We start from the raw sequence: 128,255 nt of genomic DNA, 5'->3' as shown, positions 1-128,255 counted from the left end.
TTGCTCATAATAGATATTTAGGCTGTTTCTGAAGTTTTGCTTATCCAAACAATAGTGCAGGAAACATCCTTGCGCATTTATCCTGGCGCGCTGGCCGTAGAAGTCCACGTTGACATCATTTTCTCTTGGAAACTTAGAGGCATGATCTCCTTGACTTAAAGATTCTAGCCTTGCTGTCGAGCAGTCCAATGGGCCATTCTTATTCCTGATTCCATTTAAATCCTTTGAATCTGATGTGTTCTCTCTGCCCATCCCACTCCCTTTCTCGGCTTTAGGGACCATTTCTTCTGAACACTCTTGACCATATCCCTGGGTGCCATTCTTTTCTTCCAAACATTGTTTTGGGCCCTCCGTGAGCCCTTTCAGTCCTTCCTCCTAGAAAGTGTTCTTGATTAGTTCTTTGATAATTTCCTCCCCTCCATTTTCTTTCAAGAATTCCTATTATTCAGATTAATAATCCTATCAGACAGAGTCTACATTTTTAAAAGTATTTTTCTCTTCTTTTTTTTATCTTTGTCTCTTTGTTCTATTGCTGCTTCATGTCCTCAGCTTTATTTTCTAACCCTCTGGCTTTTTATTTCTGCAGTCGTATCTCTTTTTTAAAATTTATTAATTCTTATGTGCCATATAATACATGAGACTGTGGATGAAAGTGAGGTGAATCAAGCTGCAGCACTAAAATAAGGTTCAGATTAATGTTTTAGTCATTCGTTGTGCTTTATGAGACCAAGTATGGCTTAACGGAGCGGGCGCTGGCTTAGGGGTCAGGAGGTTTACGTTCCTATGCCAGGTAAGCCAATAATTAGTGGTGTCAGCACATCTCTGGGTCTCATTCCTCATTTATTCATTAATTTATTCAGCAGATATTGTACTCAACTATTACTATGAATCAGGCACCAGGTTATAAGAAGAGGATGTTGAACCAGATGGTGTCTGAGGTGTTTTCCTCCCTCTGAAATTCCAAAGCCCTTGGATTCAAACCCCTTGGATTCTACCTCTTAGCTGGTTCCTTCCTTTCTTGTCCTACTTTCACCACCTGAGGTCAGGACCTTACCTTCTATTGAATAAATTTCTGCACCATCTCTTAGCTGGTTTTTTGATGCCACAGCAGGAAAGACTAGGGAAGGAGGAGAGGAAGCAGGGCACATGGCATGATTCAGTGAGCCTGTGGGATTTTGGAGTTTTCTAGTCTCACCCCGTATTGCTGCCGTCATATTTTTAATTTTATAGAGCTTTCTCCTTTTCTAGTGCAGTCACCAACTATCCTGGTTTACCTGGGACTGTGAATTTCCTGGGATGGGGGACATTCTGTGCTAAAACGGAGGCAGTCCAGGACAAACGAGGGTGGTGGTCACCCTACCTCTGGATACTCTGTTTTGGTAGCAGCTTTTTCTTTTTTCTTCGTTGCAATCATTTTTTTTTCCTCTCTGCAAATATTAATTATAAGTTTTGTTTTAAAAGGTTTTTGTTTTTCATAGTATTATGTGTTGTCTCTGCTTCCTTTGAGCTCCTCTGGTTTACTTATTTTAGTCTCTCCTTTGCATAGGAGACTTTTCACAAATGTCTTGTAACAGGCTGATCACATTTGTGAGTATGGACTGGATGCTCTAGGAGGTTGGCGGGGTCTGTCAGCCGCTGGGTTTTACTGTGAGAGGATTGAGGAGGGACCTAGCATATCACTGTGAGATTGCCAAATGTCAGCCTAGAGAGTCCCTTTTTTTGAGGTGGGCCAGTTTTGTTTTTTTTTTTTTTTTTTTACATCTTTATTGGAGTATACTGCTCTACAATGGTGTGTTAGCTTCCGCCCCGTAACAAAGTAAATCAGCTACACACACACACATGCTCCCATCTCTCTTCCCTCCTGCGTCTCTCCCCATCCCACCCTCCCTATCCCACCCCTCTAGGTGGTCACAGAGCACCAAGCTGATCTCCCTGTGCTATGCATAGGCGGGCCAGTTTTCCCAAACAGAAATCCTCCATGTGCTGCTGGGAGTCTGCCCTTCGGGGGGAGCAGGGTTCGGAGCAGAGGACGCAGTAAGCAGAACGTTCTGGTAAATGGGCTTCCAGGACTCCCCTGTTCTCAAGCAGGGGCTTCGCTCTCTCTGTTGTGTCTCTGAGACTAAATGCTCTGTAGTTCAAACTTTTCAAGCATGTAAATCTCTAGTCTGCCCCTGTAGCTGGAGAGAGGTTCTTTCCTAGCTGTGTTGGAAGAGGAACAGTTTCTGGAAGTCAAACTGCTCTTTGAAGATGACTTTCAGTTAATTCTCCAGATTTCAGCTTCAAACACTTGAACGTCTCCTTGTCTTATTCCAAAAACCTTGCAATGGTGTCCTAGTTATTTCCTGGTTACCTCCTAATGCCTGTCCTTAAGCCCCCTCCCCAAACTAGCTCCCACAAGCCAGGCACAGTCCCAATTCAGGACACTCACATTTACTGTGCCATCTTCCAACAGGTCTTCGCATGACTGGCCCCTCAGCTCCTTCAGTTTTTGCACAAATGGCACCTTTTCAGCAAGGGCTTTCCAGATCCCCATACGTTAAGACACACTCCCCAGACCACGACTACCTACCTGTGTTCTGACTTTTTTCCACAGCCCTTGTGAAATTATATATATATATATATATAATATATTATTATAATATATTTAATATATATAATTATATTTAATTATATAAATAATTATATAATTATATAGTATATAAATTAGAATGTAAGCTCCCTATTAGAAGAATTAGAAGATTAGCTTCATGGGGACAGGCCTTCTGGCCTCCTTATTTAACACTTTTCAGGAGTGCTTGGAGGGCTTGGCAAACAGAATGATTTGCATTTCACGTCTGCGCTGCATTTGCACTTTTACTAGCAGCTGGCACCTCGACTCCTGGGTCTTTCCAGAGCAGGAGTTCTTGGCAAACAGAATGATCTGCATTTCATGTATGCCCTGCGTTTTCACTTTTAGTAGCAGCTGGCGTCTTGACTCCTGGGTCTTTCCAGAGCAAAGCAAATACGCTTGATTCTTCCTAGCTGCCCCACTTACACCTGCTGCTTCCCATAGGCACTGAATTTTTAGACGTCTCTGTTCTCAGTTACCACTTTCTTGACTGCATTTTGATTCTAAAATTTTGTGATCTCTTTGGTCTTTTGTTCTCATTTCATGCTCTCTTTGTCTTTACAAATATCATAAAAAATCCTCCACTGTCATTTTAGTAGGGGTTTGGGAAAGGATGGAGAAAATCATATGTGTTCAGCTCGTGTAATTTAACCAGAAATCGTAAAGCATGGCTTTACCTATTCTGGCTACTTGTATTTACTGTCTTGTGAAGCACCTGCTTATGTACTGTGCTCAATTTTCTTTAGGACTGCTCTTATTTTGCTGCTTGATTGTGATTTCTTTTGTAAATTCAGAATATGAGCTGTCTTTTGTGCTGCAAAAATTTTCCTCAGAAAGTTGTTTGGTTTGGACTTTGTATGACTGTGTGCTTGCTGTTTCATGAAATTTTGTTTGATCACATCTTTTCCTATGTATCAGTTGTTTTCATTCTTTGATTCCATTTCTGAATTCTCTGGTATGTTTGATCTGCTTGTGTTTTTGTTTGTTTGTTTTATGTATAGCTTTGTTTTTTGCAATAAACACATACAGTTTACAAGAATAGTACAAAAAACTCCCCAAATATTTATATTTTACCACATTTGCTTTATCTTTCTATCATTGTTTTTATTATTTTCTGAACCACTTGAGAGTAAGTTGTACACACAAAGACTCTTTACTCCTAAATATTTCACTGTGTATTTCCTACATCTTAAATAGCCTCAATATGGTAATCAAAAGCAGGAAATTAGTATTGATTTAATGCATCCATCTTGAGTAAAGACCTTATTCAAATTTTGCCTATTTTCCTAATAAGTTACTTTATAGCAATAAGGAAAAAGAAAAAGAAGTCCCCTGCCCAGGATCTACCCAGGAATGTGCTCTGCTAGTTGTCATCCCCTCTTAGTCCATAATCTGAAGCAAGCCCTTAGCCGTTTTTGTGTTTTATGATTTGACACTTTGAAGAGTACATTTCCTCTGTTGAGGTTTGTCTGACATTTCCTCAAGATTAGACACAGTTTATGATTTTGGGGTTGAAGCATGGAGTAATGTTGAATACTTCATAGTGATATTAACTTTGATCATTTCGTTATGGTAGTGTGTGACAGGTTTTCCACTGGAAGGAGATGTTGAGACTATATAAATACCTTGTTTTTATTATGGTAGAGTCTAGAGACAGCCACCACCAAATCCTCCTGTACCACGTTGCATGCTGCTTCTCACATCAAGAGGTAGAATCTAATTTTCCTCCCTTGAATCTGAGCTGGCAGTGATGAACTGCCTCACCAATAGGATGAGGTGGAAAGGACGTTCTGGTGCCTCAGAGGCTAAGTCACAAGTAGCTTCCCAGCCTCCACATGGATGTCTTGAACGGCTTGCTCCTTGCATGTTGCCTCTTAGAGCTCAGCTATCATGCTGTGAGAGGCCCAGGTTATGCAGAGAGGTTCTGTGCAGGTGCTCTGGGTAACGGTTCTAGCTGAGCTCCCAGCTCACAGTCAGCATCATTTATAAGTGAGCTAGTTTAGGGGTTCAGTCCACACGATGACTCCAACACGAGATGCCATCTGACTGCAGCCATATGAGTGACCCTAAGTAAGAACCACGTAGCTGGGCCCTGAAAAGCCACAGGGCTATGAGAGGTAATCATAAATTTTTGTCTTAAACTTCTAAGTTTAGGTTGATTTGTTGCATGGTAATAGATACATGCAACAAAAGTTAGCTGGAACTGGGTTTCTGCTGTAATAAAGACCTAAAACTTGTGGCATTGGCTGTGAGACCAGGCAGCAAGCAAATACTGGAAGGGCCTTACGGACACTGTTAACAAAATCTGAGGGACAGTTAGGAAATTCTTATTGGAAGCTGGAGAAGTAAGGACTCTTGCTATGTAGTCTCAGAAAGTTTGGCAGTAATGTTGCCTCCAGAAATGTGGCAGGTAGAAATGAGCTAATGGATTTGGCCCAGGAGATTCCATGTAGAATGTTGAAAGTCCCTCCTGTTTCTTTTAGCTACATAGGTTAAAAGTAAAGGATAGAGAGAATTGAACTAAAAAGAGGTACTCTTAAGTTTGGGGACAGTTCCCCAGGGAATTAAGTTTTCTCAAGATAAGAAAGGGCTTCTGGGTAAAGACCAAACCTAGGACATTAATAGTAACACTGGTGTCAAGGTAAAAACATAGTTAAGGGTGCAGCTGTAATCCCCATCGCTGAGTCGTCAGAAAGACTTAAGGGTGGAATATTTCTTAGTCATGTAAAGAATGAAATCTTGCCATTTGGAACAACGTGGTTGGACCTAAAGGGTACTTATGCTCAGTGAAATAAGTCAGACAGAGAAAGATAAAATATATGAGTTCACTTGTACATGTAAATTCAAACAAAATCACGGTCAATGACTCCCACGTATGAAGGTCTCTTAAGCAAATAAAACACAGAGCAGCAGAATCATCTACCTCAAATGAGTGCTGAAAATCTCTTTCCTAGAGCCAGAAATTACATCCTTCCGTGAGGTGCACTGGCAGGACATCCTCACAAGAGGGCGCCGTTGCTCTGCTCTCACCGCCTTGACACCGGCAATGCTGGTGGTTGTTATTCATCTTTCAGTAAATTGCACAAACTCCCATCCTCTGAGGGGCAGGCTTTTCAGGAAAATGTATCAAATTACTAGCTGTAAAGTCAGTATTAAGGAATACCAAAGGGAAGCCGGAAAGTGACGGCTCTGAAGACAATTCAGTATGAAAACACTTTTCTTTCATATATATATATCAAACGCCAGCGAAAAGTCTCCAGTTTTACTAATGAGTTCAACGGCCAATGCAGTTTTAATAAACCAGAAGAAAGCTGATGAAAGTTTGGACTGAACGTGAGGCAGATTTAACCTATGCTATTTTATATTATCACCAGAAAACATAACCACAACTAAAATCTGTAAAATGTTATGTATGGCTTTGTAAAACATCTTACATAGTAGTTCCCACTGTTCTGAGAGTAGATTATTCAGCTATTTTTAACCCTACTTCATAGAAAAATTAGAAAAGTTAATTAACTTGTCCGAAGACTAACAAGTTTGTGGCAGAATTAGGACCTGCGCTGAAGCAGAATAAGTTCTTGTTTTTGTGTTTTTGTTGTTGCTGTTGATTTTTTTGAATCCATGAAACTACACGTGCAATATGCTTTACTGCTCAACCTAAGGAGGCTTCAGAATTCTGTAAACAAGCCTAGGCCACATTCTTGAAAGTTAACAAGCCCTGTAACTGCTAAAATAAGCAGGACTTCATTTTAGCTCATGACTAGCGCTTCCTCACTAAAGAGTCTCATCGGCGTTCCTCATTGATATCATCAGAAAAGAGTATCACTACACACAATTCTATTATAAATAAATTACTTACCGCCAGCTAACAAGGATGTGAAAACAGCTTGCTAAGGCAACAAAGATCAAGATGAATGAAGAACAGAATTTGACCCCCAGACCACTGTAGCTTTATGAGAGAACCATCTGCTGCAGAGTTTCTGGGCGATGAACCTCCAAGCTGAATATCATGACAGTAGCTCAAAGTATCTTTAGAAACCAAGTCAGAGGTCACACGTCAAATGCCTTAGGTGCTAGACAGATAACCCAGTGATGATGTGGAACAAGCGTAAGAATTTGTTTTGTTTCTGTGAAATACTCACTCCTCTTAGTAGCTTTCATTTTCCAACTTTCAAGAGAGACTGTTGTGTAAGAAAGACTTCACTTTTCTCTTAGCTCTGTTCTAGGAAGAACAAGCACACAAACAGCTTGACAGTGGTGCCTGGAACTCCAGGCGTGGGATAAGCCCAGAATTCCAGCCTGGAATAAGGGTTATGGTGATCTGGACTGAACATTCCCACCTAAGGGGGAGCCACTTCCCAGCCCTCACCCTTTGCTAGCTCGAAGGAATGTGGATTCAGCCTTACTAGATTTTCAACTTTTCTTCAAAAAGTTGAAAATCTGGATTTTTCGGTGCAGTCTTCTCTCTCTCTCTCTCTCTCTTTTTTTTTTTTTTTTTTTTTTGCGGTACGTGGGCCTCTCACTGTTGTGGCCTCTCCCGTTGCGGAGCACAGGCTCCCGACGCGCAGGCTCGGCGGCGATGGCTCATGGGCCCAGCCGCTCCGCGGCATGTGGGATCTACCCAGACCAGGGCACGAACCCGTGTCCCCTGCATCGGCAGGCAGACTCTCAACCACTGCGCCACCAGGGAAACCCCAGTCTTCTCATTTTTAAGGTTTCAACTAACACAAAAAAATTTTTTTATGTGCTAAGTAAGTCTGTGGGCAGAAAGTTGGCCACTGGTTTGCAGCCACTCAGCTGTGCCTTAATTTCTGGGAGAGATGTGTGTCCTAACTTCCTGACCAGAGTCATCAATCATCTACCAGACTTCCCTACTGAGATGTTCACAGTCCTCATAAGTTTGACATACATGTAAAACCAAACCGCAGTCTTCCCTGGCAAACCCTCTCTTCTGCTGTTACTGCATCTGATCCACAGCAGCCCCATCTCCTCAGCTGCTCAGGCTCCAAATCGGCAGTTGCTCTGGACACCTCTACCTTGCCACCCACATGTGGTCAGTAACCACGCTGTTTCTTCTTCTTCTTAAAACTCTGACAACTAGTGCTCATTTCTCCATCCCCACTCATCGGGGCTGCCTCCACCTGGACGTGTGCCACAGCTCCCTGACTTTCTCCACTTGCCCTTCCTCACTCTCCACCAGCATCATCCTTTACCCTGAAATCTGATCATGTAACTTCCGAACTTGAAACCTTTTAATGACTTCTGGTTGCTATTAGGATGGAGTCCAAAGTTTAACCTGGTTTGTAGGGCCTCCAAGATCCGAACACCATTCAATCCTTCACTTGACAAATATTTACTGAGTGCCTGGCAGGCACATTTTGAGCTCTAATGCACAGTAATGAACAGAACACACCAACATCTCCACCTTCAGGACTACTTTCTGGGCATGACTCAGAAAGCATGGTTTCTCATGCATGTGCAGCTCTACTGGATTTACTGTTAGTTCTTCCACTTATACCTAGGACCTATCATGTCCCAGGTAGTGTTCTAGGTACTGAGGGGACAAGGGCTGTGCGGGCACAGCTCCTGTGGTCTTTGTCCCAGTGCTATCATTCATAATTGGGACAGGAAAAAAGAAATATCCCCACGGCTAACATTTCTACCACGATCAGTGGTCCAGTCTTCGAACTCTTTTCTATTTTTTTTTTTTTAGTAATGTTGAAAATGCAAGTATGAGTGAGTCATGTGAGTTTTACTTTGGTTTTTGAAATATAGTCCCCTAATATCAATAATGAATAATAATGAAAAAATCAAATTGTTCAGATTTGCAATATGGCCTCAAGTCCCCAGAGGGTGGTGTTTCACCTGCTGGATGAATAAAACTTTAAATCCACGAGAGCCCCCTGTTAGGGTAGCCTCAGAGCATCACTGTGACAGAGCTGTTGTCACTCACTCAGTCTCCCCTAGAACATGCCTCAAACTTCTTTCAGCTCCATGATCTGCACACAAACTTCTTGCCTCCCCCTGTATGCGGTCAGCCCTTTCTCTCCATTCTGAGTGAGCTTCTTTGGCACGTTTGCTGTAGGCCTAACGTTGGAAAGACAGTGTCAGGTGCTAGGACAGTCCTGGCGATCACGAGCATCGATGTAGAGAAGGAAGCAGACAAGGAATGAGACCCAGACTCTAAGGAATGCGGAGAAAGGAGGAAAGCTGAGGAGATGAGGACATGTGTATTTGACTGATCCTCAAAAATGGGTAGATTTCACCAGGCAGAAAAGAAGATAAAGACAGTACCAGTCCGGTGGAATATTCAGAGTAACTTGAGGGGTGTGAAGGTACTTCTTATGTGTTGGGAGGGTCCTGTAAGGGGAGTGACGGTGTGGAAAGGGAAAGGCAGCGAAGATCCAGCCGGGCTGGGGTCAGCTTATGCTACAGAGGGTGGAGAAGGAGGTCGTGACAAGCAGCGGGACAGAAGGCATGTGCGGGGTTCCCAGGTAGACACCGCCAAGCAATTCCAAGTAACCATTGCGTGTCTGCGAGACCAGAGCCACCACAGACCTCCTGGCTGCAGCCTCAGACGTGCCGTTTTCCTTTTGGATCCACAGCATCGCGCCAAGTATGAATCCAGATAGATTAAACCGATTAAACACTGGTCTATAGTTTTCTTTTCCGAAATGTCATGTAAATGGAATCGTACAGTGTGCAACATTTTAAATGCAGCTTTTTTCACTTTAGCACAGTAGTTCTCAACGGAGAACAATTCTGCCTCCCACAGAGGGTATTTGGAATAGTTGAAGACATATTTGGTAGTAAAACCTGGGGGGAGTGGGAGAGGGCTACATGCTCCAGTGGGCAGAGGCCAGGGATGCTGTGAAACGTCCTAGAACACAGGGACCGCACCCACTACAAAGAAGTCTCTGGTCCAAAACATCAGTGGTGCCAAGGCTGGGCAACGCTAACTTAGCGTAATGCATTTATGACTCATTCGTATTGTTGCGTATATCAGTAAGTAGTCCATTGTTTTTTATCGCTGAGCAATATTCCACTGTGTGAGTGTGTTCTAGCCTTTATCCATTTACCTGCCAAAGGACAGTTTGGTTGCTCCCAGTTATGCAATTACGGAAGTTTTTGAGTGAACGAAAGTACTAGGGGTAGGATTGCTTGGTCATATGGTAAGTGGAGGTTTAACTTTATAAGAAACTCTCCACACTGTTTTCCAGAGTGACTGCACCAGCTTAGTTTGCCTTCTCCCCAGCAACATGCAAACATCCAGGTGTTCTGCATCTTTGGCACTGTTTGGTATTTGTACTGTTTGTTTGAATGTAGTCATTTTACTAGGTGTTTAATGGTATCTCATTGTGGCTTTCAGTTTGTCTGTTTTGGTTCATTTTTAGAATTCTATACTCTAATGCACATATTCTGAGATCACAAAAGTAGTATTATGTAAATGAGGTCTTGAATAATCAGCACAAGCTTATTAATGCCTGTGGACCTTCACTCTGTTCTTCCTCACTGTAGAGCTGCTGGTCCTTTGACAGCTTCTATTGTAAGAGAGACCAGTTTTGCAACATTAGGATGTGCTGATCTACCAGGTCTTCTCAGGACATGCCTGGCCCAGGACTTGAGCCAAGGAGGAGGAGAAGGCAGAAGCCATCCTCTTTTTACGTATCACTAAGGGATTATCCATCTGAGTGGACACCTTCCTCAGAGTTCACTGGGAAGGGACAAAGTGAATTCCACAGAAGCAGCCCCTGAGCACAACACAGCAAGACTGCTTTCTTGGATGCAAGTGTTTGTAAAACATTTCCCTCTACTGGCTGGCTGCTGAAAGTGCTCCTAAGAAATCTGAGGAAACAATTCGCTACCTGCTCTCAAAATCTGCTCTTATTCCCACCTCTAACAACTGATTATTAAATGCTTTCTTGCATGTTTTCCTTCTTTTAAAATATCCCTTTGATCAAATATTAAATTTGGGCTTCCCTGGTGGCGCAGTGGGTGAGAGTCCACCTGCCGATGCAGGGGACGCGGGTTCGTGCCCCAGTCCCGGAAGATCCCCCATGCCGCAGAGCGGCTGGGCCCGTGAGCCATGGCCGCTGAGCCTGCGCGTCCGGAGCCTGTGCTCCACAACGGGAGAGGCCACAGCAGTGAGAGGCCGAAGTACCGCAAAAAAAAAAAAAAAAAATTAAATTCATCCCCCTATTTCCCTCAATTAGTTGTGACAGGAGTATTGATGCAAAGAGGATGCCATGATTTCATTTACAACGAACTTGAAATTTGCCCTCAGAAATAAGCATCTGTAGCCCTGAACCATCCCATCAGGCTCCTGGCTTCCAGGTGGAAGGAACAGAGAGGGTGACACCAGTCCTGTAGCGGCCATGCATTCTTAACCTGGGATATGAATCATAAGGGCGCAAGGCTCACGGTGTCCAATGGGAACATAAAAATTGCAGGAAATACCACTATGCTTACAAACAGTGCATCTACAGACTGGCCAGCAATCTCAAGTGGTCTCTTGCTAATAGGGGCTTTCCTCACTTTTATGAAGTGAAGGCAGAGGAGTCCAGTTTGGGATCCACACATTCTGGCATTTTACTCCCAACAATTTGACTGGAAACCTAGGTGCCTGTGGCCTTCGGCACCCGCAGTATCACAATGTGATATTAGTTCAGCACATCCAGTAGTTCAACCACACAGCACGAGTGAACCTGGGGTGACCAAAACACCAACCCAACTCGAATTCCTAGAGAATCAGAAATGAGCACACACTGTCCTCCCTGACCTTCTTTAAGAGCCCACTGTTACCCTAATGCTCACTTCCCTGGGACCAAAAGACATTTAATTTACATTCCAATTTCGGTAATTTATTTTCAAACTTAGGTCATTGCGAACAAGGCTTTAAGGGAGTCAAGAAGCCCTCAGTTGAAAATGATATAGTTGGTGCTCTGGTTTTCCATGGGTACCATCCATTCTCAATACTATTGATATTTTTACATTTTCTCAGGGTGGGAGGCTACTTTTTATTCACAAAAAGCTCAGGGTAAACAGTGGTGGATGGTCTTTGCTCATGGAATTGAGGTGTAAGGGTTCATTTGGCAACTCGCCCTCACAGAGCTAGCTGTGCCCTCAACACAGCTAGGTTGGTGCCCTCAACCTCACAGCTGGTTCTGAATGAATCCCACTTTCCACACGCATGTCTGCGTGCCCCGTGCTGAGTAACAACGCGAACTGCAGTCATGCACCAGACCAAGACCCTGCCTCTTCCCAGCTGGGGCCCTGGGCATGTTGCTCATGGGACTTTCCTGTCCTCATCTCTCGAGCAGAGATGATGATCCATTTTTACAACGTGGTCATGAGTCTCGAACAAGGACTAAACATGTCAAGGGCTTGGCATGAAGTAAGCGCTCAAAATCATGTTCTTTGCTCTATAGATATCAATTCTTGCAAATGTGTTATTTTACAGACAACTCAAATTGTGTACAAAGGGGAATAACCTTGTATCAAGTCAAATTACATGGGTAAAATCTGCACGCTCCGTACTCTGTTTCTGCCTCACTGCTCCTGATGCTGTAAGGATCCTGTCTTTTGGCTACTTGTTGACTGTCATTTGTAAGCCAGGTCTAGAAAAAAAGGTAGGAATTTTCTTAAATGATAAATGTATTGTACTCGGTGCTGTTTGATTAGCGTGAAATAATTGCGGGGTGATTTTCCTTTACAAACAGACATCTTCAAATCCACCCTTCTTGATTGGCAGATCCATGAAACCTACAGAGCAATTTGTTCTAAGATGAGAAATCTGTTCACTTTATGCTCATCTGATTTCATGGTTTTTGAAATTATTCTTTTTCATTTTTATTTTTCAATGACATTTCTTTCAGAGTCCCAGTGGTGCTGAGTGGAAACGCATCCAGTGACCCTTCCTTGCCCAGGCTACGTCTTGCCAGGCTACCTCTTAACAATGCATACCTAGTCACGTCCCCCCACCCCTACCCGCCCAGCTTAAAATCATTAACTGCTGTCCCTTTGCTCCTGGGGTAAAACCAGAGACCCTGAACATGGCCTCTGGTGCTCTGACCTCCTTTGTCCCAGCCACCCTGCCTGACCCTTGGTCATCAAACCATACTAGACGTCCGGGTAGTTCTTTGTGTCCCTTTCCATTGAACGGCCTGCCCATTCAGTGACTCCAGAGAAAGAATGTGGCTCTCTTTCCTCCTCCGCCCTTGCCTTACGCTGAAGTCCGTCAACCTTCAACTTATATGTCATTTGTCCAGAGGTGTTTTCCTGGCTCTCCTCTGTGTAGTCAAATTTACATATTATACGCACTTCGCCCGTTTGTATTTCTTCCTAGCATTTATCATAGCTGTAACAAAATAGGTAGTGGTTAGATATTCACCCAACACTGTGTATGTAAGCTTTATGAGGGCAATTTTATTGATTGAAAGAGTCAACATCCGCCCAAACCAAACATTAGTTTAGTGAACGCAGACCACACTTTCAATCAATATTTGTCAAATGCACCATTGAACGGCATATTCAGTACCACTCCGTCAATGTCTAGTATATAGCAGATGCTCAACAAACGTTTGTTCAATGAATAAATGAACATTTTGATTGTTCAGAAGGAAAAGGGGAGCTACCGCAGTGTGGAGAGAGTTTCAGGGGATTACAGTGAAAGGATCTTCTGCAGGAGAGCCAGAGATCCTATCTGCCTGACCATCAGTTCACAGGGCTTTCTGGGCGGAGACTTCTGCTTACCTGGGAGTTTACAGGTCACTGCACTCGTGTCAGGGCATATGGTCTCTGCCGCCAGAGGGCTGGCTGCGTAACTTCAGGAAGTCACGTGTCTCCATTTCCTACATAAGGAAGGACACAGGGCTCTTCCTGCCTCCCCAGCCAATGTCACAGGTTTATGAGAGTCCGGTGAAAAATGTGAGAGTACTTTGTAAACTCCAAACAGCTCTAGACGTTTGAGTACTGAACTGTGAAAGCATTTATAACATGTTAGGAGGAAAATCGTTAACAGTCAATCAGTTCAGAAGGGTGTAAAGCCCCTCCTCCCAATTCCTCCGTCCAGAGTTACCCACTCTTGCCAGTTTCTGTGTGTTCCTGTCCTTGTCAATATGGTCAATAGACTGATTTATCTGTATATACATACAGATAAACGTATACATATATATATATATATATTTATATATATACTTATAAACACACACGCAAATACCTACGTAAACTTAAAAGTACGAACCAGATCTCATCCCGTTCAGCAGTGTTCCGCTCCACTTACTGCATTGTGGGCTTTTTCAGCGACAGTGCACGTGGAGGTTTCCCAGCCACTACATAGGACTCCCCCTGTGTGCACCTGCTATGATTTGTCTTTTCCATATTGGTGGATGTCTGGCTTGTTTCCATTTTCACCACTGTAAACAGGGCTTCAACAAACATCCTTGTCCAATTTGATTTCTTACCTTCTCTGCTTAAAATGATTGAATAGTTTCCTCTTTTTACACTCTGCACTGATATCTCATGCCACGTGACAGAAGCCTGGTGCTCATTGATGGTATAGCTGTAGAGCCAAAGTTGTCTTTATCATGTTACCTCTAGCTCTGGGGCGGCTTCAGAATTATCTCTGGTGTAGCCTACCTGCTCAGGCAAAGTCGGGCTGTTTACTGCTTGTGACTTTCCACATCTATCTTTTTGCCTTTACCGCTTAAATGGTGGTGCCTTTACCACCCTGCTTAAACACGTTTCCTGAATTCTCTCTTTATGATTTTCCATGTGTTTTTTCTTCCCTCAAGAAACAGCCCCAAATCCACCTCCTCTCAAAAGTCTGTGTAGGCTAATTCCATGACAGTTTTCTGATGCCTTAAATGTTCTTGTTATTTTTTAAAACCAGCATTTATTGACTGTCCATCTCACTGCAGTGGAAATGCATGTGGATATGAGTACCTTGTGAGATTTCTTCAGCTCTTCCTTGTCCATAAACTGCCACATCTAAGTGAACGACGGATAACAAGGTGCCATAGTCTGCCCTTCAGAGCTCTACTGTCAAATTCTATCAGCATCTAAAATTTTGCCTTTGCTTCAGCTAGGTGCATGGGGCTCTCTGTGAGATGGCATGCTATGACCAAAGTGGGATGAAGTGAAAAAGAAAGAGGAGTTTCTTAGCATCAGATCAGTCCCAAAAGATTATGTATTCACTACAATGTGCAGGAATTTTGCCTCAGGAGTATCTGAAAAGCTGGTGGTCAGGGCAGCGAGGTGTCTGATCAACAGTGACGTACACGGGTCCAGCTGTCCAGGGGAGTAACTATGGAGGCCTTTATAGGCTAGGTAAGAGTTGACTGGGCTGGAACCGTGACTGGGCTATAACCACTGCTCTTTGTGATCTGTTTTGATCTGTTCAATGATCCTCTACAGACACAGACAGCTAAATTCTAGAATTCAAAAATGTACTGGGGGGCTTCCTGGTGGCGCAGTGGTTGAGAGTCTGCCTGCCGATGCAGGGGACACGGGTTCGTGCCCCGGTCCAGGAAGATCCCACATGCCGCAGAATAGCTGGGCCCGTGAGCCATGGCCACTGAGCCTGCACGTCCGGAGCCTGTGCTCCGCAATGGGAGAGGCCACAGCAGTGAGAGGCCCGCGTACCGCAAAAAAAAAAAAAAAAAAAAAAAAAAAAAATATATATATATATATATATATATATATACTGGGAACTATTTTTTGGCCAATCAGCAAGTCTTTCCAGATCAGAGGAGGTGTCTTTTCTTGTTTTGAAGAAAGGTCATCTCTGCTACGGATCTCCAAAACAAAAAACCACAATGAGAATAAAATCAGAATAGCTTATACGTCACTATAGAAAAGAGTCTTACTTCAACATAATTCTGCTTCTGTGGAGCAAATAGACAGCATGTATAGGAGATATGCCAAAAGAGTATTCTATTAACAACAGCAAAGCATCAACTTAGCAGACAGCGGTCTCCCTAACTGCAGCAGGCTGGTAGTTACAGAGTCATGAACAGTTTCACCCTACAGACAGCTGATTACAGACACAAACCAAACAACAGTCAGAACAACAACAGCATAATAATAAAATAATGAAAGCAGCAGCTATGATTTCATTCTTAAAATAAGGAGGTAGTGCTTGTTTTAAATGTTTCATCATATTTTAATTTTCACAACAGCCTTGTGTGGGCAATTACTATTATATAGATAAAGTGAGCCTTGGAGCATTTATGCAGTTTGCTCAAGTCACACAGAGAAAGTAGCAGGGACAGGAGTCCAACCATTCCTCTCTAACAAGTAGATTCTAACCACTGTTTTCTACTGACCCTCCATCCAGTCTCTTCGGATGTAAGGGTGGGAAGGATCCTTCATAGGGCTTTTTGCTCACACTGACACAGCTGGATAACAGCAGCTGAAACATGTGAAGGACTTCTTAACAAGGTTTTTGGATCTTACTAAAGGGTTTCAACATAATTTAAAATTTTTCTTAATGAGGAGGGTGGCTCACCAGCCTTGGGCTTAATTTCTTTCTCTCAAGCTCCCTGTATCATGGGTGGAGTCACCAAGGCTCTCACCTGGCAGCTCCCACAGGGTCTGGCATGGGGAGGGAGTAGTGGGGGGGTTGGAAGCCCCTGTTTGTCAGGAGGCTGGACACACCTTTGATGAAGGATCATTACCTACCCAGATTATCCTTAACATTCCCTGATGGGTCACTTACATTTTATCACTTCCTATTGGTCATTAGAGCAGACAGCTTTCAAAGACAGGGCCTGGTGCAGGTGGACAATATAATCCGGGCAGGAAATAGCTGCATCACGCCGTGCTCTTCTCTAAAGGTATCAGGAGGTCGTCACACTTAGCTCTTCTAAACTTATGCTCCAGCTTCACAGTGTTCAATTTGAAAACTAAGGGGTGATAAAATGGGTGGAAAATGATTCTTCATAATTCAAGGAAATAAAAGGAAGCAGTTGTCTGGATGATACAAAACGTGGAAATCCACAAATCCTTCATACCTGACTCTGGCATGCATTAATAATTTCTTCTATCCAGCAGGCATACCCTTCCTAGCTATGTTTTATTTGACTGAGGTTAAAATGTATTTTCCATTCATGGATATATCAAACCTGAACATTACAGAAGGATGATCCAATGTACGTCAAGCACACGGAGAGCCTTTCTCTATTGAGTTGTGTTTTCTCAGGTCGTTTGTGCTGCCTTATCACTGAGTTTTCAAGAAGGAGGTTTATAAATATTTCACAGGCTGTCTCTGTCCACAAACCAGCTTCATCATGGCAGTTCTGTTGATTCACCAGTTCATGGGACAGGACCCTGCTCACAAACAACATTCCAAGTGGTATTCTTTTGGGATTTTAGATAGAGTACCATAGAAATATCTACCTCATCAGTTTAGGATGAGGATTAACTGATGACTATACATAAAATAATATGAGCTATTAGTAGCGGCAGTAGGAAAAGCTAGAGAATGAGTCAGAAAGATGATGTATTCTGCTAATACTATTTGGTACTCAAGTTGAGCCTGTCTAAAGAAATCAGCTGTAGGTATTTATTAATTCATTCAGTCATGAATTATTGAGAACCACCTATGTCCCAGGCAGTGTTGTAAGTGCTGGAATGAAGCAGTGACTAAGACAGACCCAATCTCTGCCTTATGGATCCGATATTCCAAGGGACACACAAAGTGGCTTTTCTTACTCTCTTTAAAACATGCTTTTGGTGGTTTACTATCTTATCTTTTTTTCTATGAAAAATCCATACAGAGATAAAGAATGTTATTTTGATGTGAACAAGAATTACTATTTTTTACTTTTCTCTACCTATTTCATCTCTCCTGTAAGTCTCTAAAGTTTAAGGGCAAGACTGGGGATTGGTTAATTTTTTATTCTCATTCCATGCCTAGTAGTGTCTTTTTGTAGATAACATGAAATAAAAATATTTTTTCTGAATAGCCAACCAATCTCATAACAAATTACGCAAATCTCTCTCATTATTTTGTAGTTACGTTTCCTATACTCACAAACATAATGAATTTTTCCAGGCACCACAGGCTTGGTTTACTGGTTTTCACCTTTTAGACACTGAAATCTCTCCTCAGAGGATCAGAACTAGCTCTGAGTTTTAATCTACTTATGCTGGGTGTCACAGAAGGGGAAAGGATGGGCATGTGGCTTTACTCCCTGCAGGGCAAAGCCTGCCTCACATATAAACGAGAGCGGATTCATCTTGCTTGGCCACGTGATCCAGGGACTGGGGAACAGTTCTCAGGGCCAGGCTAGGGAGATACAAGGTGATAAAGATAAGTGCCATATTAATGATATATAAAAGATATGTTATGAAATTCCCCAGGAAGAGAGCACATTTGGAGTTACCGTGAATACAGAAGAAAGGAAATGAATTTAGGTTTGAAGAATAAGATTCTGGTAGAAGAGAAGGAGGAGGACACTATTAGTAGGTAAGTGGAAACCTCCCACTTGGAAGAATACCAAGAGCCTTGGGAATTTTTACTTTATTCTCTAGGCAATGGTAAGTTAGCAAAGGTTTCTGCCTGGGAGATTGACATATAGCTTGTGAAAATGGTCTTCCCTGCTAAACTTGATGCTATTGCATGAATTTAGAATTGAGAAATGATTAGAATTTAATGGAATATGATAGTACTTAATTGGAATTTAATAGGTCACATAGTCTATTAGGTGGATCGCCATCAGCATTAAAAAAAAGAAAAATAGAATAGAATACAAAGTATTAAAATATATCACCTGTAGTGAGGCTAAGTATTTTGTTATGAAACTTTCACTTTTGCACATGTGGGTAAGTGGGTGGGTAGGGAATCTGGAAGTGGATTTCAGCCAAAAAAGTTCAAAACCAACGAGGTAGAGTCGCTCATGGGATTGTTTACTAGAGTTCTCTTGTTTCTTTCTTCCATACCAGAAATAGTTGTATTCCAACTAGCAACTATAGTATTTATTTTTATCATATACATATCAGATTATCCTATAAGGAAGAAGATTGTGCATTGTCAAAGACAGTAATGAAGAAAGCAATGATACTGATTTGATTCAGTCTATTGCAATAGGGAGAGCGGCCCAGATCTGAGATCATGGAGCCTCAGCAGCTGGTTTCTCCTTAGCTTCACAGGGAGGAGTGGAGACGCCCCAGGTGGGATGCTTTACCCTATGCATTGTTCTGTCATCAAGGGAAGTCTCCATCAGTTAGCTGTGCAGGAAAAGTTGATCTCTGTGTCTAGTTAATTGCAGGGGGGACAAACAGTTCTAATCTCAGCTAAGCCATCCGTGAGACAAAGAACAAGGAGCTGTCTGTCTTTGCCAGCATGTGCAGGTAAAAGGGGAAAGGTCTGTGTTTGTCCCTGCCAAAGGTAAACAACGGGGTCCTCAAGAGTCTCTGGGGGTCACGAGAAAGAGTGGCCAGTGAGTCTTTCTCACATAGTATGGGAAAGGTTGCTCTTTGCGGTCAGCCATTTCCTGGAACACAAGAGTGAGGGGATTTTGGAAAACAAAAGCTTGGGGAATTTCCTACCTGAGAGCTCAGGTTAACTTCAACATTGTCAGTTTTCTCCTCTGGATTGGCTTTAAAGAAAGCACAGGACCAAATTTCACACCCACTTCCTACAAATGGGCAGAGCGTGAATCCAGCTAATTTCTTGGATGATAATTGATGGTGGTTAACGCTGCTGAGTGCATAATTCTGTAACAGGAAACTTCTTTTTAATCTAAGACTACTTAATACTGAAAATGATAATTTAAAATGGATCTCCTTTCAGGGCAAAATTTAATAGAAGACAGAAAAAATAATTTGAATGGACATTTATCTTGAAAAATGACACTTAAAATAATAAAAATAAATTTGCTGAATCACTTATTTAATACAAGGCAAGTTATAATTGCAGCTGTAAGCTAATTTTAGCACAAAGAATGGATGAGGCATTGATTCGAAGCCATAGCTTCATACAACACACTTTACTTGTGATTTTCATAGCACAATTTGATGGAAGATACCATTTGCAAAAACTATTCAAGACTTCTTCAATTTTCTGAGATGTCTCAGTCTTTTGATGTTCATTTTATTCCTTTTTGAAGTTTCTGTATATCCTCTTCTACATTTGGTAAGCAGTCTAACTCTATTAAATGTTCATTTGTCAGTGGAGTCCTTACCGTTCCCTGACATCAGGTTTTTATCCTTTCCATGTGATGTCATCTTGCAGTTGATTGGCACTGAATATGTTGTATTGCTGGATATTTAAAACATATATGTTGACTCAGTGTGTGGACTGACAGAGTAAACATTTTCTGGGTTCTGCAGTAAATATTTTCCTTTAGTTCACGATGAAACTCATTGTTCTATTAAATTCCTAATCTTGGGGCTTCCCTGGTAGCGCAGTGGTTGAGAATCCGCCTGCCAATGCAGGGGACACGGGTTCGAGCCCTGGTCTGGGAAGATCCCACGTGCTGTGGAACAACTAAGCCTGTGCGCCACCACTACTGAGCCTGTGCTCTAGAACGTGCGAGCCACAACTACTGAAGCCTGTGCACCCAGAGCCCGTGCTCCACAATAAGAGAAACCACCGCAATGAGAAGCCCAGGCACTGCAACAAAGAGTAGCCCCCGCTCACAACAACTAGAGAAAGCCCGCGTGCAGTAAAGAAGACACAACGCAGCAAGAAATAAATATATATATATATATATATTTTTTTTTTTTTTTTTTTTTTTTTTTTTTTTTCTTTTTGCGGTATGCGGGCCTCTCACTGTTGTGGCCTCTCCCGTTGTGGAGCACAGGCTCCGGATGCGCAGGCCCAGCGGCCATGGCTCACGGGCCCAGCCGCTCCGCGGCATATGGGATCCTCCCAGACCGGGGCACGAACCCGTATCCCCTGCATCGGCAGGCGGACTCCCAACCACTGCGCCACCAGGGAGGCCCAATAAATATATTTTTTAAAAAAATTCCTGGGCTTCCGTGGTGGCGCAGTGGTTGAGAGTCCGCCTGCCGATGCGGGGGACACGGGTTCGTGCCCTGGTCCGGGAGGATCCCACAAGCCTGGAGCGGCTGGGCCTGTGAGCCATGGCCGCTGGGCCTGCGCATCCGGAGCCTGTGCTCTGCAATGGGAGAGGCCACAACAGTGAGAGGCCCGTGTACCACAATATATATATATATATATTCCTAATCTTGAAGACTTCAAAACAAAACTCCAATAGCAGCCACCCCTCTGCATTTTCATGCTTTAGTTCATGTAATTCTCACTTCAACTCTATGAGACAGGTGTCATTATTATACCTAGTACATAAAAAATGAAGGCTTTGAGAATTTGTGTAATTTTCCCTAAATCCCACAGTCACCAATGGCAGTGTCAGGACATGAACGCAGGAATCTTAATAACACAATTTGTACTCTTTGCTGAAACGAGATGCTAGCCTTCTCCTCACCAAGACTACCCACTTTCTATTTTTCCTACTTTTATTGTTCCCTTTGCCTGGATTTCTTTATCTACTTACTGGAAATTTAGTTTTATCTTTTTATAGATTTTTAGCCAATTTAAATTCTTTGTAGGAAAAAAGAGAGGTGTATGCATTTTTTAAAAAGCAAATAACTTTTTCAAGGGAATCTGGAGGGAAAGTGCACAAGGTTCTGGATCCTGTGAACTACAGCCTCACTTGGGATCTTCACTCACTTGCTGAGTGGTCTGAGGTCAAGGTTAGAGCTCCAAGGTCCTCACTTGTAAACACTGAAGTTATTATTACCTCTCTCATAAGGTTATTTTAAGATTAAACACAATAATACATCTAAAGTGCTTGGCATCTTGTCTTTTACATGGAAGGCACCTAATAAACATTTCTATCACCAGTGTTTTTTATGCTGACAGTGAGACAGGTCTTCCAGGAAACAGTGTCCAGGGCTGGGAAAAAGCAGCCCTACTTCATTCGAGTTCCACTACCATTATGTAACATTTATTTTTCTCGATTTTTAAGTCATGAAGATGAGACGACCATTATTTTTTTCAGGTTGAGTGGATTCTTAAAACTTCTTTGGAGAGGCACCATCTAAGTTAATTCTGTAATGATCAAGTTACAAAAATTTTATTAATTTGAAGATAGACAATATGGCACTGATGTAAGCACCTATGACTCTCAAAGGAGAGCGACACGATCCTGGCATGACTAATTCTGGGTGCTCGTGTAATGCTAGAACCTGTTGGTGTGATTAGAAAGTCCATGGGGGGCTTCCCTGGTGGCGCAGTGGTTAAGAATCCACCTGCCAATGCAGGGGACATGGGTTTGAGCCCTCGTTTGGGAAGATCCCACATGCCATGGAGCAACTAAGCCCAGGAGCCACAACTACTGAAGCCTATATGCCTAGAGCCCGTGCTCTGCAACAAGAGAAGCCACCACAATGAGAAGCCCATGCATCACAACGAAGAGCAGCCCCTGCTCGCCGCAACTAGAGAAAGCCTTCATGCAGCAGTGAAGACCCAACACAGCCAAATAAATAAATAAGTAAAAGAAAGTCCACATGTGATCATGCTTTTGATCACGGTGGTGGTAGGTGAAACTTCCTTGCCCAGTCAAGATTTCTGTGGGCTACATGTTCTTCTACAGTGACTGATTTCTGTTCTTATTTGGACTCATATTTGCAAAGAAGCACTATATGTTATGTTTCAACTTTAAATTTTAAAATATATCATATGGTCCAGAACAAAAGCAATGTTCTTAAGTACCTCTGAAAGGTCAAATGTAGATGATCTATGTAAATTCAGTTAGGGATCAAAATAGCCAGACTTCTTCCAGTGAGAAGAACTGAACTGACAGTCTTTGAAAATCTTTCTCTGGAGACTTCTTACAGTAACAGGGAAAAATGTGGGTTCTTGGTCAGTTTCTCAACAAATACAATTTCCTGAAATATCTCAGGGCTTTGTCATACCTTATACCCTTTTCAACAAAGAAAGTTGTCTTAACTATTCCCTTATAAAAAGGCATAGAGTAAGAGAATTGAGAATGTTAATTACAAATGAGATAGTGGATTTACAAACTATTAAGAGCTGCAGAACTCTTGCAATACTAAATTATTCTGAGTTTTTTTTTATTTTTTATTTTTTTGCGGTACGCGGGGCTCTCACTGCTGTGGCCTCTCAGGTTGCGGAGCACAGGCTCCAGACGCGCAGGCTCAGCGGCCATGGCTCACGGGCCCAGCCACTCCGCGGCATGTGGGATCTTCCCGGACCGGGGCACGAACCCGCGTCCCCTGCATCGGCAGGTGGACACTCAACCACTGCGCCACCAGGGAAGCCCAATATTCTGATTTTTCATTAAATATTTTTTATTCAGTTTTAAGATCACAGTTAAAGTACTTTAGCATGTTATACACATGACTTACATGTGCAATTTTTAGAAATATCAAATTAAGTATAAGATTTTGAAGAAAGAAATTATATAAATGTGTATATTGACTTTTACTACACATATATCTAAGAAAGCAATAATTCTGTTGTACCATTAAGTGGAAATCATTTATTACATGGCATGTTTACATCAACTCTAAAGAGAACCAAGCCAATTTCTGAAAGCAAGAAAAATGAGCGATTCAGTCAAGCTGAAAACTGTCAACAGATTTAAGACCTCGTGGTCAAATGAAGCTGTAGTTAATTTATAATAGGTAAGTAAGCAATTCAAACCTATGGGAAAAGTTCATAATCTGGGAATATGGACTCTCAGGTGGTTTTTATTCCTTTTCGACAGATTCCTGAGAGCAAGCCACGAGTGCTAAGGAAATGAGAAACGTTGCCGAGCAAGTGCTGAGCTCCAGATCACAAACCTCCCCCACCCCAGTTCTGCCGCTACGAGCTGAGGCACTAAAGTGAGGTATCATGGGACGTGAGCACTCCCCCGAGGCCGCCAGGGGAGGTCATGGTTAGTCCACGAAACGCGTGCCTCTGTGATTGAGGTTAGAGCTTGTGAGGTAAGACGTGTGGTGCGGTTCAGTGGTAGGGTGTGGAGGCATGGAATTAGGTCCTTGCTCCTCGGTAACCAGTTCTGGCCCAAGTTATTAGAAAATCTTTGGAAAGAGTAGTAATTTTCACAATAACTAATTCTGTGCATAAAGCTCAAATTAAGGGCAGGATCAATTTTGACCACTGACTGCAACAAGGAAACAGTGGCCACCGAACTTCTAAGTACAAGGTTTCTTCTTTTCCATTATTAGTATAAATCATACCACCACAAATAAAATTTGGCCAGGAGAGGAAACTTTTTTTGTATGTGTGAAGAAAATGTATATTCATATTTTTAAGGAAAGCGTAGCACAAACAGATGGACGTGTATGAGGGGAATCAAATGTACTTGTCTTGTTCACTCTTTTGCTGCTTCTTTTTCAAAAATGTAAGATAATGTCCCCAGTGAACAGGACAAGGTCATTTAATATGGGGTATAATAAACTTCACTATCACTTCCAAACTATATAAAAGCAAAGCAGTCCATCAAACCCTGAATACATCACCAGACATATCTGGTAAGATGAACTGAACAACTGTTTCTTTTTTTATGGTAAGTATGATGTTAGTCAATCTAAATAAGATAACTGTAAAAAAAAATTCCCCAAACTCAAATAAACACAAAATCCAAATCTAATTCTTTGGGAATGCTTGTCTAAATAAAAGCAACACCTAATTAACAATTAGTACACTCTTTATAAGGTGCAAAACAAGATCCTATGTGGGGAAAGCTAAATTTTAATTCCCACCTAGCAGTCACTCTGAATACTTTATAGGTCAAATGTAATAAGAGCATTTGCTTCTACTGCCCATTTTCAGCAATACATTGTTCTCTCTGGAGAAGGTGGTTTGGGAAGTCAAAACACTGCAGTGGAAAACAGTGGCACTGAAGGTAGAAGCAAAAAAAGACAAACCTTTGAAACAGGACTTACTGGAATTAACCGTTAAAGCCGAGGTAGCCCATTAGGATTGGCCTTATCTGAGGGCTCTGTGGAGCAGTGCAATCAAAGATGAACCTTCTCACAGCATCACGTACACCCCGACTTCCCCTTTACAAATGATGACTCCAGGCCTTGCACGACTTCCTTCCTTTTCCCCCAAGAAGCGGCGATGCTTCCCCTTTGCTGTATGGATGCTGGCCTCCAGCCTCCAGCTGCTGGTCTCCAGAACACTTAGGATTCATACAGTACTTTAGCAGGCAGCATGGTCCCACTGCTTCACATTAATGCCAAATGCCAAACTTGGAACAGAGTTACTTGATATTCCCCATCCCTCCCCCGGAACTGTATAAACAAAACATGTCATTCAGTTTTCAGCTTACTCCTAGTGCTGTATTGATTTATAATCTGCTTGAGATTTTACATAGGTGCAAACATTTCCAGAGGATGAGCCAAGGACTACAGAGGGCAAACAAAATTTTCTATGACTCAGGCAGAGTAGCATCTGACTTGATAAGAGAGTGACAGGGATTACACAAGTTGGATTCTAAATAACCAGACCCGTTCAGATGCTCCTTTTTGTTCACAGTGTTCCATCCCTTTTTTTCTCTGCAGCAGTTTGAATGGCAGGAACTATAATAACAGTGATAACGTGGGAATGAGTTGAGCATGGCTTTGAGGGGGCACTGGTAGAAAGCTCATCTGACGGAATTAAATAAATATATTTTCGGGGGGGAAAAGACTGTCAGAATTACAATGGTATGATATATCCCTTTAAAAAAGAGGGCTTTAAAGAATTCACCATTTTGATCTAAAATCTGGGACCTAACCTAGTTTGGGGATAAGAACCTGTGTCTTCAAAGTGGCTGTGGGACCTTTTGCCTTTTCCTGGCCTCAATACAGTTATCCAAACAAATAAACACTTAAGAAGGGCGTCTTACAGTATTTTCTCTCTTTCACTCAGCTTCTTGGAGCTGCAGCTTCAGTAACTATAGTATACTCTACACACTTCAAAATTACATAGGAAAATACCCAGAATAACTAAATAAATAAAAGGCTAAAGAAAACTGGAACAGTACTGTGTCTCCATCTGAGACTAAATCATCCACTTCCAGCAACACAGAGAAGGGCTAGGACAATTTTGTTCCAAAGATTTATATACAGGTTTGAATCTAGAAATTAAGGTAAAAGCATAAATATTGAGAATTTCAACTAGATTCAGAATGGTTTCAGAAAGATATGATACAACAATTTAGAATAAAACAAAGGCAGAAGAGCATCATATTTTGGTTTGCTTGAAATATATATAAGGTGCAACAACTTTTTCTCTTGAGGATGCTTGTGGGACAAATGTTAGTGTAGATGGTGTTTGCTGGCAGATTAAGGTACACACCATAGCAATATGATTTTCCAAAATAAAAAAGAATGACAGAAGTGAAATGAAAATGATAAATGGGGGAGGGTACTACATGTTGGTCTGCAATATTTGTGCTCACAAATGTTGTTACCTGAAAATACCAACACCCCTCTCCAGTGGATTCAGGGCATGAGAAAAGCACTATTTTTGAAATCAAGACATTACTCAGAGAAATGACAAGGTGAATGTCTAAAAGACTATAAAGCTTGGCAGGATTTCTGCTACTCTCAGTGCCTAACCACTTAAAAATTAAGCATGTCTACAAAAAGGTGGGTTTTTTTTTTTTCCTAAAGTACCTGAAAACACTCGTATCCAGTAGGTTGCCCTCCACCCCGACCCCTGCCTAAGGGAAAAGCCACTGAGGTTTAGGAAAAGCAGATCAAGTAAGATATATTAATCACATAGAAAAAAGTCATCTTTTGTTTTGCTCCTTTTTAAGAAAGGTCCCATGAATATACAGCACTCTGTTAAGGAACTATAGTGAAATGTAATCAGAGGACTGGAGGAGAGGGCACTGGCAAAAATAGACCTATTCTAACATGTTCTAGAGAATAACAAGTTAGTGCCATTGTCAAGGTGCATGTTCTGCACCAAAAAACTTTTGTTGTTGATTTCATTTTTTGGGGGGATTTTAGCTAATTATAATTTTTAAATCACTGCTAGCAAGTGGTCCACAAACTCCAACAGCCACCAACACTGGGACCCAGCAATTTTCAAACATTCACTTTGTGTTTCGAAATTTAGAAAATATTAATACAACAGCATCATAGTAAAAATATCATGCTAAAATCTGGGGTTGCTCACCTGATTTACTTCGGTGTGAATGGGGCTAAGCTTCTGCCTCTGATTAACCTTGCTTACTAATTCCTTCTTCCTCCATGTCCACAAGGAATATGCATTTTTGAGGACACCGTTCCAATGCCCTGATGCCCTCTTTACCTGCTTTGAAAAAAAAAAAAAAAGCCCAAATCTCGCTGTTCTTTTTCAATTCTGTTAGTATGTTGTACATATTTTCTAGCACCAAAACTGAAGTAATATCTACAACCGTGAAAAACTAAACCTAGTCAGTACGAATAGAGTCAATTTTTTGTATGGCTATGAGGTCAAATTACGATGAGAAAAAAAATCATCATTACAATTCAGTAAAGTATAAATAAGATAGCTAGATAAAACCTTGTAAACTGTCACCATTTAGAGATCTAATTCAAAAGTTTCAAACTTGAACTAACACTATCAAAATTCCGCCAGTTTGAAAACCAGTAAAAATTATTGCTGGAATCCAATACTTAAAATTTGGTAGTTTGTGCTGTGATGCAAGAGTGGGGAAATACTTTGTGCTATGGAACAAATACCCTGTAAAATCTGTAGCCGCCGACTAATTTTGATTTATCACTTTGCATCTGTTGCTAAGAAACAAGATACTGTGAATGTCAGGTGATGGAGTCAATATGTTGAATGTTCTAAGCCAGTTAATCCAGTTGCACTGGCATATGTATGGTTGGTTTTATGTTCAAAAGCAACAAAACATGAAAAGGAAACAGGAAACTTGCAGGTGGATCTATAACTGCGAGTCCCACTCTGGTCAGGCACACCTCCCTCATCAATACCTCCGTAACCACAAAAACTCAAAATGGCTCTAAAAACCTGCAGTGCCAATTAGGCTGTGCATAGCAATTGCTACCCGTCCAGTCTGTCTGGGATGGATGTAAAAGGGCTGTAGCTCAAAGACCACACAAAGTGAGTGTGTCTTCAATGTGTTCTGAATAGTGAAGTAATCCTAAGGTCACTTCTGAATACTATTTTTCTTTTTTTGTCTGTATGAACGATCCATTGGTCACTCAGACCCTTGTGTAAAAATAAAAGAATCCTCAAGGCATGAAAACATCAGTAATCTGTAATCTGCTGGACTCTTCCCCTGTCTGGGAAAATATTCTCCACAATTGGACCCAAGCAAATTCTTCTTGGTCACTCAAGGCTAAGAAAAAAATTCTGCTTGTAAGAACTGTAATTTTTCTTCTTCTCTCTCTTTCTCTTTTTTTTTTTTTTTTTCTTTTTTTTTGCGGTATGCGGGCCTCTCACTGTTGTGGCCTCCCCCGTTGCGGAGCACAGGCTCCGGACGCGCAGGCTCCGGACGCGCAGGCTCAGCGGCCATGGCTCACGGGCCCAGCCGCTCCGCGGCATATGGGATCCTCCCAGACCGGGGCACGAACCCGTATCCCCTGCATCGGCAGGCGGACTCTCAACCACTTGCGCCACCACGGAGGCCCTCTCTCTTTCTCTTTGTGCCAGCAAACTACCACTCTGGTGGCCAATATAAAAGTGCAGAATATATGGACCACAAGGCCGAGCATACACCGCTAACAGCGGTACATCTGCCTGCCCGTGCTGTTTGGGAGTCTCTGGAAGAGGCTTTTTAATATTATTCTACAATATAAATGTAGGTATAACCTATTCTATAAACCATCTTAGAACATAAACCTCCATGTACAAAAAAGACTAAGAATATCTAATAATAACTAGTGCAGTGTGTCAGGTTTTGTTTTTTTGCTTTTGGTTTTTGTTTTGAAAGAATAACAAGGTAATATACGAAACTAGTTTCACACTCTCTGGTTGGTAAAAGAGATGCTGGATGAGCTAAAGTAAAGGCAGCCTTTTACCAAGTTACCACCTATTACCATCAAAAGCCTTCTATAGAAAGCAAAGCTCTAGGATCATCCCATTTCTGCTCATTATCAGACAGACAACATCACCCTCAAAGACTCTGGGTTCTGAAAGAACAAACTGGCCCAGGGTGCCAACTTCTGCTTCAAGTGAATCTGGGCCGTGTAGGGCAACAAGCACTTGTTTGCTGTCTCTATCTGCCACCACATGGACTCACTAGCATCTCTCAATAAAGACAAGGCTAGGGTAGTAGGTAAAGCACAATGTTTTACAATTAAAGGGCGCTTCACTGGTCAGCGCAAGAAATAAGTACAGGAGTCGGGGGCATTTCTTTTGGCTGTCCATCATGGGGGAGCGGAGTTGATCTCTGACTTCTATGCATGTTCCATGGCAGCCACTTCGGCCGGCACAGCGAGGCTGAAGAACGCAGACACGGCGGGCATCTCCGGGGTGCTGCTCCGCGTCTCCGTGGCCCCTCGGTTGTGTGAGCACTCGTCATTGCAGCCTGTCTCGGTCACCTTAGCAAGACTCCTCTGCAGTTGTTCCTTTGGTTTGTCATCCAAAGTACCTCCTGCTGGTGATACCCGGCCATCTGCTGTCCTGACAAGGTGTGTGATCTTGGTTTTCCTTGCTTTTCTCTTTTGACTGCCCACCAAGGGTTCTTGCGCCCTTGTTGGCTCTGGAGTGTTGGGAATGGATGGGGCATTTGTAACCTTATAAGCAGGCTCTGTGGTGTTTCTGTCTTCTGAAAATATGGCTTCTGTAGGGTGAATGGCAGCCAAGAAGAGTTGCTTGTTTGACCATTTATCCCCACTTCCTTTTTCCGGAACATTAGGCTTCTCCTTTTTGTGCTTGTATTTGCTGACAATTTTGTGGAATAAGTTCTTTTTCTGAGACTGGAAAGGACCTTTGCTGGTTTGGGTCGGTTCTGGGGACATATGTCCGGTCTTCTTCTTTTTTCTTGGGACAGGTACACATTTCTGGTCCAATGTAACAGGACTATACTGAGGGAGGCTGTTGAATTTCTTTTCAAATTCTTCATCCAGCTTTGCTGAGCCAAGGAGAGAGTCTTCCTTTGGCTTTGTCTTCTTGAACTTCTTGCTTCCACTGGTCCCACTCTGGTGAAATGTCCAGCTTTCTTCATGCCAACACTCTTCATGATCAGAGGACTTTCCTTTTCCTGACCTTCGTTTCCCTCTGCCAACATTAGCTCGCAGAGAGGTGAGCATACCCTCAGACACCAGGGTTTTATAAAGAGCACCTTTGCAAGACCTCTCAGATTTCCGGGAGCCACAAGTCTCTATTTTTCTGTGACACTCACTGTCCTCAGGCTTGGCCTGTCCCGATAGACTGGGTGGTAATGCATCCTCTGTAGGGGTCAAAGGTTCTGCTTTTATACCCTCCTGGACCTCACCAAAAATGTTCTTGCTGGTAGAAATACTGATAAAATCTTGAGGTCTTGACTCTTGGGTGGTGTCTGAGGATTTCTCCTTTGACATTTTCTTCTCTCTTGATTTCACTCTCTTCTTTGGTGGCTTGGCATCCAAAATGCTTCCCTTGCCACTCGAGGATGTATGCACCTGCTTGCGAGGGGTATCTCCAAGCTTCTCGATGCCCCAGTCTCCCTTTGCAACAGCTTCAATGGTGTACATGACACTCTCGATATCAGATTCCGAGGACTGCCTCTTTTTGCAAGTCTTCTTGGGTGTGGATTTATCATTTCCCTGTCGATCCATTTTGGTTTTCTTCGTTTCCTTTTTTAGCTTTTCTGGTTTGCTTAACGCTGTGGGAATCTCGATGATCCTAATGCCATGAGGATGGCACATGTGATCCTTCCTACTGGGAACATCGCTTATTATTATCTTGCTACTGCCAGAGTAAGAAAAATCAGGGAAGTGACTACATTTTTGATCTTCCTCTAATTCTTCCTTTTTAATTGCTTTAGGAGCTTCCATTTTTATACCCATTATATCATCCATTCGCAGCTCCTCAAAATTTCTTAATTCCTTAGAATCTCTTACATTTTCCTTAGCTGATTTTTCAAATTCTGCTTCTTTCTGGAACCTGGCTTCATCTATTTTCTCCATTTTCATTTCTCTTTCTTCCTTGCCCTTCTCCAGTTCTTGAATTCTTCCGCCATCTGATTCTTTGGCTTTTATTAGCTTTGATTCTTCCATTTTCACCCCCTCTGTCTCTGCCAGTTGAAAGAGTGCAGACTCTCCACAGCGTTTTACAGGTTCAGCACCGCCCAACTGTGAAGTCTTCGAACAGATCTCTGCAAACTGAAACAAGGCTGATGCTTGACATTGTTTTGACGGAACATCAGGGTGGGAGGTACCTGAAGATATCTCGGCAAACTGAAATAATGGTGACTCCTGACGCAATTCAGAGGATTCTGAAACATCAGGCCTGCAAGTGCCAGAGGATATCTCTGGTGTACCAAGAACATGTTCTCCAGCTAAAAGCAGCATGCTCAGGCCTCCCATTTGAGTAGGATCAGCCAGCCCAAAGTTAAGCTGAGGCATTTCTTCAGGCTTTGTTTTCTTGGGGCTTGGCAAGGCTCTTGAAGAGTCAGATGGGAAGGCCCATAGTTTCTCCCGTGGATTGACAGTGGATGTTGGGGATTTCACAGGCTTGTTTGTGGTAGCACACCATTTGTAGCCAGGATTTGCTTTCATAAATGCATGTTTATACTCCTTGGCCATGTCTGTGTATTTCTGCTTTTCCTTTGGATCGAGAACAGCCCACCAATCAGCTAGTATCTTGGTAGCACCTCGGTTATCAAGCCTGTTCCTGTGTTCCTGACGTACAAGAGAGCGATGACGTTTGCAAAATAAGAGAAATGCATTCATTGGTCTCCGGGCTCGCTGTTCTGGTGATTCATCATCTTCAGTTTCACCATCTTGCTCTAGACCAGCGGCCCCAAGAAGTTGAACCTTATCAATATCCTCCTCTTCGTCTTCCTCTTCTTCCTCTTCTGAAAAGTCAAGAAGTTTCTTTGCTAGCAATGGATGCCACTGAAGGCACTTTCGTTTTGGTCGTTTTCCAGCTCCTTCTCCTTCTGCGGAATAATCTTTATTTCTATGACTGCCTTTCATTACTCTGACCGGTCAAGTCAAGACTTTCCATCGTGAGTTCAATGGAACATCAGAACTTCCAGCTTCTGTGATGCAGCAGAATTCCAGGAAGGCAAACGGAAAGTACACAGGGAGGAAGATGAACTGCGGCAAAGCCTGTGTCCTATGATACTGACCGCGCGGGTTCGCCGGGCGCGAGGGCGTGTGTGTGGCTCGCCCTCAGCGGCCAGTCAGGGCTTCTCTATGGGAAAGTGGAGAGAGAGGAGCTCGCGGAGCCGCTCGGCCTCCCTTCACTGTACACTCCAAGATTCTGCTGTTTAAAGAGTGACTCTCATAACCACTAAGGACCTACTCTATAGCACAGGGAACTATACTCAATATTTTGTAATAACCTATAATGGAAAAGAATCTGAAGAAGAATATATATATATGAATCACTGTGCTGTACACCTAAAACTAACACAACATTGTAAATCAACTATACTTCAACTTAAAATGATGAATTAATTAATCTAATTAAATACAATTTCTTCCCTAAAAAAATAAGAATGACTCTCAACTCTTCTAAACATATAAAATATTTTCTTAAACCTTAATCCACCCACTCCTGACACGTTAGGACCTGAGGCAAGACTGCGCTGTGCTGGAGGCTGAGGCCCTGCCCTCCAGCTCTGGGTCTGCCCCGTGTCCTGTAGGGCCTTGCTTACGGGACGGAACGTGGACGCCCAGCCACGTAGCCAAGCTCCCACCTCCCCTGCTGCACACAGATGAGCTTGGCCCCCTGGGGCCTGCAAGCGTCACATCTGTGGCTGGGCTCGTCTTCTAGACCATGGTCGTCACCTGGAAGCTTCTTAGAAATGCAGAATCTCAGGTCCCACCCAGACCTACTGAACAGTAGTCTACTTTTTCATAAAATCTCTACGTGACTTATGTGCAAGTTAGAGCTTGAGAGCCTTTGCTCTCACGTGGGAGGCTGAGGTCAGAGGCACCCATCTCTTAAGTTTAAGAGACTCCCTGTTAAAATGCTTTGTTCGTCTTCTGACCTCTGAAGGACTTGAGAAGATTCTGGCCAATGATCAGTTCTGTTCAATTCCTTGTTGGACTTAAGGTACATTCCAAACCATAGCTGATTTTTCCTCTTATACATTTCATTTTTTTCGGTCAGGTAATTTTCCTTAAGCTGTATTCTTAGTCAGAATGCACCCCACCCACCCTACTCTGTCAATATCACCTGCATCAGGGTGGCCACCTCTTCCGTGAAGCCCACCGCAATACCCCCAAGGAAGAGCTTCCGTTCTGACCCCATCCTCCTTAGTTGAAAACTCTGGTAGCCCATTCACTGCGTCTGCTCTGGTTATACAACTGAATCCTCCATGAGACAATCAGCTCCCTGACATAGGAGCTGAGTCCCATTCAGATTTAGATTCTCCATTACCCATAGCCGAGTCTATCAGATTTTAAATACACATGTGAAATTAAATCTGCCTCTCTTAAGTTTATTTTTGTGGCTCCTGCAATTCTCTGCTTGTGCCAGAAAGGAGATGAAAATAGCCCTGCAATTTTAATGAAGGTGGGTTTTACTCCTGGGTCTTACCACATTTAGGAAAGTGTATACATTTTGTACTTTCATGCAAAATTGTGCTTGGCACCGACCTGGTGGTCACGAAGGGAAGCAAGGGTGTTCTTCGATGAGAATTCTTGGGCAGCTGGGTCTAGTTCTGTTAGTGAACAGTATTCAAATGGAGGAATTGCTTTAGCTTGGAAAGTAGACCTCAGATATAGGAGGAATAGAGCAGAAGAAAAAGGAACTTATGAAAAACGGAATACAGAAGTGTAAAGGAAAGGTCAATGTCTATGACTGGCCCAGTCTTCTGGCTGTCTGTGTCCATGGATCATAACTCAGGAGTCATGGGAGTGCAGAGAGGGGGCAGGAACCTGCAACGGGGAGTCTGTGCTCTAGTTTTGGCTCTTCTGCTAATTAACTGAGCACCTGAGAAACTCACTAAACATTTGTGGGTCTCTGTTGTCACATCTGAAACATGAATAGTTGGTCAATGCTTCTTAACCAGAGAAGAAAGCTAGAAAAATGGGGGGGGGGGGGGTAGGGGATCTTGTTTAAAGACACGTGGCCAGGTGGGACACCCAGAAATGCGTATTTGCTGGGTTTGTGATGGGCCCCAAGTATGAGGTGCCTTTCTGATATTCAGTTCTGGTTAAGCATCAGTAAATCAGATGCTCTCTTAACATTCCTTCTAGCTCAAATATTCCCCAATTTCATGACTACCAGCCCCGTAGTGAATGCATGGTTAGGAGTCTACGGGTCTGGCAGACACTGCTGGTTGTACCCCTCTTCCTTTAGGAACAAAACCCAAAGTTTTTGCTCCGCACACGCCTCCCAGAATAACTATTACATTTCCCAGCTTTCCTTTCGGGATGTCCGTGGACTAAATTCTGGCCAAAGGGAAGTGGTGAGTGTAGGTTCTGGGAGCGCTCTTAAAAGACAGAGGTGTGCCCTCTTGCTTCTTCTTGCTGACAGGCATGCATAGATGATAATGGAAGATGGGCCAGCTGGGTCAGTGCCGGACATGGGAGCTGCCATAGGAGATGGGAGGGAACCAAGACAGTGTGGCCTGGGTCCAGGATACCAGGGAGTCGTGTCAGGAGGGAACTTCTACCCCCAGGCTTCCTTTATGTGTGAGAGAAAGACATTATCATCTAGTTAAAGTAACTGCAATTTTGCTCTTACTCTTTCTTTCAGCCAAACCCATTTTAAACTAAAACAATATGGAGCATGGAAAAGACTTTACGGACTCCAGTTACGCTTCCCAATCTTCATGTCAGCAGAAATTAAATGTCTGTTTACTGTGGCTTCTTGTTTTCTACTTCTGTAAGTGTAGTATGTTTATAAGACAGAGAATACTATTGTCTTTTACAGAGAGCACTTCTTTCACAGCCAAAAATTCATGGAGAGGTATCACAATTTTAGGAAGCACAGATTTCTTTTTATGATTTTATCTTATTCTCTACAAACATATATTATTTCCTTACCATATGCCATATATATATATATAAATATATATATATATATATATATATAATTTTTGCCCTCAAAAATGGTCAGTCACCATTAATTTTGTGTGAAATTTGGTAGGACCTGAACTACAGTGAAATACCAAGAACTGCCATTTAAATTACATATTATTGCTAATAATTGTTATGACTGGCAATAAGCAAACATGTGGTGTTGAGTTTTTTAAACGCTTCTACATTTTTTTTGAAAGTTTGGGCTTTGACAAGAGCTCATTAGGAAAAAACCTTTAATTCTTTTCCTTCTTATTTATAGTTGAACAAAAGCGCACACCTCCACACACCATATATGTATACGATAATGGAATTTGTTTCTTGTGAACTTGCATTTAGCCTGTGAAAATTACCTTTAATGACTTTGAAAGATATTGTGCTTTTTGCACATTTTAAGTTTCTGATGGGGGACAGGGATGAGGGGCAGTGATGGGAGGATGGTGAAAGAAAAATTATATATATACATATACATATATAGAGAGATATAGATATAGATATAGATATAGATATAAAATTCAGGGCATAAGACCTGCAAAATTCTGGGATTAAAAGTCATGTGAATAATCGTTTCCATTTCCAAACCTCTCTTAATAAATAATGGTAAAATGCCACAGTAGATATTTCAGGCCATTTAATAAAACTCTCTTTCTCTGTCTCTCTGTCTCCCTTCTCTCATACACACACACACACACAGCACACCCCAAAACAAACTCATTCTCACATACAGAATAGAAACTAAACCAAATCAAAGAAAGATGATTGGGTGGGGAAAGGAAATGGGGACTCTTATGAAGAGCTCTCTCTGTTTACCTTCATTCCTCTCATCCGGGTCAGTGTAGATGGAAGCCAGAGTAAAGAGGGAAAAGATAACAAAAGCCAATAAAATGAATGCCATTTCCAGGTTGGTAAATGGAAGCTCCATGAAAGACCACAAACTTCTTCGCCTGCAATAGAAAGCAGACACTGGCTTAGTATACCCTGGTCCAGAGAGAACTTGTTGAGTAATTATTTATTGTAGAATGAGATTTACTAAGACTTTTTAAGATACTTCTGTGCACCTGGAACAACACACCTGGCACTAGCAGAAATGGAGGGTGCTCTCGTTTTTTGAAATTTGGCATCAGTCTTGGTGTAATTGAACTTAGACTTTGCTGTGTAGACTGGAGGAGAACATGGGAGTCTGAAGGGCAGAGTCAATTTATGTGTTATGAGTTTTTTGGACAAAACCCTGGGAGTAAAGATAGAGTATACTTCATATCATGAAGGAAAAAATAATGTTGGTTTCTATCTCACTGACCACACCCAGGTTCAGAGTAATGTTCTTGTGCCTGAAGTTATCCAGCGTTTGCCAACCAGGTGATAAATCTACAATGGAAGCAATTTTTAGTGAAGAAACCATAGTCTTCAGAGTAGCTGGATCAAACTCAACCCAAATAAAGATAAATGTGTTAACAATTCAACCATGAGAACTTCCAATCTCAGACTCGAAAAAGGAGAGCTCATGTGTCTAGAAAGGAAAGCATAGTTCCATTGGGGGGAAAGGATAACATCTAGCTGGAAATAACCTCTGTCTTTCTGTCTTTCAATGTTTACTACATAAATGGAAAATATTTAAAACACTGCAGACATATGTGGGAATGTGATAATTTTCAGAAGACCCAAAGAAAGAGATTTCACATCTTTCCACTGCAACTCATTCCAAATTCTTTATTTACTGTCTATTTTAGGGAAATAACTTATTGGGGTCTTTCACCTAAGGGTTCAGTCTCCTTTAAATATATTTTTTAAATGACTTCATCATACCCTGTAGTTGAGAGACAAGATTTGAGGTGGGAGTTAGGCTTGCTCTCTTTCCTAGTTGCAGTCTTCCAGTGTTGCTATAGCAGAACAGAGGTGGGTGAGGGGATAATAAGTTCTTTAAAATCTGCTGGTTTTGAACAGATTTCTGATTCTTTTTTTTTCTTTTGGACATACTTCTTACAATTGACAATAGTTTGGGGGATATTGATCAGAAGTCTGTAGCTTTTCGTAGGTTTGTAGGACAGAAAATTAGACATGGAATTTATGTGTCATAGGTATGCACATGTTAAGATATGAAGAATACTACCGGGGCTTCCCTGGTGGCGCAGTGGTTGAGAATCCGCCTGCCAATGCAGGGGACACGGGTTCGAGCCCTGGTCTGGGAAGATCCCACATGCCGTGGAGCAACTAGGCCCGTGGGCCACAACTACTGAGCCTGCGCGTCTGGAGCTTGTGTTCCACAACAAGAGAGGCCGCGACAGTGAGAGGCCCGCGCACCGTGATGAAGAGAGGCCCCCGCTCGCCGCAACTAGAGGAAGCCACGCACAGAAACGAAGACCCAACACAGCCCAAAATAAATAAATTAAATTAAAAGAAACAAAAGAATACTACCAAGGGGGTTAAGATGTATCTTGGAAATTTTTCACATCAGTGCACATTGGTCGAGCTTATTCTGGTTACTGGAAGCTGAGCATTCTAGAGTATGGCTCTACTGTCATTTAACCACTCATATTGATGGGAATTTGGGTTCCTTCTAATTTTTTGTCATTGCCAACAACGCAGCAGAAAATATTTTTTTGTAAATATAAATTTTCACACAGGTACACATATCTCTAGGAAAGATTTATAGAAGTAGAACTGCTGGATGTATAAACTTTTGAAATGTTCCTTCACAAATTTCCCTGAAATTTACAACCTTATCAGTACTATATGTAAAGAACTGGTTCCCAAATCCTTCCTCAACACTCCCTCTTTCGGTTTTCCCCCCCAATTTGAAGTTAAAAATACGATCTCATGTTTAAATTGGCTTTTCCCTGATTTCTAGTGAGGTTGAACATTTTTTATGTGTTGATTTATTATTTATACAGTTTGCTCTGTGAATAACTTGTCTTTATCTTTTGCCCAGTTTTAAACTGGGCATTTGTAATTTTCTCACTGATTTGTAGACACTCATTATAAACTTTGGATAAAAAATTCCTTTCAGGGCTTCCCTGGTGGCGCAGTGGTTGAGAGTCTGCCTGCCGATGCAGGGGACGCGGGTTCGTCCCTAGGTGAAGTAGGTGAAGCTTCCTTGCCCAGTCAAGATTTCTGTTGGGCTACATGTTTTTCTACAGTGACTGATTTCTGTTCTTATTTGGACTCATATTTGCAAAGAAGCACTATATGTTATGTTTCAACTTTAAATTTTAAAATACATCATATGGTCCAGAACAAAAGCAATGTTCTTAAGTACCTCTGAATGTTCAAATGTAGATGATCTATGTAAATTCAGTTAGGGATCAAAATAGCCAGACTTCTTCCAGTGAATACTGAACTGACAGTCTTTGAAAATCTTTCTCTGGAGACTTCTTACAGTAACAGGGAAAAATGTGGGTTCTTGGTCAGTTTCTCAATAAATACAGTTTCCTGAAATATCTCAGGGCTTTGTCATACCTTATACCCTTTTCAACAAAGAAAGTTGTCTTAACTATTCCCTTATAAAAAGGCATAGAGTAAGAGAATTGAGAATGTTAATTACAAATGAGATAGTGGATTTACAAACTATTAAGAGCTGCAGAACTCTTGCAATACTAAAATATTCTGAGTTTTTTTTTATTTTTTATTTTTTTGCGGTACGCGGGCCTCTCACTGCTGTGGCCTCTCCCGTTGTGGAGCATGGGCTCCGGACGCGTAGGCTCAGCAGCCATGGCTCACGGGCCCAGCCACTCCGCGGCATGTAGGATCTTCCCGGACCGGGGCACGAACCCGCGTCCCCTGCATCGGCAGGTGGACTCTCAAACACTGCGCCACCAGGGAAGCCCAATATTCTGATTTTCTATTAAATATTTTTTATTCAGTTTTAAGATCACAGTTAAAGTACTTTAGCATGTTATACACATGACTTACATGTGCAATTTTTAGAAATTAAATTAAGTATAAGATTTTGAGGAAAGAAATTATATAAACGTGTATATTGACTTTTACTACACAAACATCTAAGAAACCAATAATTCTGTTGTACCATTAAGTGGAAATCATTTATTACATGGCACGTTTACACCAACTCTAAAGACAACCAAGCCAATTTCTGAAAGCAAGAAAAATGAGCAATTCGGTCATGCTGAAAACTGTCAACAGACTTAAGACCTGGTGGCCAAATGAAGCTGTGGTTAATTTATAATAGGTAAGTAAGCAATTCAAACCTATGGGAAAAGTTCATAATCTGGTAATGTGGACTCTCAGGTGGTTTTTATTCCTTTTCGACAGATTCCTGAGAGCAAGCCATGAATGCTAAGGAAATGAGAAACATGTTGCCGAGCATGTGCTGAGCTCCAGATCACAAACCTCCCCCACCCCAGTTCTGCCGCTACGAGCTGACGCACTAAAGGGAGGTGTCAGTGGACGTGAGCACTCCCCTGAGGCCGCCAGGGGATGTGATGGTTAGTCCACGAAACGCGTGCCTCTGTGATTTAGGTTAGAGCTTGTGAGGTAAGACGTGTGGTGCGGTGCAGTGGGAGGGTGTGGAGGCATGGAATTAGGTCCTTGCTCCTCGGTAACCAGTTCTGGCCCAAGTTATTAGAAAATCTCTGGAAAGAGTACTAATGTTCACAGTAACTAATTCTGTGCATAAAGATCAACTTAAGGAATTGACAGACCATTAGCCAGACTCATCAAGAAAAAAAGGGAGAAGACTCAAATCAATAGAATTAGAAATGAAAAAGGAGAAGTAACAACTCACGCTGCAGAAATACAAAAGATCATGAGAGATTACTACAAGCAACTCTATGCCAATAAAATGGACAACCTGGAAGAAATGGACAAATTCTTAGAAATGCACAACCTGCCAAGACTGAATCAGGAAGAAATAGAAAATATGAATAGACCAATCACAAGCCCTGAAATTGAAACTGTGATTAAAAATCTTCCAACAAACAAAAGCCCAGGACCAGATGGCTTCACAGGCGAATTCGATCAAACATTTAGAGAAGAGCTAACACCCATCCTTCTCAAACTCTTCCAAACAATTTCAGAGGAAGGAACACTCCCAAACTCATTCTACGAGGTCACCATCACCTTGATACCAAAACCAGGCAAGGATGTCCCAAAGAAAGAAAACTACAGGCCTATATCACTGATGAACATAGATGCAAAAATCCTCAACAAAATCCTAGCAAACAGAATCCAACAGCACATTAAAAGGATCATACACCATGATCAAGTGGGGTTTATTCCAGGAATGCAAGGATTACTCAATATACACAAATCAATCAATGTGATACACCATATTAACAAAATGAAGGAGAAAAACCATAGGATCATCTCAATAGATGCAGAGAAACTTTTGACAAAATTCAACACCCATTTATGATAAAAACCCTGCAGAAAGTAGGCATAGAGGGAACTTTCCTCAACCTAATCAAGGCCATATATGACAAACCCACAGCGAACATTGTCCTCAATGGTGGAAAACTGAAACCATTTCCACTAAGATCAAGAACAAGACAAGGTTGCCCACTCTCACCACTCTTATTCAACCTAGTTTTAGAAGTTTTAGCCACAGCAATCAGAGAAGAAAAGGAAATAAAAGGAATCCAAATCGGAAAAGAAGAAGTAAAGCTGTCACTGTTTGCAGATGACATGATACTATACATAGAGAATCCTAAAGATGCTACCAGAAAACTACTAGAGCTAATCAATGAATTTGGTAAAGTAGCAGGATACAAAATTAATGCACAGAAATCTCTGGCATTCCTGTACCGTAATGATGAAACATCTGAAAATGAAATCAAGAAAACACTCCCATTTACCATTGAAACATAAAGAATAAAATATCTAGGAATAAAACTACCTAAGGAGACAAAAGATCTGTATGCAGAAAATTATAAGACAATGATGAAAGAGATTAAAGATGATACAAATAGATGGAGAGATATACCATGCTTCTGGATTGGAAGAATCAATATTGTGAAAATGACTCTACTACCCAAAGCAATCTACAGATTCAATGCAATCCCTATCAAACTACCAGTGGCATTTTTCACAGAACTAGAACAAAAAATTTCAAAATTTGTTTGGAAACACAAAAGACCCCGAATAGCCAAAGCAATCTTGAGAACAAAAAACGGTGCTGGAGGAATCAGGCTCCCTGACTTAAGACTATACTACAAAGCTACAGTAATCAAGACAGTGTGGTACTGGCACAGAAACAGAAAGATAGATCAATGGAACAGGATAGAAAGCTCAGAGATCAACCCACGCACATATGGTCAACTTATCTTTGATAAAGGAGGCAGGAACGTACAGTGGAGAAAGGACAGCCTCTTCAATAAGTGGTGCTGGGAAAACTGGACAGGGACATGTAAAAGTATGAGATTAGATCATTCCCTAACACCATACACAAAAATAAGGTCAAAATGGATTAAAGACCTCAATGTAAGGCCAGAAACTATCAAACTCTTAGAGGAAAACATAGGCAGAACACTCTATGACATAAATCACAGCAAGATCCTTTTGGACCCACCTCCTAGAGAAATGGAAATAAAAACAAAGATAAACAAATGGGACCTCATGAAACTTCAAAGCTTTTGCACAGCAAAGGAAGCCATAAACAAGACCAAAAGACAACCCTCAGCATGGGAGAAAATATTTGCAAATGAAGCAACTGACAAAGGATTAATCTCCAAAATTTATAAGCAGCTCATGCAGCTCAATAGCAAAAAAACAAACAACCCAATCCAACAATGGGAAGAAGACTGAAATAGACATTTCTCCAAAGAAGATATACAGACTGCCAACAAACACATGAAAGGATGCTCAACATCATTAATCATTAGAGAAATGCAAATCAAAACTACAATGAGATATCATCTCACACCAGTCAGAATGGCCATCATCAAGAAATCTAGAAACAATAAATGCTGGAGAGGGTGTGGAGAAAGGGAACACTCTTGCACTGCTGGTGGGAATGTGAATTGGTACAGCCACTATGGAGAACAGTATGGAGGTTCCTTAAAAAACTAAAAATAGAACTACCATATGACCCAGCAAATCCCACTACGAGGCATATACCCTGAGAAAACCATAATTCAAAAAGCGACATGTACCAAAATGTTCATTGCAGCTCTATTCACAATAGCCTGGAGCTGGAAACAACCTAAGTGTCCATCATCCGATGAATGGATAAAGAAGATGTGGCACATATATACAATGGAATATTACTCAGCCATAAAAAGAAACGAAACTGAGCTATTTGTAATGAGGTGGATAGACCTAGAGTCTGTCATACAGAGTGAAGTAAGTCAGAAAGAGAAAGACAAATACCGTATGCTAACACATATATATGGAATTTAAAAAAATGTCATGAAGAACCTAGGGGTAAAACGGGCATAAAGACACAGACCTACTTGAGAATGGACTTGAGGATATGGGGAGGGGGAAGGGTAAGCTGTGACAGAGAGAAAGAGAGGCATGGACATATATACACTACCAAACGTAAGGTAGATAGATAGTGGGAAGCAGCCGCAGAGCACAGGGAGATCAGCTCGGTGCTTTGTGACCGCCTGGAGAGGTGGGATGGGGAGTGTGGGAGGGAGGGAGATGCATGAGGGAAGGGATGTGGGAACAGATGTATATGTATGACTGATTCACTTTGGTATTAAGCAGAAACTAATTAAAAATAAATAAATAAAAAAAAAAAAAAAAAAAAAAAGATCAACTTCAGGGCAGGTTCAATTTTGACCACTGAATGCAACAAGGAAACAGTGGCCACCGAATTTCTAAGTACAAGGTTACCTCTTTTCCGTTATTAGTATAAATCATACCACCACAAATAAAATTTGTCCAGGAGAGGAAACTTTTTGTACGTGTGAAGAAAATGTATATTGATATTTTTAAGGAAAGCGTAGCACAAACAGATGGAGGTGTATGAGGGGAATCAAATGTACTTGTCTTGTTGTTCACTGTTTTGCTGCTTCTGTTTCTAAAATGTAAGATAATGTCCCTAGTGAAAAGGACAAGGTCATTTAATATGGGGTATAATAAACTTCACTATCACTTCCAAACTATATAAAAGCAAAGCAGTCCATCAGACTCTGAATACATCACCAGACATATCTGGTAAGATGAACTGAACCACTGTTTCTTTTTTTATTGTAAGTATGAGGTTAGTCAATCTAAATAAGATAACTGTAAAATAAAAAATCCCCAAACTCAAAGAAACACAAAATCCAAATCTAATTCTTTGGGAATGCTTGTCTAAATAAAAGCAACACCTAATTAACAATTAGTACACTCTTTATAAGGTGCAAAACAAGATCCTATGTGGGGAAAGCTAAATTTTAATTCCCACCTAACAGTCACTCTGAATACTTTATAGGTCAAATGTAATAAGAGCATTTGCTTCTACTGCCCATTTTCAGCAATACATTGTTCTCTCTGGAGAAGGTGGTTTGGGAAGTCAAAGCATTGCAGTGGAAAACAGTGGCCCTGACGGTAGAAGCAAAAAAAGACAAACCTTTGAAACAGGACTTACTGAAATTAACCGTTAAAGCCGAGGTAGCCCATTAGGACTGGCCTTATCTGAGGGCTCTGTGGAGCAGTGCAATCAAAGGTGAACCTTCTCACAGCATCACGTACACCCCGACTTTCCCTTTACAAATGATGACTCCAGGCCTTGCACGACTTCCTTCCTTTTCCCCCAAGAAGCGGCGATGCTTCCCCTTTGCTGTATGGATGCTAGCCTCCAGCCTCCAGCTGCTGGTCTCCAGAACACTTAGGATTCATACAGTACTTTAGCAGGCAGCATGGTCCCACTGCTTCACATTAATGCCAAATGCCAAACTTGGAACAGAGCTACTTGATATTCCCCATCCCTCCCCCGGAACTGTATAAACAAAACAAGTCATTCAGTTTTCAGCTTACTCCTAGTGCTGTACTGATTTATAATCTTCTTGAGATTTTACATAGGTGCAAACATTTCCAGAGGATGAGCCAAGGACTACAGAGTGCAAACAAAATTTTCTATGACTCAGGCAGAGTAGCATCTGACTTGATAAGACAGTGACAGGGATTACACAAGTTGGATTCTAAATAACCAGACCCGTTCAGATGCTCCTTTTTGTTCATAGTGTTCCATCCCTTTTTTTCTCTGCAGCAGTTTGAATGGCAGGAACTATAATAACAGTGATAACGTGGGAATGAGTTGAGCATGGCTTTGAGGGGGCACTGGTAGAAAGCTCATCTGACGGAATTAAATAAATATATTTTCGGGGGGGAAAAGACTGTCAGAATTACAATGGTATGATATATCCTTTTAAAAAAGAGGGCTTTAAAGAATTCACCATTTTCATCTAAAATCTGGGACCTAACCTAGTTTGGGGATAAGAACCTGTGTCTTCAAAGTGGCTGTGGGACCTTTTGCCTTTTCCTGGCCTCATTACAGTTATCCAAACAAATAAACACTTAAGAAGGGCGTCTTACAGTATTTTCTCTCTTTCACTCAGCTTCTTGGAGCTGCAGCTTCAGTAACTATAGTATACTCTACACACTTCAAAATTACATAGGAAAATACCCAGAATAACTAAATAAATAAAAGGCTAAAGAAAACTGGAACAGTACTGTGTCTCCATCTGAGACTAAATCATCCACTTCCAGCAACACAGAGAAGGGCTAGGACAATTTTGTTCCAAAGATTTATATACAGGTTTGAATCTAGAAATTAAGGTAAAAGCATAAATATTGAGAATTTCAACTAGATTCAGAATGGTTTCAGAAAGATATGATACAACAATTTAGAATAAAACAAAGGCATAAGAGCATCATATTTTGGTTTGCTTGAAATATATATAAGGTGCAACAACTTTTTCTCTTGAGGATGCTTGTGGGACAAATGTTAGTGTAGATGGTGTTTGCTGGCAGATTAAGGTACACACCATAGCAATATGATTTTCCAAAATAAAAAAGAATGAGAGAAGTGAAATGAAAATGATAAATGGGGGAGGGTACTACATGTTGGTCTGCAATATGTGTGCTCACAAATGTTGTTACCTGAAAATACCAACACCCCTCTCCAGTGGATTCAGGGCATGAGAAAAGCACTATTTTTGAAATCAAGACATTACTCAGAGAAATGACAAGGTGAGTGTCTAAAAGACTATAAAGCTTGGCAGGATTTCTGCTACTCTCAGTGCCTAACCGCTTAAAAATTAAGCATGTCTACAAAAAGGTGGGGTTTTTTTTTCTAAAGTATCTGAAAACAGTCGTATCCAGGAGGTTGCCGTCCACCCCGACCCCTGCCTAAGGGAAAAGCCACTGAGGTTGAGGAAAAGCAGATCAAGTAAGATATATTAATCACATAGAAAAAAGTCATCTTTTGTTTTGCTTCTTTTTAAGAAAGGTCCCATGAATATACAGCACTCTGTTAAGGAACTCTAGTGAAATGTAATCAGAGGACTGGAGGAGAGGGCACTGGCCAAAATAGACCTATTCTAACATGTTCTAGAGAATAACAAGTTAGTGCCATTGTCAAGGTGCATGTTCTGCACCAAAAAACTTTTGTTGTTGATTTTTTTTTTTTTTGGATTTTAGCTAATTATAATTTTTAAATCACTGCTAGCAAGTGGTCCAGAAACTCCAACAGCCACCAACACTGGGACCCAGCAATTTTCAAACATTCACTTTGTGTTTCGAAATTTAGAAAATATTAATACAACAGCATCGTAGTAAAAATATCATGCTAAAATCTGGGGTTGCTCACCTGATTTATTTCTGTGTGAATGGGGCTAAGCTTCTGCCTCTGATTAACCTTGCTTACTAATTCCTTCTTCCTCCATGCCCACAAGGAATATGCATTTTTGAGGACACCGTTCCAATGCCCTGATGCCCTCTTTACCTGCTTTGAAAAAAAAAAAAGCCCAAATCTCTCTGTTCTTTTTCAATTCTGTTAGTATGTTGTACATATTTTCCAGCACCGAAACTGAAGTAACATCCACAACCGTGAAAAGCTAAACCTAGTCAGTACTAATAGAGTCAGTTTTTGGTATGGCTATTAGGTCAAATTACGATGAGAAAAAAAATCATCATTACAATTCAGTCAAGTATAAATAAGATAGCTAGATAAAACCTTGTAAACTGTCACCATTTAGAGATCTAATTCAAAAGTTTCAAACTTGAACTAACACTATCAAAATTACGCCAGTTTGAAAACCAGTAAAAATTATTGCTGGAATCCAATACTTAAAAGTTGGTAGTTTGTGCTGTGATGCAAGAGTGGGGAAATACTTTGTGCTATGGAACAAATACCCTGTAAAATCTGTAGCCGCCGACTAATTTTCATTTATCACTTTGCATCTGTTGCTAAGAAACCAGATACTGTGAACGTCAGGTGATGGAGTCAATATGTTGAATGTTCTAAGCCAGTTAATCCAGTTGCACTGGCATATGTATGGTTGGTTTTATGTTCAAAAGCAACAAAACATGAAAAGGAAACAGGAAACTTGCAGGTGGATCTATAACTGCGAGTCCCACTCTGGTCAGGCACACCTCCCTCATCAATACCTCCATAACCACAAAAACTCAAAATGGCTCTAAAAACCTGCAGTGCCAATTAGGCTGTGCATAGCAATTGCTACCCGTCCAGTCTGTCTGGGATGGATGTAAAAGGGCTGTAGCTCAAAGATCACACAAAGTGAGTGTGTCTTCAATGTGTTCTGAATAGTGAAGTAATCCTAAAGTCACTTCTGAATACTATTTTTCTTTTTTTGTCTGTATGAACGATCCATTGGTCACTCAGACCCTTGTGTAAAAATAAAAGAATCCTCAAGGCATGAAAACATCAGTAATCTGTAATCTGCTGGACTCTTCCCCTGTCTGGGAAAATATTCGCCACAATTGGACCCAAGCAAATTCTTCTTGGTCACTCAAGGCTAAGAAAAAAATTCTGCTTGTAAGAACTGTAATTTTTCTTCTTCTCTCTCTTTCTCTTTGTGCCAGCAAACTACCACTCTGGTGGCCAATATAAAAGTGCAGAATATATGGACCACAAGGCCGAGCATACACCGCTAACAGCGGTACATCTGCCTGCCCGTGCTGTTTGGGAGTCTCTGGAAGAGGCTTTTTAATATTATTCTACAATATAAATGTAGGTATAACCTATTCTATAAACCATCTTAGAACATAAACCTCCATGTACAAAAAAGACTAAGAATATCTAATAATAACTAGTGCAGTGTGTCAGTTTTTGTTTTTTTGCTTTTTGTTTTTGTTTTGAAAGACTAACTAGGTAATATGTGAAACTAGTTTCACACTCTCTGGTTGGTAAAAGAGATGCTGGATGAGCTACAGTAAAGGCAGCCTTTTACCAAGTTACCACCTATTACCATCAAAAGCCTTCCATAGAAAGCAAAGCTCTAGGATCATCCCATTTCTGCTCATTATCAGACAGACAACATCACCCTCAAAGACTCTGGGTTCTGAAAGAACAAACTGGCCCAGGGTGCCAACTTCTGCTTCAAGTGAATCTGGGCCGTGTAGGGCAACAAGCACTTGTTTGCTGTCTCTATTTGCCACCACATGGACTCACTAGCATCTCTCAATAAAGACAAGGCTAGGGTAGTAGGTAAAGCACAATGTTTTACAATTAAAGGGCGCTTCACTGGTCAGCGCAAGAAATAAGTACAGGAGTCGGGGGCATTTCTTTTGGCTGTCCATCATGGGGGAGCGGAGTTGATCTCTGACTTCTATGCATGTTCCATGGCAGCCACTTTGGCCGGCACAGCGAGGCTGAAGAACGCAGACACGGCGGGCATCTCCGGGGTGCTGCTCCGCGTCTCCGTGGCCTCTCGGTTGTGTGAGCATTCGTCATTGCAGCCTGTCTCGGTCACCTTAACAAGACTCCTCTGCAGGTGTTCCTTTGGTTTGTCATCCAAAGTACCTCCTGCTGGTGATACCCGGCCATCTGCTGTCCTGACAAGGTGTGTGATCTTGGTTTTCCTTGCTTTTCTCTTCTGACTGCCCACCATGGGTTCTTGCGCCCTTGTTGGCTCTGGAGTGTTGGGAATGGATGGGGCATTTGTAACCTTATAAGCAGGCTCTGTGGTGTTTCTGTCTTCTGAAAATATGGCTTCTGTAGGGTGAATGGCAGCCAAGAAGAGTTGCTTGTTTGACCATTTATCCCCACTTCCTTTTTCCGGAACATTAGGCTTCTCCTTTTTGTGCTTGTATTTGCTGACAATTTTGTGGAATAAGTTCTTTTTCTGAGACTGGAAAGGACCTTTGCTGGTTTGGGTCGGTTCTGAGGACATATGTCCGGTCTTCTTCTTTTTTCTTGGGACAGGTACACATTTCTGGTCAAATGTAACAGGACTATACTGAGGGAGGCTGTTGAATTTCTTTTCAAATTCTTCATCCAGCTTTGCTGAGCCAAGGAGAGAGTCTTCCTTTGGCTTTGTCTTCTTGAACTTCTTGCTTCCACTGGTCCCACTCTGGTGAAATGTCCAGCTTTCTTCATGCCAACACTCTTCATGATCAGAGGACTTTCCTTTTCCTGACCTTCGTTTCCCTCTGCCAACATTAGCTCGCAGAGAGGTGAGCATACCCTCAGACACCAGGGTTTTATAAAGAGCACCTTTGCAAGACCTCTCAGATTTCCGGGAGCCACAAGTCTCTATTTTTCTGTGACACTCACTGTCCTCAGGCTTGGCCTGTCCCGATAGACTGGGTGGTAATGCATCCTCCGTAGGGGTCAACGGTTCTGCTTTTATACCCTCTGGGACCTCACCAGAAATGTTCTTGCTGGCAGAAATACTGATAAAATCTTGAGGTCTTGACTCTTGGGTGGTGTCTGAGGATTTCTCCTTTGACATTTTCTTCTCTCTTGATTTCACTTTCTTCTTTGGTGGCTTGGCATCCAAAATGCTTCCCTTGCCACTCGAGGATGTATGCACCTGCTTGCGAGGGGAATCTCCAAGCTTCTCGATGCCCCAGTCTCCCTTTGCAACAGCTTCAATGGTGTACATGACACTCTCGATATCAGATTCCGAGGACTGCCTCTTTTTGCAAGTCTTCTTGGGTGTGGATTTATCATTTCCCTGTCGATCCATTTTGGTTTTCTTCTTTTCCTTTTTTAGCTTTTCTGGTTTGCTTAACGCTGTGGGAATCTCGATGATCCTAATGCCATGAGGATGGCACATGTGATCCTTCCTACTGGGAACATCGCTTATTATTATCTTGCTACTGCCAGAGTAAGAAAAATCAGGGAAGTGACTACATTTTTGATCTTCCTCTAATTCTTCCTTTTTAATTGCTTTAGGAGCTTCCATTTTTATACCCATTATATCATCCATTCGCAGCTCCTCAAAATTTCTTAATTCCTTAGAATCTCTTACATTTTCCTTAGCTGATTTTTCAAATTCTGCTTCTTTCTGGAACCTGGCTTCATCTATTTTCTCCATTTTCATTTCTCTTTCTTCCTTGCCCTTCTCCAGTTCTTGAATTCTTCCGCCATCTGATTCTTTGGCTTTTATTAGCTTTGATTCTTCCATTTTCACCCCCTCTGATGCCAGGCACATCTCTGCCAGTTGAAAGAGTGCAGACTCTCCACAGCGTTTTACAGGTTCAGCACCGCCCAACTGTGAAGTCTTCGAACAAATCTCTGCAAACTGAAACAAGGCTGATGCTTGACATTGTTTTGACGGAACATCAGGGTGGGAGGTACCTGAAGATATCTCGGCAAACTGAAATAATGGTGACTCCTGACGCAATTCAGAGGATTCTGAAACATCAGGCCTGCAAGTGCCAGAGGATATCTCTGGTGTACCAAGAACATGTTCTCCAGCTAAAAGCAGCATGCTCAGGCCTCCCATTTGAGTAGGATCAGCCAGCCCAAAGTTAAGCTGAGGCATTTCTTCAGGCTTTGTTTTCTTGGGGCTTGGCAAGGCTCTTGAAGAGTCAGATGGGAAGGCCCATAGTTTCTCCCGTGGATTGACAGTGGATGTTGGGGATTTCACAGGCTTGTTTGTGGAAGCACACCATTTGTAGCCAGGATTTGCTTTCATAAATGCATGTTTATACTCCTTGGCCATGTCTGTGTATTTCTGCTTTTCCTTTGGATCGAGAACAGCCCACCAATCAGCTAGTATCTTGGTAGCACCTCGGTTATCAAGCCTGTTCCTGTGTTCCTGACGTACAAGAGAGCGATGACGTTTACAAAATAAGAGAAATGCATTCATTGGTCTCCGGGCTCGCTGTTCTGGTGATTCATCATCTTCAGTTTCACCATCTTGCTCTAGACCAGCGGCCCCAAGAAGTTGAACCTTATCAATATCCTCCTCTTCGTCTTCCTCTTCTTCCTCTTCTGAAAAGTCAAGAAGTTTCTTTGCTAGCAATGGATGCCACTGAAGGCACTTTCGTTTTGGTCGTTTTCCAGCTCCTTCTCCTTCTGCGGAATAATCTTTATTTCTATGACTGCCTTTCATTACTCTGACCGGTCAAGTCAAGACTTTCCATCGTGAGTTCAATGGAACATCGGAACTTCCAGCTTCTGTGATGCAGCAGAATTCCAGGAAGGCAAACGGAAAGTACACAGGGAGGAAGATGAACTGCGGCAAAGCCTGTGTCCTATGATACTGACCGCGCGGGTTCACCGTGCGCGAGGGCGTGTGTGTGGCTCGCCCTCAGCGGCCAGTCAGGGCTTCTCTATGGGAAAGTGGAGAGAGAGGAGCTCGCGGAGCCGCTCGGCCTCCCTTCACTGTACACTCCAAGATTCTGATGTTTAAAGAGTGACTCTCATAACCACTAAGGACCTACTCTATAGCACAGGGAACTATACTCAATATTTTGTAATAACCTATAATGGAAAAGAATCTGAAGAAGAATATATATATATGAATCACTGTGCTGTACACCTAAAACTAACACAACATTGTAAATCAACTATACTTCAACTTAAAATGATGAATTAATTAATCTAATTAAATACAATTTCTTCCCTAAAAAAATAAGAATGACTCTCAACTCTTCTAAACATATAAAATATTTTCTTAAACCTTAATCCACCCACTCCTGACACGTTAGGACCTGAGGCAAGACTGCGCTGTGCTGGAGGCTGAGGCCCTGCCCTCCAGCTCTGGGTCTGCCCCGTGTCCTGTAGGGCCTTGCTTACGGGACGGAACGTGGACGCCCAGCCACGTAGCCAAGCTCCCGCCTCCCCTGCTGCACACAGATGAGCTTGGCCCCCTGGGGCCTGCAAGCGTCACATCTGTGGCTGGGCTCGTCTTCTAGACCATGGTCGTCACCTGGAAGCTTCTTAGAAATGCAGAATCTCAGGTCCCACCCAGACCTACTGAACAGTAGTCTACTTTTTCATAAAATCTCTAGGTGACTTATGTGCAAGTTAGAGCTTGAGAGCCTTTGCTCTCACGTGGGAGGCTGAGGTCAGAGGCACCCATCTCTTAAGTTTAAGAGACTCCCTGTTAAAATGCTTTGTTCGTCTTCTGACCTCTGAAGGACTTGAGAAGATTCTGGCCAATGATCAGTTCTGTTCAATTCCTTGTTGGACATAAGGTACATTCCAAATCATAGCTGATTTTTCCTCTTATACATTTCATTTTTTTCGGTCAGGTAATTTTCCTTAAGCTGTATTCTTAGTTAGAATGCACCCCACCCACCCTACTCTGTCAATATCACCTGCATCAGGGTGGCCACCTCTTCCGTGAAGCCCACCGCAATACCCCCAAGGAAGAGCTTCCGTTCTGACCCCATCCTCCTTAGTTGAAAACTCTGGTAGCCCATTCACTGGGTCGGCTCTGGTTATACAACTGAATCCTCCATGAGACAATCAGCTCCCTGACATAGGAGCTGAGTCCCATTCAGATTTAGATTCTCCATTGCCCATAGCTGAGTCTATCAGATTTTAAATACACATGTGAAATTAAATCTGCCTCTCTTAAGTTTATTTTTGTGGCTCCTGCAATTCTCTGCTTGTGCCAGAAAGGAGATGAAAATAGCCCTGCAATTTTAATGAAGGTGGGTTTTACTCCTGGGTCTTACCACATTTAGGAAAGTGTATACATTTTGTACTTTCATGCAAAATTGTGCTTGGCACCGACCTGGTGGTCACGAAGGGAAGCAAGGGTGTTCTTCGATGAGAATTCTTGGGCAGCTGGGTCTAGTTCTGTTAGTGAACAGTATTCAAATGGAGGAATTGCTTTAGCTTGGAAAGTAGACCTCAGATATAGGAGGAATAGAGCAGAAGAAAAAGGAACTTATGAAAAACGGAATACAGAAGTGTAAAGGAAAGGTCAATGTCTATGACTGGCCCAGTCTTCTGGCTCTCTGTGTCCATGGATCATAACTCAGGAGTCATGGGAGTGCAGAGAGGGGGCAGGAACCTGCAACGGGGAGTCTGTGCTCTAGTTCTGGCTCTTCTGCTAATTAACTGAGCACCTGAGAAACTCACTAAACATTTGTGGGTCTCTGTTGTCACATCTGAAACATGAATAGTTGGTCAATGCTTCTTAACCAGAGAAGAAAGCTAGAAAAATGGGGGGGGAGGGTAGGGGATCTTGTTTAAAGACACGTGGCCAGGTGGGACACCCAGAAATGCGTATTTGCTGGGTTTGTGATGGGCCCCAAGTATGAGGTGCCTTTCTGATATTCAGTTCTGGTTAAGCATCAGTAAATCAGATGCTCTCTTAACATTCCTTCTAGCTCAAATATTCCCCAATTTCATGACTACCAGCCCCGTAGTGAATGCATGGTTAGGAGTCTACGGGTCTGGCAGACACTGCTGGTTGTACCCCTCTTCCTTTAGGAACAAAACCCAAAGTTTTTGCTCCGCACACGCCTCCCAGAATAACTATTACATTTCCCAGCTTTCCTTTCGGGATGTCCGTGGACTAAATTCTGGCCAAAGGGAAGTGGTGAGTGTAGGTTCTGGGAGCGCTCTTAAAAGACAGAGGTGTGCCCTCTTGCTTCTTCTTGCTGACAGGCATGCATAGATGATAGTGGAAGATGGGCCAGCTGGGTCAGTGCCGGACATGGGACCTGCCATAGGAGATGGGAGGGAACCAAGACAGTGTGGCCTGGGTCCAGGATACCAGGGAGTCGTGTCAGGAGGGAACTTCTACCCCCAGGCTTCCTTTATGTGTGAGAGAAAGACATTATCATCTAGTTAAAGTAACTGCAATTTTGCTCTTACTCTTTCTTTCAGCCAAACCCATTTTAAACTAAAACAATATGGAGCATGGAAAAGACTTTACGGACTCCAGTTACGCTTCCCAATCTTCATGTCAGCAGAAATTAAATGTCTGTTTACTGTGGCTTCTTGTTTTCTACTTCTGTAAGTGTAGTATGTTTATAAGACAGAGAATACTATTGTCTTTTACAGAGAGCACTTCTTTCACAGCCAAAAATTCATGGAGAGGTATCACAATTTTAGGAAGCACAGTTTTCTTTTTATGATTTTATCTTTTCTCTACAAATATATATTATTTCCTTACCATATGCCATATATATATATATAAATATATATATATATATAAATATATATATATATATATATATGTACATATATAAATTTTGCCTTCAAAAATGGTCAGTTACCATTAATTTTGTGTGAAATTTGGTAGGACCTGAACTACAGTGAAATACCAAGAACTGCCATTTAAATTACATATTATTGCTAATAATTGTTATGACTGGCAATAAGCAAACATGTGGTGTTGAGTTTTTTAAACGCTTCTACATTTTTTTTGAAAGTTTGGGCTTTGACAAGAGCTCATTAGGAAAAAACCTTTAATTCTTTTCCTTCTTATTTATAGTTGAACAAAAGCGCACACCTCCACACACCATATATGTATACGATAATGGAATTTGTTTCTTGTGAACTTGCATTTAGCCTGTGAAAATTACCTTTAATGACTTTGAAAGATATTGTGCTTTTTGCACATTTTAAGTTTCTGATGGGGGACAGGGATGAGGGGCAGTGATGGGAGGATGGTGAAAGAAAAATTATATATATACATATAGATATAGATATAGATATAGATATAGATATAGATATAGATATAAAATTCAGGGCATAAGACCTGCAAAATTCTGGGATTAAAAGTCATGTGAATAATCGTTTCCATTTCCAAACCTCTCTTAATAAATAATGGTAAAATGCCACAGTAGATATTTCAGGCTATTCAATAAAACTCTCTTTCTCTGTCTCTCTGTCTCCCTTCTCTCATACACACACACACACACAGCACACCCCAAAACAAACTCATTCTCACATACAGAATAGAAACTAAACCAAATCAAAGAAAGATGATTGGGTGGGGAAAGGAAACGGGGACTCTTATGAAGAGCTCTCTCTGTTTACCTTCATTCCTCTCATCCGGGTCAGTGTAGATGGAAGCCAGAGTAAAGAGGGAAAAGATAACAAAAGCCAATAAAATGAATGCCATTTCCAGGTTGGTAAATGGAAGCTCCATGAAAGACCACAAACTTCTTCGCCTGCAATAGAAAGCAGACACTGGCTTAGTATACCCTGGTCCAGAGAGAACTTGTTGAGTAATTATTTATTGTAGAATGAGATTTACTAAGACTTTTTAAGATACTTCTGTGCACCTGGAACAACACACCTGGCACTAGCAGAAATGGAGGGTGCTCTCGTTTTTTGAAATTTGGCATCAGTCTTGGTGTAATTGAACTTAGACTTTGCTGTGTAGACTGGAGGAGAACATGGGAGTCTGAAGGGCAGAGTCAATTTATGTTTTATGAGCTTTTTGGACAAAACCCTGGGAGTAAAGTTAGAGTATATTTCATATCATGAAGGAAAAAATAATGTTGGTTTCTATCTCACTGACCACACCCAGGTTCAGAGTAATGTTCTTGTGCCTGAAGTTATCCAGCGTTTGCCAACCAGGTGATAAATCTACAATGGAAGCAATTTTTAGTGAAGAAACCATAGTCTTCAGAGTAGCTGGATCAAACTCAACCCAAATAAAGATAAATGTGTTAACAATTCAACCATGAGAACTTCCAATCTCAGACTCGAAAAAGGAGAGCTCATGTGTCTAGAAAGGAAAGCATAGTTCCATTGGGGGGAAAGGATAACACCTAGCTGGAAATAACCTCTGTCTTTCTGTCTTTCAATGTTTACTACATAAATGGAAAATATTTAAAACACTGCAGACATATGTGGGAATGTGATAATTTTAAGAAGACCCAAAGAAAGAGATTTCACATCTTTCCACTGCAACGCATTCCAAATTCTTTATTTACTGTCTATTTTAGGGAAATAACTTATTGGGGTCTTTCACCTAAGGGTTCAGTCTCCTTTAAATATATTTTTTAAATGAGTTCATCATACCTTGTAGTTGAGAGACAAGATTTGAGGTGGGAGTTAGGCTTGCTCTCTTTCCTAGTTGCAGTCTTCCAGTGTTGCTATAGCAGAACAGAGGTGGGTGAGGGGATAATAAGTTCTTTAAAATCTGCTGGTTTTGAACAGATTTCTGATTCTTTTTTTTTCTTTTGGACATACTTCTTACAATTGACAATAGTTTGGGGGATATTGATCAGAAGTCTGTAGCTTTTCGTAGGTTTGTAGGACAGAAAATTAGACATGGAATTTATGTGTCATAGGTATGCACATTTTAAGATATGAAGAATACTACCGGGGCTTCCCTGGTGGCGCAGTGGTTGAGAATCCGCCTGCCAATGCAGGGGACACGGGTTCGAGCCCTGGTCTGGGAAGATCCCACATGCCGTGGAGCAACTAGGCCCGTGGGCCACAACTACTGAGCCTGCGCGTCTGGAGCTTGTGTTCCACAACAAGAGAGGCCGCGACAGTGAGAGGCCCGCGCACCGTGATGAAGAGAGGCCCCGGCTCGCCGCAACTAGAGAAAGCCACGCACAGAAACGAAGACCCAACACAGCCAAAAATAAATAAATTAAATTACAAAAAAAAAAAGAATACTACCAAGGGGGTTAAGATGTATCTTGGAAATTTTTCACATCAGTGCACATTGGTCGAGCTTATTCTGGTTACTGGAAGCTGAGCATTCTAGAGTATGGCTCTACTGTCATTTAACCACTCATATTGATGGGAATTTGGGTTCCTTCTAATTTTTTGTCATTGCCAACAACGCAGCAGAAAATATTTTTTTGTAAATATAAATTTGCACACAGGTACACATATCTCTAGGAAAGATTTATAGAAGTAGAACTGCTGGATGTATAAACTTTTGAAATGTTCCTTCACAAATTTCCCTGAAATTTACAACCTTATCAGTACTATATGTAAAGAACTGGTTCCCAAATCCTTCCTCAACACTCCCTCTTTCGGTTTCCCCCCCAATTTGAAGTTAAAAATACGATCTCATGTTTAAATTGGCTTTTCCCTGATTTCTAGTGAGGTTGAACATTTTTTTATGTGTTGATTTATTATTTATACAGTTTGCTCTGTGAATAACTTGTCTTTATCTTTTGCCCAGTTTTAAACTGGGCATTTGTAATTTTCTCACTGATTTGTAGACACTCATTATAAACTTTGGATAAAAAATTCCTTTCAGGGCTTCCCTGGTGGCGCAGTGGTTGAGAGTCCGCCTGCCGATGCAGGGGACGCGGGTTCGTCCCTAGGTGAAGTAGGTGAAGCTTCCTTGCCCAGTCAAGATTTCTGTTGGGCTACATGTTTTTCTACAGTGACTGATTTCTGTTCTTATTTGGACTCATATTTGCAAAGAAGCACTATATGTTATGTTTCAACTTTAAATTTTAAAATACATCATATGGTCCAGAACAAAAGCAATGTTCTTAAGTACCTCTGAATGTTCAAATGTAGATGATCTATGTAAATTCAGTTCGGGATCAAAATAGCCAGACTTCTTCCAGTGAATACTGAACTGACAGTCTTTGAAAATCTTTCTCTGGAGACTTCTTACAGTAACAGGGAAAAATGTGGGTTCTTGGTCAGTTTCTCAATAAATACAATTTCCTGAAATATCTCAGGGCTTTGTCATACCTTATACCCTTTTCAACAAAGAAAGTTGTCTTACCTATTCCCTTATAAAAAGGCATAGAGTAAGAGAATTGAGAATGTTAATTACAAATGAGATAGTGGATTTACAAACTATTAAGAGCTGCAGAACTCTTGCAATACTAAAATATTCTGAGTTTTTTTTTATTTTTTATTTTTTTGCGGTACGCGGGCCTCTCACTGCTGTGGCCTCTCCCGTTGTGGAGCACGGGCTCCGGACGCGTAGGCTCAGGAGCCATGGCTCACGGGCCCAGCCACTCCGCGGCATGTAGGATCTTCCCGGACCGGGGCACGAACCCGCGTCCCCTGCATCGGCAGGTGGACTCTCAAACACTGCGCCACCAGGGAAGCCCAATATTCTGATTTTCTATTAAATATGTTTTATTCAGTTTTAAGATCACAGTTAAAGTACTTTAGCATGTTATACACATGACTTACATGTGCAATTTTTAGAAATTAAATTAAGTATAAGATTTTGAGGAAAGAAATTATATAAACGTGTATATTGACTTTTACTACACATACATCTAAGAAAGCAATAATTCTGTTGTACCATTAAGTGGAAATCATTTATTACATGGCACGTTTACACCAACTCTAAAGACAACCAAGCCAATTTCTGAAAGCAAGAAAAATGAGCAATTCGGTCATGCTGAAAACTGTCAACAGACTTAAGACCTGGTGGCCAAATGAAGCTGTGGTTAATTTATAATAGGTAAGTAAGCAATTCAAACCTATGGGAAAAGTTCATAATCTGGTAATGTGGACTCTCAGGTGGTTTTTATTCCTTTTCGACAGATTCCTGAGAGCAAGCCATGAATGCTAAGGAAATGAGAAACATGTTGCCGAGCATGTGCTGAGCTCCAGATCACAAACCTCCCCCACCCCAGTTCTGCCGCTACGAGCTGACGCACTAAAGGGAGGTGTCAGTGGACGTGAGCACTCCCCTGAGGCCGCCAGGGGATGTGATGGTTAGTCCACGAAACGCGTGCCTCTGTGATTTAGGTTAGAGCTTGTGAGGTAAGACGTGTGGTGCGGTGCAGTGGGAGGGTGTGGAGGCATGGAATTAGGTCCTTGCTCCTCGGTAACCAGTTCTGGCCCAAGTTATTAGAAAATCTCTGGAAAGAGTACTAATGTTCACAGTAACTAATTCTGTGCATAAAGATCAACTTAAGGAATTGACAGACCATTAGCCAGACTCATCAAGAAAAAAAGGGAGAAGACTCAAATCAATAGAATTAGAAATGAAAAAGGAGAAGTAACAACTCACGCTGCAGAAATACAAAAGATCATGAGAGATTACTACAAGCAACTCTATGCCAAAAAAATGGACAACCTGGAAGAAATGGACAAATTCTTAGAAATGCACAACCTGCCAAGACTGAATCAGGAAGAAATAGAAAATATGAATAGACCAATCACAAGCCCTGAAATTGAAACTGTGATTAAAAATCTTCCAACAAACAAAAGCCCAGGACCAGATGGCTTCACAGGCGAATTCGATCAAACATTTAGAGAAGAGCTAACACCCATCCTTCTCAAACTCTTCCAAACAATTTCAGAGGAAGGAACACTCCCAAACTCATTCTACGAGGTCACCATCACCTTGATACCAAAACCAGGCAAGGATGTCCCAAAGAAAGAAAACTACAGGCCTATATCACTGATGAACATAGATGCAAAAAGCCTCAACATAAGACTAGCTAACAGAATCCAACAGCACATTAAAAGGATCATACACCATGATCAAGTGGGGTTTATTCCAGGAATGCAAGGATTACTCAATATACGCAAATCAATCAATGTGATACACCATATTAACAAATTGAAGGAGAAAAACCATAGGATCCTCTCAATAGATGCAGAGAAAGCTTTTGACAAAATTCAACACCCATTTATGATAAAAACACTGCAGAAAGTAGGCATAGAGGGAACTTTCCTCAACCTAATCAAGGCCATATATGACAAACCCACAGCCAACATTGTCCTCAATGGTGGAAAACTGAAACCATTTCCACAAAGATCAAGAACAAGACAAGGTTGCCCACTCTCACCACTCTTATTCCACCTAGTTTTGGAAGTTTTAGCCACAGCAATCAGAGAAGAAAAGGAAATAAAAGGAATCCAAATCGGAAAAGAAGAAGTAAAGCTGTCACTGTTTGCAGATGACATGATACTATACATAGAGAATCCTAAAGATGCTACCAGAAAACTACTAGAGCTAATCAATGAATTTGGTAAAGTAGCAGGATACAAAATTAATGCACAGAAATCTCTGGCATTCCTGTACACTAATGATGAAACATCTGAAAATGAAATCAAGAAAACACTCCCATTTACCATTGCAACAAAAAGAATAAAATATCTAGGAATAAACCTACCTAAGGAGACAAAAGACCTGTATGCAGAAAATTATAAGACACTGATGAAAGAGATTAAAGATGATACAAATAGATGGAGAGATATACCATGCTTCTGGATTGGAAGAATCAATATTGTGAAAATGACTCTACTACCCAAAGCAATCTACAGATTCAATGCAATTCCTATCAAACTACCAGTGGCATTTTTCACAGAACTAGAACAAAACATTTCAAAATTTGTTTGGAAAAACAAAAGACCCCGAATAGCCAAAGCAATCTTGAGAACGAAAAACGGAGCTGGAGGAATCAGGCTCCCTGACTTCAGACTATACTACAAAGCTACAGTAATCAAGACAGTGTGGTACTGGCACAGAAACAGAAAGATAGATCAATGGAACGGGATAGAAAGCCCAGAGATCAACCCATGCACATATGGTCAACTTATCTTTGATAAAGGAGGCAGGAATGTACAGTGGAGAAAGGACAGCCTCTTCAATAAGTGGTGCTGGGAAAACTGGACAGGGACATGTAAAAGTATGAGATTAGATCATTCCCTAACACCATACACAAAAATAAGCTCAAAATGGATTAAAGGCCTCAATGTAAGGCCAGAAACTATCAAACTCTTAGAGGAAAACATAGGCAGAACACTCTATGACATAAATCACAGCAAGATCCTTTTGGACCCACCTCCTAGAGAAATGGAAATAAAAACAAAGATAAACAAATGGGACCTCATGAAACTTCAAAGCTTTTGCACAGCAAAGGAAACCATAAACAAGACCAAAAGACAACCCTCAGCATGGGAGAAAATATTTGCAAATGAAGCAACTGACAAAGGATTAATCTCCAAAATTTATAAGCAGCTCATGCAGCTCAATAGCAAAAAAACAAACAACCCAATCCAAAAATGGGCAGAAGACTTAAATAGGCATTTCTCCAAAGAAGATATACAGACTGCCAACAAACACATGAAAGGATGCTCAACATCATTAATCATTAGAGAAATGCAAATCAAAACTACAATGAGATATCATCTCACACCAGTCAGAATCGCCATCATCAAGAAATCTAGAAACAATAAATGCTGGAGAGGGTGTGGAGAAAGGGAACCCTCTTGCACTGCTGGTGGGAATGTGAATTGGTACAGCCACTATGGAGAACAGTATGGAGGTTCCTTCAAAAACTAAAAATAGAACTACCATATGACCCAGCAATCCCACTACGAGGCATATACCCTGAGAAAACCATAATTCAAAAAGAGACATGTACCAAAATGTTCATTGCAGCTCTATTCACAATAGCCCGGAGATAGAAACAACCTAAGTGTCCATCATCCGATGAATGGATAAAGAAGATGTGGCACATGTATACAATGGAATATTACTCAGCCATAAAAAGAAACGAAACTGAGCTATTTGTAATGAGGTGGATAGACCTAGAGTCTGTCATACAGAGTGAAGTAAGTCAGAAAGAGACAGACAAATACCGTATGCTAACACATATATATGGAATTTTTTTTAAAAATGTCATGAAGAACCTAGGGGTAAAACGGGCATAAAGACACAGACCTAACTTGAGAATGGACTTGAGGATATGGGGAGGGGGAAGGGTAAGCTGTAACAAAGCGAAAGAGAGGCATGGACATATATACACTACCAAACGTAAGGTAGATAGATAGTGGGAAGCAGCCGCAGAGCACAGGGAGATCAGCTCGGTGCTTTGTGACCGCCTGGAGGGGTGGGATGGGGAGTGTGGGAGGGAGGGAGATGCATGAGGGAAGGGATGTGGGAACAGATGTATATGTATGACTGATTCACTTTGTTATTAAGCAGAAACTAATAAATAAATAAATAAATAAATAAATAAATAAATAAATAAGATCAACTTCAGGGCAGGATCAATTTTGACCACTGACTGCAACAAGGAAACAGTGGCCACCGAACTTCTAAGTACAAGGTTTCCTCTTTTCTGTTATTATTATAAATCATACCACCACAAATAAAATTTGGCCAGGAGAGGAAACTTTTTGTATGTGTGAAGAAAATGTATATTGATATTTTTAAGGAAAGCGTAGCACAAACAGATGGACGTGTATGAGGGGAATCAAATGTACTTGTCTTGTTGTTCACTCTTTTGCTGCTTCTGTTTCTAAAATGTAAGATAATGTCCCCAGTGAAAAGGACAAGGTCATTTAATATGGGGTATAATAAACTTCACTATCACTTCCAAACTATATAAAAGCAAAGCAGTCCATCAGACTCTGAATACATCACCAGACATATCTGGTAAGATGAACTGAACCACTGTTTCTTTTTTTATTGTAAGTATGAGGTTAGTCAATCTAAATAAGATAACTGTAAAATAAAAAATCCCCAAACTCAAAGAAACACAAAATCCAAATCTAATTCTTTGGGAATGCTTGTCTAAATAAAAGCAACACCTAATTAACAATTAGTACACTCTTTATAAGGTGCAAAACAAGATCCTATGTGGGGAAAGCTAAATTTTAATTCCCACCTAACAGTCACTCTGAATACTTTATAGGTCAAATGTAATAAGAGCATTTGCTTCTACTGCCCATTTTCAGCAATACATTGTTCTCTCTGGAGAAGGTGGTTTGGGAAGTCAAAACACTGCAGTGGAAAACAGTGGCCCTGACGGTAGAAGCAAAAAAAGACAAACCTTTCAAACAGGACTTACTGGAATTAACCGTTAAAGCCGAGGTAGCCCATTAGGATTGGCCTTATCTGAGGGCTCTGTGAAGCAGTGCAATCAAAGGTGAACCTTCTCACAGCATCACGTACACCCCGACTTCCCCTTTACAAATGATGACTCCAGGCCTTGCACGACTTCCTTCCTTTTCCCCCAAGAAGCGGCGATGCTTCCCCTTTGCTGTATGGATGCTGGCCTCCAGCCTCCAGCTGCTGGTCTCCAGAACACTTAGGATTCATACAGTAGTTTAACAGGCAGCATGGTCCCACTGCTTCACATTAATGCCAAATGCCAAACTTGGAACAGAGCTACTTGATATTCCCCATCCCTCCCCCGGAACTGTATAGACAAAACATGTCATTCAGTTTTCAGCTTACTCCTAGTGCTGTATCGATTTATAATCTGCTTGAGATTTTACATAGGTGCAAACATTTCCAGAGGATGAGCCAAGGACTACAGAGTGCAAACAAAATTTTCTATGACTCAGGCAGAGTAGCATCTGACTTGATAAGAGAGTGACAGGGATTACACAAGTTGGATTCTAAATAACCAGACCCGTTCAGATGCTTCATTTTGTTCACTGTGTTCGATCACTTTTTTTCTCGGCAGCAGTTTGAATGGCAGGAACTATAATAACAGTGATAACGTGGGAATGAGTTGAGCATGGCTTTGAGGGGGCACTGGTAGAAAGCTCATCTGACGGAATTAAATAAATATATTTTCGGGGGGGAAAAGACTGTCAGAATTACAATGGTATGATATATCCTTTTAAAAAAGAGGGCTTTAAAGAATTCACCATTTTCATCTAAAATCTGGGACCTAACCTAGTTTGGGGATAAGAACCTGTGTCTTCAAAGTGGCTGTGGGACCTTTTGCCTTTTCCTGGCCTCATTACAGTTATCCAAACAAATAAACACTTAAGAAGGGCGTCTTACAGTATTTTCTCTCTTTCACTCAGCTTCTTGGAGCTGCAGCTTCAGTAACTATAGTATACTCTACACACTTCAAAATTACATAGGAAAATACCCAGAATAACTAAATAAATAAAAGGCTAAAGAAAACTGGAACAGTACTGTGTCTCCATCTGAGACTAAATCATCCACTTCCAGCAACACAGAGAAGGGCTAGGACAATTTTGTTCCAAAGATTTATATACAGGTTTGAATCTAGAAATTAAGGTAAAAGCATAAATATTGAGAATTTCAACTAGATTCAGAATGGTTTCAGAAAGATATGATACAACAATTTAGAATAAAACAAAGGCAGAAGAGCATCATATTTTGGTTTGCTTGAAATATATATAAGGTGCAACAACTTTTTCTCTTGAGGATGCTTGTGGGACAAATGTTAGTGTAGATGGTGTTTGCTGGCAGATTAAGGTACACACCATAGCAATATGATTTTCTAAAATAAAAAAGAATGAGAGAAGTGAAATGAAAATGATAAATGGGGGAGGGTACTACATGTTGGTCTGCAATATTTGTGCTCACAAATGTTGTTACCTGAAAATACCAACACCCCTCTCCAGTGGATTCAGGGCATGAGAAAAGCACTATTTTTGAAATCAAGACATTACTCAGAGAAATGACAAGGTGAGTGTCTAAAAGACTATAGAGCTTTGCAGGATTTCTGCTACTCTCAGTGCCTAACCGCTTAAAAATTAAGCATGTCTACAAAAAGGTGGGTTTTTTTTTTTTTCTAAAGTACCTGAAAACAGTCGTATCCAGTAGGTCGCCCTCCACCCCGACCCCTGCCTAAGGGAAAAGCCACTGAGGTTTAGGAAAAGCAGATCAAGTAAGATATATTAATCACATAGAAAAAAGTCATCTTTTGTTTTGCTTCTTTTTAAGAAAGGTCCCATGAATATACAGCACTCTGTTAAGGAACTCTAGTGAAATGTAATCAGAGGACTGGAGGAGAGGGCACTGGCAAAAATAGACCTATTCTAACATGTTCTAGAGAATAACAAGTTAGTGCCATTGTCAAGGTGCATGTTCTGCACCAAACAACTTTTGTTGTTGATTTTATTTTTTTTTTGGATTTTAGCTAATTATAATTTTTAAATCACTGCTAGCAAGTGGTCCAGAAACTCCAACAGCCACCAACACTGGGACCCAGCAATTTTCAAACATTCACTTTGTGTTTCGAAATTTAGAAAATATTAATACAACAGCATCGTAGTAAAAATATCATGCTAAAATCTGGGGTTGCTCACCTGATTTATTTCTGTGTGAATGGGGCTAAGCTTCTGCCTCTGATTAACCTTGCTTACTAATTCCTTCTTCCTCCATGCCCACAAGGAATATGCATTTTTGAGGACACCGTTCCAATGCCCTGATGCCCTCTTTACCTGCTTTGAAAAAAAAAAAAAGCCCAAATCTCTCTGTTCTTTTTCAATTCTGTTAGTATGTTGTACATATTTTCCAGCACCGAAACTGAAGTAACATCTACAACCGTGAAAAGCTAAACCTAGTCAGAACTAATAGAGTCATTTTTTTGTATGGCTATTAGGTCAAATTACGATGAGAAAAAAAATCATCATTACAATTCAGTCAAGTATAAATAAGATAGCTAGATAAAACCTTGTAAACTGTCACCATTTAGAGATCTAATTCAAAAGTTTCAAACTTGAACTAACACTATCAAAATTCCGCCAGTTTGAAAACCAGTAAAAATTATTGCTGGAATCCAATACTTAAAAGTTGGTAGTTTGTGCTGTGATGCAAGAGTGGGGAAATACTTTGTGCTATGGAACAAATACCCTGTAAAATCTGTAGCCGCCGACTAATTTTGATTTATCACTTTGCATCTGTTGCTAAGAAACAAGATACTGTGAACGTCAGGTGATGGAGTCAATATGTTGAATGTTCTAAGCCAGTTAATCCAGTTGCACTGGCATATGTATGGTTGGTTTTATGTTCAAAAGCAACAAAACATGAAAAGGAAACAGGAAACTTGCAGGTGGATCTATAACTGCGAGTCCCACTCTGGTCAGGCACACCTCCCTCATCAATACCTCCGTAACCACAAAAACTCAAAATGGCTCTAAAAACCTGCAGTGCCAATTAGGCTGTGCATAGCAATTGCTACCCGTCCAGTCTGTCTGGGATGGATGTAAAAGGGCTGTAGCTCAAAGACCACACAAAGTGAGTGTGTCTTCAATGTGTTCTGAATAGTGAAGTAATCCTAAGGTCACTTCTGAATACTATTTTTCTTTTTTTGTCTGTATGAACGATCCATTGGTCACTCAGACCCTTGTGTAAAAATAAAAGAATCCTCAAGGCATGAAAACATCAGTAATCTGTAATCTGCTGGACTCTTCCCCTGTCTGGGAAAATATTCTCCACAATTGGACCCAAGCAAATTCTTCTTGGTCACTCAAGGCTAAGAAAAAAATTCTGCTTGTAAGAACTGTAATTTTTCTTCTTCTCTCTCTTTCTCTTTGTGCCAGCAAACTACCACTCTGGTGGCAAATATAAAAGTGCAGAATATATGGACCACAAGGCCGAGCATACACCGCTAACAGCGGTACATCTGCCTGCCCGTGCTGTTTGGGAGTCTCTGGAAGAGGCTTTTTAATATTATTCTACAATGTAAATGTAGGTATAGCCTATTATATAAACCATCTTAGAACATAAACCTCCATGTACCAAAAAGACTAAGAATATCTAATAATAACTAGTGCAGTGTGTCAGTTTTTGTTTTTTTGCTTTTGGTTTCTGTTTTGAAAGAATAACTAGGTAATATATGAAACTAGTTTCACACTCTCTGGTTGGCAAAAGAGATGCTGGATGAGCTACAGTAAAGGCAGCCTTTTACCAAGTTACCACCTATTACCATCAAAAGCCTTCCATAGAAAGCAAAGCTCTAGGATCATCCCATTTCTGCTCATTATCAGACAGACAACATCACCCTCAAAGACTCTGGGTTCTGAAAGAACAAACTGGCCCAGGGTGCCAACTTCTGCTTCAAGTGAATCTGGGCCGTGTAGGGCAACAAGCACTTGTTTGCTGTCTCTATCTGCCACCACATGGACTCACTAGCATCTCTCAATAAAGACAAGGCTAGGGTAGTAGGTAAAGCACAATGTTTTACAATTAAAGGGCGCTTCACTGGTCAGCGCAAGAAATAAGTACAGGAGTCGGGGGCATTTCTTTTGGCTGTCCATCATGGGGGAGCGGAGTTGATCTCTGACTTCTATGCATTTTCCATGGCAGCCACTTCGGCCGGCACAGCGAGGCTGAAGAACGCAGACACGGCGGGCATCTCCGGGGTGCTGCTCCGCGTCTCCGTGGCCTCTCGGTTGTGTGAGCATTCGTCATTGCAGCCTGTCTCGGTCACCTTAACAAGACTCCTCTGCAGGTGTTCCTTTGGTTTGTCATCCAAAGTACCTCCTGCTGGTGATACCCGGCCATCTGCTGTCCTGACAAGGTGTGTGATCTTGGTTTTCCTTGCTTTTCTCTTTTGACTGCCCACCAAGGGTTCTTGCGCCCTTGTTGGCTCTGGAGTGTTGGGAATGGATGGGGCATTTGTAACCTTATAAGCAGGCTCTGTGGTGTTTCTGTCTTCTGAAAATATGGCTTCTGTAGGGTGAATGGCAGCCAAGAAGAGTTGCCTGTTTGACCATTTATCCCCACTTCCTTTTTCCGGAACATTAGGCTTCTCCTTTTTGTGCTTGTATTTGCTGACAATTTTGTGGAATAAGTTCTTTTTCTGAGACTGGAAAGGACCTTTGCTGGTTTGGGTCGGTTCTGGGGACATATGTCCGGTCTTCTTCTTTTTTCTTGGGACAGGTACACATTTCTGGTCCAATGTAACAGGACTATACTGAGGGAGGCTGTTGAATTTCTTTTCAAATTCTTCATCCAGCTTTGCTGAGCCAAGGAGAGAGTCTTCCTTTGGCTTTGTCTTCTTGAACTTCTTGCTTCCACTGGTCCCACTCTGGTGAAATGTCCAGCTTTCTTCATGCCAACACTCTTCATGATCAGAGGACTTTCCTTTTCCTGACCTTCGTTTCCCTCTGCCAACATTAGCTCGCAGAGAGGTGAGCATACCCTCAGACACCAGGGTTTTATAAAGAGCACCTTTGCAAGACCTCTCAGATTTCCGGGAGCCACAAGTCTCTATTTTTCTGTGACACTCACTGTCCTCAGGCTTGGCCTGTCCCGATAGACTGGGTGGTAATGCATCCTCCGTAGGGGTCAAAGGTTCTGCTTTTATACCCTCTGGGACCTCACCAGAAATGTTCTTGCTGGCAGAAATACTGATAAAATCTTGAGGTCTTGACTCTTGGGTGGTGTCTGAGGATCTCTCCTTTGACATTTTCTTCTCTCTTGATTTCACTTTCTTCTTTGGTGGCTTGGCATCCAAAATGCTTCCCTTGCCACTCGAGGATGTATGCACCTGCTTGCGAGGGGTATCTCCAAGCTTCTCGATGCCCCAGTCTCCCTTTGCAACAGCTTCAATGGTGTACATGACACTCTCGATATCAGATTCCGAGGACTGCCTCTTTTTGCAAGTCTTCTTGGGTGTGGATTTATCATTTCCCTGTCGATCCATTTTGGTTTTCTTCTTTTCCTTTTTTAGCTTTTCTGGTTTGCTTAACGCTGTGGGAATCTCGATGATCCTAATGCCATGAGGATGGCACATGTGATCCTTCCTACTGGGAACATCGCTTATTATTATCTTGCTACTGCCAGAGTAAGAAAAATCAGGGAAGTGACTACATTTTTGATCTTCCTCTAATTCTTCCTTTTTAATTGCTTTAGGAGCTTCCATTTTTATACCCATTATATCATCCATTCGCAGCTCCTCAAAATTTCTTAATTCCTTAGAATCTCTTACATTTTCCTTAGCTGATTTTTCAAATTCTGCTTCTTTCTGGAACCTGGCTTCATCTATTTTCTCCATTTTCATTTCTCTTTCTTCCTTGCCCTTCTCCAGTTCTTGAATTCTTCCGCCATCTGATTCTTTGGCTTTTATTAGCTTTGATTCTTCCATTTTCACCCCCTCTGTCTCTGCCAGTTGAAAGAGTGCAGACTCTCCACAGCGTTTTACAGGTTCAGCACCGCCCAACTGTGAAGTCTTCGAACAGATCTCTGCAAACTGAAACAAGGCTGATGCTTGACATTGTTTTGACGGAACATCAGGGTGGGAGGTACCTGAAGATATCTCGGCAAACTGAAATAATGGTGACTCCTGACGCAATTCAGAGGATTCCGAAACATCAGGCATGCAAGTGCCAGAGGATATCTCTGGTGTACCAAGAACATGTTCTCCAGCTAAAAGCAGCATGCTCAGGCCTCCCATTTGAGTAGGATCAGCCAGCCCAAAGTTAAGCTGAGGCATTTCTTCAGGCTTTGTTTTCTTGGGGCTTGGCAAGGCTCTTGAAGAGTCAGATGGGAAGGCCCATAGTTTCTCCCGTGGATTGACAGTGGATGTTGGGGATTTCACAGGCTTGTTTGTGGTAGCACACCATTTGTAGCCAGGATTTGCTTTCATAAATGCATGTTTATACTCCTTGGCCATGTCTGTGTATTTCTGCTTTTCCTTTGGATCGAGAACAGCCCACCAATCAGCTAGTATCTTGGTAGCACCTCGGTTATCAAGCCTGTTCCTGTGTTCCTGACGTACAAGAGAGCGATGACGTTTGCAAAATAAGAGAAATGCATTCATTGGTCTCCGGGCTCGCTGTTCTGGTGATTCATCATCTTCAGTTTCACCATCTTGCTCTAGACCAGCGGCCCCAAGAAGTTGAACCTTATCAATATCCTCCTCTTCGTCTTCCTCTTCTTCCTCTTCTGAAAAGTCAAGAAGTTTCTTTGCTAGCAATGGATGCCACTGAAGGCACTTCCGTTTTGGTCGTTTTCCAGCTCCTTCTCCTTCTGCGGAATAATCTTTATTTCTATGACTGCCTTTCATTACTCTGACCGGTCAAGTCAAGACTTTCCATCGTGAGTTCAATGGAACATCAGAACTTCCAGCTTCTGTGATGCAGCAGAATTCCAGGAAGGCAAACGGAAAGTACACAGGGAGGAAGATGAACTGCGGCAAAGCCTGTGTCGTATGATACTGACCGCGCGGGTTCGCCAGGCGCGAGGGCGTGTGTGTGGCTCGCCCTCAGCGGCCAGTCAGGGCTTCTCTATGGGAAAGTGGAGAGAGAGGAGCTCGCGGAGCCACTCGGCCTCCCTTCACTGTACACTCCAAGATTCTGATGTTTAAAGAGTGACTCTCATAACCACTAAGGACCTACTCTATAGCACAGGGAACTATACTCAATATTTTGTAATAACCTATAATGGAAAAGAATTTGAAGAAGAATATATATATATGAATCAATGTGCTGTACACCTAAAACTAACACAACATTGTAAATCAACTATACTTCAACTTAAATGATTAATTAATTAATCTAATTAAATACAATTTCTTCCCTAAAAAATAAGAATGACTCTCAACTCTTCTAAACATATAAAATATTTTCTTAAACCTTAATCCACCCACTCCTGACACGTTAGGACCTGAGGCAAGACTGCGCTGTGCTGGAGGCTGAGGCCCTGCCCTCCAGCTCTGGGTCTGCCCCGTGTCCTGTAGGGCCTTGCTTACGGGACGGAACGTGGACGCCCAGCCACGTAGCCAAGCTCCCACCTCCCCTGCTGCACACAGATGAGCTTGGCCCCCTGGGTCCTGCAAGCATCACATCTGTGGCTGGGCTCGTCTTCTAGACCATGGTCGTCACCTGGAAGCTTCTTAGAAATGCAGAATCTCAGGTCCCACCCAGACCTACTGAACAGTAGTCTACTTTTTCATAAAATCTCTAGGTGACTTATGTGCAAGTTAGAGCTTGAGAGCCTTTGTTCTCACGTGGGAGGCTGAGGTCAGAGGCACCCATCTCTTAAGTTTAAGAGACTCCCTGTTAAAATGCTTTGTTCGTCTTCTGACCTCTGAAGGACTTGAGAAGATTCTGGCCAATGATCAGTTCTGTTCAATTCCTTGTTGGACTTAAGGTACATTCCAAACCATCGCTGATTTTTCCTCTTATACATTTCATTTTTTTCGGTCAGGTAATTTTCCTTAAGCTGTATTCTTAGTTAGAATGCACCCCACCCACCCTACTCTGTCAATATCACCTGCATCAGGGTGGCCACCTCTTCCGTGAAGCCCACCGCAATACCCCCAAGGAAGAGCTTCCGTTCTGACCCCATCCTCCTTAGTTGAAAACTCTGGTAGCCCATTCACTGGGTCGGCTCTGGTTATACAACTGAATCCTCCATGAGACAATCAGCTCCCTGACATAGGAGCTGAGTCCCATTCAGATTTAGATTCTCCATTGCCCATAGCTGAGTCTATCAGATTTTAAATACACATGTGAAATTAAATCTGCCTCTCTTAAGTTTATTTTTGTGGCTCCTGCAATTCTCTGCTTGTGCCAGAAAGGAGATGAAAATAGCCCTGCAATTTTAATGAAGGTGGGTTTTACTCCTGGGTCTTACCACATTTAGGAACGTGTATACATTTTGTACTTTCATGCAAAATTGTGCTTGGCACCGACCTGGTGGTCACGAAGGGAAGCAAGGGTGTTCTTCGATGAGAATTCTTGGGCAGCTGGGTCTAGTTCTGTTAGTGAACAGTATTCAAATGGAGGAATTGCTTTAGCTTGGAAAGTAGACCTCAGATATAGGAGGAATAGAGCAGAAGAAAAAGGAACTTATGAAAAACGGAATACAGAAGTGTAAAGGAAAGGTCAATGTCTATGACTGGCCCAGTCTTCTGGCTGTCTGTGTCCATGGATCATAACTCAGGAGTCATGGGAGTGCAGAGAGGGGGCAGGAACCTGCAACGGGGAGTCTGTGCTCTAGTTTTGGCTCTTCTGCTAATTAACTGAGCCCCTGAGAAACTCACTAAACATTTGTGGGTCTCTGTTGTCACATCTGAAACATGAATAGTTGGTCAATGCTTCTTAACCAGAGAAGAAAGCTAGAAAAATGGGGGGTGGGGTGGGGTAGGGGATCTTGTGTAAAGACACGTGGCCAGGTGGGACACCCAGAAATGCGTATTTGCTGGGTTTGTGATGGGCCCCAAGTATGAGGTGCCTTTCTGATATTCAGTTCTGGTTAAGCATCAGTAAATCAGATGCTCTCTTAACATTCCTTCTAGCTCAAATATTCCCCAATTTCATGACTACCAGCCCCGTAGTGAATGCATGGTTAGGAGTCTACGGGTCTGGCAGACACTGCTGGTTGTACCCCTCTTCCTTTAGGAACAAAACCCAAAGTTTTTGCTCCACACACGCCTCCCAGAATAACTATTACATTTCCCAGCTTTCCTTTCGGGATGTCCGTGGACTAAATTCTGGCCAAAGGGAAGTGGTGAGTGTAGGTTCTGGGAGCGCTCTTAAAAGACAGAGGTGTGCCCTCTTGCTTCTTCTTGCTGACAGGCATGCATAGATGATAGTGGAAGATGGGCCAGCTGGGTCAGTGCCGGACATGGGAGCCTCCATAGGAGATGGGAGGGAACCAAGACAGTGTGGCCTGGGTCCAGGACACCAGGGAGTCGTGTCAGGAGGGAACTTCCTACCCCCAGGCTTCCTTTATGTGTGAGAGAAAGACATTATCATCTAGTTAAAGTAACTGCAATTTTGCTCTTAGTCTTTTTTTAGCCAAACCCATTTTAAACTAAAATAATATGGAGCATGGAAAAGACTTTATGGACTCCAGTTATGCTTCCCAATCTTCATGTCAGCAGAAATTAAATGTCTGTTTACTGTGGCTTCTTGTTTTCTACTTCTGTAAGTGTAGTATGTTTATAAGAGAGAGAATACTATTCTCTTTTACAGAGAGCACTTCTTTCACAGCCAAAAATTGATGGAGAGGTATCACAATTTTAGGAAGCACAGTTTTCTTTTTATGATTTTATCTTATTCTCTACAAACATATATTATTTCCTTAGCATATGCCATATATATATATATATATATATATATACACATATATAATTTTTGCCCTCAAAAATGGTCAGTCACCATTAATTTTGTGTGAAATTTGGTAGGACCTGAACTACAGTGAAATACCAAGAACTGCCATTTAAATTACATATTATTGCTAATAATTGTTATGACTGGCAATAAGCAAACATGTGGTGTTGAGTTTTTTAAACGCTTCTACAGTTTTTTTGAAAGTTTGGGCTTTGACAAGAGCTCATTAGGAAAAAACCTTTAATTCTTTTCCTTCTTATTTATAGTGGAACAAAAGCGCACACCACCACACACCATATATGTATACAATAATGGAATTTGTTTCTTGTGAACTTGCATTTAGCCTGTGAAAATTACCTTTAATGACTTTGAAAGATATTGTGCTTTTTGCACATTTTAAGTTTCTGATGGGGGACAGGGATGAGGGCAGTGATGGGAGGATGGTGAAAAAAAATTATATATATACATATACATATAGATATAGATATAGATATAGATATAGATATAAAATTCAGGGCATAAGACCTACAAAATTCTGGGATTAAAAGTCATGTGAATAATCGTTTCCATTTCCAAACCTCTCTTAATAAATAATGGTAAAATGCCACAGTAGATATTTCAGGCTATTTAATAAAACTCTCTTTCTCTGTCTCTCTGTCTCCTTTCTCTCATACACACACACACACACAGCACACCCCAAAACAAACTCATTCTCACATACAGAATAGAAACTAAACCAAATCAAACCATAGGGAAAGATGATTGGGTGGGGAAAGGAAACGGGGACTCTTATGAAGAGCTCTCTCTGTTTACCTTCATTCCTCTCATCCGGGTCAGTGTAGATGGAAGCCAGAGTAAAGAGGGAAAAGATAACAAAAGCCAATAAAATGAATGCCATTTCCAGGTTGGTAAACGGAAGCTCCATGAAAGACCACAAACTTCTTCGCCTGCAATAGAAAGCAGACACTGGCTTAGTATACCCTGGTCCAGAGAGAACTTGTTGAGTAATTATTTATTGTAGAATGAGATTTACTAAGACTTTTTAAGATACTTCTGTGCACCTGGAACAACACACCTGGCACTAGCAGAAATGGAGGGTGCTCTCGTTTTTTGAAATTTGGCATCAGTCTTGGTGTCATTGAACTTAGACTTTGCTGTGTAGACTGGAGGAGAACATGGGAGTCTGAAGGGCAGAGTCAATTTATGTGTTATGAGTTTTTTGGACAAAACCCTGGGAGTAAAGATAGAGTATATTTCATATCATGAAGGAAAAAGTAATGTTGGTTTCTATCTCACTGACCACACCCAGGTTCAGAGTAATGTTCTTGTGCCTGAAGTTATCCAGCGTTTGCCAACCAGGTGATAAATCTACAATGGAAGCAATTTTTACTGAAGAAACCATAGTCTTCAGAGTAGCTGGATCAAACTCAACCCATAAAGATAAATGTGTTAACAATTCAACCATGAGAACTTCCAATCTCAGACTCGAAAAAGGAGAGCTCATGTGTCTAGAAAGGAAAGCATAGTTCCATTGGCGGGAAAGGATAACATCTAGGTGGAAATAACCTCTGTCTTTCTGTCTTTCAATGTTTACTACATAAATGGAAAATATTTAAAACACTGCAGACATATGTGGGAATGTGATAATTTTAAGAAGACCCAAAGAAAGAGATTTCACATCTTTCCACTGCAACTCATTCCAAATTCTTTATTTACTGTCTATTTTAGGGAAATAACTTATTGGGGTCTTTCACCTAAGGGTTCAGTCTCCTTTAAATATATTTTTTAAATGACTTCATCATACCCTGTAGTTGAGAGACAAGATTTGAGGTGGGAGTTAGGCTTGCTCTCTTTCCTAGTTGCAGTCTTCCAGTGTTGCTATAGCAGAACAGAGGTGGGTGAGGGGATAATAAGTTCTTTAAAATCTGCTGGTTTTGAACAGATTTCTGATTCTTTTTTTTTCTTTTGGACATACTTCTTACAATTGACAATAGTTTGGGGGATATTGATCAGAAGTCTGTAGCTTTTCGTAGGTTTGTAGGACAGAAAATTAGACATGGAATTTATGTGTCATAGGTATGCACATTTTAAGATATGAAGAATACTACCGGGGCTTCCCTGGTGGCGCAGTGGTTGAGAATCTGCCTGCCAATGCAGGGGACACGGGTTCGAGCCCTGGTCTGGGAAGATCCCACATGCCGTGGAGCAACTAGGCCCGTGAGCCACAACTACTGAGCCTGCGCGTCTGGAGCTTGTGTTCCACAACAAGAGAGGCCGCGACAGTGAGAGGCCCGCGCACCGTGATGAAGAGAGGCCCCCGCTCGCCGCAACTAGAGAAAGCCACGCACAGAAACGAAGACCCAACACAGCCAAAAATAAATTAATTAAATTAAAAAAAAAATACTACCAAGGGGGTTAAGATGTATCTTGGAAATTTTTCACATCAGTGCACATTGGTCGAGCTTATTCTGGTTACTGGAAGCTGAGCATTCTAGAGTATGGCTCTACTGTCATTTAACCACTCATATTGATGGGAATTTGGGTTCCTTCTAATTTTTTGTCATTGCCAACAATACAGCAGAAAATATTTTTTTGTAAATATAAATTTGCACACAGCTACACATATCTCTAGGAAAGATTTATAGAAGTAGAACTGCTGGATGTATAAACTTTTGAAATGTTCCTTCACAAATTTCCCTGAAATTTACAACCTTATCAGTACTATATGTAAAGGACTGGTTCCCAAATCCTTCCTCAACACTCCCTCTTTCGGTTTTCCCCCCCAATTTGAAGTTAAAAATACTATCTCATGTTTAAATTGGCTTTTCCCTGATTTCTAGTGAGGTTGGACACTTTTTTATGTGTTGATTTATTATTTATACAGTTTGCTTTGTGAATAACTTGTCTTTATCTTTTGCCCAGTTTTAAACTGGGCATTTGTAATTTTCTCACTGATTTGTAGACACTCATTATAAACTTTGGATAAAAAATTCCTTTCAGGGCTCCCCTGGTGGCGCAGTGGTTGAGAATCCCCCTGCCGATGCAGGGGACGCGGGTTCGTCCCTAGGTGAAGTAGGTGAAGCTTCCTTGCCCAGTCAAGATTTCTGTTGGGCTACATGTTTTTCTACAGTGACTGATTTCTGTTCTTATTTGGACTCATATTTGCAAAGAAGCACTATATGTTATGTTTCAACTTTAAATTTTAAAATACATCATATGGTCCAGAACAAAAGCAATGTTCTTAAGTACCTCTGAATGGTCAAATGTAGATGATCTATGTAAATTCAGTTAGGGATCAAAATAGCCAGACTTCTTCCAGTGAGAAGAACTGAACTGACAGTCTTTGAAAATCTTTCTCTGGAGACTTCTTACAGTAACAGGGGAAAATGTGGGTTCTTGGTCAGTTTCTCAATAAATACAATTTCCTGAAATATCTCAGGGCTTTGTCATACCTTATACCCTTTTCAACAAAGAAAGTTGTCTTACCTATTCCCTTATAAAAAGGCATAGAGTAAGAGAATTGAGAATGTTAATTACAAATGAGAGAGTGGATTTACAAACTATTAAGAGCTGCAGAACTCTTGCAATACTAAAACATTCTGAGTTTTTTTTTATTTTTTATTTTTTTGCGGTACGCGGGCCTCTCACTGCTGTGGCATCTCCCGTTGTGGAGCACGGGCTCCGGACGCGTAGGCTCAGCAGCCATGGCTCACGGGCCCAGCCACTCCGTGGCATGTAGGATCTTCCCGGACCGGGGCACGAACCCGCGTCCCCTGCATCGGCAGGTGGACTCTCAAACACTGCGCCACCAGGGAAGCCCAATATTCTGATTTTCTATTAAATATTTTTTATTCAGTTTTAAGATCACAGTTAAAGTACTTTAGCATGTTATACACATGACTTACATGTGCAATTTTTACAAATATCAAATTAAGTATAAGATTTTGAGGAAAGAAATTATATAAACGTGTATATTGACTTTTACTACACATACATCTAAGAAAGCAATAATTCTGTTGTACCATTAAGTGGAAATCATTTATTACATGGCACGTTTACACCAACTCTAAAGACAACCAAGCCAATTTCTGAAAGCAAGAAAAATGAGCAATTCGGTCATGCTGAAAACTGTCAACAGACTTAAGACCTGGTGGCCAAATGAAGCTGTGGTTAATTTATAATAGGTAAGTAAGCAATTCAAACCTATGGGAAAAGTTCATAATCTGGTAATGTGGACTCTCAGGTGGTTTTTATTCCTTTTCGACAGATTCCTGAGAGCAAGCCATGAATGCTAAGGAAATGAGAAACATGTTGCCGAGCATGTGCTGAGCTCCAGATCACAAACCTCCCCCACCCCAGTTCTGCCGCTACGAGCTGACGCACTAAAGGGAGGTGTCAGTGGACGTGAGCACTCCCCTGAGGCCGCCAGGGGAGGTCATGGTTAGTCCACGAAACGTGTGCCTCTGTGATTTAGGTTAGAGCTTGTGAGGTAATACGTGTGATGCGGTGCAGTGGGAGGGTGTGGAGGCATGGAATTAGGTCCTTGCTCCTCAGTAACCAGTTCTGGCCCAAGTTATTAGAAAATCTCTGGAAAGAGTAGTAATGTTCACAGTAACTAATTCTGTGCATAAAGATCAACTTAAGGAATTGACAGACCATTAGCCAGACTCATCAAGAAAAAAAGGGAGAAGACTCAAATCAATAGAATTAGAAATGAAAAAGGAGAAGTAACAACTCACGCTGCAGAAATAAAAAGATCATGAGAGATTACTACAAGCAACTCTATGCCAATAAAATGGACAACCTGGAAGAAATGGACAAATTCTTAGAAATGCACAACCTGCCAAGACTGAATCAGGAAGAAATAGAAAATATGAATAGACCAATCACAAGCCCTGAAATTGAAACTGTGATTAAAAATCTTCCAACAAACAAAAGCCCAGGACCAGATGGCTTCACAGGCGAATTCGATCAAACATTTACAGAAGAGCTAACACCCATCCTTCTCAAACTCTTCCAAACAATTTCAGAGGAAGGAACACTCCCAAACTCATTCTACGAGGTCACCATCACCTTGATACCAAAACCAGGCAAGGATGTCCCAAAGAAAGAAAACTACAGGCCAATATCACTGATGAACAAAGATGCAAAAATCCTCAACAAAATCCTAGCAAACAGAATCCAACAGCACATTAAAAGGATCATACACCATGATCAAGTGGGGTTTATTCCAGGAATGCAAGGATTACTCAATATACGCAAATCAATCAATGTGATACACCATATTAACAAATAGAAGGAGAAAAACCATAGGATCATCTCAATAGATGCAGAGAAACTTTTGACAAAATTCAACACCCATTTATGATAAAAACCCTGCAGAAAGTAGGCATTGAGGGAACTTTCCTCAACCTAATCAAGGCCATATATGACAAACCCACAGCCAACATTGTCCTCAATGGTGGAAAACTGAAACCATTTCCACTAAGATCAAGAACAAGACAAGGTTGCCCACTCGCACCACTCTTATTCAACCTAGTTTTGGAAGTTTTAGCCACAGCAATCAGAGAAGAAAAGGAAATAAAAGGAATCCAAATCGGAAAAGAAGAAGTAAAGCTGTCACTGTTTGCAGATGACATGATACTATACATAGAGAATCCTAAAGATGCTACCAGAAAACTACTAGAGCTAATCAATGAATTTGGTAAAGTAGCAGGATACAAAATTAATGCACAGAAATCTCTGGCATTCCTGTACCGTAATGATGAAACATCTGAAAATGAAATCAAGAAAACACTCCCATTTACCATTGCAACATAAAGAATAAAATATCTAGGAATAAACCTACCTAAGGAGACAAAAGACCTGTATGCAGAAAATTATAAGACACTGATGAAAGAGATTAAAGATGATACAAATAGATGGAGAGATATACCATGCTTCTGGATTGGAAGAATCAATATTGTGAAAATGACTCTACTACCCAAAGCAATCTACAGATTCAATGCAATCCCTATCAAACTACCACTGGCATTTTTCACAGAACTAGAACAAAAAATTTCAAAATTTGTTTGGAAACACAAAAGAACCCGAATAGCCAAAGCAATCTTGAGAACGAAAAACGGAGCTGGAGGAATCAGGCTCCCTGACTTCAGACTATACTACAAAGCTACAGTAATCAAGACAGTGTGGTACTGGCACAGAAACAGAAAGATAGATCAATGGAACGGGATAGAAAGCCCAGAGATCAACCCACGCACGTATGGTCAACTTATCTTTGATAAAGGAGGCAGGAATGTACAGTGGAGAAAGGACAGCCTCTTCAATAAGTGGTGCTGGGAAAACTGGACAGGGACATGTAAAAGTATGAGATTAGATCATTCCCTAACACCATACACAAAAATAAGCTCAAAATGGATTAAAGACCTCAATGTAAGGCCAGAAACTATCAAACTCTTAGAGGAAAACATAGGCAGAACACTCTATGACATAAATCACAGCAAGATCCTTTTGGACCCACCTCCTAGAGAAATGGAAATAAAAACAAAGATAAACAAATGGGACCTCATGAAACTTCAAAGCTTTTGCACAGCAAAGGAAACCATAAACAAGACCAAAAGACAACCCTCAGCATGGGAGAAAATATTTGCAAATGAAGCAACTGACAAAGGATTAATCTCCAAAATTTATAAGCAGCTCATGCAGCTCAATAGCAAAAAAACAAACAACCCAATCCAAAAATGGGCAGAAGACTTAAATAGGCATTTCTCCAAAGAAGATATACAGACTGCCAACAAACACATGAAAGGATGCTCAACATCATTAATCATTAGAGAAATGCAAATCAAAACTACAATGAGATATCATCTCACACCAGTCAGAATCGCCATCATCAAGAAATCTAGAAACAATAAATGCTGGAGAGGGTGTGGAGAAAGGGAACACTCTTGCACTGCTGGTGGGAATGTGAATTGGTACAGCCACTATGGAGAACAGTATGGAGGTTCCTTAAAAAACTAAACATAGAACTACCATATGACCCAGCAATCCCACTACTAGGCATATACCCTGAGAAAACCATAATTCAAAAAGAGACATGTACCAAAATGTTCATTGCAGCTCTATTCACAATAGCCCGGAGCTGGAAACAACTAAGTGTCCATCATCCGATGAATGGATAAAGAAGATGTGGCACATATATACAATGGAATATTACTCAGCCATAAAAAGAAACGAAACTGAGCTATTTGTAATGAGGTGGATAGACCTAGAGTCTGTTATACCGAGTGAAGTAAGTCAGAAAGAGAAAGACAAACACCGTATGCTAACACATATATATGGAATTAAAAAAAAATGTCATGAAGAACCTAGGGGTAAAACGGGCATAAAGACACAGACCTACTTGAGAATGGACTTGAGGATATGGGGAGGGGGAAGGGTAAGCTGTGACAGAGCGAAAGAGAGGCATGGACATATATACACTACCAAACGTAAGGTAGATAGATAGTGGGAAGCAGCCGCAGAGCACAGGGAGATCAACTCAGTGCTTTGTGACCGCCTGGAGGGGTGGGATGGGGAGGGTGGGAAGGAGGGAGATGCATGAGGGAAGGGATGTGGGAACAGATGTATATGTATGACTGATTCACTTTGGTATTAAGCAGAAACTAATAAATAAATAAATAAATAAATAAATAAATAAAAAGATCAAGTTCAGGGCAGGATCAATTTTGACCACTGACTGCAACAAGGAAACCGTGGCCACCGAACTTCTAAGTACAAGGTTTCCTCTTTTCCGTTATTAGTATAAATCATACCACCACAAATAAAATTTGGCCAGGAGAGGAAACTTTTTGTATGTGTGAAGAAAATGTATATTGATATTTTTAAGGAAAGCGTAGCACAAACAGATGGACGTGTATGAGGGGAATCAAATGTACTTGTCTTGTTGTTCGCTCTTTTGCTGCTTCTGTTTCTAAAATGTAAGATAATGTCCCTAGTGAAAAGGACAAGGTCATTTAATATGGGGTATAATAAACTTCACTATCACTTCCAAACTATATAAAAGCAAAGCAGTCCATCAGACTCTGAATACATCACCAGACATATCTGGTAAGATGAACTGAACCACTGTTTCTTTTTTTATTGTAAGTATGAGGTTAGTCAATCTAAATAAGATAACTGTAAAATAAAAAATCCCCAAACTCAAAGAAACACAAAATCCAAATCTAATTCTTTGGGAATGCTTGTCTAAATAAAAGCAACACCTAATTAACAATTAGTACACTCTTTATAAGGTGCAAAACAAGATCCCATGTGGGGAAAGCTAAATTTTAATTCCCACCTAACAGTCACTCTGAATACTTTATAGGTCAAATGTAATAAGAGCATTTGCTTCTACTGCCCATTTTCAGCAATACATTGTTCTCTCTGGAGAAGGTGGTTTGGGAAGTCAAAGCATTGCAGTGGAAAACAGTGGCCCTGACGGTAGAAGCAAAAAAAGACAAACCTTTGAAACAGGACTTACTGAAATTAACCGTTAAAGCCGAGGTAGCCCATTAGGACTGGCCTTATCTGAGGGCTCTGTGGAGCAGTGCAATCAAAGGTGAACCTTCTCACAGCATCACGTACACCCCGACTTTCCCTTTACAAATGATGACTCCAGGCCTTGCACGACTTCCTTCCTTTTCCCCCAAGAAGCGGCGATGCTTCCCCTTTGCTGTATGGATGCTAGCCTCCAGCCTCCAGCTGCTGGTCTCCAGAACACTTAGGATTCATACAGTACTTTAGCAGGCAGCATGGTCCCACTGCTTCACATTAATGCCAAATGCCAAACTTGGAACAGAGCTACTTGATATTCCCCATCCCTCCCCCGGAACTCTATAAACAAAACATGTCATTCAGTTTTCAGCTTACTCCTAGTGCTGTATTCATTTATAATCTGCTTGAGATTTTACATAGGTGCAAACATTTCCAGAGGATGAGCCAAGGACTACAGAGTGCAAACAAAATTTTCTATGACTCAGGCAGAGTAGCATCTGACTTGATAAGAGAGTGACAGGGATTACACAAGTTGGATTCTAAATAACCAGACCCGTTCAGATGCTCCTTTTTGTTCATAGTGTTCCATCCCTTTTTTTCTCTGCAGCAGTTTGAATGGCAGGAACTATAATAACAGTGATAACGTGGGAATGAGTTGAGCATGGCTTTGAGGGGGCACTGGTAGAAAGCTCATCTGACGGAATTAAATAAATATATTTTCGGGGGGGAAAAGACTGTCAGAATTACAATGGTATGATATATCCTTTTAAAAAAGAGGGCTTTAAAGAATTCACCATTTTCATCTAAAATCTGGGACCTAACCTAGTTTGGGGATAAGAACCTGTGTCTTCAAAGTGGCTGTGGGACCTTTTGCCTTTTCCTGGCCTCATTACAGTTATCCAAACAAATAAACACTTAAGAAGGGCGTCTTACAGTATTTTCTCTCTTTCACTCAGCTTCTTGGAGCTGCAGCTTCAGTAACTATAGTATACTCTACACACTTCAAAATTACATAGGAAAATACCCAGAATAACTAAATAAATAAAAGGCTAAAGAAAACTGGAACAGTACTGTGTCTCCATCTGAGACTAAATCATCCACTTCCAGCAACACAGAGAAGGGCTAGGACAATTTTGTTCCAAAGATTTATATACAGGTTTGAATCTAGAAATTAAGGTAAAAGCATAAATATTGAGAATTTCAACTAGATTCAGAATGGTTTCAGAAAGATATGATACAACAATTTAGAATAAAACAAAGGCAGAAGAGCATCATATTTTGGTTTGCTTGAAATATATATAAGGTGCAACAACTTTTTCTCTTGAGGATGCTTGTGGGACAAATGTTAGTGTAGATGGTGTTTGCTGGCAGATTAAGGTACACACCATAGCAATATGATTTTCCAAAATAAAAAAGAATGAGAGAAGTGAAATGAAAATGATAAATGGGGGAGGGTACTACATGTTGGTCTGCAATATGTGTGCTCACAAATGTTGTTACCTGAAAATACCAACACCCCTCTCCAGTGGATTCAGGGCATGAGAAAAGCACTATTTTTGAAATCAAGACATTACTCAGAGAAATGACAAGGTGAGTGTCTAAAAGACTATAAAGCTTGGCAGGATTTCTGCTACTCTCAGTGCCTAACCGCTTAAAAATTAAGCATGTCTACAAAAAGGTGGGTTTTTTTTTTTCTAAAGTATCTGAAAACAGTCGTATCCAGGAGGTTGCCGTCCACCCCGACCCCTGCCTAAGGGAAAAGCCACTGAGGTTGAGGAAAAGCAGATCAAGTAAGATATATTAATCACATAGAAAAAAGTCATCTTTTGTTTTGCTTCTTTTTAAGAAAGGTCCCATGAATATACAGCACTCTGTTAAGGAACTCTAGTGAAATGTAATCAGAGGACTGGAGGAGAGGGCACTGGCCAAAATAGACCTATTCTAACATGTTCTAGAGAATAACAAGTTAGTGCCATTGTCAAGGTGCATGTTCTGCACCAAAAAACTTTTGTTGTTGATTTTTTTTTTTTTTGGATTTTAGCTAATTATAATTTTTAAATCACTGCTAGCAAGTGGTCCAGAAACTCCAACAGCCACCAACACTGGGACCCAGCAATTTTCAAACATTCACTTTGTGTTTCGAAATTTAGAAAATATTAATACAACAGCATCGTAGTAAAAATATCATGCTAAAATCTGGGGTTGCTCACCTGATTTATTTCTGTGTGAATGGGGCTAAGCTTCTGCCTCTGATTAACCTTGCTTACTAATTCCTTCTTCCTCCATGCCCACAAGGAATATGCATTTTTGAGGACACCGTTCCAATGCCCTGATGCCCTCTTTACCTGCTTTGAAAAAAAAAAAAGCCCAAATCTCTCTGTTCTTTTTCAATTCTGTTAGTATGTTGTACATATTTTCCAGCACCGAAACTGAAGTAACATCCACAACCGTGAAAAGCTAAACCTAGTCAGTACTAATAGAGTCATTTTTTGGTATGGCTATTAGGTCAAATTACGATGAGAAAAAAAATCATCATTACAATTCAGTCAAGTATAAATAAGATAGCTAGATAAAACCTTGTAAACTGTCACCATTTAGAGATCTAATTCAAAAGTTTCAAACTTGAACTAACACTATCAAAATTCCGCCAGTTTGAAAACCAGTAAAAATTATTGCTGGAATCCAATACTTAAAAGTTGGTAGTTTGTGCTGTGATGCAAGAGTGGGGAAATACTTTGTGCTATGGAACAAATACCCTGTAAAATCTGTAGCCGCCGACTAATTTTGATTTATCACTTTGCATCTGTTGCTAAGAAACAAGATACTGTGAACGTCAGGTGATGGAGTCAATATGTTGAATGTTCTAAGCCAGTTAATCCAGTTGCACTGGCATATGTATGGTTGGTTTTATGTTCAAAAGCAACAAAACATGAAAAGGAAACAGGAAACTTGCAGGTGGATCTATAACTGCGAGTCCCACTCTGGTCAGGCACACCTCCCTCATCAATACCTCCGTAACCACAGAAACTCAAAATGGCTCTAAAAACCTGCAGTGCCAATTAGGCTGTGCATAGCAATTGCTACCCGTCCAGTCTGTCTGGGATGGATGTAAAAGGGCTGTAGCTCAAAGACCACACAAAGTGAGTGTGTCTTCAATGTGTTCTGAATAGTGAAGTAATCCTAAGGTCACTTCTGAATACTATTTTTCTTTTTTTGTCTGTATGAACGATCCATTGGTCACTCAGACCCTTGTGTAAAAATAAAAGAATCCTCAAGGCATGAAAACATCAGTAATCTGTAATCTGCTGGACTCTTCCCCTGTCTGGGAAAATATTCGCCACAATTGGACCCAAGCAAATTCTTCTTGGTCACTCAAGGCTAAGAAAAAAATTCTGCTTGTAAGAACTGTAATTTTTCTTCTTCTCTCTCTTTCTCTTTGTGCCAGCAAACTACCACTCTGGTGGCCAATATAAAAGTGCAGAATATATGGACCACAAGGCCGAGCATACACCGCTAACAGCGGTACATCTGCCTGCCCGTGCTGTTTGGGAGTCTCTGGAAGAGGCTTTTTAATATTATTCTACAATATAAATGTAGGTATAACCTATTCTATAAACCATCTTAGAACATAAACCTCCATGTACAAAAAAGACTAAGAATATCTAATAATAACTAGTGCAGTGTGTCAGTTTTTGTTTTTTTGCTTTTTGTTTTTGTTTTGAAAGACTAACTAGGTATTATGTGAAACTAGTTTCACACTCTCTGGTTGGCAAAAGAGATGCTGGATGAGCTACAGTAAAGGCAGCCTTTTACCAAGTTACCACCTATTACCATCAAAAGCCTTCCATAGAAAGCAAAGCTCTAGGATCATCCCATTTCTGCTCATTATCAGACAGACAACATCACCCTCAAAGACTCTGGGTTCTGAAAGAACAAACTGGCCCAGGGTGCCAACTTCTGCTTCAAGTGAATCTGGGCCGTGTAGGGCAACAAGCACTTGTTTGCTGTCTCTATCTGCCACCACATGGACTCACTAGCATCTCTCAATAAAGACAAGGCTAGGGTAGTAGGTAAAGCACAATGTTTTACAATTAAAGGGCGCTTCACTGGTCAGCGCAAGAAATAAGTACAGGAGTCGGGGGCATTTCTTTTGGCTGTCCATCATGGGGGAGCGGAGTTGATCTCTGACTTCTATGCATTTTCCATGGCAGCCACTTCGGCCGGCACAGCGAGGCTGAAGAACGCAGACACGGCGGGTATCTCCGGGGTGCTGCTCCGCGTCTCCGTGGCTTCTCGGTTGTGTGAGCATTCGTCATTGCAGCCTGTCTCGGTCACCTTAACAAGACTCCTCTGCAGGTGTTCATTTGGTTTGTCATCCAAAGTACCTCCTGCTGGTGATACCCGGCCATCTGCTGTCCTGACAAGGTGTGTGATCTTGGTTTTCCTTGCTTTTCTCTTCTGACTGCCCACCAAGGGTTCTTGCGCCCTTGTTGGCTCTGGAGTGTTGGGAATGGATGGGGCATTTGTAACCTTATAAGCAGGCTCTGTGGTGTTTCTGTCTTCTGAAAATATGGCTTCTGTAGGGTGAATGGCAGCCAAGAAGAGTTGCTTGTTTGACCATTTATCCCCACTTCCTTTTTCCGGAACATTAGGCTTCTCCTTTTTGTGCTTGTATTTGCTGACAATTTTGTGGAATAAGTTCTTTTTCTGAGACTGGAAAGGACCTTTGCTGGTTTGGGTCGGTTCTGAGGACATATGTCCGGTCTTCTTCTTTTTTCTTGGGACAGGTACACATTTCTGGTCAAATGTAACAGGACTATACTGAGGGAGGCTGTTGAATTTCTTTTCAAATTCTTCATCCAGCTTTGCTGAGCCAAGGAGAGAGTCTTCCTTTGGCTTTGTCTTCTTGAACTTCTTGCTTCCACTGGTCCCACTCTGGTGAAATGTCCAGCTTTCTTCATGCCAACACTCTTCATGATCAGAGGACTTTCCTTTTCCTGACCTTCGTTTCCCTCTGCCAACATTAGCTCGCAGAGAGGTGAGCATACCCTCAGACACCAGGGTTTTATAAAGAGCACCTTTGCAAGACCTCTCAGATTTCCGGGAGCCACAAGTCTCTATTTTTCTGTGACACTCACTGTCCTCAGGCTTGGCCTGTCCCGATAGACTGGGTGGTAATGCATCCTCCGTAGGGGTCAAGGGTTCTGCTTTTATACCCTCTGGGACCTCACCAGAAATGTTCTTGCTGGCAGAAATACTGATAAAATCTTGAGGTCTTGACTCTTGGGTGGTGTCTGAGGATCTCTCCTTTGACATTTTCTTCTCTCTTGATTTCACTTTCTTCTTTGGTGGCTTGGCATCCAAAATGCTTCCCTTGCCACTCGAGGATGTATGCACCTGCTTGCGAGGGGTATCTCCAAGCTTCTCGATGCCCCAGTCTCCCTTTGCAACAGCTTCAATGGTGTACATGACACTCTCGATATCAGATTCCGAGGACTGCCTCTTTTTGCAAGTCTTCTTGGGTGTGGATTTATCATTTCCCTGTCGATCCATTTTGGTTTTCTTCTTTTCCTTTTTTAGCTTTTCTGGTTTGCTTAACGCTGTGGGAATCTCGATGATCCTAATGCCATGAGGATGGCACATGTGATCCTTCCTACTGGGAACATCGCTTATTATTATCTTGCTACTGCCAGAGTAAGAAAAATCAGGGAAGTGACTACATTTTTGATCTTCCTCTAATTCTTCCTTTTTAATTGCTTTAGGAGCTTCCATTTTTATACCCATTATATCATCCATTCGCAGCTCCTCAAAATTTCTTAATTCCTTAGAATCTCTTACATTTTCCTTAGCTGATTTTTCAAATTCTGCTTCTTTCTGGAACCTGGCTTCATCTATTTTCTCCATTTTCATTTCTCTTTCTTCCTTGCCCTTCTCCAGTTCTTGAATTCTTCCGCCATCTGATTCTTTGGCTTTTATTAGCTTTGATTCTTCCATTTTCAACCCCTCTGATGCCAGGCACATCTCTGCCAGTTGAAAGAGTGCAGACTCTCCACAGCGTTTTACAGGTTCAGCACCGCCCAACTGTGAAGTCTTCGAACAAATCTCTGCAAACTGAAACAAGGCTGATGCTTGACATTGTTTTGACGGAACATCAGGGTGGGAGGTACCTGAAGATATCTCGGCAAACTGAAATAATGGTGACTCCTGACGCAATTCAGAGGATTCTGAAACATCAGGCCTGCAAGTGCCAGAGGATATCTCTGGTGTACCAAGAACATGTTCTCCAGCTAAAAGCAGCATGCTCAGGCCTCCCATTTGAGTAGGATCAGCCAGCCCAAAGTTAAGCTGAGGCATTTCTTCAGGCTTTGTTTTCTTGGGGCTTGGCAATGCTCTTGAAGAGTCAGATGGGAAGGCCCATAGTTTCTCCCGTGGATTGACAGTGGATGTTGGGGATTTCACAGGCTTGTTTGTGGTAGCACACCATTTGTAGCCAGGATTTGCTTTCATAAATGCATGTTTATACTCCTTGGCCATGTCTGTGTATTTCTGCTTTTCCTTTGGATCGAGAACAGCCCACCAATCAGCTAGTATCTTGGTAGCACCTCGGTTATCAAGCCTGTTCCTGTGTTCCTGACGTACAAGAGAGCGATGACGTTTGCAAAATAAGAGAAATGCATTCATTGGTCTCCGGGCTCGCTGTTCTGGTGATTCATCATCTTCAGTTTCACCATCTTGCTCTAGACCAGCGGCCCCAAGAAGTTGAACCTTATCAATATCCTCCTCTTCGTCTTCCTCTTCTTCCTCTTCTGAAAAGTCAAGAAGTTTCTTTGCTAGCAATGGATGCCACTGAAGGCACTTCCGTTTTGGTCGTTTTCCAGCTCCTTCTCCTTCTGCGGAATAACCTTTATTTCTATGACTGCCTTTCATTACTCTGACCGGTCAAGTCAAGACTTTCCATCATGAGTTCAATGGAACATCAGAACTTCCAGCTTCTGTGATGCAGCAGAATTCCAGGAAGGCAAACGGAAAGTACACAGGGAGGAAGATGAACTGCGGCAAAGCCTGTGTCCTATGATACTGACCGCGCGGGTTCGCCGGGAGCGAGGGCGTGTGTGTGGCTCGCCCTCAGCGGCCAGTCAGGGCTTCTCTATGGGAAAGTGGAGAGAGAGGAGCTCGCGGAGCCACTCGGCCTCCCTTCACTGTACACTCCAAGATTCTGATGTTTAAAGAGTGACTCTCATAACCACTAAGGACCTACTCTATAGCACAGGGAACTATACTCAATATTTTGTAATAACCTATAATGGAAAAGAATATGAAGAAGAATATATATATATGAATCAATGTGCTGTACACCTAAAACTAACACAACATTGTAAATCAACTATACTTCAACTTAAATTATTAATTAATTAATCTAATTAAATACAATTTCTTCCCTAAAAAATAAGAATGACTCTCAACTCTTCTAAACATATAAAATATTTTCTTAAACCTTAATCCACCCACTCCTGACACGTTAGGACCTGAGGCAAGACTGCGCTGTGCTGGAGGCTGAGGCCCTGCCCTCCAGCTCTGGGTCTGCCCCGTGTCCTGTAGGGCCTTGCTTACGGGACGGAACGTGGACGCCCAGCCACGTAGCCAAGCTCCCACCTCCCCTGCTGCACACAGATGAGCTTGGCCCCCTGGGGCCTGCAAGTGTCACATCTGTGGCTGGGCTCGTCTTCTAGACCATGGTCGTCACCTGGAAGCTTCTTAGAAATGCAGAATCTCAGGTCCCACCCAGACCTACTGAACAGTAGTCTACTTTTTCATAAAATCTCTACGTGACTTATGTGCAAGTTAGAGCTTGAGAGCCTTTGCTCTCACGTGGGAGGCTGAGGTCAGAGGCACCCATCTCTTAAGTTTAAGAGACTCCCTGTTAAAATGCTTTGTTCGTCTTCTGACCTCTGAAGGACTTGAGAAGATTCTGGCCAATGATCAGTTCTGTTCAATTCCTTGTTGGACTTAAGGTACATTCCAAACCATAGCTGATTTTTCCTCTTATACATTTCATTTTTTTCGGTCAGGTAATTTTCCTTAAGCTGTATTCTTAGTTAGAATGCACCCCACCCACCCTACTCTGTCAATATCACCCGCATCAGGGTGGCCACCTCTTCCGTGAAGCCCACCGCAATAGCCTAAAGAAACAGCTTCCGGTCTGACTCCATCCTCCTTAGTTGAAAACTCTGGTAGCCCATTCACTGCGTCTGCTCTGGTTATACAACTGAATCCTCCATGAGACAATCAGCTCCCTGACATAGGAGCTGAGTCCCATTCAGATTTAGATTCTCCATTACCCATAGCCGAGTCTATCAGATTTTAAATACACATATGAAATTAAATCTGCCTCTCTTAAGTTTATTTTTGTGGCTCCTGCAATTCTCTGCTTGTGCCAGAAAGGAGATGAAAATAGCCCTGCAATTTTAATGAAGGTGGGTTTTACTCCTGGGTCTTACCACATTTAGGAAAGTGTATACATTTTGTACTTTCATGCAAAATTGTGCTTGGCACCGACCTGGTGGTCACGAAGGGAAGCAAGGGTGTTCTTCGATGAGAATTCTTGGGCAGCTGGGTCTAGTTCTGTTAGTGAACAGTATTCAAATGGAGGAATTGCTTTAGCTTGGAAAGTAGACCTCAGATATAGGAGGAATAGAGCAGAAGAAAAAGGAACTTATGAAAAACGGAATACAGAAGTGTAAAGGAAAGGTCAATGTCTATGACTGGCCCAGTCTTCTGGCTGTCTGTGTCCATGGATCATAACTCAGGAGTCATGGGAGTGCAGAGAGGGGGCAGGAACCTGCAACGGGGAGTCTGTGCTCTAGTTTTGGCTCTTCTGCTAATTAACTGAGCCCCTGAGAAACTCACTAAACATTTGTGGGTCTCTGTTGTCACATCTGAAACATGAATAGTTGGTCAATGCTTCTTAACCAGAGAAGAAAGCTAGAAAAATGGGGGTGGGGTAGGGGATCTTGTGCAAAGACACGTGGCCAGGTGGGACACCCAGAAATGCGTATTTGCTGGGTTTGTGATGGGCCCCAAGTATGAGGTGTCTTTCTGATATTCAGTTCTGGTTAAGCATCAGTAAATCAGATGCTCTCTTAACATTCCTTCTAGCTCAAATATTCCCCAATTTCATGACTACCAGCCCCGTAGTGAATGCATGGTTAGGAGTCTACGGGTCTGGCAGACACTGCTGGTTGTACCCCTCTTCCTTTAGGAACAAAACCCAAAGTTTTTGCTCCGCACACGCCTCCCAGAATAACTATGACATTTCCCAGCTTTCCTTTCGGTATGTCCGTGGACTAAATTCTGGCCAAAGGGAAGTGGTGAGTGTAGGTTCTGGGAGCGCTCTTAAAAGACAGAGGTGTGCCCTCTTGCTTCTTCTTGCTGACAGGCATGCATAGATGATAGTGGAAGATGGGCCAGCTGGGTCAGTGCCGGACATGGGACCTGCCATAGGAGATGGGAGGGAACCAAGACAGTGTGGCCTGGGTCCAGGATACCAGGGAGTCGTGTCAGGAGGGAACTTCTACCCCCAGGCTTCCTTTATGTGTGAGAGAAAGACATTATCATCTAGTTAAAGTAACTGCAATTTTGCTCTTACTCTTTCTTTCAGCCAAACCCATTTTAAACTAAAACAATATGGAGCATGGAAAAGACTTTACGGACTCCAGTTACGCTTCCCAATCTTCATGTCAGCAGAAATTAAATGTCTGTTTACTGTGGCTTCTTGTTTTCTACTTCTGTAAGTGTAGTATGTTTATAAGACAGAGAATACTATTGTCTTTTACAGAGAGCACTTCTTTCACAGCCAAAAATTCATGGAGAGGTATCACAATTTTAGGAAGCACAGATTTCTTTTTATGATTTTATCTTATTCTCTACAAACATATATTATTTCCTTACCATATGCCATATATATATATATAAATATATATATATATATATATATATAATTTTTGCCCTCAAAAATGGTCAGTCACCATTAATTTTGTGTGAAATTTGGTAGGACCTGAACTACAGTGAAATACCAAGAACTGCCATTTAAATTACATATTATTGCTAATAATTGTTATGACTGGCAATAAGCAAACATGTGGTGTTGAGTTTTTTAAACGCTTCTACATTTTTTTTGAAAGTTTGGGCTTTGACAAGAGCTCATTAGGAAAAAACCTTTAATTCTTTTCCTTCTTATTTATAGTTGAACAAAAGCGCACACCTCCACACACCATATATGTATACGATAATGGAATTTGTTTCTTGTGAACTTGCATTTAGCCTGTGAAAATTACCTTTAATGACTTTGAAAGATATTGTGCTTTTTGCACATTTTAAGTTTCTGATGGGGGACAGGGATGAGGGGCAGTGATGGGAGGATGGTGAAAGAAAAATTATATATATACATATACATATATAGAGAGATATAGATATAGATATAGATATAGATATAAAATTCAGGGCATAAGACCTGCAAAATTCTGGGATTAAAAGTCATGTGAATAATCGTTTCCATTTCCAAACCTCTCTTAATAAATAATGGTAAAATGCCACAGTAGATATTTCAGGCCATTTAATAAAACTCTCTTTCTCTGTCTCTCTGTCTCCCTTCTCTCATACACACACACACACACAGCACACCCCAAAACAAACTCATTCTCACATACAGAATAGAAACTAAACCAAATCAAAGAAAGATGATTGGGTGGGGAAAGGAAATGGGGACTCTTATGAAGAGCTCTCTCTGTTTACCTTCATTCCTCTCATCCGGGTCAGTGTAGATGGAAGCCAGAGTAAAGAGGGAAAAGATAACAAAAGCCAATAAAATGAATGCCATTTCCAGGTTGGTAAATGGAAGCTCCATGAAAGACCACAAACTTCTTCGCCTGCAATAGAAAGCAGACACTGGCTTAGTATACCCTGGTCCAGAGAGAACTTGTTGAGTAATTATTTATTGTAGAATGAGATTTACTAAGACTTTTTAAGATACTTCTGTGCACCTGGAACAACACACCTGGCACTAGCAGAAATGGAGGGTGCTCTCGTTTTTTGAAATTTGGCATCAGTCTTGGTGTAATTGAACTTAGACTTTGCTGTGTAGACTGGAGGAGAACATGGGAGTCTGAAGGGCAGAGTCAATTTATGTTTTATGAGCTTTTTGGACAAAACCCTGGGAGTAAAGTTAGAGTATATTTCATATCATGAAGGAAAAAATAATGTTGGTTTCTATCTCACTGACCACACCCAGGTTCAGAGTAATGTTCTTGTGCCTGAAGTTATCCAGCGTTTGCCAACCAGGTGATAAATCTACAATGGAAGCAATTTTTAGTGAAGAAACCATAGTCTTCAGAGTAGCTGGATCAAACTCAACCCAAATAAAGATAAATGTGTTAACAATTCAACCATGAGAACTTCCAATCTCAGACTCGAAAAAGGAGAGCTCATGTGTCTAGAAAGGAAAGCATAGTTCCATTGGGGGGAAAGGATAACATCTAGCTGGAAATAACCTCTGTCTTTCTGTCTTTCAATGTTTACTACATAAATGGAAAATATTTAAAACACTGCAGACATATGTGGGAATGTGATAATTTTAAGAAGACCCAAAGAAAGAGATTTCACATCTTTCCACTGCAACGCATTCCAAAGTCTTTATTTACTGTCTATTTTAGGGAAATAACTTATTGGGGTCTTTCACCTAAGGGTTCAGTCTCCTTTAAATATATTTTTTAAATGACTTCATCATACCCTGTAGTTGAGAGACAAGATTTGAGGTGGGAGTTAGGCTTGCTCTCTTTCCTAGTTGCAGTCTTCCAGTGTTGCTATAGCAGAACAGAGGTGGGTGAGGGGATAATAAGTTCTTTAAAATCTGCTGGTTTTGAACAGATTTCTGATTCTTTTTTTTTCTTTTGGACATACTTCTTACAATTGACAATAGTTTGGGGGATATTGATCAGAAGTCTGTAGCTTTTCGTAGGTTTGTAGGACAGAAAATTAGACATGGAATTTATGTGTCATAGGTATGCACATGTTAAGATATGAAGAATACTACCGGGGCTTCCCTGGTGGCGCAGTGGTTGAGAATCCGCCTGCCAATGCAGGGGACACGGGTTCGAGCCCTGGTCTGGGAAGATCCCACATGCCGTGGAGCAACTAGGCCCGTGGGCCACAACTACTGAGCCTGCGCGTCTGGAGCTTGTGTTCCACAACAAGAGAGGCCGCGACAGTGAGAGGCCCGCGCACCGTGATGAAGAGAGGCCCCCGCTCGCCGCAACTAGAGGAAGCCACGCACAGAAACGAAGACCCAACACAGCCCAAAATAAATAAATTAAATTTAAAAAAAAATAAAAGAATACTACCAAGGGGGTTAAGATGTATCTTGGAAATTTTTCACATCAGTGCACATTGGTCGAGCTTATTCTGGTTACTGGAAGCTGAGCATTCTAGAGTATGGCTCTACTGTCATTTAACCACTCATATTGATGGGAATTTGGGTTCCTTCTAATTTTTTGTCATTGCCAACAACGCAGCAGAAAATATTTTTTTGTAAATATAAATTTTCACACAGGTACACATATCTCTAGGAAAGATTTATAGAAGTAGAACTGCTGGATGTATAAACTTTTGAAATGTTCCTTCACAAATTTCCCTGAAATTTACAACCTTATCAGTACTATATGTAAAGAACTGGTTCCCAAATCCTTCCTCAACACTCCCTCTTTCGGTTTCCCCCCCAATTTGAAGTTAAAAATACGATCTCATGTTTAAATTGGCTTTTCCCTGATTTCTAGTGAGGTTGAACATTTTTTATGTGTTGATTTATTATTTATACAGTTTGCTCTGTGAATAACTTGTCTTTATCTTTTGCCCAGTTTTAAACTGGGCATTTGTAATTTTCTCACTGATTTGTAGACACTCATTATAAACTTTGGATAAAAAATTCCTTTCAGGGCTTCCCTGGTGGCGCAGTGGTTGAGAGTCTGCCTGCCGATGCAGGGGACGCGGGTTCGTCCCTAGGTGAAGTAGGTGAAGCTTCCTTGCCCAGTCAAGATTTCTGTTGGGCTACATGTTTTTCTACAGTGACTGATTTCTGTTCTTATTTGGACTCATATTTGCAAAGAAGCACTATATGTTATGTTTCAACTTTAAATTTTAAAATACATCATATGGTCCAGAACAAAAGCAATGTTCTTAAGTACCTCTGAATGTTCAAATGTAGATGATCTATGTAAATTCAGTTAGGGATCAAAATAGCCAGACTTCTTCCAGTGAATACTGAACTGACAGTCTTTGAAAATCTTTCTCTGGAGACTTCTTACAGTAACAGGGAAAAATGTGGGTTCTTGGTCAGTTTCTCAATAAATACAGTTTCCTGAAATATCTCAGGGCTTTGTCATACCTTATACCCTTTTCAACAAAGAAAGTTGTCTTAACTATTCCCTTATAAAAAGGCATAGAGTAAGAGAATTGAGAATGTTAATTACAAATGAGATAGTGGATTTACAAACTATTAAGAGCTGCAGAACTCTTGCAATACTAAAATATTCTGAGTTTTTTTTTATTTTTTATTTTTTTGCGGTACGCGGGCCTCTCACTGCTGTGGCCTCTCCCGTTGTGGAGCATGGGCTCCGGACGCGTAGGCTCAGCAGCCATGGCTCACGGGCCCAGCCACTCCGCGGCATGTAGGATCTTCCCGGACCGGGGCACGAACCCGCGTCCCCTGCATCGGCAGGTGGACTCTCAAACACTGCGCCACCAGGGAAGCCCAATATTCTGATTTTCTATTAAATATTTTTTACTCAGTTTTAAGATCACAGTTAAAGTACTTTAGCATGTTATACACATGACTTACATGTGCAATTTTTAGAAATTAAATTAAGTATAAGATTTTGAGGAAAGAAATTATATAAACGTGTATATTGACTTTTACTACACAAACATCTAAGAAACCAATAATTCTGTTGTACCATTAAGTGGAAATCATTTATTACATGGCACGTTTACACCAACTCTAAAGACAACCAAGCCAATTTCTGAAAGCAAGAAAAATGAGCAATTCGGTCATGCTGAAAACTGTCAACAGACTTAAGACCTGGTGGCCAAATGAAGCTGTGGTTAATTTATAATAGGTAAGTAAGCAATTCAAACCTATGGGAAAAGTTCATAATCTGGTAATGTGGACTCTCAGGTGGTTTTTATTCCTTTTCGACAGATTCCTGAGAGCAAGCCATGAATGCTAAGGAAATGAGAAACATGTTGCCGAGCATGTGCTGAGCTCCAGATCACAAACCTCCCCCACCCCAGTTCTGCCGCTACGAGCTGACGCACTAAAGGGAGGTGTCAGTGGACGTGAGCACTCCCCTGAGGCCGCCAGGGGATGTGATGGTTAGTCCACGAAACGCGTGCCTCTGTGATTTAGGTTAGAGCTTGTGAGGTAAGACGTGTGGTGCGGTGCAGTGGGAGGGTGTGGAGGCATGGAATTAGGTCCTTGCTCCTCGGTAACCAGTTCTGGCCCAAGTTATTAGAAAATCTCTGGAAAGAGTAGTAATGTTCACAGTAACTAATTCTGTGCATAAAGATCAACTTAAGGAATTGACAGACCATTAGCCAGACTCATCAAGAAAAAAAGGGAGAAGACTCAAATCAATAGAATTAGAAATGAAAAAGGAGAAGTAACAACTCACGCTGCAGAAATACAAAAGATCATGAGAGATTACTACAAGCAACTCTATGCCAATAAAATGGACAACCTGGAAGAAATGGACAAATTCTTAGAAATGCACAACCTGCCAAGACTGAATCAGGAAGAAATAGAAAATATGAATAGACCAATCACAAGCCCTGAAATTGAAACTGTGATTAAAAATCTTCCAACAAACAAAAGCCCAGGACCAGATGGCTTCACAGGCGAATTCGATCAAACATTTAGAGAAGAGCTAACACCCATCCTTCTCAAACTCTTCCAAACAATTTCAGAGGAAGGAACACTCCCAAACTCATTCTACGAGGTCACCATCACCTTGATACCAAAACCAGGCAAGGATGTCCCAAAGAAAGAAAACTACAGGCCTATATCACTGATGAACATAGATGCAAAAAGCCTCAACATAAGACTAGCTAACAGAATCCAACAGCACATTAAAAGGATCATACACCATGATCAAGTGGGGTTTATTCCAGGAATGCAAGGATTACTCAATATACGCAAATCAATCAATGTGATACACCATATTAACAAATTGAAGGAGAAAAACCATAGGATCCTCTCAATAGATGCAGAGAAAGCTTTTGACAAAATTCAACACCCATTTATGATAAAAACACTGCAGAAAGTAGGCATAGAGGGAACTTTCCTCAACCTAATCAAGGCCATATATGACAAACCCACAGCCAACATTGTCCTCAATGGTGGAAAACTGAAACCATTTCCACAAAGATCAAGAACAAGACAAGGTTGCCCACTCTCACCACTCTTATTCAACCTAGTTTTGGAAGTTTTAGCCACAGCAATCAGAGAAGAAAAGGAAATAAAAGGAATCCAAATCGGAAAAGAAGAAGTAAAGCTGTCACTGTTTGCAGATGACATGATACTATACATAGAGAATCCTAAAGATGCTACCAGAAAACTACTAGAGCTAATCAATGAATTTGGTAAAGTAGCAGGATACAAAATTAATGCACAGAAATCTCTGGCATTCCTGTACACTAATGATGAAACATCTGAAAATGAAATCAAGAAAACACTCCCATTTACCATTGCAACAAAAAGAATAAAATATCTAGGAATAAACCTACCTAAGGAGACAAAAGACCTGTATGCAGAAAATTATAAGACACTGATGAAAGAGATTAAAGATGATACAAATAGATGGAGAGATATACCATGCTTCTGGATTGGAAGAATCAATATTGTGAAAATGACTCTACTACCCAAAGCAATCTACAGATTCAATGCAATCCCTATCAAACTACCAGTGGCATTTTTCACAGAACTAGAACAAAAAATTTCAAAATTTGTTTGGAAAAAAAAAAGACCCCGAATAGCCAAAGCAATCTTGAGAACGAAAAACGGAGCTGGAGGAATCAGGCTCCCTGACTTCAGACTATACTACAAAGCTACAGTAATCAAGACAGTGTGGTACTGGCACAGAAACAGAAAGATAGATCAATGGAACGGGATAGAAAGCCCAGAGAACAACCCATGCACATATGGTCAACTTATCTTTGATAAAGGAGGCAGGAATGTACAGTGGAGAAAGGACAGCCTCTTCAATAAGTGGTGCTGGGAAAACTGAACAGGGACATGTAAAAGTATGAGATTAGATCATTCCCTAACACCATACACAAAAATAAGCTCAAAATGGATTAAAGACCTAAATGTAAGGCCAGAAACTATCAAACTCTTAGAGGAAAACATAGGCAGAACACTCTATGACATAAATCACAGCAAGATCCTTTTGGACCCACCTCCTAGAGAAATGGAAATAAAAACAAAGATAAACAAATGGGACCTCATGAAACTTCAAAGCTTTTGCACAGCAAAGGAAACCATAAACAAGACCAAAAGACAACCCTCAGCATGGGAGAAAATATTTGCAAATGAAGCAACTGACAAAGGATTAATCTCCAAAATTTATAAGCAGCTCATGCAGCTCAATAGCAAAAAAACAAACAACCCAATCCAAAAATGGGCAGAAGATTTAAATAGGCATTTCTCCAAAGAAGATATACAGACTGCCAACAAACACATGAAAGGATGCTCAACATCATTAATCATTAGAGAAATGCAAATCAAAACTACAATGAGATATCATCTCACACCAGTCAGAATCGCCATCATCAAGAAATCTAGAAACAATAAATGCTGGAGAGGGTGTGGAGAAAGGGAACCCTCTTGCACTGCTGGTGGGAATGTGAATTGGTACAGCCACTATGGAGAACAGTATGGAGGTTCCTTAAAAAACTAAAAATAGAACTACCATATGACCCAGCAATCCCACTACGAGGCATATACCCTGAGAAAACCATAATTCAAAAAGAGACCATGTACCAAAATGTTCATTGCAGCTCTATTCACAATAGCCCGGAGATAGAAACAACCTAAGTGTCCATCATCCGATGAATGGATAAAGAAGATGTGGCACATATATACAATGGAATATTACTCAGCCATAAAAAGAAACGAAACTGAGCTATTTGTAATGAGGTGGATAGACCTAGAGTCTGTCATACAGAGTGAAGTAAGTCAGAAAGAGACAGACAAATACCGTATGCTAACACATATATATGGAATTTTTTTTTAAAATGTCATGAAGAACCTAGGGGTAAAACGGGCATAAAGACACAGACCTAACTTGAGAATGGACTTGAGGATATGGGGAGGGGGAAGGGTAAGCTGTGACAAAGCGAAAGAGAGGCATGGACATATATACACTACCAAACGTAAGGTAGATAGATAGTGGGAAGCAGCCGCAGAGCACAGGGAGATCAGCTCGGTGCTTTGTGACCGCCTGGAGGGGTGGGATGGGGAGGGTGGGAGGGAGGGAGATGCATGAGGGAAGGGATGTGGGAACAGATGTATATGTATGACTGATTCACTTTGTTATTAAGCAGAAACCAATAAATAAATAAATAAATAAATAAATAAATAAATAAATAAATAAAAAAGATCAACTTCAGGGCAGGATCAATTTTGACCACTGACTGCAACAAGGAAACAGTGGCCACCGAATTTCTAAGTACAAGGTTTCCTCTTTTCTGTTATTATTATAAATCATACCACCACAAATAAAATTTGGCCAGGAGAGGAAACTTTCTGTACGTGTGAAGAAAATGTATATTGATATTTTTAAGGAAAGCGTAGCACAAACAGATGGACGTGTATGAGGGGAATCAAATGTACTTGTCTTGTTGTTCACTCTTTTGCTGCTTCTGTTTCTAAAATGTAAGATAATGTCCCCAGTGAAAAGGACAAGGTCATTTAATATGGGGTATAATAAACTTCACTATCACTTCCAAACTATATAAAAGCAAAGCAGTCCATCAGACTCTGAATACATCACCAGACATATCTGGTAAGATGAACTGAACCACTGTTTCTTTTTTTATTGTAAGTATGAGGTTAGTCAATCTAAATAAGATAACTGTAAAATAAAAAATCCCCAAACTCAAAGAAACACAAAATCCAAATCTAATTCTTTGGGAATGCTTGTCTAAATAAAAGCAACACCTAATTAACAATTAGTACACTCTTTATAAGGTGCAAAACAAGATCCTATGTGGGGAAAGCTAAATTTTAATTCCCACCTAACAGTCACTCTGAATACTTTATAGGTCAAATGTAATAAGAGCATTTGCTTCTACTGCCCATTTTCAGCAATACATTGTTCTCTCTGGAGAAGGTGGTTTGGGAAGTCAAAACACTGCAGTGGAAAACAGTGGCCCTGACGGTAGAAGCAAAAAAAGACAAACCTTTGAAACAGGACTTACTGGAATTAACCGTTAAAGCCGAGGTAGCCCATTAGGATTGGCCTTATCTGAGGGCTCTGTGAAGCAGTGCAATCAAAGGTGAACCTTCTCACAGCATCACGTACACCCCGACTTCCCCTTTACAAATGATGACTCCAGGCCTTGCACGACTTCCTTCCTTTTCCCCCAAGAAGCGGCGATGCTTCCCCTTTGCTGTATGGATGCTGGCCTCCAGCCTCCAGCTGCTGGTCTCCAGAACACTTAGGATTCATACAGTAGTTTAACAGGCAGCATGGTCCCACTGCTTCACATTAATGCCAAATGCCAAACTTGGAACAGAGCTACTTGATATTCCCCATCCCTCCCCCGGAACTGTATAGACAAAACATGTCATTCAGTTTTCAGCTTACTCCTAGTGCTGTATCGATTTATAATCTGCTTGAGATTTTACATAGGTGCAAACATTTCCAGAGGATGAGCCAAGGACTACAGAGTGCAAACAAAATTTTCTATGACTCAGGCAGAGTAGCATCTGACTTGATAAGAGAGTGACAGGGATTACACAAGTTGGATTCTAAATAACCAGACCCGTTCAGATGCTCCTTTTTGTTCACAGTGTTCGATCACTTTTTTTCTCGGCAGCAGTTTGAATGGCAGGAACTATAATAACAGTGATAACGTGGGAATGAGTTGAGCATGGCTTTGAGGGGGCACTGGTAGAAAGCTCATCTGACGGAATTAAATAAATATATTTTCGGGGGGGAAAAGACTGTCAGAATTACAATGGTATGATATATCCTTTTAAAAAAGAGGGCTTTAAAGAATTCACCATTTTCATCTAAAATCTGGGACCTAACCTAGTTTGGGGATAAGAACCTGTGTCTTCAAAGTGGCTGTGGGACCTTTTGCCTTTTCCTGGCCTCATTACAGTTATCCAAACAAATAAACACTTAAGAAGGGCGTCTTACAGTATTTTCTCTCTTTCACTCAGCTTCTTGGAGCTGCAGCTTCAGTAACTATAGTATACTCTACACACTTCAAAATTACATAGGAAAATACCCAGAATAACTAAATAAATAAAAGGCTAAAGAAAACTGGAACAGTACTGTGTCTCCATCTGAGACTAAATCATCCACTTCCAGCAACACAGAGAAGGGCTAGGACAATTTTGTTCCAAAGATTTATATACAGGTTTGAATCTAGAAATTAAGGTAAAAGCATAAATATTGAGAATTTCAACTAGATTCAGAATGGTTTCAGAAAGATATGATACAACAATTTAGAATAAAACAAAGGCAGAAGAGCATCATATTTTGGTTTGCTTGAAATATATATAAGGTGCAACAACTTTTTCTCTTGAGGATGCTTGTGGGACAAATGTTAGTGTAGATGGTGTTTGCTGGCAGATTAAGGTACACACCATAGCAATATGATTTTCTAAAATAAAAAAGAATGAGAGAAGTGAAATGAAAATGATAAATGGGGGAGGGTACTACATGTTGGTCTGCAATACTTGTGCTCACAAATGTTGTTACCTGAAAATACCAACACCCCTCTCCAGTGGATTCAGGGCATGAGAAAAGCACTATTTTTGAAATCAAGACATTACTCAGAGAAATGACAAGGTGAGTGTCTAAAAGACTATAGAACTTTGCAGGATTTCTGCTACTCTCAGTGCCTAACCGCTTAAAAATTAAGCATGTCTACAAAAAGGTGGGTTTTTTTTTTTTCTAAAGTACCTGAAAACAGTCGTATCCAGTAGGTCGCCCTCCACCCCGACCCCTGCCTAAGGGAAAAGCCACTGAGGTTTAGGAAAAGCAGATCAAGTAAGATATATTAATCACATAGAAAAAAGTCATCTTTTGTTTTGCTTCTTTTTAAGAAAGGTCCCATGAATATACAGCACTCTGTTAAGGAACTCTAGTGAAATGTAATCAGAGGACTGGAGGAGAGGGCACTGGCAAAAATAGACCTATTCTAACATGTTCTAGAGAATAACAAGTTAGTGCCATTGTCAAGGTGCATGTTCTGCACCAAACAACTTTTGTTGTTGATTTTATTTTTTTTTGGATTTTAGCTAATTATAATTTTTAAATCACTGCTAGCAAGTGGTCCAGAAACTCCAACAGCCACCAACACTGGGACCCAGCAATTTTCAAACATTCACTTTGTGTTTCGAAATTTAGAAAATATTAATACAACAGCATCGTAGTAAAAATATCATGCTAAAATCTGGGGTTGCTCACCTGATTTATTTCTGTGTGAATGGGGCTAAGCTTCTGCCTCTGATTAACCTTGCTTACTAATTCCTTCTTCCTCCATGCCCACAAGGAATATGCATTTTTGAGGACACCGTTCCAATGCCCTGATGCCCTCTTTACCTGCTTTGAAAAAAACAAAAGCCCAAATCTCTCTGTTCTTTTTCAATTCTGTTAGTATGTTGTACATATTTTCCAGCACCGAAACTGAAGTAACATCTACAACCGTGAAAAGCTAAACCTAGTCAGTACTAATAGAGTCATTTTTTGGTATGGCTATTAGGTCAAATTACGATGAGAAAAAAAATCATCATTACAATTCAGTCAAGTATAAATAAGATAGCTAGATAAAACCTTGTAAACTGTCACCATTTAGAGATCTAATTCAAAAGTTTCAAACTTGAACTAACACTATCAAAATTCCGCCAGTTTGAAAACCAGTAAAAATTATTGCTGGAATCCAATACTTAAAAGTTGGTAGTTTGTGCTGTGATGCAAGAGTGGGGAAATACTTTGTGCTATGGAACAAATACCCTGTAAAATCTGTAGCCGAAGACTAATTTTGATTTATCACTTTGCATCTGTTGCTAAGAAACAAGATACTGTGAACGTCAGGTGATGGAGTCAATATGTTGAATGTTCTAAGCCACTTAATCCAGTTGCACTGGCATATGTATGGTTGGTTTTATGTTCAAAAGCAACAAAACATGAAAAGGAAACAGGAAACTTGCAGGTGGATCTATAACTGCGAGTCCCACTCTGGTCAGGCACACCTCCCTCATCAATACCTCCGTAACCACAAAAACTCAAAATGGCTCTAAAAACCTGCAGTGCCAATTAGGTTGTGCATAGCAATTGCTACCCGTCCAGTCTGTCTGGGATGGATGTAAAAGGGCTGTAGCTCAAAGACCACACAAAGTGAGTGTGTCTTCAATGTGTTCTGAATAGTGAAGTAATCCTAAGGTCACTTCTGAATACTATTTTTCTTTTTTTGTCTGTATGAACGATCCATTGGTCACTCAGACCCTTGTGTAAAAATAAAAGAATCCTCAAGGCATGAAAACATCAGTAATCTGTAATCTGCTGGACTCTTCCCCTGTCTGGGAAAATATTCGCCACAATTGGACCCAAGCAAATTCTTCTTGGTCACTCAAGGCTAAGAAAAAAATTCTGCTTGTAAGAACTGTAATTTTTCTTCTTCTCTCTCTTTCTCTTTGTGCCAGCAAACTACCACTCTGGTGGCAAATATAAAAGTGCAGAATATATGGACCACAAGGCCGAGCATACACCGCTAACAGCGGTACATCTGCCTGCCCGTGCTGTTTGGGAGTCTCTGGAAGAGGCTTTTTAATATTATTCTACAATGTAAATGTAGGTATAGCCTATTATATAAACCATCTTAGAACATAAACCTCCATGTACAAAAAAGACTAAGAATATCTAATAATAACTAGTGCAGTGTGTCAGTTTTTGTTTTTTTGCTTTTGGTTTTTGTTTTGAAAGAATAACTAGGTAATATATGAAACTAGTTTCACACTCTCTGGTTGGTAAAAGAGATGCTGGATGAGCTACAGTAAAGGCAGCCTTTTACCAAGTTACCACCTATTACCATCAAAAGCCTTCCATAGAAAGCAAAGCTCTAGGATCATCCCATTTCTGCTCATTATCAGACAGACAACATCACCCTCAAAGACTCTGGGTTCTGAAAGAACAAACTGGCCCAGGGTGCCAACTTCTGCTTCAAGTGAATCTGGGCCGTGTAGGGCAACAAGCACTTGTTTGCTGTCTCTATCTGCCACCACATGGACTCACTAGCATCTCTCAATAAAGACAAGGCTAGGGTAGTAGGTAAAGCACAATGTTTTACAATTAAAGGGCGCTTCACTGGTCAGCGCAAGAAATAAGTACAGGAGTCGGGGGCATTTCTTTTGGCTGTCCATCATGGGGGAGCGGAGTTGATCTCTGACTTCCATGCATTTTCCATGGCAGCCACTTCGGCCGGCACAGCGAGGCTGAAGAACGCAGACACGGCGGGCATCTCCGGGGTGCTGCTCCGCGTCTCCGTGGCCTCTCGGTTGTGTGAGCATTCGTCATTGCAGCCTGTCTCGGTCACCTTAACAAGACTCCTCTGCAGGTGTTCCTTTGGTTTGTCATCCAAAGTACCTCCTGCTGGTGATACCCGGCCATCTGCTGTCCTGACAAGGTGTGTGATCTTGGTTTTCCTTGCTTTTCTCTTTTGACTGCCCACCAAGGGTTCTTGCACCCTTGTTGGCTCTGGAGTGTTGGGAATGGATGGGGCATTTGTAACCTTATAAGCAGGCTCTGTGGTGTTTCTGTCTTCTGAAAATATGGCTTCTGTAGGGTGAATGGCAGCCAAGAAGAGTTGCTTGTTTGACCATTTATCCCCACTTCCTTTTTCCGGAACATTAGGCTTCTCCTTTTTGTGCTTGTATTTGCTGACAATTTTGTGGAATAAGTTCTTTTTCTGAGACTGGCAAGGACCTTTGCTGGTTTGGGTCGGTTCTGAGGACATATGTCCGGTCTTCTTCTTTTTTCTTGGGACAGGTACACATTTCTGGTCAAATGTAACAGGACTATACTGAGGGAGGCTGTTGAATTTCTTTTCAAATTCTTCATCCAGCTTTGCTGAGCCAAGGAGAGAGTCTTCCTTTGGCTTTGTCTTCTTGAACTTCTTGCTTCCACTGGTCCCACTCTGGTGAAATGTCCAGCTTTCTTCATGCCAACACTCTTCATGATCAGAGGACTTTCCTTTTCCTGACCTTCGTTTCCCTCTGCCAACATTAGCTCGCAGAGAGGTGAGCATACCCTCAGACACCAGGGTTTTATAAAGAGCACCTTTGCAAGACCTCTCAGATTTCCGGGAGCCACAAGTCTCTATTTTTCTGTGACACTCACTGTCCTCAGGCTTGGCCTGTCCCGATAGACTGGGTGGTAATGCATCCTCCGTAGGGGTCAAAGGTTCTGCTTTTATACCCTCTGGGACCTCACCAGAAATGTTCTTGCTGGCAGAAATACTGATAAAATCTTGAGGTCTTGACTCTTGGGTGGTGTCTGAGGATCTCTCCTTTGACATTTTCTTCTCTCTTGATTTCACTTTCTTCTTTGGTGGCTTGGCATCCAAAATGCTTCCCTTGCCACTCGAGGATGTATGCACCTGCTTGCGAGGGGTATCTCCAAGCTTCTCGATGCCCCAGTCTCCCTTTGCAACAGCTTCAATGGTGTACATGACACTCTCGATATCAGATTCCGAGGACTGCCTCTTTTTGCAAGTCTTCTTGGGTGTGGATTTATCATTTCCCTGTCGATCCATTTTGGTTTTCTTCTTTTCCTTTTTTAGCTTTTCTGGTTTGCTTAACGCTGTGGGAATCTCGATGATCCTAATGCCATGAGGATGGCACATGTGATCCTTCCTACTGGGAACATCGCTTATTATTATCTTGCTACTGCCAGAGTAAGAAAAATCAGGGAAGTGACTACATTTTTGATCTTCCTCTAATTCTTCCTTTTTAATTGCTTTAGGAGCTTCCATTTTTATACCCATTATATCATCCATTCGCAGCTCCTCAAAATTTCTTAATTCCTTAGAATCTCTTACATTTTCCTTAGCTGATTTTTCAAATTCTGCTTCTTTCTGGAACCTGGCTTCATCTATTTTCTCCATTTTCATTTCTCTTTCTTCCTTGCCCTTCTCCAGTTCTTGAATTCTTCCGCCATCTGATTCTTTGGCTTTTATTAGCTTTGATTCTTCCATTTTCACCCCCTCTGATGCCAGGCACATCTCTGCCAGTTGAAAGAGTGCAGACTCTCCACAGCGTTTTACAGGTTCAGCACCGCCCAACTGTGAAGTCTTCGAACAGATCTCTGCAAACTGAAACAAGGCTGATGCTTGACATTGTTTTGACGGAACATCAGGGTGGGAGGTACCTGAAGATATCTCGGCAAACTGAAATAATGGTGACTCCTGACGCAATTCAGAGGATTCTGAAACATCAGGCCTGCAAGTGCCAGAGGATATCTCTAGTGTACCAAGAACATGTTCTCCAGCTAAAAGCAGCATGCTCAGGCCTCCCATTTGAGTAGGATCAGCCATCCCAAAGTTAAGCTGAGGCATTTCTTCAGGCTTTGTTTTCTTGGGGCTTGGCAAGGCTCTTGAAGAGTCAGATGGGAAGGCCCATAGTTTCTCCCGTGGATTGACAGTGGATGTTGGGGATTTCACAGGCTTGTTTGTGGTAGCACACCATTTGTAGCCAGGATTTGCTTTCATAAATGCATGTTTATACTCCTTGGCCATGTCTGTGTATTTCTGCTTTTCCTTTGGATCGAGAACAGCCCACCAATCAGCTAGTATCTTGGTAGCACCTCGGTTATCAAGCCTGTTCCTGTGTTCCTGACGTACAAGAGAGCGATGACGTTTGCAAAATAAGAGAAATGCATTCATTGGTCTCCGGGCTCGCTGTTCTGGTGATTCATCATCTTCAGTTTCACCATCTTGCTCTAGACCAGCGGCCCCAAGAAGTTGAACCTTATCAATATCCTCCTCTTCGTCTTCCTCTTCTTCCTCTTCTGAAAAGTCAAGAAGTTTCTTTGCTAGCAATGGATGCCACTGAAGGCACTTTCGTTTTGGTCGTTTTCCAGCTCCTTCTCCTTCTGCGGAATAATCTTTATTTCTATGACTGCCTTTCATTACTCTGACCGGTCAAGTCAAGACTTTCCATCGTGAGTTCAATGGAACATCAGAACTTCCAGCTTCTGTGATGCAGCAGAATTCCAGGAAGGCAAACGGAAAGTACACAGGGAGGAAGATGAACTGCGGCAAAGCCTGTGTCCTATGATACTGACCGCGCGGGTTCGCCGGGCGCGAGGGCGTGTGTGTGGCTCGCCCTCAGCGGCCAGTCAGGGCTTCTCTATGGGAAAGTGGAGAGAGAGGAGCTCGCGGAGCCGCTCGGCCTCCCTTCACTGTACACTCCAAGATTCTGCTGTTTAAAGAGTGACTCTCATAACCACTAAGGACCTACTCTATAGCACAGGGAACTATACTCAATATTTTGTAATAACCTATAATGGAAAAGAATCTGAAGAAGAATATATATATATGAATCACTGTGCTGTACACCTAAAACTAACACAACATTGTAAATCAACTATACTTCAACTTAAAATGATGAATTAATTAATCTAATTAAATACAATTTCTTCCCTAAAAAAATAAGAATGACTCTCAACTCTTCTAAACATATAAAATATTTTCTTAAACCTTAATCCACCCACTCCTGACACGTTAGGACCTGAGGCAAGACTGCGCTGTGCTGGAGGCTGAGGCCCTGCCCTCCAGCTCTGGGTCTGCCCCGTGTCCTGTAGGGCCTTGCTTACGGGACGGAACGTGGACGCCCAGCCACGTAGCCAAGCTCCCACCTCCCCTGCTGCACACAGATGAGCTTGGCCCCCTGGGGCCTGCAAGCGTCACATCTGTGGCTGGGCTCATCTTCTAGACCATGGTCGTCACCTGGAAGCTTCTTAGAAATGCAGAATCTCAGGTCCCACCCAGACCTACTGAACAGTAGTCTACTTTTTCATAAAATCTCTAGGTGACTTATGTGCAAGTTAGAGCTTGAGAGCCTTTGCTCTCACGTGGGAGGCTGAGGTCAGAGGCACCCATCTCTTAAGTTTAAGAGACTCCCTGTTAAAATGCTTTGTTCGTCTTCTGACCTCTGAAGGACTTGAGAAGATTCTGGCCAATGATCAGTTCTGTTCAATTCCTTGTTGGACTTAAGGTACATTCCAAACCATAGCTGATTTTTCCTCTTATACATTTCATTTTTTTCGGTCAGGTAATTTTCCTTAAGCTGTATTCTTAGTCAGAATGCACCCCACCCACCCTACTGTGTCAATATCACCTGCATCAGGGTGGCCACCTCTTCCGTGAAGCCCACCGCAATACCCCCAAGGAAGAGCTTCCGTTCTGACCCCATCCTCCTTAGTTGAAAACTCTGGTAGCGCATTCACTGGGTCGGCTCTGGTTATACAACTGAATCCTCCATGAGACAATCAGCTCCCTGACATAGGAGCTGAGTCCCATTCAGATTTAGATTCTCCATTGCCCATAGCTGAGTCTATCAGATTTTAAATACACATGTGAAATTAAATCTGCCTCTCTTAAGTTTATTTTTGTGGCTCCTGCAATTCTCTGCTTGTGCCAGAAAGGAGATGAAAATATCCCTGCAATTTTAATGAAGGTGGATTTTACTCCTGGGTCTTACCACATTTAGGAAAGTGTATACATTTTGTACTTTCATGCAAAATTGTGCTTGGCACCGACCTGGTGGTCACGAAGGGAAGCAAGGGTGTTCTTCGATGAGAATTCTTGGGCAGCTGGGTCTAGTTCTGTTAGTGAACAGTATTCAAATGGAGGAATTGCTTTAGCTTGGAAAGTAGACCTCAGATATAGGAGGAATAGAGCAGAAGAAAAAGGAACTTATGAAAAACGGAATACAGAAGTGTAAAGGAAAGGTCAATGTCTATGACTGGCCCAGTCTTCTGGCTGTCTGTGTCCATGGATCATAACTCAGGAGTCATGGGAGTGCAGAGAGGGGGCAGGAACCTGCAACGGGGAGTCTGTGCTCTAGTTTTGGCTCTTCTGCTAATTAACTGAGCACCTGAGAAACTCACTAAACATTTGTGGGTCTCTGTTGTCACATCTGAAACATGAATAGTTGGTCAATGCTTCTTAACCAGAGAAGAAAGCTAGAAAAATGGGGGGGGGGGGGGTAGGGGATCTTGTTTAAAGACACGTGGCCAGGTGGGACACCCAGAAATGCGTATTTGCTGGGTTTGTGATGGGCCCCAAGTATGAGGTGCCTTTCTGATATTCAGTTCTGGTTAAGCATCAGTAAATCAGATGCTCTCTTAACATTCCTTCTAGCTCAAATATTCCCCAATTTCATGACTACCAGCCCCGTAGTGAATGCATGGTTAGGAGTCTACGGGTCTGGCAGACACTGCTGGTTGTACCCCTCTTCCTTTAGGAACAAAACCCAAAGTTTTTGCTCCGCACACGCCTCCCAGAATAACTATTACATTTCCCAGCTTTCCTTTCGGGATGTCCGTGGACTAAATTCTGGCCAAAGGGAAGTGGTGAGTGTAGGTTCTGGGAGCGCTCTTAAAAGACAGAGGTGTGCCCTCTTGCTTCTTCTTGCTGACAGGCATGCATAGATGATAGTGGAAGATGGGCCAGCTGGGTCAGTGCCGGACATGGGACCTGCCATAGGAGATGGGAGGGAACCAAGACAGTGTGGCCTGGGTCCAGGATACCAGGGAGTCGTGTCAGGAGGGAACTTCTACCCCCAGGCTTCCTTTATGTGTGAGAGAAAGACATTATCATCTAGTTAAAGTAACTGCAATTTTGCTCTTACTCTTTCTTTCAGCCAAACCCATTTTAAACTAAAACAATATGGAGCATGGAAAAGACTTTACGGACTCCAGTTACGCTTCCCAATCTTCATGTCAGCAGAAATTAAATGTCTGTTTACTGTGGCTTCTTGTTTTCTACTTCTGTAAGTGTAGTATGTTTATAAGACAGAGAATACTATTGTCTTTTACAGAGAGCACTTCTTTCACAGCCAAAAATTCATGGAGAGGTATCACAATTTTAGGAAGCACAGATTTCTTTTTATGATTTTATCTTATTCTCTACAAACATATATTATTTCCTTACCATATGCCATATATATATATATAAATATATATATATATATATATATATAATTTTTGCCCTCAAAAATGGTCAGTCACCATTAATTTTGTGTGAAATTTGGTAGGACCTGAACTACAGTGAAATACCAAGAACTGCCATTTAAATTACATATTATTGCTAATAATTGTTATGACTGGCATTAAGCAAACATGTGGTGTTGAGTTTTTTAAACGCTTCTACATTTTTTTTGAAAGTTTGGGCTTTGACAAGAGCTCATTAGGAAAAAACCTTTAATTCTTTTCCTTCTTATTTATAGTTGAACAAAAGCGCACACCTCCACACACCATATATGTATACGATAATGGAATTTGTTTCTTGTGAACTTGCATTTAGCCTGTGAAAATTACCTTTAATGACTTTGAAAGATATTGTGCTTTTTGCACATTTTAAGTTTCTGATGGGGGACAGGGATGAGGGGCAGTGATGGGAGGATGGTGAAAGAAAAATTATATATATACATATACATATATAGAGAGATATAGATATAGATATAGATATAGATATAAAATTCAGGGCATAAGACCTGCAAAATTCTGGGATTAAAAGTCATGTGAATAATCGTTTCCATTTCCAAACCTCTCTTAATAAATAATGGTAAAATGCCACAGTAGATATTTCAGGCCATTTAATAAAACTCTCTTTCTCTGTCTCTCTGTCTCCCTTCTCTCATACACACACACACACACAGCACACCCCAAAACAAACTCATTCTCACATACAGAATAGAAACTAAACCAAATCAAAGAAAGATGATTGGGTGGGGAAAGGAAATGGGGACTCTTATGAAGAGCTCTCTCTGTTTACCTTCATTCCTCTCATCCGGGTCAGTGTAGATGGAAGCCAGAGTAAAGAGGGAAAAGATAACAAAAGCCAATAAAATGAATGCCATTTCCAGGTTGGTAAATGGAAGCTCCATGAAAGACCACAAACTTCTTCGCCTGCAATAGAAAGCAGACACTGGCTTAGTATACCCTGGTCCAGAGAGAACTTGTTGAGTAATTATTTATTGTAGAATGAGATTTACTAAGACTTTTTAAGATACTTCTGTGCACCTGGAACAACACACCTGGCACTAGCAGAAATGGAGGGTGCTCTCGTTTTTTGAAATTTGGCATCAGTCTTGGTGTAATTGAACTTAGACTTTGCTGTGTAGACTGGAGGAGAACATGGGAGTCTGAAGGGCAGAGTCAATTTATGTTTTATGAGCTTTTTGGACAAAACCCTGGGAGTAAAGTTAGAGTATATTTCATATCATGAAGGAAAAAATAATGTTGGTTTCTATCTCACTGACCACACCCAGGTTCAGAGTAATGTTCTTGTGCCTGAAGTTATCCAGCGTTTGCCAACCAGGTGATAAATCTACAATGGAAGCAATTTTTAGTGAAGAAACCATAGTCTTCAGAGTAGCTGGATCAAACTCAACCCAAATAAAGATAAATGTGTTAACAATTCAACCATGAGAACTTCCAATCTCAGACTCGAAAAAGGAGAGCTCATGTGTCTAGAAAGGAAAGCATAGTTCCATTGGGGGGAAAGGATAACATCTAGCTGGAAATAACCTCTGTCTTTCTGTCTTTCAATGTTTACTACATAAATGGAAAATATTTAAAACACTGCAGACATATGTGGGAATGTGATAATTTTAAGAAGACCCAAAGAAAGAGATTTCACATCTTTCCACTGCAACGCATTCCAAAGTCTTTATTTACTGTCTATTTTAGGGAAATAACTTATTGGGGTCTTTCACCTAAGGGTTCAGTCTCCTTTAAATATATTTTTTAAATGACTTCATCATACCCTGTAGTTGAGAGACAAGATTTGAGGTGGGAGTTAGGCTTGCTCTCTTTCCTAGTTGCAGTCTTCCAGTGTTGCTATAGCAGAACAGAGGTGGGTGAGGGGATAATAAGTTCTTTAAAATCTGCTGGTTTTGAACAGATTTCTGATTCTTTTTTTTTCTTTTGGACATACTTCTTACAATTGACAATAGTTTGGGGGATATTGATCAGAAGTCTGTAGCTTTTCGTAGGTTTGTAGGACAGAAAATTAGACATGGAATTTATGTGTCATAGGTATGCACATGTTAAGATATGAAGAATACTACCGGGGCTTCCCTGGTGGCGCAGTGGTTGAGAATCCGCCTGCCAATGCAGGGGACACGGGTTCGAGCCCTGGTCTGGGAAGATCCCACATGCCGTGGAGCAACTAGGCCCGTGGGCCACAACTACTGAGCCTGCGCGTCTGGAGCTTGTGTTCCACAACAAGAGAGGCCGCGACAGTGAGAGGCCCGCGCACCGTAATGAAGAGAGGCCCCCGCTCGCCGCAACTAGAGAAAGCCACGCACAGAAACGAAGACCCAACACAGCCCAAAATAAATAAATTAAATTTAAAAAAAAAAAAAGAATACTACCAAGGGGGTTAAGATGTATCTTGGAAATTTTTCACATCAGTGCACATTGGTCGAGCTTATTCTGGTTACTGGAAGCTGAGCATTCTAGAGTATGGCTCTACTGTCATTTAACCACTCATATTGATGGGAATTTGGGTTCCTTCTAATTTTTTGTCATTGCCAACAACGCAGCAGAAAATATTTTTTTGTAAATATAAATTTTCACACAGGTACACATATCTCTAGGAAAGATTTATAGAAGTAGAACTGCTGGATGTATAAACTTTTGAAATGTTCCTTCACAAATTTCCCTGAAATTTACAACCTTATCAGTACTATATGTAAAGAACTGGTTCCCAAATCCTTCCTCAACACTCCCTCTTTCGGTTTCCCCCCCAATTTGAAGTTAAAAATACGATCTCATGTTTAAATTGGCTTTTCCCTGATTTCTAGTGAGGTTGAACATTTTTTATGTGTTGATTTATTATTTATACAGTTTGCTCTGTGAATAACTTGTCTTTATCTTTTGCCCAGTTTTAAACTGGGCATTTGTAATTTTCTCACTGATTTGTAGACACTCATTATAAACTTTGGATAAAAAATTCCTTTCAGGGCTTCCCTGGTGGCGCAGTGGTTGAGAGTCTGCCTGCCGATGCAGGGGACGCGGGTTCGTCCCTAGGTGAAGTAGGTGAAGCTTCCTTGCCCAGTCAAGATTTCTGTTGGGCTACATGTTTTTCTACAGTGACTGATTTCTGTTCTTATTTGGACTCATATTTGCAAAGAAGCACTATATGTTATGTTTCAACTTTAAATTTTAAAATACATCATATGGTCCAGAACAAAAGCAATGTTCTTAAGTACCTCTGAATGTTCAAATGTAGATGATCTATGTAAATTCAGTTAGGGATCAAAATAGCCAGACTTCTTCCAGTGAATACTGAACTGACAGTCTTTGAAAATCTTTCTCTGGAGACTTCTTACAGTAACAGGGAAAAATGTGGGTTCTTGGTCAGTTTCTCAATAAATACAATTTCCTGAAATATCTCAGGGCTTTGTCATACCTTATACCCTTTTCAACAAAGAAAGTTGTCTTAACTATTCCCTTATAAAAAGGCATAGAGTAAGAGAATTGAGAATGTTAATTACAAATGAGATAGTGGATTTACAAACTATTAAGAGCTGCAGAACTCTTGCAATACTAAAATATTCTGAGTTTTTTTTTATTTTTTATTTTTTTGCGGTACGCGGGCCTCTCACTGCTGTGGCCTCTCCCGTTGTGGAGCACGGGCTCCGGACGCGTAGGCTCAGCAGCCATGGCTCACGGGCCCAGCCACTCCGCGGCATGTAGGATCTTCCCGGACCGGGGCACGAACCCGCGTCCCCTGCATCGGCAGGTGGACTCTCAAACACTGCGCCACCAGGGAAGCCCAATATTCTGATTTTCTATTAAATATTTTTTATTCAGTTTTAAGATCACAGTTAAAGTACTTTAGCATGTTATACACATGACTTACATGTGCAATTTTTAGAAATTAAATTAAGTATAAGATTTTGAGGAAAGAAATTATATAAACGTGTATATTGACTTTTACTACACAAACATCTAAGAAACCAATAATTCTGTTGTACCATTAAGTGGAAATCATTTATTACATGGCACGTTTACACCAACTCTAAAGACAACCAAGCCAATTTCTGAAAGCAAGAAAAATGAGCAATTCGGTCATGCTGAAAACTGTCAACAGACTTAAGACCTGGTGGCCAAATGAAGCTGTGGTTAATTTATAATAGGTAAGTAAGCAATTCAAACCTATGGGAAAAGTTCATAATCTGGTAATGTGGACTCTCAGGTGGTTTTTATTCCTTTTCGACAGATTCCTGAGAGCAAGCCATGAATGCTAAGGAAATGAGAAACATGTTGCCGAGCATGTGCTGAGCTCCAGATCACAAACCTCCCCCACCCCAGTTCTGCCACTACGAGCTGACGCACTAAAGGGAGGTGTCAGTGGACGTGAGCACTCCCCTGAGGCCGCCAGGGGATGTGATGGTTAGTCCACGAAACGCGTGCCTCTGTGATTTAGGTTAGAGCTTGTGAGGTAAGACGTGTGGTGCGGTGCAGTGGGAGGGTGTGGAGGCATGGAATTAGGTCCTTGCTCCTCGGTAACCAGTTCTGGCCCAAGTTATTAGAAAATCTCTGGAAAGAGTAGTAATGTTCACAGTAACTAATTCTGTGCATAAAGATCAACTTAAGGAATTGACAGACCATTAGCCAGACTCATCAAGAAAAAAAGGGAGAAGACTCAAATCAATAGAATTAGAAATGAAAAAGGAGAAGTAACAACTCACGCTGCAGAAATACAAAAGATCATGAGAGATTACTACAAGCAACTCTATGCCAAAAAAATGGACAACCTGGAAGAAATGGACAAATTCTTAGAAATGCACAACCTGCCAAGACTGAATCAGGAAGAAATAGAAAATATGAATAGACCAATCACAAGCCCTGAAATTGAAACTGTGATTAAAAATCTTCCAACAAACAAAAGCCCAGGACCAGATGGCTTCACAGGCGAATTCGATCAAACATTTAGAGAAGAGCTAACACCCATCCTTCTCAAACTCTTCCAAACAATTTCAGAGGAAGGAACACTCCCAAACTCATTCTACGAGGTCACCATCACCTTGATACCAAAACCAGGCAAGGATGTCCCAAAGAAAGAAAACTACAGGCCTATATCACTGATGAACATAGATGCAAAAAGCCTCAACATAAGACTAGCTAACAGAATCCAACAGCACATTAAAAGGATCATACACCATGATCAAGTGGGGTTTATTCCAGGAATGCAAGGATTACTCAATATACGCAAATCAATCAATGTGATACACCATATTAACAAATTGAAGGAGAAAAACCATAGGATCCTCTCAATAGATGCAGAGAAAGCTTTTGACAAAATTCAACACCCATTTATGATAAAAACACTGCAGAAAGTAGGCATAGAGGGAACTTTCCTCAACCTAATCAAGGCCATATATGACAAACCCACAGCCAACATTGTCCTCAATGGTGGAAAACTGAAACCATTTCCACAAAGATCAAGAACAAGACAAGGTTGCCCACTCTCACCACTCTTATTCAACCTAGTTTTGGAAGTTTTAGCCACAGCAATCAGAGAAGAAAAGGAAATAAAAGGAATCCAAATCGGAAAAGAAGAAGTAAAGCTGTCACTGTTTGCAGATGACATGATACTATACATAGAGAATCCTAAAGATGCTACCAGAAAACTACTAGAGCTAATCAATGAATTTGGTAAAGTAGCAGGATACAAAATTAATGCACAGGAATCTCTGGCATTCCTGTACACTAATGATGAAACATCTGAAAAGGAAATCAAGAAAACACTCCCATTTACCATTGCAACAAAAAGAATAAAATATCTAGGAATAAACCTACCTAAGGAGACAAAAGACCTGTATGCAGAAAATTATAAGACACTGATGAAAGAGATTAAAGATGATACAAATAGATGGAGAGATATACCATGCTTCTGGATTGGAAGAATCAATATTGTGAAAATGACTCTACTACCCAAAGCAATCTACAGATTCAATGCAATCCCTATCAAACTACCAGTGGCATTTTTCACAGAACTAGAACAAAAAATTTCAAAATTTGTTTGGAAAAAAAAAAGACCCCGAATAGCCAAAGCAATCTTGAGAACGAAAAACGGAGCCGGAGGAATCAGGCTCCCTGACTTCAGACTATACTACAAAGCTACAGTAATCAAGACAGTGTGGTACTGGCACAGAAACAGAAAGATAGATCAATGGAATGGGATAGAAAGCCCAGAGATCAACCCATGCACATATGGTCAACTTATCTTTGATAAAGGAGGCAGGAATGTACAGTGGAGAAAGGACAGCCTCTTCAATAAGTGGTGCTGGGAAAACTGGACAGGGACATGTAAAAGTATGAGATTAGATCATTCCCTAACACCATACACAAAAATAAGCTCAAAATGGATTAAAGACCTCAATGTAAGGCCAGAAACTATCAAACTCTTAGAGGAAAACATAGGCAGAACACTCTATGACATAAATCACAGCAAGATCCTTTTGGACCCACCTCCTAGAGAAATGGAAATAAAAACAAAGATAAACAAATGGGACCTCATGAAACTTCAAAGCTTTTGCACAGCAAAGGAAACCATAAACAAGACCAAAAGACAACCCTCAGCATGGGAGAAAATATTTGCAAATGAAGCAACTGACAAAGGATTAATCTCCAAAATTTATAAGCAGCTCATGCAGCTCAATAGCAAAAAAACAAACAACCCAATCCAAAAATGGGCAGAAGACTTAAATAGGCATTTCTCCAAAGAAGATATACAGACTGCCAACAAACACATGAAAGGATGCTCAACATCATTAATCATTAGAGAAATGCAAATCAAAACTACAATGAGATATCATCTCACACCAGTCAGAATCGCCATCATCAAGAAATCTAGAAACAATAAATGCTGGAGAGGGTGTGGAGAAAGGGAACACTCTTGCACCGCTGGTGGGAATGTGAATTGGTACAGCCACTATGGAGAACAGTATGGAGGTTCCTTAAAAAACTAAAAATAGAACTACCATATGACCCAGCAATCCCACTACGAGGCATATACCCTGAGAAAACCATAATTCAAAAAGAGACCATGTACCAAAATGTTCATTGCAGCTCTATTCACAATAGCCCGGAGATAGAAACAACCTAAGTGTCCATCATCCGATGAATGGATAAAGAAGATGTGGCACATATATACAATGGAATATTACTCAGCCATAAAAAGAAACGAAACTGAGCTATTTGTAATGAGGTGGATAGACCTAGAGTCTGTCATACAGAGTGAAGTAAGTCAGAAAGAGACAGACAAATACCGTATGCTAACACATATATATGGAATTTTTTTTTAAAATATCATGAAGAACCTAGGGGTAAAACGGGCATAAAGACACAGACCTAACTTGAGAATGGACTTGAGGATATGGGGAGGGGGAAGGGTAAGCTGTGACAAAGCGAAAGAGAGGCATGGACATATATACACTACCAAACGTAAGGTAGATAGATAGTGGGAAGCAGCCGCAGAGCACAGGGAGATCAGCTCGGTGCTTTGTGACCGCCTGGAGGGGTGGGATGGGGAGGGTGGGAGGGAGGGAGATGCATGAGGGAAGGGATGTGGGAACAGATGTATATGTATGACTGATTCACTTTGTTATTAAGCAGAAACTAATAAATAAATAAATAAATAAATAAATAAATAAATAAAAAAGATCAACTTCAGGGCAGGATCAATTTTGACCACTGACTGCAACAAGGAAACAGTGGCCACCGAACTTCTAAGTACAAGGTTTCCTCTTTTCTGTTATTATTATAAATCATACCACCACAAATAAAATTTGGCCAGGAGAGGAAACTTTTTGTATGTGTGAAGAAAATGTATATTGATATTTTTAAGGAAAGCGTAGCACAAACAGATGGACGTGTATGAGGGGAATCAAATGTACTTGTCTTGTTGTTCACTCTTTTGCTGCTTCTGTTTCTAAAATGTAAGATAATGTCCCCAGTGAAAAGGACAAGGTCATTTAATATGGGGTATAATAAACTTCACTATCACTTCCAAACTATATAAAAGCAAAGCAGTCCATCAGACTCTGAATACATCACCAGACATATCTGGTAAGATGAACTGAACCACTGTTTCTTTTTTTATTGTAAGTATGAGGTTAGTCAATCTAAATAAGATAACTGTAAAATAAAAAATCCCCAAACTCAAAGAAACACAAAATCCAAATCTAATTCTTTGGGAATGCTTGTCTAAATAAAAGCAACCCCTAATTAACAATTAGTACACTCTTTATAAGGTGCAAAACAAGATCCTATGTGGGGAAAGCTAAATTTTAATTCCCACCTAACAGTCACTCTGAATACTTTATAGGTCAAATGTAATAAGAGCATTTGCTTCTACTGCCCATTTTCAGCAATACATTGTTCTCTCTGGAGAAGGTGGTTTGGGAAGTCAAAACACTGCAGTGGAAAACAGTGGCCCTGACGGTAGAAGCAAAAAAAGACAAACCTTTCAAACAGGACTTACTGGAATTAACCGTTAAAGCCGAGGTAGCCCATTAGGATTGGCCTTATCTGAGGGCTCTGTGAAGCAGTGCAATCAAAGGTGAACCTTCTCACAGCATCACGTACACCCCGACTTCCCCTTTACAAATGATGACTCCAGGCCTTGCACGACTTCCTTCCTTTTCCCCCAAGAAGCGGCGATGCTTCCCCTTTGCTGTATGGATGCTGGCCTCCAGCCTCCAGCTGCTGGTCTCCAGACCACTTAGGATTCATACAGTAGTTTAACAGGCAGCATGGTCCCACTGCTTCACATTAATGCCAAATGCCAAACTTGGAACAGAGCTACTTGATATTCCCCATCCCTCCCCCGGAACTGTATAAACAAAACATGTCATTCAGTTTTCAGCTTACTCCTAGTGCTGTATCGATTTATAATCTGCTTGAGATTTTACATAGGTGCAAACATTTCCAGAGGATGAGCCAAGGACTACAGAGTGCAAACAAAATTTTCTATGACTCAGGCAGAGTAGCATCTGACTTGATAAGAGAGTGACAGGGATTACACAAGTTGGATTCTAAATAACCAGACCCGTTCAGATGCTTCATTTTGTTCACAGTGTTCGATCACTTTTTTTCTCGGCAGCAGTTTGAATGGCAGGAACTATAATAACAGTGATAACGTGGGAATGAGTTGAGCATGGCTTTGAGGGGGCACTGGTAGAAAGCTCATCTGACGGAATTAAATAAATAAATTTTCGGGGGGGAAAAGACTGTCAGAATTACAATGGTATGATATATCCTTTTAAAAAAGAGGGCTTTAAAGAATTCACCATTTTCATCTAAAATCTGGGACCTAACCTAGTTTGGGGATAAGAACCTGTGTCTTCAAAGTGGCTGTGGGACCTTTTGCCTTTTCCTGGCCTCATTACAGTTATCCAAACAAATAAACACTTAAGAAGGGCGTCTTACAGTATTTTCTCTCTTTCACTCAGCTTCTTGGAGCTGCAGCTTCAGTAACTATAGTATACTCTACACACTTCAAAATTACATAGGAAAATACCCAGAATAACTAAATAAATAAAAGGCTAAAGAAAACTGGAACAGTACTGTGTCTCCATCTGAGACTAAATCATCCACTTCCAGCAACACAGAGAAGGGCTAGGACAATTTTGTTCCAAAGATTTATATACAGGTTTGAATCTAGAAATTAAGGTAAAAGCATAAATATTGAGAATTTCAACTAGATTCAGAATGGTTTCAGAAAGATATGATACAACAATTTAGAATAAAACAAAGGCAGAAGAGCATCATATTTTGGTTTGCTTGAAATATATATAAGGTGCAACAACTTTTTCTCTTGAGGATGCTTGTGGGACAAATGTTAGTGTAGATGGTGTTTGCTGGCAGATTAAGGTACACACCATAGCAATATGATTTTCTAAAATAAAAAAGAATGAGAGAAGTGAAATGAAAATGATAAATGGGGGAGGGTACTACATGTTGGTCTGCAATATTTGTGCTCACAAATGTTGTTACCTGAAAATACCAACACCCCTCTCCAGTGGATTCAGGGCATGAGAAAAGCACTATTTTTGAAATCAAGACATTACTCAGAGAAATGACAAGGTGAGTGTCTAAAAGACTATAGAACTTTGCAGGATTTCTGCTACTCTCAGTGCCTAACCGCTTAAAAATTAAGCATGTCTACAAAAAGGTGGGTTTTTTTTTTTTCTAAAGTACCTGAAAACAGTCGTATCCAGTAGGTCGCCCTCCACCCCGACCCCTGCCTAAGGGAAAAGCCACTGAGGTTTAGGAAAAGCAGATCAAGTAAGATATATTAATCACATAGAAAAAAGTCATCTTTTGTTTTGCTTCTTTTTAAGAAAGGTCCCATGAATATACAGCACTCTGTTAAGGAACTCTAGTGAAATGTAATCAGAGGACTGGAGGAGAGGGCACTGGCAAAAATAGACCTATTCTAACATGTTCTAGAGAATAACAAGTTAGTGCCATTGTCAAGGTGCATGTTCTGCACCAAACAACTTTTGTTGTTGATTTTATTTTTTATTTTTTTGGATTTTAGCTAATTATAATTTTTAAATCACTGCTAGCAAGTGGTCCAGAAACTCCAACAGCCACCAACACTGGGACCCAGCAATTTTCAAACATTCACTTTGTGTTTCGAAATTTAGAAAATATTAATACAACAGCATCGTAGTAAAAATATCATGCTAAAATCTGGGGTTGCTCACCTGATTTATTTCTGTGTGAATGGGGCTAAGCTTCTGCCTCTGATTAACCTTGCTTACTAATTCCTTCTTCCTCCATGCCCACAAGGAATATGCATTTTTGAGGACACCGTTCCAATGCCCTGATGCCCTCTTTACCTGCTTTGAAAAAAAAAAAAGCCCAAATCTCTCTGTTCTTTTTCAATTCTGTTAGTATGTTGTACATATTTTCCAGCACCGAAACTGAAGTAACATCTACAACCGTGAAAAGCTAAACCTAGTCAGTACTAATAGAGTCATTTTTTGGTATGGCTATTAGGTCAAATTACAATGAGAAAAAAAATCATCATTACAATTCAGTCAAGTATAAATAAGATAGCTAGATAAAACCTTGTAAACTGTCACCATTTAGAGATCTAATTCAAAAGTTTCAAACTTGAACTAACACTATCAAAATTCCGCCAGTTTGAAAACCAGTAAAAATTATTGCTGGAATCCAATACTTAAAAGTTGGTAGTTTGTGCTGTGATGCAAGAGTGGGGAAATACTTTGTGCTATGGAACAAATACCCTGTAAAATCTGTAGCCGAAGACTAATTTTGATTTATCACTTTGCATCTGTTGCTAAGAAACAAGATACTGTGAACGTCAGGTGATGGAGTCAATATGTTGAATGTTCTAAGCCACTTAATCCAGTTGCACTGGCATATGTATGGTTGGTTTTATGTTCAAAAGCAACAAAACATGAAAAGGAAACAGGAAACTTGCAGGTGGATCTATAACTGCGAGTCCCACTCTGGTCAGGCACACCTCCCTCATCAATACCTCCGTAACCACAAAAACTCAAAATGGCTCTAAACACCTGCAGTGCCAATTAGGCTGTGCATAGCAATTGCTACCCGTCCAGTCTGTCTGGGATGGATGTAAAAGGGCTGTAGCTCAAAGACCACACAAAGTGAGTGTGTCTTCAATGTGTTCTGAATAGTGAAGTAATCCTAAGGTCACTTCTGAATACTATTTTTCTTTTTTTGTCTGTATGAACGATCCATTGGTCACTCAGACCCTTGTGTAAAAATAAAAGAATCCTCAAGGCATGAAAACATCAGTAATCTGTAATCTGCTGGACTCTTCCCCTGTCTGGGAAAATATTCGCCACAATTGGACCCAAGCAAATTCTTCTTGGTCACTCAAGGCTAAGAAAAAAATTCTGCTTGTAAGAACTGTAATTTTTCTTCTTCTCTCTCTTTCTCTTTGTGCCAGCAAACTACCACTCTGGTGGCAAATATAAAAGTGCAGAATATATGGACCACAAGGCCGAGCATACACCGCTAACAGCGGTACATCTGCCTGCCCGTGCTGTTTGGGAGTCTCTGGAAGAGGCTTTTTAATATTATTCTACAATGTAAATGTAGGTATAGCCTATTATATAAACCATCTTAGAACATAAACCTCCATGTACAAAAAAGACTAAGAATATCTAATAATAACTAGTGCAGTGTGTCAGTTTTTGTTTTTTTGCTTTTGGTTTTTGTTTTGAAAGAATAACTAGGTAATATATGAAACTAGTTTCACACTCTCTGGTTGGCAAAAGAGATGCTGGATGAGCTACAGTAAAGGCAGCCTTTTACCAAGTTACCACCTATTACCATCAAAAGCCTTCCATAGAAAGCAAAGCTCTAGGATCATCCCATTTCTGCTCATTATCAGACAGACAACATCACCCTCAAAGACTCTGGGTTCTGAAAGAACAAACTGGCCCAGGGTGCCAACTTCTGCTTCAAGTGAATCTGGGCCGTGTAGGGCAACAAGCACTTGTTTGCTGTCTCTATCTGCCACCACATGGACTCACTAGCATCTCTCAATAAAGACAAGGCTAGGGTAGTAGGTAAAGCACAATGTTTTACAATTAAAGGGCGCTTCACTGGTCAGCGCAAGAAATAAGTACAGGAGTCGGGGGCATTTCTTTTGGCTGTCCATCATGGGGGAGCGGAGTTGATCTCTGACTTCTATGCATGTTCCATGGCAGCCACTTCGGCCGGCACAGCGAGGCTGAAGAACGCAGACACGGCGGGCATCTCCGGGGTGCTGCTCCGCGTCTCCGTGGCCTCTCGGTTGTGTGAGCATTCGTCATTGCAGCCTGTCTCGGTCACCTTAACAAGACTCCTCTGCAGGTGTTCCTTTGGTTTGTCATCCAAAGTACCTCCTGCTGGTGATACCCGGCCATCTGCTGTCCTGACAAGGTGTGTGATCTTGGTTTTCCTTGCTTTTCTCTTTTGACTGCCCACCAAGGGTTCTTGCGCCCTTGTTGGCTCTGGAGTGTTGGGAATGGATGGGGCATTTGTAACCTTATAAGCAGGCTCTGTGGTGTTTCTGTCTTCTGAAAATATGGCTTCTGTAGGGTGAATGGCAGCCAAGAAGAGTTGCTTGTTTGACCATTTATCCCCACTTCCTTTTTCCGGAACATTAGGCTTCTCCTTTTTGTGCTTGTATTTGCTGACAATTTTGTGGAATAAGTTCTTTTTCTGAGACTGGAAAGGACCTTTGCTGGTTTGGGTCGGTTCTGAGGACATATGTCCGGTCTTCTTCTTTTTTCTTGGGACAGGTACACATTTCTGGTCAAATGTAACAGGACTATACTGAGGGAGGCTGTTGAATTTCTTTTCAAATTCTTCATCCAGCTTTGCTGAGCCAAGGAGAGAGTCTTCCTTTGGCTTTGTCTTCTTGAACTTCTTGCTTCCACTGGTCCCACTCTGGTGAAATGTCCAGCTTTCTTCATGCCAACACTCTTCATGATCAGAGGACTTTCCTTTTCCTGACCTTCGTTTCCCTCTGCCAACATTAGCTCGCAGAGAGGTGAGCATACCCTCAGACACCAGGGTTTTATAAAGAGCACCTTTGCAAGACCTCTCAGATTTCCGGGAGCCACAAGTCTCTATTTTTCTGTGACACTCACTGTCCTCAGGCTTGGCCTGTCCCGATAGACTGGGTGGTAATGCATCCTCCGTAGGGGTCAAAGGTTCTGCTTTTATACCCTCTGGGACCTCACCAGAAATGTTCTTGCTGGCAGAAATACTGATAAAATCTTGAGGTCTTGACTCTTGGGTGGTGTCTGAGGATCTCTCCTTTGACATTTTCTTCTCTCTTGATTTCACTTTCTTCTTTGGTGGCTTGGCATCCAAAATGCTTCCCTTGCCACTCGAGGATGTATGCACCTGCTTGCGAGGGGTATCTCCAAGCTTCTCGATGCCCCAGTCTCCCTTTGCAACAGCTTCAATGGTGTACATGACACTCTCGATATCAGATTCCGAGGACTGCCTCTTTTTGCAAGTCTTCTTGGGTGTGGATTTATCATTTCCCTGTCGATCCATTTTGGTTTTCTTCTTTTCCTTTTTTAGCTTTTCTGGTTTGCTTAACGCTGTGGGAATCTCGATGATCCTAATGCCATGAGGATGGCACATGTGATCCTTCCTACTGGGAACATCGCTTATTATTATCTTGCTACTGCCAGAGTAAGAAAAATCAGGGAAGTGACTACATTTTTGATCTTCCTCTAATTCTTCCTTTTTAATTGCTTTAGGAGCTTCCATTTTTATACCCATTATATCATCCATTCGCAGCTCCTCAAAATTTCTTAATTCCTTAGAATCTCTTACATTTTCCTTAGCTGATTTTTCAAATTCTGCTTCTTTCTGGAACCTGGCTTCATCTATTTTCTCCATTTTCATTTCTCTTTCTTCCTTGCCCTTCTCCAGTTCTTGAATTCTTCCGCCATCTGATTCTTTGGCTTTTATTAGCTTTGATTCTTCCATTTTCACCCCCTCTGATGCCAGGCACATCTCTGCCAGTTGAAAGAGTGCAGACTCTCCACAGCGTTTTACAGGTTCAGCACCGCCCAACTGTGAAGTCTTCGAACAGATCTCTGCAAACTGAAACAAGGCTGATGCTTGACATTGTTTTGACGGAACATCAGGGTGGGAGGTACCTGAAGATATCTCGGCAAACTGAAATAATGGTGACTCCTGACGCAATTCAGAGGATTCTGAAACATCAGGCCTGCAAGTGCCAGAGGATATCTCTGGTGTACCAAGAACATGTTCTCCAGCTAAAAGCAGCATGCTCAGGCCTCCCATTTGAGTAGGATCAGCCATCCCAAAGTTAAGCTGAGGCATTTCTTCAGGCTTTGTTTTCTTGGGGCTTGGCAAGGCTCTTGAAGAGTCAGATGGGAAGGCCCACAGTTTCTCCCGTGGATTGACAGTGGATGTTGGGGATTTCACAGGCTTGTTTGTGGTAGCACACCATTTGTAGCCAGGATTTGCTTTCATAAATGCATGTTTATACTCCTTGGCCATGTCTGTGTATTTCTGCTTTTCCTTTGGATCGAGAACAGCCCACCAATCAGCTAGTATCTTGGTAGCACCTCGGTTATCAAGCCTGTTCCTGTGTTCCTGACGTACAAGAGAGCGATGACGTTTGCAAAATAAGAGAAATGCATTCATTGGTCTCCGGGCTCGCTGTTCTGGTGATTCATCATCTTCAGTTTCACCATCTTGCTCTAGACCCGCGGCCCCAAGAAGTTGAACCTTATCAATATCCTCCTCTTGGTCTTCCTCTTCTTCCTCTTCTGAAAAGTCAAGAAGTTTCTTTGCTAGCAATGGATGCCACTGAAGGCACTTTCGTTTTGGTCGTTTTCCAGCTCCTTCTCCTTCTGCGGAATAATCTTTATTTCTATGACTGCCTTTCATTACTCTGACCGGTCAAGTCAAGACTTTCCATCGTGAGTTCAATGGAACATCGGAACTTCCAGCTTCTGTGATGCAGCAGAATTCCAGGAAGGCAAACGGAAAGTACACAGGGAGGAAGATGAACTGCGGCAAAGCCTGTGTCCTATGATACTGACCGCGCGGGTTCGCCGGGCGTGAGGGCGTGTGTGTGGCTCGCCCTCAGCGGCCAGTCAGGGCTTCTCTATGGGAAAGTGGAGAGAGAGGAGCTCGCGGAGCCACTCGGCCTCCCTTCACTGTACACTCCAAGATTCTGATGTTTAAAGAGTGACTCTCATAACCACTAAGGACCTACTCTATAGCACAGGGAACTATACTCAATATTTTGTAATAACCTATAATGGAAAAGAATCTGAAGAAGAATATATATATATGAATCACTGTGCTGTACACCTAAAACTAACACAACATTGTAAATCAACTATACTTCAACTTAAAATGATGAATTAATTAATCTAATTAAATACAATTTCTTCCCTAAAAAAATAAGAATGACTCTCAACTCTTCTAAACATATAAAATATTTTCTTAAACCTTAATCCACCCACTCCTGACACGTTAGGACCTGAGGCAAGACTGCGCTGTGCTGGAGGCTGAGGCCCTGCCCTCCAGCTCTGGGTCTGCCCCGTGTCCTGTAGGGCCTTGCTTACGGGACGGAACGTGGACGCCCAGCCACGTAGCCAAGCTCCCACCTCCCCTGCTGCACACAGATGAGCTTGGCCCCCTGGGGCCTGCAAGCGTCACATCTGTGGCTGGGCTCGTCTTCTAGACCATGGTCGTCACCTGGAAGCTTCTTAGAAATGCAGAATCTCAGGTCCCACCCAGACCTACTGAACAGTAGTCTACTTTTTCATAAAATCTCTACGTGACTTATGTGCAAGTTAGAGCTTGAGAGCCTTTGCTCTCACGTGGGAGGCTGAGGTCAGAGGCACCCATCTCTTAAGTTTAAGAGACTCCCTGTTAAAATGCTTTGTTCGTCTTCTGACCTCTGAAGGACTTGAGAAGATTCTGGCCAATGATCAGTTCTGTTCAATTCCTTGTTGGACTTAAGGTACATTCCAAACCATAGCTGATTTTTCCTCTTATACATTTCATTTTTTTCGGTCAGGTAATTTTCCTTAAGCTGTATTCTTAGTCAGAATGCACCCCACCCACCCTACTCTGTCAATATCACCTGCATCAGGGTGGCCACCTCTTCCGTGAAGCCCACCGCAATACCCCCAAGGAAGAGCTTCCGTTCTGACCCCATCCTCCTTAGTTGAAAACTCTGGTAGCACATTCACTGGGTCGGCTCTGGTTATACAACTGAATCCTCCATGAGACAATCAGCTCCCTGACATAGGAGCTGAGTCCCATTCAGATTTAGATTCTCCATTGCCCATAGCTGAGTCTATCAGATTTTAAATACACATGTGAAATTAAATCTGCCTCTCTTAAGTTTATTTTTGTGGCTCCTGCAATTCTCTGCTTGTGCCAGAAAGGAGATGAAAATAGCCCTGCAATTTTAATGAAGGTGGGTTTTACTCCTGGGTCTTACCACATTTAGGAAAGTGTATACATTTTGTACTTTCATGCAAAATTGTGCTTGGCACCGACCTGGTGGTCACGAAGGGAAGCAAGGGTGTTCTTCGATGAGAATTCTTGGGCAGCTGGGTCTAGTTCTGTTAGTGAACAGTATTCAAATGGAGGAATTGCTTTAGCTTGGAAAGTAGACCTCAGATATAGGAGGAATAGAGCAGAAGAAAAAGGAACTTATGAAAAACGGAATACAGAAGTGTAAAGGAAAGGTCAATGTCTATGACTGGCCCAGTCTTCTGGCTGTCTGTGTCCATGGATCATAACTCAGGAGTCATGGGAGTGCAGAGAGGGGGCAGGAACCTGCAACGGGGAGTCTGTGCTCTAGTTCTGGCTCTTCTGCTAATTAACTGAGCACCTGAGAAACTCACTAAACATTTGTGGGTCTCTGTTGTCACATCTGAAACATGAATAGTTGGTCAATGCTTCTTAACCAGAGAAGAAAGCTAGAAAAATGGGGGTGGGGTAGGGGATCTTGTGCAAAGACACGTGGCCAGGTGGGACACCCAGAAATGCGTATTTGCTGGGTTTGTGATGGGCCCCAAGTATGAGGTGCCTTTCTGATATTCAGTTCTGGTTAAGCATCAGTAAATCAGATGCTCTCTTAACATTCCTTCTAGCTCAAATATTCCCCAATTTCATGACTACCAGCCCCGTAGTGAATGCATGGTTAGGAGTCTACGGGTCTGGCAGACACTGCTGGTTGTACCCCTCTTCCTTTAGGAACAAAACCCAAAGTTTTTGCTCCGCACACGCCTCCCAGAATAACTATTACATTTCCCAGCTTTCCTTTCGGGATGTCCGTGGACTAAATTCTGGCCAAAGGGAAGTGGTGAGTGTAGGTTCTGGGAGCGCTCTTAAAAGACAGAGGTGTGCCCTCTTGCTTCTTCTTGCTGACAGGCATGCATAGATGATAGTGGAAGATGGGCCAGCTGGGTCAGTGCCGGACATGGGAGCTGCCATAGGAGATGGGAGGGAACCAAGACAGTGTGGCCTGGGTCCAGGATACCAGGGAGTCGTGTCAGGAGGGAACTTCTACCCCCAGGCTTCCTTTATGTGTGAGAGAAAGACATTATCATCTAGTTAAAGTAACTGCAATTTTCCTCTTACTCTTTCTTTCAGCCAAACCCATTTTAAACTAAAACAATATGGAGCATGGAAAAGACTTTACGGACTCCAGTTACGCTTCCCAATCTTCATGTCAGCAGAAATTAAATGTCTGTTTACTGTGGCTTCTTGTTTTCTACTTCTGTAAGTGTAGTATGTTTATAAGACAGAGAATACTATTGTCTTTTACAGAGAGCACTTCTTTCACAGCCAAAAATTCATGGAGAGGTATCACAATTTTAGGAAGCACAGATTTCTTTTTATGATTTTATCTTATTCTCTACAAACATATATTATTTCCTTACCATATGCCATATATATATATATAAATATATATATATATATATATATATAATTTTTGCCCTCAAAAATGGTCAGTCACCATTAATTTTGTGTGAAATTTGGTAGGACCTGAACTACAGTGAAATACCAAGAACTGCCATTTAAATTACATATTATTGCTAATAATTGTTATGACTGGCATTAAGCAAACATGTGGTGTTGAGTTTTTTAAACGCTTCTACATTTTTTTTGAAAGTTTGGGCTTTGACAAGAGCTCATTAGGAAAAAACCTTTAATTCTTTTCCTTCTTATTTATAGTTGAACAAAAGCGCACACCTCCACACACCATATATGTATACGATAATGGAATTTGTTTCTTGTGAACTTGCATTTAGCCTGTGAAAATTACCTTTAATGACTTTGAAAGATATTGTGCTTTTTGCACATTTTAAGTTTCTGATGGGGGACAGGGATGAGGGGCAGTGATGGGAGGATGGTGAAAGAAAAATTATATATATACATATACATATATAGAGAGATATAGATATAGATATAGATATAGATATAAAATTCAGGGCATAAGACCTGCAAAATTCTGGGATTAAAAGTCATGTGAATAATCGTTTCCATTTCCAAACCTCTCTTAATAAATAATGGTAAAATGCCACAGTAGATATTTCAGGCCATTTAATAAAACTCTCTTTCTCTGTCTCTCTGTCTCCCTTCTCTCATACACACACACACACACAGCACACCCCAAAACAAACTCATTCTCACATACAGAATAGAAACTAAACCAAATCAAAGAAAGATGATTGGGTGGGGAAAGGAAATGGGGACTCTT

The 128,255-nt window shown here is 41.3% G+C and overlaps 6 protein-coding genes across 9 annotated transcripts; all 6 read right to left on the bottom strand.

Annotated features, from left to right (window-relative positions):
- Positions 1-28,850: 28,850 nt before the first annotated feature.
- Positions 28,851-31,732, bottom strand: LOC132486666 (HMG box transcription factor BBX-like). The gene is given in 3 exon segments (XM_060094194.1): positions 28,851-29,016; positions 29,018-29,829; positions 30,818-31,732. Coding segments are annotated over 3 exon segments (1,893 nt in total).
- A 15,794-nt stretch (positions 31,733-47,526) lies between these two features.
- LOC132486659 (HMG box transcription factor BBX-like) lies at positions 47,527-50,262 on the bottom strand. Of its 2 annotated transcripts, XM_060094184.1 has the most exons (2): positions 48,060-50,262; positions 47,527-47,969 (listed from the first exon to the last, which is right to left on the bottom strand). In XM_060094184.1, the coding sequence occupies exons 1-2, from the start codon at positions 50,260-50,262 to the stop codon at positions 47,527-47,529; spliced, it is 2,646 nt and encodes an 881-aa protein (XP_059950167.1). The 2 variants fall into 2 exon arrangements, with proteins under 2 accessions (XP_059950167.1, XP_059950162.1); XM_060094179.1 differs by having other exon boundaries at positions 47,527-50,262.
- Positions 50,263-65,930: 15,668 nt separating this feature from the next.
- Positions 65,931-68,812, bottom strand: LOC132489338 (HMG box transcription factor BBX-like). The gene is given in 3 exon segments (XM_060098251.1): positions 65,931-66,096; positions 66,098-66,909; positions 67,898-68,812. Coding segments are annotated over 3 exon segments (1,893 nt in total).
- A 15,781-nt stretch (positions 68,813-84,593) lies between these two features.
- On the bottom strand, positions 84,594-87,329 carry LOC132486655 (HMG box transcription factor BBX-like). Its single transcript, XM_060094166.1, has one exon. It carries the CDS (start codon positions 87,327-87,329, stop codon positions 84,594-84,596), a length of 2,736 nt encoding a protein of 911 aa, XP_059950149.1.
- Positions 87,330-103,103: 15,774 nt separating this feature from the next.
- Positions 103,104-105,869, bottom strand: LOC132486649 (HMG box transcription factor BBX-like). Of its 2 annotated transcripts, XM_060094154.1 has the most exons (2): positions 103,667-105,869; positions 103,104-103,576 (listed from the first exon to the last, which is right to left on the bottom strand). In XM_060094154.1, the coding sequence occupies exons 1-2, from the start codon at positions 105,867-105,869 to the stop codon at positions 103,104-103,106; spliced, it is 2,676 nt and encodes an 891-aa protein (XP_059950137.1). The 2 variants fall into 2 exon arrangements, with proteins under 2 accessions (XP_059950137.1, XP_059950127.1); XM_060094144.1 differs by having other exon boundaries at positions 103,104-105,869.
- A 15,806-nt stretch (positions 105,870-121,675) lies between these two features.
- Positions 121,676-124,411, bottom strand: LOC132486642 (HMG box transcription factor BBX-like). Of its 2 annotated transcripts, XM_060094129.1 has the most exons (2): positions 122,209-124,411; positions 121,676-122,118 (listed from the first exon to the last, which is right to left on the bottom strand). In XM_060094129.1, the coding sequence occupies exons 1-2, from the start codon at positions 124,409-124,411 to the stop codon at positions 121,676-121,678; spliced, it is 2,646 nt and encodes an 881-aa protein (XP_059950112.1). The 2 variants fall into 2 exon arrangements, with proteins under 2 accessions (XP_059950112.1, XP_059950103.1); XM_060094120.1 differs by having other exon boundaries at positions 121,676-124,411.
- Positions 124,412-128,255: the final 3,844 nt, after the last annotated feature.

This window comes from Mesoplodon densirostris, chromosome 1 (genome assembly GCF_025265405.1).
Source record: "Mesoplodon densirostris isolate mMesDen1 chromosome 1, mMesDen1 primary haplotype, whole genome shotgun sequence".
NCBI classification, from domain to species: Eukaryota; Metazoa; Chordata; class Mammalia; order Artiodactyla; family Ziphiidae; genus Mesoplodon; species Mesoplodon densirostris.
The sequence above is the reverse complement of the archived record's forward strand: the minus strand, read 5'-3'. Positions and strand labels throughout refer to the sequence as shown.

What these genes read in the sequence shown, in the direction of transcription:
- LOC132486659 (XM_060094179.1), bottom strand. Translation starts at nt 50,262, where the DNA reads ATGAAAGGCAGTCATAGAAATAAAGATTATTCCGCAGAAGGAGAAGGA.
- LOC132486655 (XM_060094166.1), bottom strand. Translation starts at nt 87,329, where the DNA reads ATGAAAGGCAGTCATAGAAATAAAGGTTATTCCGCAGAAGGAGAAGGA.
- LOC132486649 (XM_060094144.1), bottom strand. Translation starts at nt 105,869, where the DNA reads ATGAAAGGCAGTCATAGAAATAAAGATTATTCCGCAGAAGGAGAAGGA.
- LOC132486642 (XM_060094120.1), bottom strand. Translation starts at nt 124,411, where the DNA reads ATGAAAGGCAGTCATAGAAATAAAGATTATTCCGCAGAAGGAGAAGGA.